Source organism: Colossoma macropomum, unplaced genomic scaffold, assembly GCF_904425465.1.
Source record: "Colossoma macropomum unplaced genomic scaffold, Colossoma_macropomum, whole genome shotgun sequence".
Lineage (NCBI taxonomy): Eukaryota > Metazoa > Chordata > Actinopteri > Characiformes > Serrasalmidae > Colossoma > Colossoma macropomum.
This window is the reverse complement of record NW_023494796.1, coordinates 18,485,904-18,595,431: the sequence shown is the minus strand read 5'-3', so window position 1 is coordinate 18,595,431 and position 109,528 is coordinate 18,485,904. Positions and strand designations below refer to the sequence as shown.

General features: G+C 38.1%; 3 protein-coding genes across 9 annotated transcripts in view; 2 read left to right on the top strand and 1 right to left on the bottom strand.

The window, feature by feature from the left end:
* Positions 1–1,990: 1,990 nt before the first annotated feature.
* Positions 1,991–15,958, top strand: lap3 (leucine aminopeptidase 3). Of its 3 annotated transcripts, none has more exons than XM_036583054.1 (14): positions 1,991–2,189; positions 2,329–2,444; positions 3,590–3,644; positions 6,296–6,401; positions 7,626–7,785; positions 8,496–8,660; positions 10,117–10,275; positions 11,185–11,309; positions 11,873–11,961; positions 12,061–12,163; positions 12,378–12,457; positions 13,385–13,497; positions 14,214–14,401; positions 15,751–15,958. In XM_036583054.1, exons 1-13 carry the CDS (start codon positions 2,088–2,090, stop codon positions 14,398–14,400), a joined length of 1,560 nt encoding a protein of 519 aa, XP_036438947.1. In that variant the 5' UTR covers positions 1,991–2,087; the 3' UTR covers position 14,401; positions 15,751–15,958. The 3 variants fall into 3 exon arrangements, with proteins under 3 accessions (XP_036438947.1, XP_036438946.1, XP_036438944.1); XM_036583053.1 differs by having other exon boundaries at positions 14,214–14,444; XM_036583051.1 differs by lacking the exon at positions 15,751–15,958 and having other exon boundaries at positions 14,214–14,619.
* A 2,252-nt stretch (positions 15,959–18,210) lies between these two features.
* Positions 18,211–84,111, top strand: rbm47 (RNA binding motif protein 47). 5 transcript variants are annotated; one of them, XM_036583048.1, is made up of 7 exons: positions 18,211–18,299; positions 39,039–39,162; positions 70,354–71,077; positions 71,450–71,918; positions 73,272–73,478; positions 77,512–77,693; positions 81,503–84,111. In XM_036583048.1, exons 3-7 carry the CDS (start codon positions 70,385–70,387, stop codon positions 81,749–81,751), a joined length of 1,800 nt encoding a protein of 599 aa, XP_036438941.1. In that variant the 5' UTR covers positions 18,211–18,299; positions 39,039–39,162; positions 70,354–70,384; the 3' UTR covers positions 81,752–84,111. The 5 variants fall into 5 exon arrangements, with proteins under 5 accessions (XP_036438941.1, XP_036438940.1, XP_036438942.1 ...); XM_036583047.1 differs by lacking the exons at positions 18,211–18,299; positions 39,039–39,162 and adding an exon at positions 55,347–55,575; XM_036583049.1 differs by lacking the exons at positions 18,211–18,299; positions 39,039–39,162 and adding an exon at positions 55,347–55,579 and having other exon boundaries at positions 73,275–73,478.
* Positions 84,112–96,510: 12,399 nt separating this feature from the next.
* The window catches only part of tyrp1b (tyrosinase-related protein 1b), a 17,930-nt gene continuing 4,912 nt past the window's right edge, over positions 96,511–109,528 (bottom strand). The window contains exons 3-8 of the mRNA XM_036583475.1: positions 108,016–108,338; positions 106,277–106,481; positions 102,068–102,235; positions 100,021–100,200; positions 99,278–99,424; positions 96,511–97,026 (exon numbers count right to left, since the gene is read on the bottom strand). Coding sequence (XP_036439368.1) covers positions 96,827–97,026; positions 99,278–99,424; positions 100,021–100,200; positions 102,068–102,235; positions 106,277–106,481; positions 108,016–108,338 — 1,223 coding nt within the window. The 3' untranslated portion in view covers positions 96,511–96,826. The remainder of the gene's footprint in view (positions 97,027–99,277; positions 99,425–100,020; positions 100,201–102,067; positions 102,236–106,276; positions 106,482–108,015; positions 108,339–109,528) is intronic.

Below are 109,528 nucleotides of genomic sequence, written 5' to 3'. Positions count from 1 at the left end.
AACACAAATATAGCCATTTTATTTACTATCCAAAACCACCTACACAAGTCTTCTGAGTTTTATATGTAATGTTGATGATGGTGAAATTGTGATAAATCTGAAAAAAATAGTTTTCTTTGGGAACTGTTTTTCTCACAGCGTGTTGTATGTATCCCTCTGCCCTGAATGGATTCAAATAAATTAATTCAAATACATTTTAAACCAAAACTTTATCACAAAGCTATCATAAGACAATGTTTCTTACACCAGGCAGCATATATCTAACCATTTCATGTAATAACTTTCTGTGAGGGAGCTTTCAGAGGTAGACGTTTGATTCCTATCACTACTACTAGGAACAATTCTGCCACAGTAAGTTTCTCTAGAACAGAGCATTTCACATCAAACCAATCTGAATGTCTTTGTTTACATCTCAACCTTTTAATTATGTATATATTTTTAAAAATTGGTGGAGTTCCCCTTTAAGCCAGTACTGAACATTTATATCTTACTTTAGGTTTCATATATGAAGCCCACGCATTGACTATAAAGGTATATAAAGGGCATAGTTGTATGTAAATAAGCTTCTGCATGAGTTTGTCAGGAGATTTGTTATGAATACCAGCTGTAATGTTTATCATGTAACGCACTCCTGCGTCATATTTCTGTTACTAATTACATTTAGTGCTTTATAAACGAATTACATACTTTTAAATCTCTAGAAGATAAAAATTTAGTGGAGTAGATTTACCTGCTGCATGCTTTTAACCACCAGGTGTGGACTGATTGTAAAAGCTTAGAGAAACAAACCCTTTTTCCATTCACTGATTCAGACGTTTTGCTATCATTACTTTACTTTGTAACGATGTTAGTCTCAGTCGCAGGGACATTAATAGAAAGTTTGTCATGTAATTTAATGCATAGTAGGTGTATTAAGCACTTTGTGGAGGTCACATAAGGACTGTGATTATCCACCAATTCTGAATCCGGTGCCACACTGTCGTGCATGCACACATCATTAGTATAGTCTAGTATAGTAGTTTTAATATTAATTCAGCTTTACTTCTAGCTTATTCTACAGATTCAGCTAAATGTTATTGCTTTTCCTATGATAAGGTGATGGGGCATTAAAATATCCTACCTATCGCTGTTGTCGAAAGAAAACCTCCAAAATGGTAACTTTACAGGAGAAGGAATAAACCTACTTTAATTTTAATGTAAGTCAATGGAACTAGACTTTTTCATTTCTTTTAGTCCATTCATCATGAAATTTACACACAATGTAAAAGGCAGCAGGTATTTTATTTTCAAATTATGTCAAAAACTGTAAAACGTCAAAAATGGAGATACGAGGTTTTCTTCCGACAACAGCGCTATACTTCTGTATTTATTAAGTAGTAGTTACAAAGACTTTATAACGGCGTGCTATAAATGTAGGTTCATGATGTCTGTGAGAACAAACCGCTTCACTCAGCCAGTGAGCTTCTTCACTTACCAACCAATCACACAGTAGCAGTAACACCAACCAATCAGCACTCGGTTGCAGTAATGCCAACCAATCAGCACTCAGTAGCTGCGATGCTAGCGTCTTCCTGCCTAAAACTGGTTTGCTGTAGTAAAAAGGAACATACTGATAAGTTTTCTTTGCTTTGTTAGTGAAATACGTCCATCTAATTTCTAAAATTAAAGTAAGTTCCACGACAAATGGCGCATAACTATTTTAACTTTCCGTTTTCAGCCGTTTATCTTCATTCACCCCATTCATTGAGGACTCGCTAGCCGGCGCCCTCTGGCGTTTTGCAGTCATGTTTTTGATATTGCGGGAGGAATAGGATGTGGCCAGGCTCCCGTTAAACGGGCTCTGGGGAAACTTTAAGAGCGTTCGGATGCATCAGTAGGTCGTTTCGAGGAGAGACGTAAAAATGCGTGAGGACGTGGCCAGACTCCCCTTAAATCGGCTCTGACCAGATCAGCAGATGAAAAAGGCAAGTCGCTTTTTAATGACGCGCTAGACGCGACGGCACATTTTTTCAAGGTAACTTTTTTATCGTGCTGCACAAGGAGGCGTGAGCGGCGGGACTGGAGCTGACGGCCACGGTTGACACAAAATGCTTCTACAAAATATTTCTAGAAAAATATTTGTCTCCGGAGTCCGGGGACAAAACTGTCGACTGTTCTCTGCGTCCAGGCGCGCCTCGAGCGCTAGAAAAGTAAGTTTAGCATCGTCGGCTAAGTTACTTGAGGAGGCCTGATTGAGACTCGTTCTCTGATTTTGTTACTGACTGACATGAAGGCTCACTTACCTCTGAATGACATTAGCACGCGTGTGTATGTGTGTCTGTGCTCCAGGGTTTGGTCCTTGGTGTATATGAGAAGGAGAAAGATGACGACGGCATCCTTTTCACTGATCTAGCAGCGTCGTTTGACAGATCCGTCTCAGGCAAACTTAGTGATTTGCTGTCAATGTGAGTAGCTGCAATTTCAAGGTCCCACATCCCTTTTATTTGACGCCCCCCACCCGGACTTTTGTGCCGAAACAGTCGTAATTCATGTTCCAGACTCTCTATTTGTCACTGTGCCTTGTAGTGTTTCAGAACTTTTTCTTACCTTCTGTTCATCATCAGAGTAGGACTCTTTGCTAGTCTGGCTGCAGGGACCCTTTAAGACTTATGTATGTAAATGGCATTCTGTGCTAAAACACTCCTGGTTAAAAGAGTAAGTTCTGAATTTTTCTGCAGAACCAAGTCACTATAATATGAACAAAGTCAGAGGGGTTTGTTGTGAAATGCTTTGTCATAGAAAAGCTTGTTGAGTCAGGATTGTTCACAATGTTGGTGATAGGAACCAGACATCCAAAGCGTTTGATGCCTCTAAAAGCAGAAAATTAAAATTTATTCGTTTAATCCATTCACGGCAGAGAGGTACATGCAAGGTGCTACAAGGCACCCTAAGAAAACTTTTTCTGATTTACAACTATTTTACCATCATCAGTCCATCAGTAAAAACTCAGAGGACATGTAGGTTTACTGTTGTTTTTTGATAGTGAACAAAATTGCAGTGTTTGTGTCATGGCTTTATTAGACATCACAAGCCTTGTAAAGAAATCAGAGCTGGTAAGTTTCTTTAAAACACATAATTTACATCTCAAAAATTGACTTGTGCAGACATTTTGAAGTTGGTGGAGTAGTGCTAAGTGATGACTAGGGCTAATGTTTAAAGATTTTCACTACTTTGCTGTTTTCGTACCTGCAAGTGTTTCACGAAGCAGGATTTCCCAGTGAGCCAGATAACTTAAGCCCAAAGATGAGAACTGTCCATTAATAATGTTCCTCAGGCTCTTTCATGTTGGACAGGGTAGACGGTGGGCTTAAGTTATCTGGCTAAACTGAAGGTCTGCTTTGTGAAATACACCCCTGGCTTGTTTGCTAAAGTCCACCCCACAGTTTGGGTTTTTGTGATGTTGTCTTTTTCATTTGGTTCAGTTGGTTGTGCATGGCAGCTGCTAAAGTGCACCAAACTACAGGGGTGGTAACACATTCTGATACAACCTTACATGAAAGCATTTGTGTGGGCCCACCAGTCTCCTCATGATTCTCATATCTTCTGGCAGATCCGGACCGCCCCTGAAAAGTGGAAAGAGCAGAATATTCTACGGCTTACATCAGGTATGATAACAGTGATCACTGTTTTTGAGACTCGCTTGTTATAGTTTGTTGTTTCCCTAATGACCTATAGCAGTCGGTCACAGCTGATTCAGCTGAATGTGATTTCGTCACATTTGGCTATTTTTTTTTTAGGTGTCAGGTGCTGCGTCAATCTGGAGGTTTGAAAAAAATGTGCTCTTTACTAGTGATGCTTATTCTGAATCAGGAAAATAATAAGAAGTGAAACCATCTGTAAAGACCAAAAAAGGAGTTGTATTACTTTCCCAAATTGAGTTGACAAAAAGAGTTTTAAAGCTTAAATTTCAGCGCTCCATCAGCTGATACACAAGCCTAAAACACATAATCAGTATTATAGAACGCAGCAGCATTAAGGGCACAAATTGACTGGCATTGCTAATAAAATGTGTTTCAAACTGTTTTGGTAAACAGAAGTTTCAGAGGAATTGTAACATTCGTCTCACTCGTTTGTACCATCGCTACTTTTTACCATCAAAACCACCTTAGAGGAATAAAAGCAAGGTAGAACCGTACCAGTGATGTTTTAAACAGAAAGAGAAACACTCCAGTTACCTTGCGTGACTGTGTAAGTAAGTTTTCACCACTAAAATAAAATAGCCATTTATTAAGTACATAATAATGAGTGTACCATAACTATGACTTAGCATCTTACAATTGCTACTTAGTATTTTGTAATTGTGACTTAATATGTCATAATTATGACTTAGTATCTCAGAAATGACTTGCTAACTCTTAAGAGATTCGATCTCATAATTAAGACCTGCTATTTCTTAATTATGACTTATGTTGTAATTATGACTTACTATCTTATAATTAAAACAGATCCATAGTTATGATGTATTGTCTTATAATAATGACATACAGTGTCATTATTATGATTTATAGGCTTACAGGATTAACTTACTATGTCATTATGATTTACAATTTTATAATTACTTAGACCTAGTATCTCATAATTACAACTTTTCTCGTAATTATGACATAGAATCTTATAATTTTGACTTATCATAATTATGACTTAAGTAAATCACAGTAATGACATTCTTTCATAATTAGGATCTAGTATCTCGTAATAATTAGCTTCTCATAATTGTGAGAAACACTCTCATTATTACAACATTGTATGTGGCCTTTTTTTTTCTTTTCAAGAGACAGAAATAGGCTTCATGGACCGAAAAACCCAGAAAACCAAATCATTTTCACATTGTAAGTGATGAAAGAGACGTGGAAGAGAATAAAACAGTCAGTGCAGTTTTGAGCTCAGCTGAATGAAAAACAAATGTACCTGAGTGTTTCTCATACTTTTTCATGCAAGTTGGCATATTGGCTGACTCTGAGTAAAAATGTATCTTAACTCCACAGACATTGCAGATCTTTACGAAGTTGTAAAGCTTAATGACCTGCGCTTGTTGTGCTCATTGGTCATGCTGTGCACTGTAGATGTAGCCATGCCCCAGGGGCTGTAACAGTCCAAAGGAACTCTAGGAATAAAGTTTTATAGGTTCTCGGATAAAAAAAACTCTATCTTTAGAAGTATACCAAAAATGTGTTTTGTTTTTTTTTTGTTCTGAATGTCTGTTTAGAGGGCTGGAAAATTGATCAAGGCTATTTGATAGCGTGACTGATCCTCTTTTAGAAGAACTTTATCATTTGCTATTGATATTTCATGCTTTTAAAAGTGAGGAATTTGTGTAAAAGGGCTGGACAATATGATACTCTGGTTCAGTTTGTTGCTGATAAAAAAAATTGTTAAGTGTTGAACACCTGTTTTCCCCACTGTATATGTGTTAGGGATATATTCAGATTTTACACAGTGATGGGCTAGAAAAAGGTCAGTTTGTGGCACTAATGGATGCAAATGTAAAAATAACTGAGCGCATTTATCTGTGCCAAATTTCTAACTAATTCATGAACAGCCATGCATATAATTTGTCCCACCATAGGTTTCACAGTGTCTTGATTGTCTGCAAGATTTAGACTAATTCTAGACAGTCTGTAAACAACAGTCAGTGTGCACAGGCTGCATAAATTGCATATTCACTATTTATTGATTGGATGTCAGCTCTTTATGACCATTTTATTTTATTAGTTTACTGTTACAAAACAGCAAAAAAGTGTAGCTCCTTTAAAACCCCTGAAATTATTTGTCAGGGTGTGAATCAAAGATACAGTGAGTGTCAGAAACTTAACACCTCATTAAATTTAAGGTGGGACAAAGCTGATATGTAATAAAACGTAGCAAGCACTTACCATGGAAGATCCTGCTCGCTTGCCTTCTGGACTGCTTCAACCATTTTTTTAAATTGACTTAGTTAATATATTGGACAAAAATAAAGCATACATTGTGACCTGTGCAAATGTGTGACACATTTTCTATGTTTTTTTCCTCAATATGTTTAGCTCTGCAAATAAACAGAAATTGTGCACTAAAAGTAGCAGGAAAATGCCATGTTTAAAGTTCAGTGTACAGGATGTGTTAATTTTAACTTAGAAATTCACAAAACATTTGACCAGGAGGTGTTCACATATTTGCATACGACTGTTATGTTATTATGAATATGTTCAAAAGGTAGAGGAGTCATTGTGGAAGCTTTCTTCATATATTTATCCATTTTTCATATCTTTTCACGCAGGACATCTCTAGTGTAGCAGTAGTGGGTCTTGGTAAGAAAGGAGTCGGCGTGTGTGGGAAGGAGAACTGGGATAACTGCAAAGAAAATATCCGAGCAGCTGTGTCAGGTATGTGTGTCCCAAATCTCCCCTCTTTCCACAGGTACATCTATCCATCTCACTTCTATTAGGGCTGAATTACATGGAAAAAACATTAATAGTGTTAGTATTTTGCTCAGGGCTTACCTTTTCAGTACAAGGGTGCAAGCTATAGAAATTCAATAAAGCCTACAATATCCAAACATGATAAGCCCAGTAATATTAAGGTAAAAATCTGAGCAGCAGTTGTTGCTGTGGAATAAACATACATGTGTTAGATGTACCCAAACAGAAAGCAAATGGTGTTTGTGTGGTTTGTGCCTGCAGCTCAATACATGAAACTTTTGTACACTTTAGTGCAACATGAAAGAACAGCGGCAAAAGCTTGTCTAGTTAAACACGGACATTTCATTTTAAACAACTGTTTTACCACCAAAATGTAAAATCTGAGCGGTACTACATTCAGTTAGATGATTGAAGAGCCTATATCCTATTTTTTTTTTTTTATTGTACTTCATTTTTCCTCTTACTGTTTTGTGTGCGTTTGTCTACCAAAAAGAGACATATTTCACTTTTTACATAAATATATTTAACCTCTTTTTGTAACCTTAGATTCAAAAGGGCAGTTTTTGCTACTGCGCCTTTAAGACTGATATTTGTAAATGACCCTTTGTCTGATTGGCTGACCTGATCGTACATTATTCAAAAAGCAGTCCAGGCTAAAAAAACTCCCTATTACTCATTATTATATTCAAAATAAATGGGGGGTGCTAAATGGCTGTATGCTGAATAGGTGGAATTATGTAAAAAGGTTAGTTTTATGACATCACAAAAACAGTGAATTCAACACAGGTGGTTTTTGCAGCTTATTTCCCACATATGGACTGTATGTACTTTTGACTTACATACTACATGAAGCTCATTTATTTTCAAAGATATGAGGCCTTTAAGACAAGATATACAATGATACCCTGCTAGCGCACCATTTGTTTGTTTATTTTTGAGAGTTGCAAGAAATACTTCTGGAGTGCCGTGTTGTTCTGTGTTGAAACAACTGTTTCAGCTTTTAAAACTGCCAGTAAGCTTCTTATAGATACAAGTGCATTAGATTAGAGTTGTCGGTACTTTCTGGCAGAGCTCAGCATCCCAGGAAAAGGAGAATCTCTGTGTATGAGACAAAAAGACATTAGAGAAGGCAAACATTACGAAACCTGGTTGAACATACATTTTTATTACTGTTTATCTGCATGGCAGCGGGCTGCAGGCAGCTTCAGGACCTGGAGATACCTGAAGTGGAGGTTGACCCCTGTGGTGACGGTCAGTCAGCAGCAGAGGGCGCTGTGCTCAGCTTGTTTGAGTATGACGAGCTCAAGAGCAAGAAGAAGTTCCGTGTCACGCCACAGCTACACGGCAGGTACTGAGAATGAGTCCTACGTAATGGCCATGAATGTACAGTGTCATGCAAAAGGTTGAATGTGAAAATAAGTTAACACATCAAACACAACTTGAACAAGGTGTCGTCCTGCAACATTTATTTATTTGTTAAGTTTAATATATTTGAAAAAGTAAAACATACAACATAAAATGTACTTTAACTTTTGCACAGGCCACATTTTGTGTTTTCACTCTTTCCAATATGTTAAATTCAGCAAATGAATAGTAATTGAGTAGAGTAGGACTCTATAGAGGATTTGTTCACTCATTTTAGTTAGAAAATCAACAAAATATGTCATTTGACCAGGGGCACCCAAACTTTTGCAAATGCCTGTAATTGTAAGTTCAGTTGGAAATCATTTGCTTCTAAAGATGTCAGTCTGTGACCTCAAATGGTTCAATTTAGTTATGGTTCTTTAGTAAACAATTCAGTGCATCATGAAATCTTAAATCTGTGTTCATTTGTGTTATACTTATTTTTATAAAATGCTTTGAACACAAACATGACTGGAGAAACTATTTACACAGTAGTGGGATAGAAACAAAAGTCTTTTTTGCAATTCAAAATAACCTTTAGACTTTTATTTTGACAGAATTGTATGTCACAAGTAATATAGATCAGTGCATTTTAAGCCGTTTTTAGGTTCTATTCACATGTAATTCATATGAGTTTCTTTGTTAACTGTTCAGTGCAGATACAGCAGCGTGGGAGAAGGGCATTCTGTATGCAGAAGGGCAGAACCTGGCCAGAAGATTGATGGAGGCCCCAGCCAATCACATTACACCAACAGTTTTTGCTGAAACCATAGAGCAGAAGCTATCACCCTTCTCAGACAGAGTGATCATTCATAAAAGGTAGTGATTTGTCTGTCATTGTATATTTTTTCTATGTTACTCCACATTAGTAGCTCGTAATTTTAGATACACAGTATCATTCTGGCTGTAAAGATATCTGTGAGGTGTTATTTACATATTTGCAGCATTGTTATTGTCCCTGTATATTTTTTTCCAGCTATTATTACCGTTCTTTTTTTTCTGTATCTATGTATCATTTGTCATTTATCTGTCTACGGTACTTACGGTACTTACGGTACTCTGTCTAGCTGTTACGGTTATAGCCTACTTGATGTCTCACTCATCCTGTCCTAGAAGCACAAGAAGTTAATCATGGGCCGTATCTCACTCTCCCCTTCTGGAATAATGTCCTTGGGATGCCAAATGAATCTGAGCTCTTTATAAAATTAGGCATCATCAAGACAGAAAAAAAACATCTACAACAAACAGACTAAAGAAGAATAAAGTCTGGCACAAGCTAATGTTTAAACAGTCATGATTCAAGAAACTGACAAAACGGAAAAAACACTACTCTTGCGTCAGTCATGGTGGGCTTAGGGGGTAGGGGTCTCCTTTTTAACCTCCCAATAAACCATTTTGGAAAGGTGTCATATTTAATGAGAACACTGTACAAATTCTCTACAGTAAAGTTTATATTTCATTTAAGCACATGAGTGTAAAAAACAGAATTTGGTAGGAGAGACCTAGATATTGGATGTAAATGGGCAACAGGTGTGGTATGTTCTCTTCGCACAAAGTTTTTTTTTTTTTTTTTTAACGCAGGGGACCTTTTACATCAAAGTCATTGTGTAGCGATGATGATTTTGTTATTGTTCTTTTAAACACTGCAACTTATTCTTCTAAAAGACAACAAAATTGAGTGGCTTCCACAATTTGCATTTGTTCCCAGGCAAGAACCTACTGTTCTGCTGCTGTGTTGAATCTTTCAGATGAGTTTAATGTGTAATGGTTCCTTGTAGAGAAACTTACTGACTTTCTTTACAGTGGTGGTGATGGAAACTAGGGGTCACAGTGTCTACAACACAAATATAGCCATTTTATTTACTGTCCAAAACCACCAGTGAAGCAACAGGTGTGTTCTTAGTTTTTATATGTTATGTTGATCATGGTAAAATATGGTTTCTTTGGGGACTGTTTTGCCTTAGATTCTTAAAAATGGCTAAATAACATTATCTGGGCATATCTGTTTATGATGTTCAGAGCCTTATTAAAGGGATGATTTACATATTGCAAATAGCATTGTAATGAGTAACAAACAATACGTCTTGTATCCCTATTGCATATACAGTGTGTGCAAGTTGTGAGCCACATATTGTATAACCATTAGGGATGATCAAAAGTAATTTGAAATCAGACCATGTCACTGATTTTTGAGATGGTTGACTGACAGGTACAAGGCCTCACAAAAGCTTTTGATGTTACTGTAATTGTACTGTTGATGCTTTGTCATTCTCAGACCCCAGTCATGGATAGAGAGCGAGCAGATGGGGGCCTTTCTCAGTGTGTCCAAAGGCTCAGAGGAGCCCCCTGTCTTTCTGGAACTTCATTACACTGGAAGCCCAGACTCCAGCCAAGCTCCTCTAGTGCTGGTCGGCAAAGGAATCACTTTCGACAGGTAACATTTTTAACACATAGTTTATACCAGGGGTCAGCAACCCAAATGCTAAGAAGAGCCATTTTGTCCTTTCAACAAAAATCAAACCACCTTGGGAGCCACAACATTTTATGTCCATTTTAACATCTTGACGATAAATTTGTCTCTGTATGTGCTAATGTACTAGTATAGGCTAAACAATACAATAAAAACAAAAACAGACTTTCTTTGCTCTGCTTTAAGCTTTAGCTCAGCTATAATCACTTTTCTCACATCTCCGGCAGGAAACTTTTCCGCAAGAGTAGAATAGTTTCTTGTAAAGTCTCTCTTAGCATTTGATTTTTTTAAGAGGCTAAAGTCAGCTTCTCATTCTCCAGCTTCTTGTTTGAATTTTCACATTTCTCTCCAGGTTCAGAGCCAACATGCAGGTCACACTGACGCAAGTTGAAGTTATAAAGCACAACATCATTTATTTTCGGTTCCCTGCACTAAACTTTGCTTTACGTTAAATAAGTAGAAAGTGAAGAGCCGTGCGGGAAAGCCAATATCACAGTGTGTGGCAGAGAGAACAAAATAGACAACTTCTTACTGCTTCTTCGCTATAGCTTCTTTTCCCTCTCTCTCTCTTTCTCTCAAACAGAAAAAAAACTTGACTGTTGGGTGCACACTTCTTAGACATAAACCCCAATTTCGCAACATATTTACAAACTGTGTAACAGTAAATGAATCCTCTCTAGTTCCCTCTCAGTTCTTTTCCCAAAATGGCGATTATCGCCTTTTACGCATCACCATCGGGTTACTTTTCCATCATCGACGATATCAGATTACATCTCCCCATCGCCCAGGTCTCATGTACTTACTATTTCACTGCTACATTTGGTTTGTTTGTTATACTTTTACAAATAAAGTGTTTTTGAATGTTTCTCTCAGTGGTGGAATTTCGCTGAAACCCTCATCTGGAATGGATGCCATGAGGGCGGATATGGGTGGAGCTGCTACTGTGTGTTCTGCTATTGTCACAGCAGCTGCTCTGAAACTGCCAATCAACATTATAGGTCTGCCTTTTTTACTTGATCTTTACGTCACCTTGCAGTACTGTGCAAAGTAGGTAGATAATCACATTGTTTAAAACCATTTATCTTGCCAATAAGTGTGTTTTAAACTGTATAAACACCATGAATAATCAGAATGGAAATGGAAATGGAAATAAACATAAATAGAGTTTTCTTTTTCAGTAAAGAACCTAATAACTTGCTAATTAGTTTGAAAAACAAAGTTTTGTTCTAGATTTCTTCACTCCAGCCATCACATAGATTTGTTAAATTTCATCACAGGGACAATGAATTTAACATTAAGAGGTAGTGATCAACCAAACAAGGTGTTGGATGAGAACTACAAGGGTTAGAAATGGTTAAAAGAACACTTACATATTGAGGTACCCCTAAAATTGTTATATATATATATATATATATATATATATATATACAGGTCTACTCCGTATTTGACAGTTTATCTTTTCATCTTGAGGGTTTAGTTTACAGTGCTTAATAATAAAACTTACCTGTTGCTATACATAACACTAATAAAAGCCTTGTTGCTTGCTTTTCTTTGGACTCAGGCTTGACACCCCTCTGTGAGAACATGCCTAGCGGGAAAGCTAACAAACCTGGAGATGTGGTGTGTGCCAAGAACGGCAAAACCATTCAGGTATTTCCGCATGCTATAGACTGACCATCGATGTCTTCACATGCCACACAATTTTATTAAAACAATTTAAATGCGATGTGCTTTGCTTTGCTCTGATAGGTTGATAACACTGATGCCGAGGGCCGTCTTATTTTGGCTGACGCTTTGTGCTATGCTCATAGCTTCAATCCTAGGGCTGTAGTCAATGCTGCTACACTTACAGGTACATAATCACACTTTCTCTCACTCTCACAAACACACATGCAAAAATATATTTACATTTAGCTCTCTCAGAGCCGTCCAACTACTTAAAGATATTTTTTATAGACATACAATCTAAAAATGTTAAAAGTGTAATTAATCACGCTATAGTTTTTACTGCATATATAAGTCGCATAGGCTTCCCCACATAGCCATAATCTTTTTTTATCTGACAGGTGCTATGGATGTAGCCTTGGGTTCTGCTGCTGCGGGTGTTTTCACTAACTCTGACTGGCTTTGGGAACAGCTCCATAAGGTAAACTGATAAGAATCAGACATATACACTATATGATTAAAGGCTTGTAGACGTTTGACTGTCACATCTATATTATGAGCTTCTTGGACATCCCATTCCAAACCATAGGCATTAATATGGAGTTGCAGCTATAACAGGTTCTACTTTTCTGGAAAGGCTTTCCACAAGATTTTTGTTGAGTGTGTGTGGGAAATTGTGCCCACTCAGTCAAAGGTCAGACAGTGATGTTGGACAAGGAGGCCTGACTCTCAATAGATGTTCCATTTCACTGCAGTGGCGTTGAGGTCAGGGCTCTTTGCAGAGTTCACTCTAGTGTCTCCACACCAAACTCATCAAACCATGTCTTTATGGACCTCGCTTTGTAAAAACAACCTTCCTCAAACTGTTGCCATGAAGTATATAAATGTTTAAAATGGCCTTGTATGCTGTAGCATTAACATTAGGCTTTACTAGAACTAAGAGGCCCAAACCCTGTAATACTGCACCAGACCATTGTCCATCTCCACCAAACTATTAGCACTATGTATTCTGGTAGGTAGCATTCTCCTGGCATCCACCAAACCCAGATTCGTCCATCAGACTGCAAGATAGTGAGCTGCTGTTGCTCCTAGATGCTTCCGTTCAACAATAATAGCACTTACAGTTAAGCCGGCAGATCTAACAAAGCATCCAATGACAGTTCCAGATTTAAAGTCACTGAGCTCTTCATTCTACTGCCAGTCTTTCTGTATAGAGATTACATGGTTGTGTGCTTGATTTTATACACCTGTTAGCAATGTAACTTAAAAATTAGGAGAGGGGGTCCATGTACGTTTTGCCATGCCGTGTACATTAAATAGCCTGTTGGTAATCTATCTATTTTTAGTCTTTTATATCGATTCTAGATTTTGGATTTTAATGGTCTAGTGTATGTGTGTGTATTCGCAGGCAAGTGTCATCACGGGTGACAGAGTGTGGAGGATGCCGCTTTTTCAGCACTACACCAAACAAGTCACAGAAAGTGCTCTGGCAGACCTGAACAACATCGGCAAATATAGCCGGTAAATGTACATGCACATACAGCACATGAGCACGCTCACCATGACAAGAGGTCAGCAATATTGAGAGCACACAGTCAGTGCAATCACACATGCTCCTAAATGAATTAACTCACATATAAACATGCATCACAGACAGACGTGGAACTACACTGCACTAAAACACATGAAAGTTTCATGTATGGAGTGGGTGAAATTAATTAGCTGTCTAGTTAGCATTGCTGTAGTCTCGCAAGAAAAACGTCTGACTATAGTTGAAAAATCTGGTAGCTCTCATTGCTTAGTTGGGGGAAAAACTTGACCATCCGAGGCCATGTTGTCTCTGGCCACTTAGGTTATTGCCTTTTTGTGACTGAAAAGAATTGCAGGGTATAAAAATGAATACCGTATTTAAAAAAAATGAATATAGTATTTTAACTGTCTGCATATAAATAATCAGCATACTGTGTGAGTAATCAAAGAACAAGATTTCTAAAATCACACAGTGTATGTCTGGCTTTAGAGGACATTGAACTACAGCTCAACCAGCCAATCAAAAGACTCCAACAAGATGTAAAATTCAACAAGTGAGCTTTTCATATGCATTAGCCTCTGTGTGACTCCTGCTGTCACTGTTCTAAAAAAACAAAGCAAGAAATATGTACTCATATTTGATCAGAACAAAATGATATCGATGCACCCCAGTCACAGCGCTCTTGTTTGTTTATTGCTCCCAACAGCTCAGGTGGAGCCTGTACAGCTGCGGCATTCCTGCGAGAGTTTGTGACAGCCAACCATTGGGCTCATCTAGATATTGCTGGCGTGATGACCAATAAGGACGAGGTTCCGTACCTGCGGAAGGGAATGTCTGGGAGACCCACCCGGACACTCGTTGAGTTTGCGGCTATCTTGGCCACTGAGCCTTAAGGTGACCCATGCATGACTTTGATCACTCAAGAGCACAGAAGAAGGTGATTGGGATGCACAATCATTGTCAATTACCATCCACAAGCAAATGTCTTTTTTTTTAAGTTAGAGCTAGGGGTCATTTTTAAAATTATGAAAGCCTACAGACAAATGTAATGCAATTTTGAGTTTTGTATACCAAGTGACCACATGAATAAATCATCCACTAGATAACCTTGACAATGTTTTTTTTGTTGTTTATTTTTTTCTTTCCTTCTTTGTAGTGAAATGTTGCTATTATGGAATTTCTCTCACTATAAAAACCTGTGTGGCAGGGTTAATGATGAATGTTGCAGTCATTACATTAAACTAAGCCAATAATGTTAAGCGTAATTTCATCAACCAGAGGGCTAGGCACTATGACAATGTATGTCATTTAATACTTAATTAGGAATTTAATCATGTAATTAAACTATTTTAACTATGTTCTTGGTCTTCCAAGACACTAAAAGTCAGTCATTTCCATTACTGATGCCCTGAGGACTGAAGATTGTGTTGATGAAAGATGAGTTCATTATTAGTTGGACACAACTATTGTCACAGATTTAGCTAATCATGTGTACTGTGCAAAATTCAGGGACCACCCTTCATTAATATAATTTCCAGTCTGAATTTATTTTTTAGCATTTATTATTTATAATTTTTAGTATTTTTTGAGCTTTTATGAGATTTAGGTGTGTACATCTATTCTTTACAGTGAAAGAAAACTGCAGGGATATATCTCCAAAGTTCAGTCTTAGAAGTTGCAATTTCTACATCTCAAAGTAATCCCAAGCACATTCAGTGATGTTTGGGTCTGGACTGTTCTGAGAACTCCAGTAGCTTCTTTATTTAATTCACAGATGTTCTTCTTTTCTCAGTAACAGTTTCTTGACAGCTACATGTCCTTTTAGACTGATAGCGCTGAGTTGTCTTCTCACAGTGGAAGGATGGAAACCTGTGGATTTTTTCAGATCTGAAGAATGCAGGTTGATTTTCTCCTCTCTCTCATAGACGAAAGCTTCAAATATCTTCTATTTAATCTCCTCAGAAATATCTCTTGAACAATTAACTTGTACTTAACTAAATTGTGACTGGAAATTATATGAATGAAGGGTGGTTTCTGATTTTTGCACAGAACCGTGTGTACTGTTACTTCTAGTATTCCGTTTTGTCCATTTTTATGACGGTTATTATTCATGTTGTTGGTTCTCAGCTATTATGTATATTTATAATACTCACTGCCCAATATAATTTGAACTGTTTTAAACTGTGTTGTTGGTCTGTGATTTTTTTTGTTTTATTATTATTATTATTATTTTTTTTTTTTAGGTTTTCCAGCTGATCTAGTTCAGCACTTGACGACGACCTGACAGTGTGAACCAGGTCTCACAATAAAATGCTGCTGTCATTCGATTTTTGTAACACCAAAAAAAATATTAAAAATTCCTTACAAAATTAAAGCCAAACTGTGAAATAAGAATGTAACTTTTGTTACTTGGTACTATAGCACTTCATATCAGCTCCTATGTAAATTCCTAAAATAAATGTATTACCCGTGTCAAATAACATGGTCTAAAAATGTTCATTTTTCAGTTTATATTTATGTCAAACTTGATATGGACACAACTGAATAATTTCATATGATTTTTAAAGAGCCAGTATTCGAATATAAAACAGCATTTATGATATATAGCAATCATTTTGCTTAGTATGAAATAACCTAGAAATAACATTATTATTATTATTATTATTATTATTATTATTATTGTGAAAGAAAAAGAAAATGAGCCTCATTCACCAATTTATCAATAAAATAAATAATATAATAAATATAATAAAATAAAACAAAATAAATTTGTTCTTGCAAAAGGTCTTAAGAAAACACCTACATCAGATTCATGACATGTTCTAAAGTCACAGAACTGTTAGCACCTTATTACCACCTGCTTGACTATCAGAATCTTCACAAAATCAGGGTTGGTGAATGAGGCCCAATGTTCTTAGTCTTAAGTTAATTGTATTTATAATAGCTGTCATTCTATATAAAATAGAAGATTACTTAATCAAGTGAAAATGAAAGTATAATTTGTTTGGCTATCAGAGCAGCGAACTACAGCGCTATCCTGTCCATTCAGTCTACGTGTACACTAAGGCTACAGATGTCTAGCTTAATGTTAATGTGCTATTGCATTAGCTACTTCAGTAACAGTCAGTTATTTTCCAGTCCAGCCCTGATTATAGCCTGAGTGCTTAAACCTGCATTAACAGAGAAAGATAACCGGTAACTGTTGTTGTAAAAGGCGTTAAACGTGGCTGCATTTGTTAGGTTTTGTGAATCTACTGAGTCAGGAACCCTGTCCAAGTCGAACTTGCTTGGTGGGACAGGCCCCAGCTAAATGTTTTGAGTAAACGTTGCAATAAATGGAAATGTCAGAACTCAAATTGAATACTGTAAACACATGAAACTCCCTAGAACCATTTGGCACTTGATCTTGACTTTCAGTGCTGTAAGTATTATGAAATAGTCAAAAAGAACACAAAGTAAGAATGAGGGAACATACTATTTAGAAAAACCTTTGAATCTAAAATATGTTTAAAATGTCATTTCTGGTGGATTCAAGCTGCATATTTCCACTTTGTACAATTTTTAAAGGCCCCTGATCTATTTTTGTTTTTTTTTTTCCCTCTGAGGTCCACATATAGTGTTTGCTTGGGTTTCTGTACCAACAGCAGCCATAATTAATTTTTTACACTACCATTTTCAAACCTCTCTTTATCCTTTAGAATTAAACAGCTGTGTCTGTAAGACTGATTTGTTCTGCTCTGCTCAGTTCCGCCCTGTACTGTGTATCTGATTCAAAAACAGTCTGGGCTGAAACACTCTTTATTACTTCGGTGTGAGTGGGGGAGGCTAAACTGTTATAGGCTGACCAGGCGGCTGGTTTTCATGTTGTCAAAAAAGACATTTCTTCTTACAAAATGCAAAGATTCTGACATTAACCAGTGCTTTCTTATTTGGGATTTGTTCTTAGGTACGAACAGAATCTACACATACTCAAGAGCACAAAGGTGTGAACAGTTCTGTGGTTTAAGAACAAGTCGTGAATATGACGTAGACTTTTTCTTAGGGCTTTTCTCAATAACGTATTTTTACGCAAGAAGATATTGGTGAATGAGGCCAAATGATTCTAAACATATCAAAGTAGTGTACATACAGTCATTTGCAAAGGTTTGGGTGCCCTGGTCAAATGGCATCTTTTGTTGAAGTAAAATAGGTTCACATCCTCTGCGGTGAACACTTTATTTGCTGAATTTAACATATTGGCTGAAAAATAAAACACAATTTTGCCTGTAAAAAGTTTACATTTTTCAATATATTAAACTCAAAACTCTGCGAAAATTGTGCACTAACATTTACTGAAAATGCCCTCTCTGTAGAGGACTTATTTTCAGTTGGAAATCAACAAAACATATCACCAGAGGTGTTCAAGCTTTTGCATATGGATGTGTAATTTACCTGAAGCTGTCACCAGCTGAGAATCTCTCTGTAAGCACTAGAAGGCAGCTCAACAACACTGCTGAATCTGACAGCTCACTGAGTGGTATCGACTGAACACGTTCATATACAGGAAATGTGTTATGTGCATAAAAAAGTCTCAAATGCCTTGCAGGTGCTGTGTGTGTGTGTGTGTGTGTGTGTGTGTGTGTGTGTGTGTGTGTGTGTGTGTGTGTCTGTGTTTAGAAACGGTGGACTGGCAGGTCACTTTGTAAGCTGATGGGGAATTTGTGCAATAAACTGTTAATCTGTGGCAAAGCAGTGGCAGAGACTAGGACGACTGTTCCAACGGATCACGGATTTAAAGCCTCACAGTAGGGAGGTGCGTACATGCCGTGATTTTAACTTCAGCATTTCTCTCACTCATAAACACCCACACATCTTTACAGGAGTACATGCTCTCTGATTAAGTTGATAGAGATTCATGTTTATCACATACCTAAAAACTTTTTGGGTAGCCCCCACCTCAATGCTGCAATATTTAAACTGTTTAAAGAGCCCATAGAAAGGAAAAACAGATTTTTTTTTGTTCTGTTTTAAATAATAAAGGAGTTTGAAGTAGTATGTAAACATTGTTAAAGTTTCAAAACATATCATTTACTGCCCAGGATATTCATGGACACTGTGCTCCCAAAACAGCCCGTTTTGAATTCACTTTCTCCAAAGTCACAAGAACCAACTTATTCACATATATTCACCTTTTCAGCCTACCACGATTTAGCTTCGCCCATTCATACTGAAGTCCTGTGGACAGTTCATTTGTTGGTATTCAGTCTTAAAGGCACTGAAACAGAACAGCCTGTTTAATTCTGAGGGATAAAGAGAGGTTAAAAATGGTCATGTAGAAGTGAATGATGACCTTTTTTTGTTCATAAAACTACATAAGTATCCTAAGTGAACAAAGAAATTATAGGATATGCATCCTAAGACAGTAAGTTTCTCTTGCTTATTTGACTTTATGAAGTGTGAAAATTGGCAAATATCAGTAAGTAAAGCACTGCTTAAAAGTATCTGAGTATAAAGTCTGTGAGCTGATGTTATCGATTGTCAATGTTTAGCTCTTTGAAATCAGTATCAGCCAAAGTTTTCATGAGACATGTCTTGAATATACAAAAGTTTTTGTCACTTTAATAAACATATGAACAGTAAGTGATTGGTGGAGGAGGACAGGTTACCTTCAACTTAAAGTTGGGATGCTGTGCAAAATGTAAATGAAAAAAAAACAATGCTGTGCAAATCATTTCAACCCTATATTTAATTGAAAATAGTACAAAGACAACATATAAAATGTTGAAACTGAGAAATTGTATTGCTTTTTTGAAAAATATATGCCATTTTGAATTTGATACCAGCAACACGTTTCCAAAAAAGTTGAGACGGGGGAACCGTACATAAACAGGATCCTGAAACACTGCCACTTTCTCTGGGCCTGAGCTCATTTAAAATGGACTGACGTGAAGTGGAAAAGTGTCCTGTGGTCCAACAAATCAACATTTGAAATTCCTTTTGGAAATCATGGATACTGTGTCCTCTGGATTAAAGACCACTCAGCTTGTTATCAGTGCACAGTTCAAAAGCCAGTATTCATGATGGTATAGGGGTGCTTTAATGCACATGGTATGGGTGAAGGCACCATTTATGCTGAATGATATATACGTTTTGTCAACATATGCTGCCATCCAGACAACGTCTTTTTCAGGGAAGCCCTTGCTTATTTCAGGAAGACAATGCCAAACCACAAGAGACAAAGAGTCCAGGAGACAAAGAGTCCAGGTGCTAAACTGACCTGCCTGCAGTCCAGACCTGTCACCACTGATAACATTTGGTTCATTATGAAATGAAAAATACAACAAAGGAGACCTTAAACTGTTGAGCAGCTGAAATTCTATATCAAACAAGAAGGAGAAAACGTTTCACTTTCAAAAGTACAGCAGTTGGTCTCCTCAGTTTTCAAACGCTTACAGAGTGTTGTTAAAAGAAGAGGTGATGCAACACAGTGGTAAACATGCCCCGTCCCAACTTTTTAGGAACGTGATGTTGGCAACAAATTCATAATTGGCGTATATTTTTCGAAAAACAATCACATTTCTCAGTTTCAACATTTGATTTGTTGTCTTCGTAGTATTTTCCTTTAAAAATATGGTTTACATGATTTGCATATCATTGCATTCTCTTTTTATTTATGTTCTGCACAGCGTCCCAACTTTTTTGGAAATGGGTTTGTATCGTTAAAGATATTTTAAATATCTTTCTACATTGCAGCACATATGGTAACAACTATGAAAACTATACCAAGCTGCTAGGTATTAGGTACACCTAAGGGTGGGTGATATAGCAGAAATCTTACTTGATATTTAAAGACATTTCCATGAGATGCAATATATTTCTGTTTTGCTGGTGCATTTTTTTTACATTTTTACATTACCAACTTGCAAACCTCAGAAAAAAAAATAAAAAGCTATATATTTTTTTCTGAACATCAGTGGTTGTAAAAAGGTGCAGAAGGAAAATCAAAGAGGTATTTGTAAAACTAATAAGATGATGTCATAATGAGCTAATATGCATCAGCTACTCGTTTCTATGCAATTCATGTAGTTACAATCAACCACCCTTTATTATTATTATTATTATTATTATTATTAGAAAACTTTAAGACAAGTAAGATTAACGCATCAAAACAATCAAATGAAACTATTAAGAACAATAGTGATAAAAATAAATAAAACAACTACGAAAGGTAAGAAAAAGAGAAAATAGAAAACAACACTAAGACAATAATAATACAGATAAAACAGTAAAATGATTTTTAAAATATTATAACACCAATAAAAATAATAACTCTACAAAGAAAAAAAGCTACAACCAAATCAGCTAATCGACACTGGTTGTTAATGTTGTTGATCTAATTGAGTTATATGGCAGATCCATTTTATAACACATGCAGAGGTTCAGCGTTCTAGAATTATTAACAATACCAGTGATTATGTTAAAAGCATATTGGCCTTTATTCCTTAGAGTTGCGTATGATTAGATCTGTTTGTAATTTGAGTGTACATTTCACCAGTGGTTTTCTTATTTATCAGTTTCTTCTTTGGTGCATCTGTACAGTCAAACTCAGATCTGTGTGTGAATAGTGAGTGTAATAGTTTAAACATCCTGACATAAATGCTTGATTTGCGGTTACTTAACCAAAACTATTCTCAGTATCATCTATAATACCACTAATAAGACTAAAAATAGAAAATAACATTAATTCTAAATATCTGTGTACATGGCAACCCAGTACAGAAGAGGATATACTAATATTACATGCACATTGTTATAAACAAATGCTGCAATTGTTCTATGTTTCATTGAAAGACATATCACACTGTGCTTTTGTTTAATACAACTAACAACCCCCCAACAAATAACAAAGTGTAGGCACATCTTATACACTGTAATACAACAGTGTTTAAGTATGTTATATTTATGAAAATAATCACACCACACAATCACAAGAGTTTTTGTTTATTTCACATTTTATTCTCTCCAGTCGTTGTAATTTTAACACTATAAAGTTTGGTCAGTAGGGGGAGCAGTGTACTCACTGCTCGACCTCAAACCCTGCCTACGAGCACAGCCATTGGCTCATGAGCTGCTGAATGCTGTTGTTTAATTGGCTTACTACTGAAACATCTGTATGAATTAGGGTGTAACTCATATGTAAATGATATGTAAATGAGATACTGGTAGACTGGTGCTTAATTTCACACACTGAAGTTGATTCATCACTGACGCTCCACTTTTGCTGCAACGTATGAAAGTTCAATGAATCAGATGTAGAGTACTTTGAACGTCATTAAAGGCGGTCAGTTCTGCGCTCTTTTTACGCAATGTTGATGAATAAGGGACACTATGGAGTCATTTATCACAATAACGGTAACATATCGTCATATTACCCACCCAGTATCTGTACTCACTGGCCATTTTATCAGGTTTTACACACTTGAATACAGTCCCCTTTTTTGTATTCAGTTGATGATAAATAAACTGGCAACTTCATGTAGAGATCAGCGGGATAGTCTTGAGGCTGCTTCATGCTTTTAGTCATCAGGTTTTGTTTTTCGAAGTTTGTTTGCGTCAGGTCTGGTAGGTCAGGGTCAAGCGGAAGTTTGGCAGTTCAGGATTAGGTAGATTTGGGATTGAGCCATGGAATGGTAAAATTTGATTGGCTTATGGGTTTGATTCGCAGGAAGTAGGGCATTTTGTAGATTAGGATTAACCAAAAACTGGGGCCAGCTCTCAACTCATTCTGTTTTTCCAGGAAGTTGTTTTTCTTTAACTCATCAGGTAGCTATTTCAGTGTATTTGAGCCAGCCAGTCTGTGTGTGTGTGTGTGTGTGTGTGTGTGTGTGTGTGTTAGTCAGAAAGCACTCATGGTAACACTCCTTTTGTTCAGAAGTGCAGTCAAAGGACAAGGTCATGAAGATAAATGTATTTTTTTGCAACTCTGTGTTTTCTCTTTAAGGCGGGGGGGTTGTGGTCAGTGACATCAGATAACAACTACTCTAGTCTAGTGATACGTGTGGGTTTGTTTTTGTACATTTTCAGGACAAAAATTTGGTTAAATTTTTAAAATTTAGGAAGGATAAAAACATTTTATTTTGGTGAATAAGGTTTGGGTTAGAAAATCTTAGTACATGCATTATAGTTAATTACAGTAGTGTGCGAAAGTTTTAGGCTCTAAGAAAAATCTAAACCAAAAAGCTATTTTTTATGGTCTGTATATGTTTATTTGCTCAGAAAAACACTAATACTGCAATAAATACAAATAACATTAATAGAATAAGTAATGGTTTTATGTATGTTAATGTGTTCATTTAACCATGTCCAAACTTGTCCTCGAGCAATAATAAATCCATGTGATGGTTGTGGGTGTCCAGGAGAAACCTGGAACCACAGTAAATTATTAATAACAACGACTACCACAAACTGTTTTAATGATATCGATTTATAACTGGCTAATTCGAGTATTGCTGATGATTGGGTGATTGTTTGGGGTTCTAATAAGTTACAGCTTAATTTCACAGATAACTTTCTTAGCACTCGTAACTGCCTCAAAATGTGTTATTTCTTGCTTACCGAGTTGACTTTAAGATTAGTTGGATCTAACCCTGGTGGCAACGGAGACAGCATTGCATTTTTACCATTATAAATGCTTTACTTTCTGCATATTAAGGTAATATTAATTATTATTCCTTCTTTGGCAACTCATGTTTCATGCGATTGGTTGTTCATCATAAATGTCAAGCTTTAATGTGTACATGCTTTAATAAACCTGGATTAATCACAGCCTGAGTATCTGCACCTGAATCAATCACAGTTTAAGTATATAAATCTGGATTAATCACAGCCTGAGTATCTAAACCTGGATTAATAACAGTCTCAGTATTTAAACCTGGATTAATAACAGTCTGAGTATCTAAACCTGGATTAATAACAATCTGAGAATCTAAATCTGGATTAATCACAGTCTGAGTGTCTAAACCAGGATTAGCCATAGCCTGAGTATGTAAGCCTGGATTAATAACAGTCTGTGTATCTAAACCAGGATTAATCACTGCCTGAGTACCTAAACCTGGATTAATAAATCTGAGCATTGGATTAGACGTAGCCTGAGTGTCTAACCTTAGTTAGTCACAGATGGAGCATCTAAACCTAGATTAATCACAGCCTGAGTATCTGCACCTGGATTAATCACAGTTTAAGTATATAAACCTGCATTAATAACAGTCTGAGTATTTAAACCTGGATTAATAACAGTCTGAGTATCTAAACCTGGATCAATAACAATCTGAGTATCTAAACCTGGATTATTAACAGTCTGTGTATCTAAACCAGGATTAATTACAGCCTGAGTATCCAAACCTGGATTAATCACTGCCTGAGTACCTAAACATGGATTAATAAATATGAGTATCTAATCTTGGATTAGCCGTAGCCTGAGTATTGAACCTGAGTTAGTCACAGACTAAACATCTAAACCTGGATTAATCACAGTCCAAGGATTAGCTGTAGCCTGAGTATCTAAACCAGGATTAGCCATAGCCTGTGTATGTAAACCTGGATTAATTGTAGCCTGAGTATCTAAACCTGGATTAATAATAGCCTGACTATCTAAACCTGGATTAATCACAGCTTGAGTATGTAAACCTGGATTAAGTGTAGCCTGAGTATCTAAACCTGGATTAATCACAGACTATCTAAACCTGGATTAATCAATCTGAGTATCTAAACCTCGATTAGCTGTAGCCTGAGTATCTAAACCTAGATTAGCTGTAGCCTGAGTATCTTAACCTGGATTAGTCATTGACTGAGTATCTAAACCTGGATTAGTCATTGCCTGAGTATCTAAACCTGGATTGATCACTGCCTGAATATCTAAATCTGGATTAATCACTGCCTGAATATCTAAACCTGGATTAATCACAGCCTGAGTATCTTAACCTGGAATAATCACAGTCTGAGTATCTAAACCTGGATTAGCTGTAGCCTGAGTATGTAAGACTGGATTAATTGTAGCCTGAGTATCTAAACCTAGATTAATAACAGCCTGAGTATCTAAACCTGGATTAATCACAGCCTGACTATCTAAACCTGGATTAACCACAGTCTGAGTATCTAAACCTGTATTATGCCGGGTTTCAAATTTTCAATCCCCCAATAATAAGGCAAAACCTATGACACATTCCCTGCATAGCTTCACTTTCAGTGCCCCCCTAGTGGCCATCCCACCAGTGGAATGGATAATTTCACAGTAGGGAGGGTGCGTACATGCCCCTGTTTTTTGAAGTTTTTCCCAGTGAAAAAATGTACATAATTGTAATTTTCATAAACTAATGTTTTAAAACAGAACATTAAAATAAAAAGCCTAGAGACAAGACGGCGTGTGTGGAGTCATTACAACTTAGAAAGTATAATTTCAGTGGATTATGGTACAGTTATGAGGGAACCGCCCCAAGGACGAGAGGTATACTTCCCCAGCGACAGTTTTGTACTTTTATTTCTGAGAGTGTATAAAATTGACATATAAAAGTCTATCAGCTGATATTATCAGGTATCAGCGTTTTTTGCTCCCAGTTTTCTGATCTCCCATTAATAAGGCAAAATCTTTGTGCTTGTCTTTGTTTGTGCTACTGGGGAACCCAATAGGACAAGTTCCCTGAGAAGCCTGCAGGCCCCATAGTGGCCATTTATTTGCTGAATTTACAACCCCATTTCCAAAAAGGTTGGGGCGTTGTGTAAAATGTCAATAAAAATAAAATGCAATGATGTGCAGATCATTTAAACCCTGTATTTCATTGAAACTAGTACAAAGACATATCAAATGTTGATATTTGTATTTTGAATTTTGAATTTGATGCCAACAACACATTCCAGAAAAGTTGAGACAGGGGCAACAAAAGGCTGGTAAAGTTGTGTAATGCTAAAAAAGCACCTGGTGGTTGATTTGACAACAGTCCAGTAACATGATTGTGTATAAAAAGAGCATCCCAGAGAGGCTGAGTCTTTCAGAAGTTAAGATGAGGAGGGGTTCACCACTCTATGAAAGACTAAGCGGGCAAATAGTGCAACAGTTCGAGAATAATGTTTCTCAATGTAAAATAACAAAGCTCGTTTGCTTTTCATCACCTACGGTGCATAATATCATTAAAAGATTCAGAGATTCTGAAGAAATCTCTGTATGCAAGGGACAAGGCTAAAATCCAGTATATGCTGGCTGTGATCTTTGGGCCCTCAGATGTCACTGCATTAAAAACAGACATGATTCTGTAGTGGAAATCACTGTATGGGCTCAGAAACACTTCTGAAAACCACTGTCTGTGAAAACAGTTCATCACTGCATCCACAAATGCAAGTTAAACCTCTAAAACGCAAAGAAGAAATTGTACATAAACAGGATCCAGAAATGCCACCGCTTTCTCTGGGCCTAAGCTCATTTAAAATGGACTGAGGGGGAGTGGAAAAGTGTCCTGTCGTCTGACGAATCAACATTTGAAATTCTTTTTGGAAATCATGGACACTGCGTCCTCCGGGTTAATGACCACTCAACTTGTTATCAGTGCACAGTCCAATCCAGTATTCATGATGGTATAGGGGTGCATTAGTGTACATGGCATGGGTGATGTGCACATCTGTGAAGGCACCATTAATGCTTAATGATATTTACATGTTTTGTCAACATATGCTGCCATCCAGATGATGTCTTTTTCAGGGAAAGCCAAACCACATTCTGCATGTATTACAACAGCATTGCTCCATATTAAAAGAGTCCGAGTTCTAAACTGAACTGCCTGCTGTCCAGACTGTCACCCACTGATAACATTTGGTTCATTATGAAATGAAAAATACGAGCCCGAACTGTTGAGCAGCTGAAATCCTATATCAAACAAGATTATTAAAACATTTCACTTTCAAAACTACCGCAGTTGGTCTCCTCAGTTCCCAAACACTTACGGAGTGTTGTTAAAAGAAGAGGTGATGCAACACAGTTGTAAACGTGCCCACGTCCCAACTGTTTTGGAACATGTTGCCGGGATCAAATTCAAAATGGGCATATATTTTTCAGAAAAAAATAAAATTTGCCAGTTTCAGCATTTGATATGTTGTCTTTGTACTATTTTCCTTCAAAAATGTGGTTTACATAATTTGCATATCATTGCATATTTTTATTTACATTCTGCACAGCATCCCAACTTTTTGGAAATGGGCTTGTACATTAAAAACCACATGACGTAAAATATCTCTTAAACAAGCCATAAATATTGCTTATCTCACATTTTATGTTTATTTTTCCTCCCAACAGTTTAATGCACATTTACTCTTTTCTTGCTGAATTGCACATATTAGTGGAACAATAAAATATGACGACTGTGGAAGTTATGGCACAGTTTAAATTTCATAGATTTTTTCCCCAACATGGTAAACTCTGCAAAAAATAGAAATTGTGCTCCAAAGGATGAGTTAACTTATTTTCACTTAGAAATCAACAGAACATTCATTTGTCTAGGGTTGTTCAAACTTTTGCACACAAATGAGCCCACTCACGCTGTATGTTTGTGTGAGTGTGCACACGGGGGGGCTGTGTTATGGCATGTATGTTCTTATTTGCGTGTACTTTAAATGGTCCCATGCTGGGGTGTGTGCCTTAGCTGAATAGTGTGTGGTGTGTGTGTGTGTGAGCCCCCCTCCCATCTTTGTGACTGGCTTGAAACAGATTAACATTCTAACAGCCAGTCTCACGTCGACCCCCCAGCCCAGAACAAAAGCACTCATTAGAACATACCTCCTTTAGCCCCCCTTTATTTTCCTTCACTGCTGCATGACTGTAGCTTTGTCTTTCTTGTGTTCTAGGGCAGCACAGTATGGACAAAGTATCATATTGCTTTTGTCCTGCTACATATTGTGATTGTGATATTCCTTGGAATCTGGGGTGGAAAGAACACTGAAATTCTCTCCTTCATTAACAGCACTGCCAGTGTAGTGACCATTCACTTGAATACAGATACACATACAGGTAAAGATTATTCAAGTAAGTGTCAATGGGACAGATTCATTAAACTCGGCGGTAACAAAAAAAGACCCCAGAGTAGCTGGAGTTTTACAGAGGTTCCTTCCATCTTCAAGATACATCATCAGGAGGTTTTCTCACTCTATAGACTAATGTAGTTCCACTGTAAGATGCAAGTTGGCATGTTTAACAGAGGTAGCGATGGTTGCGTTTTCATTGTGGCCTGTGAGTCCATGTAAAGAAAATCATACACATAACTATGATTTAATTATACTCAAAATAGTACCATTACAGGATCAAATGTGGTGAAGTACTGTAGGAAGTGCCTGGTTAAGTTGGCTTGAAAAAGTTACTGTTCTTATTATCTCCTTCTTGTTCTGTGGTCTAAAATTTCCAGCACTACTAGCTTTGAGGCTAGAACCATGAAATTTTGCAGGATCCTAGAGCCTTTTATCCAAATGAGTTGCTTGTGGTATTTTATCTGATTTAACATATGCCATTTGTACAGTCTGTTCAAGCTTTTTTTGAAAAAAATGGGGGAATGCACAACATCCTGAAACTGTTATTTCTCTTATATAATGTATAATGCCTAAACATCTAGCTCTAATCCACCTTTAATTCCACCTGTCAGTATGCACTCTGTAGCCAGCTGATTTTTGACAATCCTCTTATGTCACCAAGTGTGCTAGCAACACTTTAGCAACCACCTGGTATGTCATAGAAACAGGCTAGCAACACTTTAACAACCACCTGGGATAGCATAGTAATGGCCTTGCAGCACCTTAGCAACCACGTGTGATAGCATAGCAAAGGCGTAGCAACACATTAGCAGCCACTTGGGATATCATAGCAATAGCCTAGCAACACTTTAGCAACCACCTGGGATATCATAGCAACAGCCTAGGAGCATATTATCAACTATCTTGGCCACTATAACAATAGCCTAATAAACACCTCAGCAACCACCCGGGATGCCATACCAGCAGCCTAGCAGCATCTAAGCAACCACCTTGGCTACCACTGCAGTGGCTTAGTAACACCTCAGCAACCACCTGGGATACTATAGCAACACCCTAGCAGCCATGCAACAGCCACCAAGCAATGCCATAACAACAAGATGGAATAGCCTTTCAACCTTGTTGCAACACCATAGAAACTGCCTGGAATTACTATATAAACCCAGTTAAGTCAGCTGCTTAAACTATTGTACTTTGAGTTTATTCACAAACCTTCCATTTTTAGTTGTAATTTAGTCATAGTCGTAAGTGTTATGTTGCACCACTTCTTGCAGGATGTGAAAATACAATGGTGACTGTTTTTTGTGACATGATTACAGATGGAGCTCTATTAGTCTGACCAAATTGATTGACTTTAATAGAATCAGCCTTGATTTATAAAATGCCAAATTCATAAAACACCCTCTGAGATTGGGGGTCCTGTGGGTTCATTTGCATGTTACATATTGGTACTCCAAAGGCCTCTAACATGATAATGATTGGCAAACAGTACATTGTGTAGTGTAAATTATGCACTCCGTTTCACTCTCAGCCTTCGCCTGCCTGACTTTCTTCGTCCAGCGCCTGCCTCTCTGTTTAGTTTAAAGGTTTGCTTTCGCTGAGTCACGATAATTCTGCAGCATGACTAGGTAATTAGAGCTGTTGGAGGCATGTCATTTTCCTCCTGCCTCTTCTATTCACATAAATAGGAATACGCCCTCTGGCCTTTGGAAGCACTTTTAAAGAACTGTAGAAGCGTTTCCGATTTCTACCTCTCTCTTTCTCTTTCTCTCTCTCTCCCTCTCCTTTCTCTCTCTCTCTTTATCTTTCTTTCTGTTTTTCTCTCTCTTTCTCGTACGTTCTCTCTGTCTCTCTCCATGTTAGTTGCTCTGTTCTTTCTCAGGCACATATTCATTGTCGCTCTATGAGAGAAGTATTAGGGTGTGTTGTGAGCATTGTCTGAGAATGAATGGCTGTTTCTGTGTGCCATGTCACATCCATTTATTTGAATATCACTACATATCTATAAAACAATGTAGGGCTGGGTGCTAGGATGGTACATGTTTTGTGATAAATTTCATAACAGTAGAATTTTTGAGTATCCTGGGTATCAGCAGTCTTTCTAAAACAATGGACAAATGCAAGTATCATAAAAACAGTTTTAGTTCGGTTATAGTGAGTCTGTAAACAATGAGTTTATAGTAACTGAGAAAAATGTTCAGTAACAAGAAACTGAGAGGATGTCAGCCTTTTATGTTGTCACCTTATTAGTTTATTTGTACCAGTTGTTTGATTTTGTAGATGTAGAATTTTCAGCATTTTTTATTTATTTATTTATTTTTACCTTTTTTAAATGTGAGCATCATAAATAGGATCATATTTTGGCCATATTGCTTATCATTACTTTCTCTGTCCTCTTTATCCCTTGAAATGTTTGTTGCACATTTCAAAGGAAACTGGTATTTGAACTGGCACGTTTTGCATTGAGATTCTTTAATATTCTCCAGGTCATTGGCTTCTTCGCCTGGGTATTGTTTAAGCCACACCCACTATCGTCTTGTAATTTGAAAGAAAGTATCAAAAAGTGGGGGAATCAGTATCAAAGTTAGTGTATTGGCATTGGTGTCAAAACGTACTGATACATTGATTTCAATACTTATTCCTGAATGTCTCTTTTCTTTATGGCTTCATGCAAATTACAAAGTGAAAGTGGGTGTGGCTTAAAGCTATGTGGGTGTTAGGCGCTGAAAATAGGTGTATTTATTCAGAGATTTTGATTCATACGAGTTCATGTAGATTCTGGAGTCTTTAGTAGAGAATTTTATTTTAGTTAGGGCCTACTTCCAGAGTCCAATTTTTACAGACAAAAAAACCCACATGTGAAGTTTTGAAACTGCAACGCTGCGTATATCTTTTTAACTGGAGCCTGCTCAATTTTCTACGTCATCTGTGTGCGTTAAAAATCTGGCTGACCAATCAGGGCTCCGTTGTCATGGCAGAACAGCGACAGGAGCACAGCACAAAAGCTTATACAACAGGCAACATGTTTACTATAAAAATGCAGAGATTAAAGAAAATATATGGTGGACCAGAGCTTAAAGGCTCAAGGAGCTTAAACACGCAGAAGCAAAGCCTCGTATTCCACCACTGACATATGAAACTGCCTTCAGAATCATTCGTCCAGCTTCAGCTCTTGTATGAGGAAGCTGAACTCCCCATGTTGTCTTTTCTCTAGGATGACATGTACCCAGTTTGTGCGTTATTCAGTGGTAGTGCTTGAAAGAAAAATTATGAATTCATTCATCATCTGCTACTTGAAGAATCCATCTCTTCTACCTCTGGCATCTTCTTTTCATGGAGTATTTAGACCAAAAAAAAAGCATTAAAAATCACATTTTTTACATCCAGAAAAAGCATGCTTGGTGTGTATAGGCTTTAGCTGAAGGTACTGCATTCCTCAAAGGTACTAAACTGCTACTAAAACATGTCAGGTTCAACACTACACAGTAAATGCAGAATTTAAAAGAAAGAGGCAAAACAACTTGAAACGGTTGCTTAGTGTCAGAATAAAGGTACTGTACAGGTACAGTTTTGTTCATCAAGGTACAAACAATGTAAATGTACCCTCAAAGATACAACTTGTCTTAAGTACTGCATACTTTGAGTGAGTTTTCCTCAGGTGAAAGGTAGTTCAGCTAGATTTGCGGGCAACTTCAGCTACAATAGCTAGTGTGGTACTAGCATACTTACTATCTTAGCTACATGCTATCCAGCTTGTTCAAGTTATTTTGCCTCTTTCCTTAAACATTGCATTTGATGCTTGTAGCATTTCATTAGCTGCATTTAATTCAAATAAACATGTTAACGCTTTAAAAAGTTTGTCAATGAAGGCTACGGAAACATAAATTGTCAGTAATATTTTATGAAAGTTGACAAAAACATTTTGTGTTCAGTTTTAACAGAAAAAATATTTGTTGATGCCTGAAATGTCAGTCAAGACCAAGATTTTGTAGCAGCAGAATCCAAGTCAAGACCAAGATTTTGTAGCAGCAGAATCCAAGTCAGGGACAAGACTTTGTAGCAGTTGAATCCGAGTCAAAACCGAGACTTTGTATTAGTCGGAACTGAGTCAAGACCAAGACTCTGTAGTAGTCTTGTCCAAGTCAACACCAAGACTTTATATTAGTTATGTCAGCATTAGGACCAAGACTTTGTATTAGTCGAGTCCAAGTCAAGACCGACATTTTGAAGCAGTCAAATATGAGTCAAGACCCTGATTTTGTAGCAGTTGAGTCTGAGTCAAGACCTAGACTTTGTAGCAGTTGAGTCTGAGTCAAGACGAAGATTTTATAACAGTCAAGTCCGGGTTAAAACTGAGACTTTGTTGCAGTCGAGTCCAAATCAAGACTGAGACTTAGTGTTAGTTAAGTCTGTGTCAAGACTAAGACTAAGGTAAATTTCAGTAATCAGATAAAGCATTTTTAATAATAAAATTCAGTTTGATAGAAAGGTTTTTTTTTCTTGCACTGAAACTTCATGAGTTGTAAGCCTCGATTCAAAGTTAAGTTGCGAGTTAGAGTTGCATAAACCTACAGTGACTTGAGTCCCTGTCTCTGCTATTTACTTGGTATTAGTCGAGTCCACTTTCACAGACAGTGATAACATGTATGAGGAATGTAATTTAGTCAGCCAGTCAGTAGATTTTGAACCCAGCATGATTACTAGCTCACTGATGCTGAGACTGTTCTGGCTGCGTTCGGACAGCGGAGCGTGTTCCATAAAGGCAACCAGCAATCAAAGAGACGCATCATCGTATTTCTACAGGTCTTTCAACAAATAATAGCATTGTACAGGATGGTACGTATGCCAATGAATGAATATCGATCATCAAGCGGAACATTTTTAAAATCAATGTTTATGCTCTGGTATTGCAAATATTATTATTTTTCCCCCAAAACAGCGGTGCAATAAATTGGATGTTGATATTTTGGGGGACATAGATTCCAAATATCTCATTATTTTATTCCAGACAAATCCAGTATTATGCAACAAATATAAAGAGAATGTAGAACATCCTCCAGCCTTTTTCCACCTTAAATAAACAATAAACACTGCTTCTCTGATAATCATCCATATTGCCACCATGCCAGTGTTTGTGGCTTCATGTCGTCGTCAGTCAATCTAGTCAAGTCAAAATTTATTTATATTGCACTTTTTACAACAGACATTGTCACAAAGCAGCTTTTCAGAAAATCCAGGTCTGAGCCCCAGTGCGCAAGCCAAGGGCAACAGTGGCAAGGAAAAACTCCCTAAGAGCAAGAGGAAGAAACCTAGAGAGGAACCAAGACTTAAAAGGGGAACCCATCCTCCTCTGAGTGACACTGGATAATCAAACAATATTAAAATAGGAGCAATAAAAATAAGAGTAAGATTGGACAATGATAATACAAACGTGAATTTAGAGTAAGGATAAGAAACCAGTCTGGCATTGGAGCAGGGCCAGAGTGGGCCTTGTTTTCAGACTGTGAGTTATATGATGCAGACTAGCCCACCTTAAATGATAACTGGATTTCTCCTGCTGTGCACATACACACACACAGCATTACCTTTGTTCAAAATAACTTTTATAAAATCTCCTTAATTTGTACCCTTATTGCTTATTCATTATTTCTATGCTACACTGAGAAAACCAAGTCGAGCCAGTGATAAAATGAAAACGGGTACAAGCCTTTGTCTTAAATGTGACATAATCATAGCAGTCAGTATGCTGCAAACTATTGCTAGCTAAGCGAGTTAGCATCAGCATTTCTCACTGCCCATCTGCTGAGATACATCAGAGCCTTAGGTAGTTTATTAGTTCTTTTTTTCTCAGTGCCATCTTGGTTTACTGCAGTTCACATGATTCACATATGAAAGCTGCGTAGGGCACTGCTTTTATTAGCTGCCACCAAATTTTCATGCTGTTAGGAATTTCCATTCCATCTTAAATAGTGCAGGATATACACACTAGCGTGCAAGTAATGTCTGAATGTAAATGCTATATTATTTAAGGTGGAAAGGGCAACGAGAGTAATATGCTAACATTAGCTTCATCTAATCTCCCTTTACTGAATGACAATCAGCAAAGAAGGGCTGTACATCCTGAGGTGGGTGGAGGGTGTAGTTCAACCCCTAAATTACTACAGATATACATTTGGATGTAACATTTATAGTTTGAGCCTTATTGTGCTTATAAATGTATATATTAGCTGATAGTAACCGGCCCAAAACGCTACTGGCCCAAAGAGAATCCTCAGACTACTCAACCAGTAAAGGGGCCAAATTAAAAAATCTCATCAAATGGGCCAGGTAACGAAATTAGTTTTATTTCATTTTTAATTAAAGTTGTGCTGTAACCCAAACTGGCCATTGTTTATTCAAAATATGCAAAAACTTTAACAGTAAAATACAGACACTTGTAGTAGACCTTGAAATATTACATGAACACTTGAAATATTCAAAATTTGCCTGAATTAGACACCTGGCATCCTTTCTTTGCTGCAAGTTCATTAATGCTTGGGCACAATTTCTGAACTGCTAAGCTAATGTTAAATGTTTATATTGGTTGAACTGCAGCTGAAATGCATTTTGGTGATATGACTGGTGTGGAATTACGCAGAATTAAGTCGAACTGAGGTGTAACGGCTGTCCCGTAGACTCTTGTTGGGAATTGTGAAACAGGCTAATGTTGATACAACATTAAACACTTTTGTGGGCCGGATAGGATTGTGTGGCCTGCAGGCCTTGTGTTTGACACATGGGGCCTAAGCTACTGAAATTAGGTATTGAAGGCTTTGCCATTTTTGATAGAGCTGAACTAATTCTGTCAGTACCATAAGTACTGAATTTGGAGACCCCACCCTAAAGGCCTATTTGAAATAATTTGAATTAGAAGTGATTGCAAGTGTTTGTTGACTTTCTGCCCAGCTAACACACACACACACACACACACACACACACACACACACAGTGGAGGTCAGGGAGAACTGGGTGAAACTGTTATTCTGAGGTTGGAGTGACTCAATTTTTACTTCCTGCTTCAGAAACTCCCCAGATGTCCTGGGAGAAGTAAGTTAGTGTGTGTTAACTGATAATATTATTAGTGTGTCAGGTTAAAGGCAGGTTTTTGTTGTTGACAAGTTCTCACTCTTAAAGGGGGAGCAGGTGTTTTTACTGCTTTTATTTTTTGTATCGTCACCAAACAGTGGTGCGTGTGTGTGTGTGTGTGTGTATTAGCTGTTCTCACATCTCGGAGCCAAGACCAAGACCTGGACACATCAAGTCTATGTAAAGACCAACCAAGACTTTGTTGAAGTCCTAGACAAGACCAGATTAGAATAGGATTTTATTACAGTTTAACAATGAAAAGAAGAAAGGGGGGAGTAACTGACATTTGGTTGGAGTTCATTGTACATTCATTACACATGATACATGGAGCATTCTACTGAACTAGTTTAAACTGTGCTCCCACAGAGAAAAACTATTAAAAAAAAAAAAACAATGGGTCTCATTTACCAACCATTCTTGAGTACCATTCTTTCTTCTTAAAACCCACTTACACAGTTTTCATGAAGATTCTGACAGTCAGCAATGTGTTCTTATTTGGGATTTGTTCTTAGGTAAGAACCTACACACACTCAGGAGCACAGAGGTGCAAAGAGTTCTGTGGTTTACACATATTTAAGAAAAAAATGTGAGATGTTGGGCCCAAAGACATATTCAGACCTAATATATTTACAAAGATTGTGTTATGACATATTTAAACCCAAGGCATTCACTGAGATAATAATAATATAAATATGAAAATATAAAAAATCATCATTTTTAGGGTATTTTCTGTTGGGAGGTGGCTGTTCCAAACCCTAACCCCTAAATTTGAACTTGTGATAATAATACTACAAATAAAAAAAAATATATATATATATTTTTTTTTCATGTGCCTTATTTTAGCCACACCCCTGCATTTTAGAGCAGGAAGTGAGACTGCATACCTGTCCCTCATGACCACGTGGTGAGCAGATAGATCCCATTGTTTTGAAGTAAATGTGTCCCAAAATCTGAAAATCCGTGTGTAGCGGTTTTGAGTTCTACTCAGAATGAGCTAAAATCGTCACTACTGAAACATATGGTAAAGTTTTGGTAGTGTTGTTATGATTGTTTTGGTAGTGATAAAAGTGAAAATTCAATCATTTATTTTAATAAATTAAACATAATTAAGATATAGATCCACTAAAGCAAAAGGATTTTAGGCTAAAATCAAAGTCAGTTAAAAGTCAGAAATGTGTTATTTGAACTCTGGCTTTAAACCAGTTTTGTAGAATTGTCCATGTATTAATAATTAATGATATTTTTTTATCTATTTTGAAAAATATAACATTAATTAAATATATAACCTAATAATATTATTAATTATTATCATAATACAGCCTTAGTCCAATTCTGTATTGTAGCCTTTGGAAGTAAATGATGACCTAAAGTCAACTGAATGTGAACCAAATTACATAACATTTTATTATTGAATAAAATTTGAAATGAATTTTCATTATTAAATAAGAACATACTAATCTTAACAACTTCCCACTCGGCCTTCAGGAGTTGTTTGTATTGGAACCAAAGAACATCAAAAAACAAATAATGCCCAGATAAGCCATCATGGAAAGATCAATTTGATCCTCAGCCAGCAGCGAACAGATTTTCTTTAAACGTGTAGAAAAAGGACCGAGGTTTGTTGATATTCAATAATGATAAAAAAACATTCTACTTCAAATTCTGTTCTGAATGATTTTGAGCACTTGCTTTGGAAATAATTCCCAGTGCATCCGACACAGCCTTGTGCATCTTTTACACAGTGATAGAAATCACATAGAGATAGATATGAAATGATTTTATGTTGCCAACAGGGACGTACACTCACATAACTCCTTTGGCGGTAGATATGAACTAGCAGTGTTTTCTTTTTTTCTTGGTTTTGGGCCCGGATTTCAGGGTTGTTGGATTCATGTGTTTAAGAAAAACTAAGATGTAGAGATGTAACAATGCTCTTTGTGATGTCACAAAGTAAAACTGTGACAGTGTACAGTGTGAATGACATTGTGATGACAATGCATGGTGGTGAATGGACATTCTATTAATTATGCCATCTACTGTAAGTGCATTTCAGTACCAAAGTTTATCAAGTATACACACACACACACACACACACATATTTAGAAAACATTTAGAATACATCTTTATTGTGCATGGGAAAAACTCTGCTGTAATGTTTATTCAGTTCACCCTGTTCCTCACTGTTACTGGTTGGCAGTTTTGTTCAGGTAATTCTTCTGATAATATGTTTCATCAAAAAATCAATTATTTAAACAAATACAAAATTGAGTACAGAGTTCTCAACCTTATTTTGGCTCACATCATATGAGTCCACTGCTGCTCCCATAATCCCACTGCCCTTTCATGACCCATCTGGCCATATCACAATGATAAAATCTTGCAAATCTGACTATAAAATGAGTAGCGATGTGATTTTCAGCTTATGATAGGTATGTAACTTGCCACAGAATACATACACAAGTTCAGTTCAGTACCAAACCTAAGCTTATCACTCGTGAACATGTGCACTACTTTGGTAACTTTTTTTTTCCAAAACAGCTATTGGCCATTACATTATATATACATACATACATACATCATCTAAACCGCTTATCCTTCTGGGTCGCGGTGGGGTGCTGGAGCCCATCCCAGCTGTCATTGGGCAGAAGGCAGGATACACCCTGGACAGGTCGCCAGTCCATCGCAGATTTTCAGTTAATTTGTAAATGCCTGTTGCTCTTTACATTGTGTGTAAATTTCATGAAGAATGGCCCAAAATGACTTGGAAAAAAGTCTGGTTCCTTTGACTTACATTAAAAGTAGGCAGGTTTTTTTCCTTCTCCTGTAAAGTTCTCATTTTGGAGATACAAGGTTTTCTTCCAACAACAGTGATTATAATTAATATATATATATTAATATAAAAGTCTATACTATGCTATTCAGGTCAGCCCTAAAGTACCAAAACAGTAAACCCAGTATCGTGAACCAAATGAAATCATGGCCATAGTGTATCGTTACACCTCTATTGAGACACAATTGTAAGTTCAGATGCTTTAAAGAGGTGTGTGTGTGTTTGTGTGTGTGGAATGCTGTTCTGGCCTTTTTCCAGGCTGAGTGAGGATAGTGTTTCCAGTCCGAGTACCTGGAAGCATTCTGGTTTGGTGAGTTTCTGAGACGCACACAGAGACTCTCATATTCACAATAGGAACAGGTTGCGCAGACCAACCCAGCCAAAGTGACATGAAACTAAACATTTCCCAGAACTGTCTTCCACCAACACAATTGCCCTTACAATCACACACAGATCATATGCACTGTAGTTCTGTTGTTTGCTGTCTGTAAAAGTCCTGGATGATCATTTGTCACCATTTTATAGAATATCCGGTGTTATTTTTTGTTCTTAACTTTAATGTAATGAGATTCCAAGTCAGTTTGGAGCATTTCTATTGGTCTATCATTGACACATTCATGCAATGTAAAGAGCAACTGCTGTGTGTTAAAAGAAAGGATAAAGCAGTGTAGCGGTGGTCAATATAATTGTAGTTTATTGTCATTGTGATAAATTACAGTACGATAACCTTTTCTGAGTATATCATGGGTATCGTCAGCGCTTTTAGAATGACTGCATATGTCAAAAAAGTCAGATTTAGAGCGAATATGAGCCTGTAAACAAGAACAAGCAGTGTATAGTAACAAGCAGCTGATTGGATATCAGCCCATTATGACATAAGCCCATTATGACATGATCATTAATTGATTTTTTTTCCTCCTTTCCCTTTTTAAATAGCTTCATTTGGAGATTTTGATATAATAGTGAAAAAACACTGTTGTTGTTTTGGTCATCTTAATCCATCTATCATTTTTCTTTATTTTACAGAAACATGTCTGGGTTCCATTTATTAGCATTACTCCTATTTTAGCATTAACACTATTCATTTATTCACATTAACGTTATTCATTTTTTTAACCTCACCTTGACTGTTTCATTTTTACATCTGAGGCTACACTCGCCTTCACCCTAGGCCTGTATTCCTCCACCAGGCCAATTTTTTTCCCTCCCTTCTTCGTTCATTCGTTTTTTTTTTCTTTCTCTAATCAGAAGAGTGGAATGTGCAGCTTATGTCAGTGAGAGGCAGGTACAGAGACTAGTGCTAATTACTCTTTCTCTCTCTCTCTCTCTCTCTCTCTCTCTGCCTCCGCCCGCTCTCTCTAACCTGCTCGCCCTCCCTCCCTCCATTCTTGCAGAGTAAGAGAAGTCAGTGCAGACGGGGAAGCGAAAGAGTTGGGAGACAGAAACCAAAAGAAAAAAAAGAAGAGAAACTTCATTTGTGTTTGATTTCTTTTGTTGTTTTTCCCTTTTTTTCTCCCTCCGCTCGGTCGTGCTCAGAGCTCTGTGGGTTGCGGGACTGTCAGGAGCGAAGAGAAAGAGTGAAAGCGAGCAAGAGAGGATGAAAGTGGCTGGATTACTGCGCTGCTGAGAACGACACTTTGACAGCTACTGAACGTTGCAGGTGAGCCGATAAGCCTTTTTTCCTTTTTTACTGGAGCAGGTCTGCCTTGCTGTATTTTTTCTTAATACCATCCTCTTCTCTCATCTCCTCTTCCCCCCTTTCTACCCCACTTTTTACATGTCACTTTTTCCTCTTGTTTTCTTCTTTTCCATGCAGATGGTGCTGGGGTCCACTTGACTCCTTTGACCTTATTTATTATGATAGTTTGGAAGTGGCCTTACTGACTCTCTCTCTCTCCATCTGTCTCTCTCTCTCTCTCTCACTCTATTTCACCTATTTTTTATTTCTCTCTCTTTACCTCTCCTCACTTTACCCTCCTGTCTGCCGTCCTCTCCTTTTACTCCTTCTCTCTCTCTCTCTCTCTCTCTCTCTCTCTCTCCCTTTTACCCCTTGTCTTTCTCTCTCCCTTTTACTCCTTTTCTCTCTTTTCCTTTTACTCTTCCTTTCTTTCTTTTACTCCTTCTCTCTCTGTCTCTCTCCCTTTACTCCTCTCTCTCTCTTACTTTTACTTACTTTACCTTCCTTCTGTCTCCTTCTCTCGCTCCCTGTCTCCCTGTCTGTAACTCTCTCTGTATCTCTCTCTTTCATTTTACTCCTTCTCTCTTTCTTTTATCTCCCTCTCCTATAATCCTCTCTCTCCCTCTTACTCCTTTTCTCTTCTTTTCTCTCTCTCACTCTCCTGTACGCCTTCTCTCTCTCTCCCTTTTACTCATTTTCTCTCCTTTTCTCTCTCTCTCCTGTACACATTCTCTCCCTGTCTCACCTCATTTTACTCCTTCTCCAACCCCCTTTTGACCCTTCTCTTTAGTCATTTTATTCTCTCTCTCTACTTTGTTTTAGGGTGAGATTGTCTCCATGTTGTGAAAACTGGGTTGAAAGTTGTGCTGTGTGTGTGTGTGTGTGTGTGTGTGTGTGTGTGTGTGTGTGTGTTGTGTAACTGCACTCAGGGGGTGTGCTGTAATTTTGTGTGTGTGTGAAAGAGTCGGGTTTCTGACACTGAGAGATGGCTCAATCTAATACAGTGAGAGAGTGAGCAAGAGAGGTAGAGGAAACATGCAGAAAACACGCAGAAAACACACCTGCATACTTAAGGGTATATATATATATATATATATATATATATATATATATCCTTAAAAAAATATATATAACCCTGCACTCAGGGTTTAGTTAGATTTTAGCTGTACTTTGGATGAATTAAGGCAACCAAATGGAGTTCAACTGAACTTAAAGCTCTTATAAAAACTTCACTGCTCAGGCAAAACAACATATAGCACATTACAATGATCTTAAGGAAATCATGTATGGAAGGAATGTGGAGATACACTGTTGTGCAATAGCAAAGTCTTTCGATTTCAGTCCCGAGTGTGTGTGTGTGTGTGTGTGTGTGTGTGTGTGTGTGTGTCTGTGTGTGTAAAAGATGGCATGTTTGAGTAAGTTCTTGATGTTGGGTAGAGGTGAGAGGTTACGGCCTAGAGACTGCATCCAGCTGCTTGGCATTGTGGGGGTTGTAGTTTTACATAACTTAAAGGGGGGGGGAGTCGTTTTGGCCTGTCATGTCTGTGACTGCATTTGTGTGTGTGTGTGGGTGTGCGTAATCAGGTGACTGTGTCACTGTGTTTAGTGTAAATACTGTGTCGTTAAAATGTGTATGTGTGTTTGTTTGGCAACATCTACAGGGAACAGGTAATATGTGTTTGTGTGTGTGTGTGTGTGTGTGTGTGTGTGTGTGTGTGTGTGTGTGTGTGTGTGCGATCTGAACCTGTTTCTTTCTGTCTCTGTTTCAGTGCTTATCTGGTCTTTACCCTAAGACATTCAGGTGTACTTGTATTCCTATACTTGTCAGGTATATTTGTATTGTGGTAAGTCGCATTAGGAAACTTTGTAACTTTATGTCCCAGAAACTTGAAGAAAAGGAAAAAACATAACAGCTGTAAATGTAATTTGTATTTTTATTTGTTCGGTAGTCATTTACACAGTGTAAAGGGCAGCTGTCATTTTCAAATGAGGTAAATAAAGTAAATGTACACAAAAACAACAGTTACAACAGAGTTACAAGGTTGTCTTATGCCTATGACTGAAATCTTTTATAGAATTGTTTTTCCCTTCCAAAAACTTTGTCTGTTGACATTTAAGCTTAGAGTTACTATGTATGTATCACTGTAGGGTCAATAGTAATGTCAATATAAGGCCTTACATACACATATAATATTACATTACTGAGTGTGCATATCTGTACATAGACAGACCACAACATTGGTGCATGTTTCTATTTGTTTTCTACGACAACTACTTAAAAAGATCACCCATTAGCACCATTTCGATCTAACAGTGCTTTAATTTAATGGGAAGTTTTTGACACAATTGTCATTTCATAGCCTTTACTGGCTGAAAAGTTCCATTTCCTCCTTGTGAAACAGATTTCTGAAAGACTTGTTTTTATACAATGTCAGGACAATGTGATGTTAACTTGCTTTAACAGCCCCCAGTGACAGTAAATACTCATTTACTGGCAGTTTAATAAAAGTTATTTATTGATTCATTTAATGCATACCATAGCAGCATATTAGTATTCCCACACATGTTGAGTGATGATATCTTACATTATGATATCCTACATTAATACCACATTTACTGTACTCAGCAGATTAATTACAGTTTTGTGGCCTAATTAAAGTTGACAGTATACTACAACCACAGCTTCTACTGAATTGTGTTATTATCATATTATTTGATAAAGATTAAGCTTCAACTCAACACGCTATCACTGTGTTTGCTCCTGCATCTGCTTTAGAGTTAGGAACCATCTCAAAATGACCAGAAAAAGTTGATGATTATTATTATTACTATTAGTAGTACTAGTAGTAGTTGTATCTCTGTAAGTATGTCTGCTGATGCTTCTAGACACATCATGAGGCATGTTCCTGAAAGCACCAGCAGATGTACTTATAGATGGACTTAGCTAAAAATAATAAGCATAGCAACACTTTATATTCCAGTAGTTTTGAGACAGTTCCTAACTATTAACCATACGCAAGGGCAATCCCCCCCCGCCACCCCACCCTTACCTGATTTAATCGTTCACCACCATTTTTTTCCAGTTAAGAGGATTCGGTTTGTGAGGTCATACACATTTACTTATAATATGTCTTAAATGTATTGTATTCATTTAAGTATATGTAATAATAACTGTCTTAGCCTAAGTCTAACCCTAGTAGCTAAAAAGAGATACTTATACCTTTATAAATGTAGCTTTTGTTAAAAGAAAAAAACAAGGACCGTATTGTTGGTCCCCACTATGCAGGTTTTGTTGGTCCCCACTATGCAGTTTTTTCTCTGTGAGGACACTTCTGTCCTGAAAATGTACAAAAACAAACACATACACAAGTGCAAGCACACATCCTCATAATCCTTCAACCTCCAGGACTTTTACTCTGACCTTCCTAAACTTGAGTTAGACACAATATTGGAAGAGCGAAGGATTGAGAAAGAGACATTGAGGTCACCTCTCTGTTCTCTGTTCTTTTAGTCATATGACTGGTCATGTGACCCCCCCCCAGCATGACATTAACCCTGGGAGACATCTGGACAGCAGTGTCTGTGTGTGAGTGTGTGTGTGTGTGTGTGTTGTGTGCATGCACTTGTGTGGTACACAGCAAGAGAGAAACAGGATCTCTTCTCTTTCCCTTCTGCTTTTTCTTCCCATCTCTTTTTCTCTCTTTCACACACACACACACACACACACACACACACACACACACACACGCACACACACACAGGTACACACACACTAAATACCTGCACTCCCACTCCACAATGAACGCATTCTTCTTCTGGCCTGATAGACAGGACCGGAGAGGTGTATAAGTGTGTGTGTGTGAGAGAGAGAGACTTTGTTTTTGTGCATTTCCAGGACAAAAACATCTTGACTTTGTATAGAAATCAAAGAAAGACAAGGCTAGCTTACAAAATGGGGACCAACAAAAGGTCCTCATTTTGTAAAGTTCTTTTCTTACAAAAACTACATGTTTCATTATTTATTGTTATGTTGAAAAAACTTTTTTAGTTTTAGGTTAGGAGTAGGTTTAGGGTTAGGCCTAGACCAGTGCTATCTAACCTGGTCCTCAGGGACCCTTAATGGTCCACATTTTTGCTCCACCCTAACTCACAACACATATGGATGAAGCAGAAATGTGAACTGTCTGGAGGGTCCTGTGGACCAGGTCGGGAATCACTGGCCTAGTCCATTCTTATTACATAGATTCTTATATATGCAGTATATTGTCGCTGTCAGGACAAAACTTTGTGTCTTTGTGTTTTTGTCATTTTTCATTTTTTGACAGAATTTGAAAACACCAGCTCCTTTTTACATTGTGTAAAATATGGAAATGGTCCATTCTCTTTATATTAACTTGCACTGAAAGTCAGGAATGTTTTTCTTTTCCTGTATCATTCTCATTTTGGACATACGAGATCTTGTTCTGACATTGATGAGGTACTTGCACACATACAGTCATACGCAACAGTTTGGGCTCCGCTGATTGCATATTGCTAATTTTCTAGGTAAAAAATAAGTGAACACATTCTCTACAGAGAACACACTTCTACACATTTAATACACAATTACTGTTTACAAAATTTAACATATTGGAAAAGAAAAAACACAAAATGTGATCTGGGCTAAATTTGTGTCGCATTTTATATGTTATGTTTTACATTTCTCCACGTTGGTGACATCCTGTATAAATAAAAATAATGCGTGGCCATGACTTAGTAAGGCAAGGGGACAAGATAATTAAGTCATGGCCACCACTTAGTAAGGTGTGGGAACAAGATCCTAATTTGATGATGTTTTAACTTAGTTTCACAGGGAAAATCAACAAAACATTTAATTTGAGCAGAGGTATTCAAACATTTGCATAAGACTGAATAATAAATGAGACATATTACATTACATATAAGTTAAAGGTATTTAGTACTGTGCAAAAGTTTTAGCCACCTTAGAAAATGATTTTTAAAAAGCTATTTATCTTTAACCATTTACAGTCTTCTTCTATGGGCAGATGGTACTATTCGTAGTCATTAACCAATGCCTGCTTTGGCTCATTGATACTTGATTATGCTAAATCAAGTGTGCTGGTAATCAAATTTCATAAACACTGAGAAATCTACTTTCATTTTTAGAAGAGAAAAACCCTTACTGTCTACTGTATTTAGGCTTATTTGTATTTACTCTAATGACATAATGTATTTCACTGGAGTGCATATTTATATTACATATACCTACTGATCCATTAATCAATTTCAAGTAGTGTAAAAAGTAAAAATTGGGACTTATGTCTGACCCCACACAACAGCTGTGTGTGAGGGATGGTTTGATTGGTAGTGACTTATTAGGGGCGGAGCTTCTTAAGACCAAAGGCTTTTGGGGGTAATTTGGGGTATCCCACTGCGTGCCGCCCCTCTTGTTCTCTCCCTCTCTCTCTCTCTCTCTCTCTCTCTCATAGACACACATGCAGACAGTGGCCGTTCTGAACCCAACCCCCCCAACAACCCCCCCCGTCTCTAATGCTTTTATACCGCTTCATTACACATACTTCACTTTCTCTTTGTCTTGCTGCTTCACTCTATTTTCACTCTTCTGTGTCCCTTACTTTTGATAAAGTTGGTTCAATACTATTATATTAAACTGAGCCTGGTATTATGCTGTATGCAAACTGGGTAGCCGCTACTGTGCTAATTTTCTGCTATAGATTGTGTGTCTCCGCATGTTCACCTGTTTTGCTGTCTGTGTTGGGTTTGAATGTTCTCACAGTTGTTAGGGGGACCTTGTGTGCAACAAGAAAACCGAAATTCTAATGCGGGAAATTCTGATGTTCGTTCAGTTGCTTCTTTAACTTGAGTTTGAAATATGTTGTCACTGTCAGAACCAGACCTTTTAACTCCAAGAAGTAACTTCACATGAGATGGAAAAACATTGTCTAACTTTGAATATATATTATAGTGACGACTGTATTCTAACTCATTTTTGATGTTTCGGTTGGTCCAACTCTCATGAAATTTTTAGACTATGTAAAGGACAGCTAGTGTTTTCAAATTATGAAACCAAAAATGGAGATACAAGGATTCAGCTTCACTTTTTCCCTAACCTAAAGCTAACACTCGCTCTAATAAGGGAAATAGTAAATATTTATCATGACACTTAAGGGCTTTTTCACAATGCACAATACTTATCACATTATTAAGCTTTTCTAAGCTTGGATAAGTTGGAACAGATAAAATACGGCAGTAGTGCCACATTTACTGTGACTTCAGTCATTGTTATTCAGAGTTCTGCTGCACTACATCCACTTTAACAGGCCTTTTTGTGTTGAAACATGCAGTTGAGTCACTGTCATGAAAACAACGTCAAACCTTGTCCACAAATATTTGAGTGTTATAATCATCATTTATATTATTTAGTAGATTAGTTGGAGCTTCATATGGTACAGCAAGAGTTATTTTACATTTTTTGACATTTTTTATTGTAGTTCTCATTAGCACAATGTGTCCACACTTTAGTGGTTGATAATGAGATAAAGTCGCAAAATACTGTATTTTGTAATATATATGTGTACATCTATGTATGTTTGTTTCATAATTATCTTAGTCTGACAACAGTATACAAATAATACAAAAAAAAACATCATTTACACATCTTAGCGGATTATGTTAGAAAATGTTCTTATAAATCCATTTAACATCAATAAAATCATTCAGATTTACTATGAATTATTTCAACAGGCATCTCTGTTTATATCATCGATGTTGGAGCAAAACCTTGTATCTCCATTTTTGTTGTTTTTTTTATTTATTTTACATTTGAAAATGCCAGCTATTGTTTATAATGTGCATTAATGATAAATGGAGCAATAGAAGTGCCCAAAATTCATTTTAAAAAATCATTTTCAACTAACTTCCATTCAGAGTTTTTTTTTTCCTGTATAGTCACCATTGGAGATATGAGGACCAAAAAAGTTGTGATTATTTGTTTTTCAAGGTGGGTGTTTGTCATGCTTGTGAGAATAACTCAGTTGGTCAATGTTCTTTGAAAAATGACCATATCCATGATATGCTCAGAAAAGCACACTGTACCTCAACCACAATTCTGGGGTGGAAATTATCTCCTATTAATCTATAGCAGTAGTAGGTAGTCATATCTATATATAACGAATTGGGCACTCAGTACTCTCCTCCTATTATATTCAGATGACGCTGCGCGAGCAGCAGTTTGAAAGACAACTACGCGTGTCTAGGAGGGTGCACATGCTTGCTTTTACACTCCCTGATAGCTGCCATACTGAAAGGAAGATCGGGTTCCTTTCAGAAGTGCTCATCACTACACCCTACTCCCAACAAAAGCTCCGCCCACCACATTAACAGCTCAGGACAGGTATATCTATGGTAGGAATCTAAATAACTAGTATTTGTCAAAGCTGTTGGAGTCACTTCTACTGTTACACAATGGAGACACTTAGGCATGCAGTAATTGATAATTTTGCCAGAGCTGAGCACAGGGCATTCTAGAAGAAAGTTGGCCAATCAGGAATTGTTTTTCTCTGTGGTTTCTAGGCAGATACAGCTCAGTGAGCTCTCCTATTGGTCAGGACTTTAGGCGCTAAACTGAAGCACTGAAACATTAGATTAACTATCTGCATAATTAACAATCAACCAATCAGTGGAAAACACTGGAGGCTCTACAACAGGCTTCTCTACTGACAGAGTCACAATGAAACTGCTATATGGTGAAATACATGCTAATATGTCTGTGAAAAGCTTCAAGTAAAATGTCTTTAGAAGCTTCAACTTTCTGTGTTTATCTAGACCTGCCAAAAAATGTTCATCTGTATCACGTTAGTTTAGCACTCACCAACTACTAGAATACCATGGGGGCGCTAGAAGATGTTAGCATTATCATAGAGGTGGGTTTTATCCTCATGTTTTGACCGAGTTTTGACGTTTGCAGCCTAAATTGAAGGCCTAGCTGTAATAATCACGATTCACCAATTAATATTTCTATTTATCTCTTATAGTACTGTATGTGAACAGATGAACAAGAAGCAAAAACTATGCTACACTGCCACCAGTAAAATTTATCAAGTACAGCTCAATTAGCATGAATCTTGATTAAAACCTTCAAGTTTTACATAATCCACAATCAATTATTTTTATTTTACAAAATAGTGATGTATTCTGCAGAAGTAATTTGCAAAAGTGAACTTTTAATTGACATAATATGGGATTAAGAGATAATGTTTGTGTATGCCAACAATGCTGTGGTTGGCTAATTATATTGAAGATAATTAGAAACTAACATTTATAGATTTAATCAAATCTGTTTTGTTTTTGTTCAGAGTAAAAGCATTTCAGGACAGTGTCCATTGGTGGTGTCCATTTAAACGGAACCCTTTGAAACAATAACGCTTCAGCCTTTCAGTTTGAAATGACCACTTTGAATGTTTTTCCCTCCATAGTTCTTCACACATGGACATCGTTTAATGCCATTTGGTCTACACTGTAACATGGGAAAGACATTTGGGCAAAAATCAGTATTTTGCTAGTAGTTACACATAGTTCACTGAGAAAAAAACAATAAAGATAGTGATACACAAGTATGTGTGTTTGTGAGGAGACATTTCAGACATTTCATAGAGAAAGGAGGGAATACAGTGGTCCCGTTGTATTGTAACAATTTAAAACACATTGTACTTTCACTCTGCTCAGGAAACGAACATGCAATCAGGGTGATTCTTCGGGTCTTTTAACACATAGAAGTCGCAGTTATCGCTAACAGTGACAAAAACAAGTTGTAATTTATTTAAATTATTTATCAGCCTTAGCACATTGAAACTGTTAAAAGTGTGAATTCTAAAGTGTCAATTGATACCAAGTTTGTGTTTGTATGTAAAAGGCAGGGTTATCACTATTACTGAAATGAAAACTGTGCAGTGAATGCAGTGAAAAACATTGCTTCTTAATTGTAATAACAATAAAAAAAATTCAAAATTATAAAACTAAATTAAAACTAAATTATCCACTGCAACAAGAACAAAAACTTTAGAATTGAGCTTTATCCTTGTGTATTTGGCCAGGCCTTTAAGGGACACTTGGAAACCAGCATATCATGCTGCTATTGCTACTGCTACTTCTATGTAAGTTTAGCATTGCTAAAACATCCTTATCAGAACAAAACTATGGTCCACTTTGAGTTTACACAGAGTATAATCCAGTTTTTGTTAACAGCAACATGTGGCCCTATTGGTAGTGATGGTGAAGGAATGGAGCAATGCTAAAAGGCAGTAATGCTAGCCCAAAAAATGCTAACCCGAATAATGCTAATGTCACAAGGTCGCTGCATGGTGTACAAACAAAGCACACCTTGCTTTCAGTGACCGATACTAAGCAGTGTGTCAACAGCGATATCTGAACATCAAGGCGTAAATATGCATTGGTGAATACATGTGAACAGGACAGCTGTGGTTTGGAGTAATAAATCTAAATCCAACTAAATAATAACTTTTGTACAAAAGATTGTACCAGATTATTGTGAATGTCAGATGTAAATGTAATTTAATATATACAAACATTTAAATATTTGTGTCATGTAGTGTACTGTGCAATTTCCAGTTAAAAAGGGCCATTAAGTATGTTTTTAAATTTTTAGCATCAGGAAATAAATTGGACAGTATATATTTAACAGAAAACAACTAAATATGATATCAAATGTTTCAGTATTTAATGTATCAACATATTGCCTTTATTACAGCTCGCATTCTTTTTAGGAGACTTGCTTTCAGGTTGTCATAGAAATCTACAGGGGTGTTTTTACACACCTCCAAAGTTCAGTCTTGAAGTTGGCAGCATTTTCTCCTTCTTATAATCCAAGTAATCCCAAACACGTTCAGTGATGTTGAGGTCTGGATGTTGAGGTGTTCAGTCGATTGTTCTGAGACCACCATCATTCTTTATTTGATTTGTAAATGTATTTTTTTTTAATTAAAGGCTTAAAGGCTCAGTGAGGCTCCTTGACAGCTACACATCCTTTCAGACTCATTACCTTGCATCTAATCTCCTCAGAAAGATCTCCTGAAAAATGAATAACTTGTACTTGCCTAGTACTGTATATGGTACCATAATGAATACTGAGAAGCAAATTGAATCTAGCAAAGGAACAATAATAAGGCAAAAGGCTACTTCCAACTAATTAGACCTCATCAAATAGAAAGTTACATAATCTTATAAATGTACCACAAAGTTTTCTTCATAAAATAAATATGTAACACATGCACATGCTGAACACTTGAGGGCACTTCAGGGTTTAGATATTTTTAGCACGTGCTTAAGTGCACACTCCTCTTGGAACCTGCAGTTTATGTGACTCAGTCTTGATACTGAGAATGGGTGTATATACACACACACAGACACACACACACACCATCAGATGACCTTGACTCAAGAGTTTATGCTGCGGCGTCAAACATTTTTCCTCCTTGAACTCAACCAAGTGACGCTAACGGCAGCACAAGTGTTTGTGTTTGACGAGTGTATTTATGGCAGAGTTTGAGTTCAACCTGATTTTCCAGTTCGTCTCCTTACGAGCAGTGTATGCAATGCAGTCTGGAAAATCTCAAGGGCCACACACCTCCTATTCTACATCCTCATAGAGACTTCCATATTCCATCCATTCCTTCCATTCTACCAATTGGTTCAGAGTTGAAAGCACATTTCAGACTTTTAACTGACTCGGACTTTAGACTAAAATACTTTTAGTCAAACTGTACCTTAATTATGTTTATTTTATTAAAATAAATGGTTGAACATTCCATTTTATTACTTCCAAAACAATCATAATGCTACTAAAACTTTACCAAATGTTTAAGTTGTGACTTTTAGTTAATTTTGGGCAGAACTCAAAAACGCTATCCAGTACATGACTAGTAAACACAGCTCAGAACAGTTGTACACACATGAAATCATAATATTTTTCAGTGAAACACAAAAAAGTTTGACATAATTGCAGAAAACGTGTTTTAGTAGTGACAGTTCTTAATGTTACACACTGATTTCCAGATTTTGGGACACAAATACTTCAAAACAATGAGATCTAACTGCTTACTATGTGGCCATGAGGGAAAGGGATGAAGTCTCAATTCCTGCTCTAAAATGCAGCGGGTGTGGCTAAAATATGGCTCCGCCCTGCAGACTAAAACTGTTTGTTGTAAAGCTGGGGGGGCTTTTCCTGCTTGCGGCGTAACCAGCAAGCTGACTGGCTCATTTTCTTGAAGGGCGGGACTTTCTCCACAAACAGACACCATGTTGAGCGTTACGAGCTTTCCCATTCATTAAAATAGAGCAGTTCTTTGACTTACAAACAGAAAATATGTCAACATTAAATAAATTAACTGTGTTGTCTTTAAGTAATTGCTTTAAGTAAAATGGACAGAATTCAGTGAAAGTACATATCAGTAAATGGAAACTCTTTATTTTGACCCAAAGAGATTCCATTTCAGAGAAACTCAGCCAGTTTCTCTGAAATGTTTATGTTGAGGTAACAACATCTGTGCATTGACTCTATTCTGTTAAATGGGATGGAAAAGTGTGGCATTAATGAATTTAGTCCATGCAACAATTATTTTTTTGAGTGCAGAGACTTTATATTAGCCACATAGCTTAAGTGCAAAACTGGAGAACCATCTTCAGATGCAAAACACATCCTGGCTGACTGACTGACGCTTTGGGGTTGGGGAAAATGATGTAAATGTGATGTTTTTTGAGAGCCATTTCTTTAATGATCAAAATAACAGTTTGATCACTAGATTGCTAATGCAATCAGTAGCAACTGGCTTAGAGCATTTAAGCGTTCCTGTACATTTTCATCTTTTCTTCAATGCACACAAGCTAAACTGACTAAATCTGCCTCCATTAGAAATTGATGTGGATGTTATCTTTACACACCATTTTTCAGTTTATAACTTAGCCAAAATGGGTTCTAGATCACTATTGTGTACAGTTGTCCATCATTATCTGTAAGCTTTGGGTAGGTACAGTGTGTTTTATGCTGCTGATGATACCGTTTTAAAAAGAAGACTTTGCTCCCCGTCAAGGCCTGTTTACACTTTAGCCAAGCTAACCTTCCTTTATGGCTTACCCATGATACTCAGAGGCGGGGGTTTTATGACATTGCCATAGCAATTTGAAGATTAACCCCCACCCAGGCTTTTCTCCATCTCAAGGTTCAATCTGAAAGGCTGATGTTCCTGACTTGTGTCTTAGTAGCTTTCTGCAGTTGGTGTTTATGTGTGCGTTTTAAGTTTGTTTGTTCTGTGCAGTCACCTGGGATCAATGTGATCAGCCAGTGACCTGGAACAGGAACTCAGTTTGACCTCTGATTGTAGCATAATTTCCTGTTAGCATGTCCTCTTCTCTGTTGCGTCTCCTTTCCACTGCTAGCAGACACACTTCCACACACATACACACACACATACACACACACACACACACACACACACACATATACACACACACACAATAAGTTATCTTTTAGTTAAGAAGTTGAATGTGTAACAGAGAGTGACCACCATCATATGACTCTTCTGTGATTTGACAAACACAGCCATTTGCCACACAGTAAAACCCTGACATTTTTACCATTCACATGCTTTTCACTCATGAAGAGCTTTGTCTTTAGCTGATGGTAACTTGAATTGAAAGTGTTGAAGGTGGGAAAACGCTAAACTGTGCATTGCAGCAGCCCATAGTTAGCACAGTTAGCACATACTTAAAAACTCAACTTTTAAAACTCTGAGCATCATGTGTATTGCTAATCTGCTAAAGAATAACTTTAGCAAAACATCATGAACATTGCTAATCACTACTATTTGTTAAAGAATAACTTCAACAAAACATTGTGTACATCTCAAATCAGTGTTTTCCATAATAATAACTTTAGCAATATGCTAGCCACTGAGTAATCTGCACTCTGTTAAGTCTCATACGGCTTCAAACATTGTTACAAAGGGGTGTGAAACACTGACCTCAAAATGATTCAGTTCAAATACTAGACTCAAAATTAACCTTGATTATTTTGGTACATGGATAAACACTATTATGCTAAAAAATAACTTCAGCTTAAAGTCATGTATATCACTAATTACTAACGTGCTAAAGAATAACTTTAGCTTATGTCATGTTTATCACTAATCACTATTGTGCTAAAAATAACTTCAGCTAAACATCATGTATATCACTAATTGTTATTGTGCTAAAGAAAAACTTTAGCTAAACACCACGTATATTGCTAATTACTATTGCACTAAAGAATAACTCTAGATAAACATTATGCATATCGCTAATTGCTATCATGCTAAAGAACAACTTCAGCAATGACTTTCTTGCGGGGGTTTATGTTTGAAAGTAACCTGAGAATTTTATTTTGGCCAACACATACCAGCACTGAAAACTCAGATGTTGCATACTCAGAGCTTCAAACAATAGGGCCATTTTTATATATAAACTCTGTTTATATATAATTCAGTTTAATTCACTTTTAACTGTATGCTCCTGAAGAGCATAAGGAAGAAGATTCAAAAGAGGAACCCATATTATTAGTTATTATGGCTAAGGATACATGTACTGTTAACTCACAATGTAAAAGGCACCTATGTAGGTCACAGCTCAGAGTACAGCACTTTGCTGTTAGTCAATGGGAATAAATTGAATTCATTCAGTGATTATGAAGCCAGTCAGGTGTGCTGGAGGTAAGTCCTTCTTGGCCGTCTTACAGTATTACTGAACTAAATTTGAGGACATGGTATAATTAGCTCAGTTCACCAAGTGTCATTTATTATAGCGCACATGTCAATTCAAAAAGTCTACAAACAGTGTAAAAGATGCAATGCATTCAATGGGTGTCATGTACAGTTACATTAAAAATACTAAATATGTGTAAAGTCATTTGTTTTGATGTGAAACGTTTCATTATTGAAAAACTTTTTAACTTAACAAATTTCTTTACAGTAGTGGGAACCAGGGGTCGAAATGTAGCCATTTATTTACCATCCAAAACAACGAGTACACATCTCTTTTTATATGAAATGTTGATAATGGTAAAATAGTGGTAAAGGTGAATAGATACTTTTCCTTGGTTATTATTTTGGCTTACAGTAACATGCATGTACCTCTTCGGCCTCTCCTTGTAAGTACATTTTAGGCCAAAACGGCATCACTAAACTATTGCAAAACAACATCTCAGGTGTCAGGCAGTGTATTCATAACAATTTCATGTAATACATTTCTGTGAGGGAGGTTTTAGAGGTCGACGTCTGGTTCCTATCACCACCACTGTGAGCAATTCTGACTCAGCAAGTTTCCCTAGAACAGAGCATTACACACTGAACCACTCAGAATCACTTTGTTTACATCTTACTGATTTAATTATGCTGAAATTTGGAGAGGAAAAACATGAAAATGTGTAATTTCCATTTTAATATGTGAACATTGCAATTAATGTTATGTTAGTTATAACTGTATGTATAAACATGGCAGTTTTAAACTACGCACAGTTAAAGATGTGAGCCGAAGATGTACAGCACTACAGTGGTAGGGTGTCTAACAGTCAATCTAAACCAGGGCTGACATGCAGCTCTGCTTTAAGTCTGTATTACTGGTGTTCAGAGTTGTGTAGATCAAACACACACACACACACACACACACATAAAGATGTCTTTATCTGTGTTACTAAAGCAACACTCACAACCTTGACGTGCAGCTACCTGTCTTTACAACGAGTCTGATTTCATTTCCACCGAACATGTTTGTGATTTTTTTCTCTCACTGAATACACAAGCTGTGTTAAAGTTGTGTGCAAAAGTTTGGGCACCCCTGGTCAATGACATGGTTTGTTGATGTTCTAATTGAGAATTCAAAGAGAAGTGAACATATCCTTTACAGAGAATAGACTTCTGCACATTTTAATGCACAATTGCTGTTTACTTGCTCAACTTAACAAATTGTGGCCTGTGCAAAAGTTTTTATGGTTTATTCTTTACCAATACATTAAGCTCAGCAAATACATTGAAATTATGCACTAAAATATGTTTGTTTGTTCTCTGTGGAGGATGTGTTAACTTATCCACTCTGAAAATCAACAAAACATGTCATTTGATCAGGAGCATTCAAACTTTGTTAACCCCTTAAACTGTAACACCCCATATGTGGGTAAAAATATTACTTGGTCTGAATGTGCAGTAATCGGGAAATCATTTCATTTGTTTACATTTTTTTTACTCGACAAGAGCCCATATGAGCCACATCTTGCTCACATTTTTTGGCAAAAGTTGATTTGAAGTGAATTTGAATTGAAACATCATTTTGGCAGATGAAGTCATTTTTCAGGTTCAACTGACAAGCTGTTTTTTGCAGTGTAGTTGCAAACGTTGTCAAACTTTCAAAATGTACTATTCAGCCAGTAGTAAACTAAATTGCTGTAATGGAAAGTTTTGAATAGATTGATTTTGTGATATCACCAAATCCAATGCATGTACATATATCCTCCCATTCGTAATGAGGTTATAAGGAGCATTTCAGCCTGGATTGGTTTTTAAATGATGTGCAATATAAAGCAGCCAGTCAGAACAGAGCTTGTTCACATATATCAGTTTAAAAGGCAGAGTGTCAAAAACAGCCTGTTTAGTTCTAAAAGACAAAGAGAGGATTAGTAAAAAAGAATGATGAATGTTTTTGTGTTTTTTGTGTGAGTACAATGGCCCAGCTAAGACTTATAACTAAATAGGCCTGCAGTTTAAGGGGTTAATGCTGACCATTGTGAACTGGGTTCAGAAAACTGATGTTCGATGTGTGTGGTCAGTTGAATAGGACGGTACGGAATATCCTCTTCAGTCAGACATGAAGAACTTTCACTGGATAACCTTCAGTCATCACTCCCACTTTATACCCCTCCAAACATGCACATTTACATTCTCTCTCCCTCTTTCAGCCTCTTATGTCCTAATTCTTTATCTCGTCACACCCAAGAACTTTGCTCTCTCTCTCGAAATCCTGAAAAAAAAGAGAAAGGTAGGTTAGGCAGGAGGGGGCACCTATTTCTTAGCTCCACCCCTCATAGGCATTGAGCAAACACTCCACTACCTCCTACACACACTCACACACTTCACTCCACTGCTTCGCCTGCCACTGAAGTGTGTCTGTGTATGTGTTTTAGAGAGAGAGAGAGAGAGAGAGAGAGAGTGGGTGAGTGTTCAGGTGAGAAAGGTAGAGCGGTGTGTTGGTGTGTGTGTGTGTGAGGTTGGTGTCACAACACACTCGCACTGACCGCAGAATTAGCTGGACACACAGACACCAGGGTCATCCGAGGAGGCAGGTATTGTGTCTATTTTCTTAGAACTCCTGAGTGTCGGTGTGTGTGTGTGTGCTTGAGTGTGTGTTCCATTCAAACTTTCAGGTGTGTGTGTGTGTGTGTGTGTGCTAGTGTGATTAACTGATTCACCCTCAGGCCTTTTTTCTCCTGCAATTATACAGTTGTCTTCTAGTTTGTTTATTGTTTGTATGATTATGATGTCACAGGTGATTGTGATGTCATAATTAAGTCTGTAACCCTGCTTTTGCGACCTTGCTTAACCTTCACTAGGCTATCGCTGACATTTTGTGTGTCGTACTTTATAAAACTTTCATTTGGGGATTAAAACTGTATGTTTGTGTGAGTGTGTTCCTGTAGCGAAGTGCTGTATTGCCCGTTGGTCTTTGGACTCTACAGCTCTGGCCTCCCATGTTTGCTGTTAGGGTGGGCCCTGAACATGTGTAGGTGTGTGTGTAAAACAGTTATCAGGGAGGCTGTAAGGTGTATCATTACATGCATGTAGTGTTTTAACTCTATCTGAACTGGTGACAGAACATGTAAAGGAGAATTCCACTGAAAATCATGTTAAATTTTCATCAAATGCTTGAATGCAAAAAATTGACCTTTGACACACAAAATCCAAATAAAAAATGCCATATTATGTCAGTCAAATCAAATGGAAATTGTTGATTAACTTTCAGGTTGTTTAAATTACATCATTGGCAAAATTACTTAAGTATTATTACTTAGGTATATGTACAATTTTTAAAACTTTCTGCATAATTCATTGGTTGAGATTTAATCTGAGTCTTTCAGAGAGGGTCGATTTGAAATGGTGCATTGTAGAAGAGCTTATCAACACAGATTTCTTTACAGTGGTGGTGATAGGAACCAGGAGTTACGATATCTACAATGTAAACATAGCCTGCATATTCCTCTCTGCCACCAATTTAAAGAAGATATGTGGTAGACCAAAATCTAGACCATAACTATCATAAAAAATATCGCAGGTAATAGCATATTCATAACCATTTCATGTAACAGCTTTCTGTGAGGGAGCTTTCAGAGGCTTTACACCTATCGAACTTCTGATTCCTATCATCACTTCTGTGAACAATTCTGGCTTTGTAAGTTTCTCTAGAGAGGAGTTTGTCACATTAAACTTTTTATGTAGTACGATATGAAGTTATAGGAGCTGTGGGCCTACTTCTTAATCTTGGGGTTAATAGTTCTAATAATACATTAGTATATCATTGTTGTGGGAAGAAAACCTTGTATCTCCAAAATGGTAACTTTACAGGAAGAGGAAAAAAACCTACTTTACTCTGAATGTTAGTCAATGGAATCAGACTTTTTTCCATATCATTTTGGGCTGCTTCTTTTGGTCCATTCTTCATGTAAAGGCCAACAGGCATTTTCAAATTATGTCAAAAACTGAAAAACGACAAAAATGGAGACACAAGATCCCTGTTCCACAATATGCCAGCAGTCTGGAGGATTTGAGCAAGTCCGGGGAAAGACAAATGCTGAGTAGTTGTCACAAGAACTTGTGGTTTTAGAGAGGGAAGTGAAGGCAGAGCACATCAGAATAAAAGTCCTGGCAGCGGAACACTATGCAATTTAATTTAGCACAGTGCTCAGAAAGTAAAGTAAATTCTACGCAGATTTAAGTAGCACTTCTTACAGTGAGTTTGAGAAAAATCGCTGCTGCGGTGAACTAATATGTTCCAAAGCCGATGTGTTTAGCCTTGCGGACCTTTTTTACTACACCAGGGTGCAGTCTATGGGAGTATGTGATTTGTAGCTGCGATTAGCAACAAGCTACAGGGTGGCAGCGTGGAATATGACAAGTATGAGTTGAAATTTTATCAATTTTATCTAATTAAATGCCCACATGCAACAACAAGTGTAGCCCACAAAAGCCAGACTTGAGGTGACATTAGCAACTTGTCGGCCCTCTAGCTTAAATGTACGGTTACAGTTTCACAAAACCATGTAAGCAAGGCTAACTCAACAACGCAGTTTGCACAAAGCTAACCTAGCAGCTATAAGCTTCCATTACTTGTTAGCTACATTAGCCTTGTAGCTCCAGTGCGAAACTTAAGAAGCAAAGACACTTCAAACATGTCTTGGTTGATCAACTACATTTCAAGAAAGTAGGGAAATTGATTTTTGGCTTTGGGGAAGAGTAGGGGGTTGTGAATGGTTTAGGGAGCTGTTCACCTTTATCATAGTTGCTTGACTAGGCCCATTCTTTGTGTTCCAGTAAGTTCGTTAATGGCAAGAATGAGTGATTGAGTCCAAGAGATAAGATTGCTGATGATGCCATCATCTTCCACTATGGAGTTCATAGTTCATCTGAATGGCACGTTGTATGCATGTGATATTTAAATATCCATTTTACCTTTGGGCCTCATTCATGCCTCAAGAAGAATATGAGTTTGACTTGTAAAAATATACATCAGGTGTTTGCCAATTTCAGTTTGAGCAATGTGCAGCAGTTTTCCTTTTCTGCCAATCTGTAGGCTGCTCTCAGCTCTCAGCTTGAGCAAGCCTGAGGAATGTGTATGGCAGGTATGGGCTGTGGAGTGTGTGTGTGTGCTTGCACTCCATCTTATTTAGATATCTTTTTCTTGTTTCCTTCTTCCTGATTCCCTCACTCTGTCAAGGGTTTCTATTCCTTTTCTACATTGTATGTGGTTTCATTGTCGCTGAGTGCTTGTGATTTGTCTTGCGAAGTCTTTTGAGTTGAATATAAGTAGTATGGCAGGTTGACAGCATGTCATGGAAAACTGAATGTGTCTTGCTATATTGAAATACAATGGTTTGATGTAATATGTAAACATTTCATATGTCAACATGTATCAATCACTCCCCGGTCTGCACAGTCTATATTAGCCTGTTGTGAATTCATTGCTTTTGTGATGTCACAACTCATTTACATACATGCGCCTATTCAATCGACCTGAATAAGGCGCCGTACAGGGCAGCCAATCAGAACAAAGGTCATTTACATATATCACTCTTAAAGGTGAAGTCACAAACACAGCTTGTTTAATTCAAAGGGATAAAGGAAGGTTGGAAAATGGTCATGACTGTTTATGGTACACAACACAAATGTCAAAAGTGGACCTCAGTGAAAAAAAATCCAAGAAAAATGTAGAATATGGGATCTTTATGTGTTAATTAGTGCACACATTGTACAGTTAGTTACATAAAAAGCAGTTTGTTAGTGTTAGTGTAACATAAAAACATATGTATGTACATGTATAATTGAATCAGTTAGTTGTTAGAGATGGAAAACAGAGAGAGCTCTACTCCAGGGCTCCTTACTGTAAAACTGCAACATACAAGGTTAAATATATGTTAATGTATGTTACAAGTATCAAATAAAAGATATAAAATGTCTTTTATAAACTTCAATCTAGAACGTCAAATCATTGTTAATGTGCGTGGGACTGGCATTAGCCCAGTGCTACCATACTATTAGAAATTCCATAGGGAAGCTAGCACAAATTAGCATTGTCATACAAGGTTTTTTTGATCAAATTTTGATTTTTATGGACTGAATTGAAGTCATAGTCATGGTTTACCACTGGTATAATTGTAATTCCTGTTATAGAAAGTCCAGCTAGTGTTTACAATGATTTGTATATTGAAGGCTTGCTAAAAAAAAATATTTCAGTATCCAGGCCCAGTGGACATTTTATCCATTACACTAAAACTGAAACTAAGTAGAATGACCACAGAAATGAGAAGCCATTTTTCTTACAGAAATGAAACTTGGCACTGTAGGAAATCAAAAGTGGTGTGGATAAGAAATACAAACTGTTCTCTCTTACTCTCTTTGCTGTTGAATAAGGCATTTTGTTACATATATCTATATTAATTGTGATTGTTGATACAATCAGGCCAGACTCTTATTACTATGTAGCCAGTTAGTGCACACAGTGTATGACTGAAATTGAAACTTGTGAGCTCCAAAAATGACTGGAGTCTTGCAAACTTCTATTAACTTGGGTAAAAGATACAGTGAAGTGAACCTGCGGAGACCATAACGGGCCATGCAATTTTGTTTGTAAGGTATTTTATAGCTACTGATATTTTGTGATTGTAGCTGTTTAGTGTACAGGGTACATGTTCTTCAAGATGATTCCCTTTGGTTGCCTCAGAAGCTCAAAGCAGTGCTCTTGCCCAAACCTGGACAGATATTTACTGATTCTACTCTAAACAAAAAGTGAAAGTGTAGATATTTATCAATTCTTAACTTGGCCCTTCAGGGTACTGCCTGTTGGTTCTTGTGTCTTCAGTTGAATTTACAAGAGGCTCTCAAATCTGAAGCTTTGTCTCTTTGTATGTGCCAGTAGAACAGTTTTGCATAAATGAATACTAGTACTAATAATAAGATTTCAAGTGTTAAATTTCCTTTTCAAACCACAGTTTTCTTTACTGTAAACAGTTGTACTATTTATCTCTAACAACATAAATCACATAAAATTATACATACTGCATATTACTTTCATCGTTTGTTCATCTAGTTATATGTGCTAAATGAGCCAACAAAGAAAGACAATTACTGATGAACCAGGAGGTGGTAAAAAGTAAAGTGGATATATAATGAGATGTTTATTAGGCCTTCTTTAGTAGTTTCGTTGTTGTTGTTCTGTCTACTATAAAATATTTAGGTTCTCCGGAAGCTGACAAAGCAAGAACAGTTGATGTCAGTCCACCAAAAAGCCTGTTTGAGAATGAAACTATGGCATTCTCAGGCATACAAACAGGCTTTTGAAGGTCATAGCTTCAAACACTACAAATACCATAATGCCTTGCTAAAGCTGAATCCAATAAAAGAACCTCCAACAGATTCAAAGGGAGACTAAAAAGGGAGACCTACCAGTATTGCATGTTTTGCTTTTAGGAGAAGAACAAAATCAGCAGGCTAGAGGCATTAGAAACAGCAGTAAGTGGAGCACTTTGAAACTAGGACTCTGGTTCTTGCAGTTTTTTGCCCTGATCATATGGGTTTTTCTCCAGGTTACATACATGCTCCAGGATGTGGGAATACAAAGAGGCCTAAGAGGTTAATCATGTCTCTGTATGCCTCAAGGGTATGTCTTCAGTACCTTTAGCTTTTTGTTTTATGTTTAGATTTTAAATAGTTAAGTTATGTGAAGGGACTGATATACCTTTAATAGTTTAAACTATAACTGCATATACTCAAAACGTACCTTGAGGGTGCATTTACATTGTTTGCAGCTTGGGGGATGAAAACGGACCCTGAGAAGGAAATTTATAAAAGAAATCTAGCCCTGGAACCACAGGCCACAGAGATACTCCTCAGCCAAAAGCCCAGAGCTCACCAACCCAAAGTTCTCCAACAAATCCAAATGTTTGATTGGTGTGTCATGCCTGAACATGATAACTGGGAGTCTCTAGAACAGAGGTCTCTATATTCAGGCCTTGAATCTTGTTTCTAGTCCTGAGTTTTCGAGAATGTTCTCCCCACTCACACTGTTCTAGAATGTTCACCCTATTCACACTGTACGACAATATTTTCCAAGTTCCGCTGTTCGGGTGGTCTCCCCCATTCACCCTGTTCTAGAACATTCTAGAATGTTCTCACCAACTTATTCTGTTTTAGCTTTTTCAGCATATTCGCACCGTTCTAGAATATTCTTACCCACTTATTCTGTTTTAGCATGTTCTGCCCACTCCCTCTTTTCTAGAATGTTTACATTCACTCTTTTAGAGAATGTTCTCCCCACTCCCTCTGTTCTAGAATGTTTGACAGTATTTTCCCAGTTTCATTGTTCTAGTGTTCTCCTCATTCACTCTGTTCTGTAATGTTCTCCTCTTTTCACACTGTTCTAGAATCCTCTAGCCCACTCATTCTGTTCTACAGTCTTCTAACCATTGATTCTGTTCTATCAAGTTCTCCATGATCACACTGTTCTAGAATGTTCTAACACACTCATTCTGTTCTATAGTCTTCTCTCTATTCACTGTTTAACAATATTTTCCCAGTTCCATTGTTCTAGAGTCTCCCCATTCACTGTTCTCTTCTATTAAAACTGTTCTAGAATCTTCTAGCCCACTCATTCCATTCTACAGCCTTCACACCCATTCATTCTGTTCTAGCATGTTCTTCCTTGTTCACTCTGGAATGCTGTCCCCACTCACTTTGTTCTAGCGTGTTCTCCACTTTCACACTTTTCTAGAACGTTCTCCATATTCACGCTGTTCTACAGTGTTCTACCATTTCCACAGTTCTTCAATATTTTCCCCCTTTATCCGGTTCTAGAATGCTCTCTCCCATTCACAGTGGCTTTACAGAGGAATCAGGAGGCTGTAAACAACTTAAAAACAATTTGCTAGAATGCTGACATAGATTTCAAGGATAGGAAGTGCTCTTGCAATGAAGTGACCCCTTAAACCTTCTCTGATATTAGTGCTAGAACTCTGGAGGCTCTATTAGTGTTCCTGAATTATAACTGGTCAAGATTAGTCTTCTCATACCACATAATATGATGACCTTCATAAAAGACAGTGTCCTTCAGGATTCTAGGCCTTTGTAGTTGAGCAAGAGAGATAACCGGGATTGAATGTTAATGTTCATTTATATGAGGCGTCACAGGGTTAAAGGTTTTGTACTATGCAGTTTAATCATTACATCTCTGTTCCAGAGATAGTTCTGAATAGAGAACGACAAGGTTTAACCCCTTAACCTTTGTATACCTGCCTCAGACTTCCATTCTTCACCCACCATTGATGTTGCATTGATTTTCTTGTAGTTACTGAATAATACGTTTTAGGAATTGGCCATACAAAGAGGCTGAAGAGGTTAAGCATGTCTCTGTATGCCTCAGCACCTTTAGCTTTACATTTTCTGTTTAGATTTTAAATAGCTATGCAAAGGTACAAAGATACCTTTAATATTTTTAATTATAACTGCATATTCTTAAAACATACCATGAGGGTACATTTGTGTTGTTTGTAGCTTGGGGGATGAAAACGGACCCTGAGAAGGAAATTTGCAAAAGAAATCTAGCCCTGGAACCACAGGCCACAGAGATACTCCACAGCCAAAAGCACAGAGCTCACCAACCCAACGTTCTCCTACAAATCTAAATGTTTGGTTGGTGTGTCATGCCTGTACATGATAGCTGGGAGTCTCTAGAATGGAGGTCTTCATATTTGGGCCTTGAATCTAGTTTCTAGTCACGTTTGTTCTAAAATGTTCTCCCTATTCACACTATCCAACAATATTTTCCCGTTTCCACTTTTCGAGTGCTCTCCCCAATCACCATGTTCTAGAACATTCTTCTTCTCACCCACTTATTCTGTTTTAGCATGTTTATGTTGTTTGTAGCTTGGGGGATGAAAACGGACCTGTGCATTAGCCTTTATTTCCAACAGTGAAGGGTACAGTAGAGTATCAAAGTAACTTTTTGCCTTTCACTTATCAGTCATGTACTCCTGGCTCGTTCTTGATTATGAGGACAGTCATGTGACTTTGTAAGAAATCAGAGTAGGAAATGACCTACATGGTGCACATAAAAAAGAGTTATTTGTAGCCTAAGTGTCAGTGTGTGCATGCATACAAATGATCATTTACATACATAAACAAATAAATAAGCTACTTCATTAGCTGTAAGGACTGACCTGACCTTTGACCTTCAAGCCTCAGGCAGCTCATTGTGGTCTCTGGACCACAGCAGAGAGTTAATCAAAACTCACCAGTGACGCCCCAATCCAATACACACACACTGTCTCTCTTTACCGCCCTTTAATCCTGAAAGCCCGCCACATCCTTCTCCCCCCGTTCCCAACATGCCGTGTGCACTGAGGTGTGTGTACGTTTGTGTTACTCGTGAGTCCTTTCTTCGCCCTCTTAGTTACTCCATACAGTGTGTTGTTTGTTCTGGACGAGTAGGCACTGCATTATACTCACAAATACAGTGTCTCTCTCTCTCTCTCTCTCTGTCTGTCTATCTTATACGTCTTTTACTTTCTCTCTCTCTCTCTGTCTCTCTCTCTCTCTCTCTCTCTCACTATGTCTCTCTCTGTCCTATACATTACTTGTCTGTGCCTCTCTCTCTCTGTACTTCCCTGTGCTTCTCTTTCTGGCTCTCTGCACTTGTGTGTTTTGTATGTGACTCTATATTTAATGAAGTAATCTTTAGAATTCCTTGTAAGCGAAAGAGAACTAAAACTTCTCAACACTCACATCCTTCTGTGTTTGAGCTCTTATCAACACTGTTATCGCACTAGAGTAAACACACACACATACACACCAAGCAGAGATATGTGAGTGAAAAACGCATTTGACACAGCATGTCAGCGAATGAATGGAAAACGACCTACACCCACACTGCTCTCCCTCTCTCTCTCTCTCTCTCTCTCTCTCTCACACACATACACACCTGTGAAATGTCAGTGCTTTATTTCTCTGTTTCTAAGCCATCCTGACCTGGCTCTGTAGAGTAGCCGTTTCTGTGTGTGTGTGTGTACGCTGTTCCACTTAAGTGCAGTCCGTTTTCCTAATGGACAAACACAGCAGGACAGTCAGTACTACAGCCCAGTCCTCCCTGCCATTAGTGTATGTGTGTGCTTGTGTTTAGCAGCAGATAAGACAAAACATGGCATATTACACATTATTAGTCTCTGTAAACTCCAAGTGGTTCTTAAAGATACAGCACTGCAGGCCTGCTTAGTGCAGCAAAACTTAACAAGAAAAGATGTGGTGAGGTAGCATTTTGTTTTTATTCAGCCAAAATTGGAACTTCCCATTGAGATTAGAAAGGATTTTGTTGATTTGATTTTGTTGATTGTACTAGAATAGATTTACATCCTTCAGTGTTCCAAAAGCACATTAGCTTTCTCATACTGTACATCTCTATTCATCCTCTGTCTGAAATGCTTTGTTAGAGCTAATTTGTCTTTAAGCCCTGCCTAAACTTGAAGATTAGCTGTCCAGCAAGTCATCTTCTGTAGCTTCTTCCGGACGTGAAATGAATGTATATGCAATTGAGCTTTCTAACCAATTACTGGACTAATTAAATAAGTCACTGTGGGTGTTTTGTTGAATCAAGGCATTTGCACTTGATAGAAACAGTAAAATTTGCTAAAAGATTTGCACTTGTTTGAGGAAAACTGCAACAAATTACCGTGGAAAGGCATTTCCCAAAAACATCATGTAAATCTGAATAGAGTAAACTCATAGGACTAATCAAATGCCCACATTTTTGCCAGTGAACTGACCAACAATTAAAATGTATCATTACCTGAACACACACAAACTGCCTGACATTTCCTGAGCCATTAGGTTTGTGATTAAGCTCTGTCTTCATGCTCTTATAATATGAAATACAGCCATGAAGTTATGAAGTTATATATATTTGTGTGTCTCAATTGCTATAGCAGTGTAATAGCAAAGCTAGCATTTTACCCATGTCACATGTCTACATATGTGCTGATTGTCATTTTCCTCTAAGTGAAGTCAAAGATCAGGTGCTTCTGGCAATCAGTGTCTCAGATAAGAGTGAACCATAAACTCGTTAACTCATCACATTCTTCAGTCCGTATTATTCTTTAACTGTTCTAACGTTAACAACGTTGCAGTAAATGTAATGACTGCCCGACATCATCAGTCCCCAAAACTCACAAGATTCCTCATCTGATAGTCCGGTAAAGCTCACAGCACACAACCATACACTAATGCTACTGTTCAAAAGTTTGGAATCACATGCAATATTGAAAATTTTAGTTAGATACAACAATAAACAGTATGGATTTAAATGTTGCAAATGATTTGCCAAAATGTTTATATGTTTTATCCAGTATTTCAAGAATTCTGTGAAGAAAAAGTAAATATACTATAAATGATATACTGTAATTATCTATTTACATAGTTTTTTACATCAAGTTGTCTGCCTTGAGATTTGATCTCCACATTTGACATAGGATAATTTCTGTATATTCATTTTATATAGACTGGTTCTCCAAGATGTAAAGCTTTCTCAGTCATTTTAGAATCTTCTGTGGCTCTGTTTACAGTTCTGAACATATTTAACATCTTTACATTTTTACTTACAAGTTTTCTACTAATTATTTCAAAGCTGAAGTTGGCACAATTTAATCATTTTATTCATCTGTCTGCAGCCAAATTTGTGTGATTCAATGTAAAAATCCAACTTAAATTTGTTACCTGAACAATTTTTTTATTAGGCTAAAATTTAAATTTACCAAATTGTAAATTAACAGAAGAACAGTCTCTGCTGTGTAAACATGTTATCTGATGTTAAAGAAACTTAAAATTTTAAGTCTGCTGTTACTTACTGTTTAAAGTTGCTAGTTAAGGTTACTATGAAACTTCAGGGGCCCATGACTGGCACAGCTGTCTAAATACTTGTCCTGACATCTGGCATGAGTTTAAACCCCACTGATGCCATAGCCATCTGTAACTAGGAGCCCAAGAAGAGGAATGGCCTGGTAGAACTGTGAAATGGCAGTTGTAGTTAGTGTAGGAATTCAATACAATCTACCCAAATCAAACTTCTTAGTCTGAATGGTAGTATGTCCCATATACCCATATATGTAAAATACCAAAGCAATTACCAAAAAGTCCCACAGTTATAAACAATGAAACACGAACACTCGTCAAAATGTTTTGTTGATTTTTTTTTCATTGAAATGAGAATAAGTTAACAAGTCATTTCCTGGGCGAAAAAAAAAAAATGAAATATGGTCATTTTCTGCAAATTTCTGCACCATTTCTATTTATTTGCTAAGTTTAACATGATGGAAAAAAACATAAAATATAAAATGTGCCATAACTTTTGCACAGGCCACATTGTCTGTTTTATTCCAATGTTAAATTTTTTAACATTGTGTGTGTGTGTGTGTGTGTGTGTCCGTCCATGTTCAAGTAGGCAGTGATTTGTGTGAGTTAATCATCCACCTGCTGCAGCCTCAGGTTTCCCTTGCACGCACACACACACACAAACACACAAACACACACACACACACACACATAAAGGTCAACCTTTACCAAGCTACACTGAGAGGCTGCATGTTGGCTGGAAAGTGATCAAACCCCACCATATCTCTCCCTTTCTCTCTCTCTCTCTCTCTCTCTCTCTCTCTCTCTCTCACTCTCTCTCTCTCTCTCTCTCTCTCTCTCTCTCTCCCCCCCCAAGCAGATTTTCACTTCCAGCTGTTCCCAGCATCTCTTAACGGAACAGGGACCTTAACAGTTTCACTTCCAGAAACAAACAGACATGTGCTCACGTGCTCAAACACATACACACACACACACTTAACAGTACTTTACAGTACATTAGGACAGTTCACAGCCTCCATATCCTCTACTTATATTTTCTGTTACACCCCCCAGCTTTTACTCTTGCACAACCTCTGGCAATCTTCCATTATTCCTTATTCCTTTTCCCTTCTGTTTCTCCTACCTCTTCATTTCTGCGGCATTGTGATACATTCTGCCTTTCCTTTCCCCTCCTGGCTTTTGAAAAAGTCTTTTTTCTGATTTACACACACTCTTGGTTTTGCACAATATCAGGAGATGGGGTCGTACTTATTTCCCATCTGTATTATACATGTCGTCGGTTGTAACTTTTTCAGAGAAGCAAGAATGTTTTTGTGATATTTGTTCTTTTCACCCATTTGTCTTAAAGTTTTCAAACAATGTAAAGTTGTATCGCCTTTAAATGACGTGAAAAAGTAAAAAACTGAAAACACTGAAGATATAGCTGTTGTAGGAAGAAAACCTCATATCTCCATTTTTGTCATTTTTCAGTTTTTGACATAATTTGAAAGCACCTGATACCCTTTACATTGTCTGTACATTTTATGATGAGTAGACTAAAAGAAATGACCAAAATTTACTTGGAAAAAAGTCTGGTTCCATTGAATTACATTAAAGGAAAGTAAGTTTTTTCCTTCTCCTGTAAAGTTACTATTTTGGAGATACAAGGTTCTCTTCTGATATATCAGACATAAGTATCTGATATGTAGTAAGAGGTTTTTTAAAGTTTAATCCTTCCGCTAGTTTTACCCTCGTTACATCTTTGTTTTTTTGAAGTGAGTATCATTTTGTTGGCCGTATGTTTTATGGACAGTTTCATCTGACTGAAGAAGGAGCGAGTACACGGCTGTATTTCACAACGCTATTGACAGTGGAACTTTTGAGCCGGACTTAGGACTTTAGGGTGTGGCCACATTTGAGTAATGTCCTCCAAGAGTGAAAATGGGATTAGGATTGGTCTGTCCACCAGGCGTCTTGGGGCTTGTGATTGGGCAGTCCGTTCCTTCCTGTTTCTGCTTGGCCTTGAGCCATATTCTGATTTTTGTGTGTGTGTCTGTCTGAGTGAGTGTGTGAATGAGGAAGTGTGTGTGTGAGAGGTTTGGTTCAGTTCTGCTGAGTTGTCTGTTATTCAGTCATCTCACTAGTCACATGCTTTTACAGTGAGCCTCTCGGAACAGACCATGAAACCAGCAGGTAGAAACTCTATGTGTGTGTGTTTGTGTGTGTGTGTGTGGTTGTAAACTTAAGGTAATTCTTACCTCAGAGATTACTGATTGTTGACCTTTACACTTTTGCTTCATAAACTTCATAAGCCTTTCCTAATCTGGGAGAATTGTGAGTGTTTGTTTTTGTACATTCACAGGACCAAAAAATAAGAAACAGGGCTAACTTACAAGGTGGGGACACACTTGTCCTCACTTCGTAAAGTGTTTTTTTTTACGGCTTCATTTCTTTTTGGTTTCTGGGGTTAAGGTTAAGTTGAGGTTTTGAGTTAGGCTTTAAAAATTCGTATTGCCTACAGGTAGTTACTTATATATAAATATATATAATACAGTACTGTGCAAAGACGGAGGCTGCCCTTCATTTATTTAATTTCCAGTTAAAGTGACCATTAAGTACAAGTTATTCATGTATAACATCCAATCAGAAATATCAAATATTTCTGATTGGATGTAAGACAGTCCACTTGCATGAGATAAGAGAAATATGTGAAAATGACTGGACTTTCCAAAACTGGAATTCAGGTTATTAAGAAACTGTGCAAGACCTGGTAAATCGTCAAAACGGTCACCAGAGATGAGAAAATCAAGCTTTTTCTTCAGATCTGTAAAATCCACAGGGGTTTCTGTGTATCCTTCTATGGTGAGAAGACAACTCAACAATGAACTGACCACCCCAGAGTCCAAACCTTAACATCACTGAATGTGTTTGGGATTACTTGGATCGTGAAAAACAGAAAATGCAACCAACTTCTAAGACTTTGGAGAGTGGAAGAATATTGCTGCTGATTTCTTTAAACAACTGAAGCAAGTATCCAAGAAAGAATGGAAGTTTCATTACAGGTGATGGGTGGACATGCAAAAGGGAGGCCTCTGACCTTTGCACAATACTGTAAATATGGGACAATTGTATGACCTGATGTCCTGACAAGGTACAAAAACCAATTTGAGTGTCTCAGCCTGGGTGAGTACATTCCACATTAAGCTGTGTGTGGGTTGTTGGATCATATATAACCATGGCACGATCACTAAGCAACCTAACCTCCTCACGCTCGATACGGATATCAAAGTCCACCTGACTGGCCCTGCTAAATCTTAGCTTTACTACATACAAAAGGTAACAGCCTTAAAATGAACACAAGACACATTATACTTGAGTTAATCTTGATTTACATGTGAACTCCTTTAGGTGATAGAAATTCAGAATAATGGGCAGAATCATGCCGAAGCAAACTCTCAGCTTTCATTCACAGGCTGCTGATAGAGTTCAACCTTAGCTTCAGAATGTACTTTTCTGCATCTTTATATCTTTTCTACACTTTTGCTGGTCCAGATCCTTGTGCCGCGCCAGGAGAAATCCGGCCTGGGGGATTTGGGCATTTTGGGGATTTTTTCCGTTCTGAAGAATGTAGATCCACAAGGCTAAGCTGGCTTTATTAGGCAGCTTTAGGTGGAGAACAGGATTTAAGTTTTGTTTGTGTGTGTGTAGGGGTCTGTCAAGAAAAGGAGTTTGTGGGGATACAAATCTAAATTATAGCCCTTATCATGAAGCTGTTGATTAGCAAGTGAGGAATCAGCAATTAGTGGAGAAATAGCAATTGTTTGAGATAGTCCTCCTTGAATTAGTGATTATGTTGCTGATATTACTTGTGCAAACATTTAAAGGCTTTGTTGGACCTAGTCCGAAATCTTCAGATGACCAAATTGCCCTCTTCTGGTGAAAAAGAAAAACTTCAGCTGTAGTAGTCTTTCATACATTGAAGTAGTCCAGGTTACTCAGAATATTTCTTATTTTTCTCTCAAGATTCTTCATTACTACACAACCTTAGTGTTATTTGGATTTAATATTATGTTGATCAGTTCAGTATTATGGTCAAGATTTGACAGTAAGAGAAACAACATGCAAGACAAGACAAACACTACGCAAATTGTACATAGTGACCTGTTGATGTATTACGTGGTAATAATGTTCCCACTTTACCTGGACAGTTCTCTGTAGATTATCCATAACATTAATTTTAGGGTTAATCAAGGAAAAGTCAACTAATTATCTCTAATTATCTCTAAAGTTAAGGTTAGGGTCATGGTAATTAGTTAAAAAGTTCCGGCAATTGGTTGAATGTAAGTTAAAGATAAGGTAAACATCTGCTCTGGACTATTCAAATAAAGTGTTACTACAATGACCGTAAACTACCCTCCGCTATCTACAGAGTTATTACAAATACAAAACTAATCAAATGCTCCTCTTCTCTCATCAGACTCCAGTTCTGATTGGAAGCTTGTGTCAGAATGACAGCGGAAGACTCCGCCTCTGCCGTCACCATGAGCAACTCCAGCCCCTCTTCAAATTCTAAGCCAGCACCCAATCACTCAGGCCACCATGGTTCCATCCCGGAGGGTGTGGCCGGAGCCCCAAACGAAGGCGCTTTGTTGGCCCTGATGGAGCGGACTGGCTACCGGATGGTGCAAGAAAATGGACAGCGGAAATACGGCCCACCTCCTAGCTGGCAAGGCCCCTCCCCTCCACGCGGATGCGAGATCTTCGTGGGCAAGATCCCTCGTGACGTCTATGAGGATGAGCTGGTGCCTGTTTTTGAGACAGTGGGGCGAATCTACGAGATGCGTCTGATGATGGACTTTGACGGGAAGAACCGTGGCTACGCCTTTGTCATGTACACACAGAAGCACGAAGCCAAGCGTGCTGTCCGAGAGCTGAACAATTATGAAGTGCGCCCGGGACGGTTGCTGGGCGTCTGCTCCAGTGTTGACAACTGCCGCCTGTTTATAGGTGGGATCCCCAAGACAAAGAAACGGGAGGAAATCCTGGAGGAGGTCTCTAAAGTGACGGAAGGTGTGCTCGATGTGATCGTGTATGCGAGTGCGGCAGATAAAATGAAGAACCGTGGCTTTGCTTTCGTAGAGTACGAATCTCATCGTGCAGCTGCGATGGCCAGGAGGAAACTCATGCCTGGACGCATTCAGGTTAGACATCCAGATGCAGGCAGATTACCAGTTACCCAGTTGCATAAACTAGTGGTTCCCAATGCTGGTCATGGAGTGCCCCTACCCTTCACATTTTAATGTTTTCTCTGGCTAGCTTATTATTTAGATAAGGTGTGTTAGAGCAGGAAAACAACACAATGTGCAGAGGCCAGGGCACTCCAGGACCAGGGATGAGAACAGTTGATTTATAGGGTCTACTGTGTCTTTAGCAAAAAGAGAAAGACCTTTTAGGTTTTTAGACAGGATCCATTGATACATAGGCTTGGTTTTCAAAATTGGTTCTTTAGCAAAAGATCTGTAGCTGAATGTTTTTATAACTCTGACCTTTGAGTGACCTTTTCTTGTATACAGCTCTGGGGACACCAGATTGCGGTTGACTGGGCCGAACCAGAAATTGACGTTGACGAGGACATCATGGAAACAGTGAAGATCCTGTATGTGCGTAATCTGATGATTGAGACTAGTGAGGAGATGCTCCGTCAGACCTTCAGCCAGTTCAACCCAGGCTGTGTAGAACGCGTAAAGAAAATCCGCGACTATGCCTTCGTTCACTTCACCAGCAGGGAGGACGCCGTGGTCGCCATGGACAACCTGAACGGAACGGAGATCGAGGGTTCGTGCATCGAGGTGACGCTGGCCAAGCCGGTGGATAAAGAGCAATACACTCGCTATCAGAAGGCATCCAAGGGAACCGCGGCCCTGGCCAGTGGCGACAGCACACAGCAGAATTACGTATATCAGTGCGATCCCTACACACTCGCTTACTATGGCTACCCTTACAATACTCTCATCGGACCCAATCGTGACTACTTCATTAAAGGTTAGATGCCTTTTGGAATTCCTTCTTTTCCTTCTCAGACTGGCATTACTATGGTGGGAAATTGATCCATCAGGATGACTAATATGCAGATTTTTTTTTTAAAAATCACATCATAACTGCAGTGCCATTTGATGACAATCACTCTGAATAATAGTAATACTGAGTTGGTCCATAATGACTCAAGTATCATAAGGGTTCGAATGTTTGTGCTGTTTCTGAGCTTCCTCTCTTCAACAGTATGACTCTATTAATGGTTAAGCACCCTTAATTTCCAGGAAATTCAACTGCTGTATGCAGAATGTTTAGATCTAGTTACCTAAATCTTTAGTTTTTTAAAGATCTTATTCAATAGTTTTGAGTTTCAGACCATATTAATAAATTCATGACTAGTGCTGCTTGTTAGCACTAGCCATAAATGCAGTCAGTAGAAACAAATTCATTTACATTCAATTAACGTCTTCTAAATATGTAACAGTTGATGTAACATGAATTAACACTTCTACATTTCGTATACACAAAAAAAATTGAGTGGCATACTTGGCCCAAAAATACTAACATTGTTAACAAAGAGTCAAAGCTAGTAGGATCCAGTTAGCACCATCCAAATTCAGGTGACTCCAAATTTTATCAGATGTTAGCATTATTGTTTAAAGAACAAGGCTGAGTGGGGGCTGGAAGCTAAGAAACAGCCGAGATCTTGATACAGTATGATGATGAAGCTGGTTCTCTCAAGGGAATCTATACTGTTTGAGAGTTTCCTAACCCAAATCACAAATTGTTGATCCTTGTGGTTTTTGGTTGGTAGCAGTTGTGCAAGATCATTTTTGTTCATGGGTTAAACAAACAGAGTTGATTTCACACCCAAGTTCATTTCCTCAATCTTCTGTGCTGTATCAGCCATTCCTTATGTCAATGAAAAACAAACCTCTCCCATATCATGTGACATCTTCACTATAACATCCATTCAGCTACACTTGCCATCAGTCAAGTTGTTGCAGAACCACGAAACCTCGAAGCTATCACAGGAACATGGAGACACAGTTACCACAACATTATGCAATTACATGGAAGATAACACTGACATAAAGTCACCCTATTCAGTTTATATAAATATCTCAGTATAACTATACATATGTAGGCCTGCTGTGAAAGAAACATAGTGGAAGTTAATTCCATTAAACATTATTGGTCATTCCTAAATTTGCTAATTTTTTCTTAAAGCTTAAAATGCAGTCTGTCTGTACCTTTCAATATCTCTCAGTAATGTTCCTTATATTACTGTATGCAAAAAAAACATGAGATAGTGGCATCTGTCAGTGTCTGAAGATCGCCCCCTGTCACTTTTATTTCAAGCAGGTACTGTAAGAGGCCGTGGCCGAGCCGGAGCCGGTAACAGGGGCCCAGGGCCCCGTGGCTCATACCTTGGCGGTTACTCAGCCGGCCGAGGCATTTACAGCCGCTACCATGAAGGAAAGACCAAGTTGCCGGACAAACCTTATGAGCTCATGCCCAGTCTGGAGCTGGCAGCTGTTAACCCAGTGGGCATTAAGCCTGGCACAAGTCAGTGTGTAATTCGAACACAAACACACACATATACTGACACACATACATATACAACTTTCTGCTTTACTCAGGTCCAGAGGGCCAGCGAAACGCAAATGCAGCCATTGTTGCAGTTCTTTCAGCATACAACTTTTAGATTAGTGAAAGCCAGAGTATATTCCAACTGAAACTGGCTTCAAGACTACCCAAATATACTCAGGGGTGGAAAGAGAATTAAAAAAATCATGACTAAAGTCAACCTGAAATCAAAATTTACCTTTTTTTAACCTTGCTAGTACATATGCGAGTCATATTAAGCACAATTCATCATCAGAGGTGAGTAGCCTAAATCAGTACTCAGGAAAAGTATTAAAAACTGGGTAAAATAATGACTCAGGCAAAATTACCTTCCCAAAAAAACAATCTGAGTAGAAGTGCAAAAGTATTGGGTCAAAAAACTACTTAAGTACTGAGTAATTTATAGAACTTACTCAATGGACAGCTCATTTATGGAAGTCCTTAGTAAGTCCAGGATCTATCAGTGTAGGAGTTATTTACACTCTTCTCTTTCTGAATCTGTTTGGTCTTAAAATAAAATGCCAAACCTCCAAAGTCAGAGATGTGACCAATCACGAAGCAGTACAGATGTTGTCACAAACAAAACATAGAATATTTTTTAAAAAGTACATGTAGTACATGTAGGTGTATAGTTACTACCTACCTCTGTTCATCAGACAGATGTAACAACTTTTGAGCTTTGATGACATCACCTTGCACCAGTGGGCTGGGAAAAATAATATCACCAATAATATCATGTTTCACCTGCCCCACCCCCACCTATCATTGAAAGTAATCACTCAGCTAGCTCAGAGACCCTCCCAGATACCATGTTTCACTTAGAAATATGTCACAGTATGAAAGGAAAATGCATTCTAATTCACCATTAGTGACAATTAACTTGAATACAAATAGTTATTTTAAGTTACTTCATTATTCACCTTATAGAAGGGAGGTCTGAAGCTCAAGATTTCATTCAGTTTATTGGCTACCAGGTGTGAAAAGTGAAGGTTTTGCTTTGTAATTGTTTTTAAAAATTAAAGTAGCCTTGTTGAAAATTACTAAAAATGAGATTTAACTATAGTCAAAAATGTACTGTGTACTCAAGCACTGTAACTGTGAGCAGTTCATCTATTACTTTCCCCCTCTGAGCATACTTCAGCAACAAAGCAGAGTAGTAATCGGCCTGAAAAAAAAAAGGACAAGCATTTGACTTGGCTGCCCCCTACTGGACTGGAGAAAAACATCTCCCTATTTCAAAGATATTACCACCTGCTTCATAACAGAATGTGACTTTTTCCTACCTCTTCAAACTTCTGATTTTTCTTTCCGTCTCAAATAAAGCATGTCCATTCTGCTTGAACAACTTTCAGCATAAAACTATTTACTGTTAGAAAGTTGTGGAGCTGGTTTGGGCAAAGCTACGGGGCTTTTAATCACTTTCCTTACGCTTCTCTTGTGAAATCAGCAGACCTGCCGCCCTCTGTTTGAGCTGTTTGATCCCTCAGTCGCTCTGATCTCAGATCAGCGAGCCTTTCTCTAACTCCTGACAGGAATATTGTGACGTCAGCTAAACCGGTTGATCCTAAATCTGAATTAACCCGGGCAATGAAAAGAGTTTTTGTCCGTGGGAACAATGGGGATTCATGTATGTGTGCATGTGGTTTGTGGTGTTAATCTTAAGCCAAGTCACTTGCCATAACTGAGAGCAGGTTGTGTAAGTCTGAACTTCCCTACTCATTTTCTTTCATTCTCTTTGTCCTCTAGTGTTTTTGCCTAGTGTATTTATGTGTTATAGTGCCTGGCTTGAATTAGGCTTAACGTTTCTGCTCTGTTTTCTCTGTTTCCCACTGCTCTGTAACCTTGCCAGTTATCTTTATTTCACATTTTACATACGTTGCCTGTCAAACGTTTGGGACACATTGCCTTCTTTAGACATTTTCAAAGTATTTTTTCCTGTTACTTTTTAATTAAGTATGAAAACCTGCAGTAGTTTGCATAAAACATTTACTAATACTTTAGGTATGTTCATCAGTGAACAGTGTCTTGCTCTGTGTGAAGATGAGGTTTTGCCTGAATAATGATTTTACAGTTTTCTTTTCTAAATGATTAGAAAGAAGTTGTTACACAGTAACAAGTAGCTAACAGCATAGCGTTGAGTGGTTAAGTAGCTAACAGCATAGCGTTGAGTGGTTAAGTAGCTAACAGTATTGCTTTGAGTGGTTAAGTAGCTAACAGCATAGCGTTGAGTGGTTAAGTAGCTAACATCATAGCGTTGCGTGGTTAAGTAGCTAACAGCATAGCGTTGAGTGGTTAAGTAGCTAATAGCGTAGCGTTGCATGGGTAAGTAGCTAACAGCATAGCGTTGAGTGGTTAAGTAGCTAACAGCATAGCGTTGCATGGGTAAGTAGCTAACAGTATTGCGTTGAGTGGTTAAGCAGCTAACAGCATAGCGTTGAGTGGTTAAGTAGCTAACATCATAGCATTGAGTGGTTAAGTAGCTAACAGCATAGCGTTGAGTTGTTAAGTAGCTAACAGCATAGCGTTGCGTGGTTAACTGGCAAACAGCATAGCATTGCATGGGTAAGTAGCTAACAGCATAGCGTTGAGTGGTTAAGTAGCTAACAGCATAGCGTTGCGTGGTTAAGTAGCTAACAGTATTGCTTTGAGTGGTTAAGTAACTAACAGCATAGCATTGAGTGGTTAAGTAGCTAACATCATAGTGTTGCGTGGTTAAGTAGCTAACAGCATAGCGTTGAGTGGTTAAGTAGCTAACAGTATTGCTTTGAGTGGTTAAGTAGCTAACAGTATTGCTTTGAGTGGTTAAGTAGCTAACAGCATAGCATTGAGTGGTTAAGTAGCTAACAGTATTGCTTTGAGTGGTTAAGTAGCTAACAGTATTGCTTTGAGTGGTTAAGTAGCTAACAGCATAGTGTTGAGTGGTTAAGTAGCTAACAGTATTGCTTTGAGTGGTTAAGTAGCTAACAGTATTGCTTTGAGTGGTTAAGTAGCTAACAGCATAGCATTGAGTGGTTAAGTAGCTAACAGTATTGCTTTGAGTGGTTAAGTAGCTAACAGCATAGCGTTGGGTGGTTAGGTAGCTAACAGCATAGCATTGAGTGGTTTTAGCGTTCATTTGTTAAGTAGTTAAATAGCTAATAGCATATCCTAGAGTTGTTAAAACTAACTGCGTAGTGTTGTGTTGTTAAGCTAACAGTGTATTGTTGAGTTTTTAAAAAAGCTAATAGCATAGCGTTGAGTTGTTAAGTAGGTAGCAGTGTAGCATCAGGGTATTATGTAGCTAACAAAGCTTTGTGTCAAGTAGGTAACATCATAGTGTTACCTTGTAACAGAAAGGCAGGTTGGTAAGTATGTAGCATTGTAGTTTTGAGTTGTTAAGCAAAGGCGTAGCATTAAGTTGTTAAGTAGCTAACAGCAAAGCATCAAGCTGTTAGCTAGGTGCCTTCGAGTTGTTAGGTAGGTAACAGTGTGGCGTTGATTTGGTAGGGTGGTAACAGCATGGCGTCGGTTGTTAAGTGGCTACCATCATAGTCTTGAGTTTATAAGTAGCTGGGAAATGATGGAAGCTTGTCTCCAGCTAGCATTGAGCAAACTAAATCATCACACACTTACCATAGTTGTTAAGTGATCTCAAATATACTTGCTTTCATTGTTTCTGACAGTGTATGAAATGTTGTTATCTAAAATCATGTACAAAGAACATTTTGAAAATCGTTTACTCCAAAGGTGGGTTGAACACCTGAACAGTTTGAATGCTAAAATCACAACAAGGGGATAAAATGCATGGGGTATAGCACCATCCAGATGAAGAAAACATGCTTACTTGTACTTGAAAAGCTAGATGTCCCACACTTTTGACAGGCAGTGTAAATACCATTCCACCAAATATTACATATTTTCCATCACATAACATTACACCGTTGTCTTGTGTTAGATTTTTGAATTTGTACTGCGTTTGTGTTTGTGCATGTAGTGGCTCTGCCAGCTCTAGGTACACAGTACCCTGCTGTATTCTCTGCTGCTCCTGCTGCTACTAAGCTGGTGGAAGAAGGGAAGATGCACCCAGTGAACCCACTGGCCCTCCAGCATGACCCTACAGCTGCTACTGCCACTGCTGCTGTCATCCCTGCAGTCTCCACGCCTCCACCCTTTCAGGTACTACAGTGGAACCAAGTCTTACAAGGAACTATAGGCTAGTGAAAAGCTAGCATTAAAGCAGTCCACATTTTAGCTGCTCGTTCAGGTGAAGCCCCAGGGTTTGGAAAACACTGACCTATAGCTTATAAAGCATAATCGACAGCTGCTGTGGTCATGGGATTTCAAGACACAGTTATTTACTCAACATATTACCCAAAAATCAAATTTACACAACTTTAAGCTAAATGATGTCAATCAGTTAAGACCTGTTTGGTGTCAGATGTCTGCTTTTTTAGTTTTGCACTGGAGCTACAAGGCTAATGTAGCTAACAAGTAATGAAAGCTTATAGCTATTAGCTATTAGTAATGTTAGTAATATTAGTAATATTAGTAGACTGTCAAATAAACTCAAACATACGTGTATGTGTTTTTTGACACTGTATGACAAACTGTCATCTATAAAACTGGAGTAAAGTATGCCGCATAGCTCGAAACAGTGTAACAGCCATTTTGAAGCCTGAAATCTGTCTATAATTTTGTCATTTTTATAATAACAGTATGATATACAGAATTGGAAACAACATAAGCAAGTCTATTTGGGATTGCTTAACTCAATATGGCTTAAGACCAGGTGGTGATGTGCAGTTTGCACAATGCTAATGAGTGGGTATAAACGCCCATCACTTGTTAGCCACATTAGCCTTGTAGCTTCAGTGCAAAACTCAAAGATCAAACTTAAGCAGAATTTTGTAAAGGAAAAGACATATGGAGAGTTTCACCACCTCATTCAGGAGCTGTAACCTTATGAGAGCTTTTGGATACTGCTTGGATGATTGTAACTCAGTTTGAGCTCCGTTTGAGCTTCTGGAGATGCTAACACATTTATGAGAAAGCAGAAGGCAATTTAATCCTGTTACCAGCAAATGTATATATAAAGTGCATAAATAAAATAATGACGCATTTTCATGATCATTTTGTTTGGTGTGCAAGATGTCATATGTTATACATGTGACTGAATTAATTTACTGTCGCCCAAAACACTGCATGAATAAATCGCGTTAGGTGTGTAAAGGCTGTCAGGCTTCACATGTCCGAGAACAGAAAACTAGTAACTACCATTCTGTGCTGAATACTCAGAGGTCTTTTTAGAATAAATATTTGAAGCCAAACTAATTTTTTTGCAGTAATTTGTGTGCATTTTAAATGATCTGGTCGGTAAAATCTTGTGGGCTGCGGAAACTTTTGTGGTTAGTTGTGTGAGCTGCAAGTTAGAAAAGGTAGTAAACTAAACTTGCTTTAGTAGAACATATAGTGACAACTACTTGTTTTTGTATTATATGCTATAGTTCAGTGTTTCCCAATCCAGTCTCTGCAGCTTGGGCCATCCAATGGGCCCCAAGGACTGGGTTGAGGAACACTGTTCATTGTCATCTCACTTGGATGACTGAATCTGTAGAGAGCCACCAATGATGTCACTGGGTCACCATATTCAGCTAATATGGAAACCAGTTTGACAACTTCCCAAACATATCCCCAGGTTAGCAATGGAGAGAGCACATAATTGAAATAATTGCCTACCAAAAGGCATTTTATTGTGTTAACATAACACAATATGTGTCTTGAGCAATACTGGAAGCAATATGGGATTCACTCAGCAAGTTCTCCACCCATGCAGTGCTGCTCACACTTTGACTAGAGAACAGCCAAAAGAACTGCAGTATTGCAGAGAATGGCAGATATTGCAATACTCACCTGTTTTGAGTATTGCAATATCTGCCATTCTCTTCAATACTGCAGTACTTTTGGCTGTTCTCTAGTGGCATGGATTATAATTAGTTTCAGTCAATAACAGAATGTGTTTGAACCTGTCTTTTAAATGAATTGACGATTCCTGCTTAGCATTGCCCTTTTTGTTCCTTTTTAGTCAATTTCTGTTTACTGTAACTTTGGCTTGACCGCAGCTTGAAAAGAGAAACATTTCCCAGCTCATGAACTGACTTGATTTTTTTAGATAAGGTTTAATGGAAATAATGGAAATGATGTGTCTCCTTCGCTTCCCATGTCCCTCTTCCTCTAGAGATTCTAGGATTAGGTGTTTCCCCATTCAACCAAATAACTCTGTACCCAATGTTGTTGCTTGATATTATATGTTTTATGTAGGCTATGTTGTAGATGTAGATCAAGGGCTTCAGTTCAGACCAATAAAAGTAAAAACACGCCTGTACAGTAATGCTAATTTCTGTTAGTGCCTCTATGGGATTCTAATAGTACTTCAGCACTTGTGGGTCCAGATGTGATCTCACACTTATGTCATTAACATCTATTGGCTAATGACAAGCTTGTTGAACATTAGCCAGTGTTAAGGAGTGCACCATCGCCCCCCCTACTTTGTTCGTTCCCACCCTAATAGAGCTACATGTCCACCCACATTTAGCCCAAAATTCATCATGGTTGTTCACAGACATTCTCGTTACATGTCTGGACCTGTGAGACAAGTTAAGGCTCATTTATACTCTCTTTACCTACAAAAAAGAATACGCCCCTTTCAAACATTGTAACCACCACTGCCCACATACTTTTGCGTGTCCTTTACGTTGGCATGGATGTTAAGTAAAGCATCCACTAGAGGGCAGTCCAGAGTTAAAAGTTCCTGACAACAACAAATGTCAACGGTGGAGGAGGTGGTAATAATGTACCAACTATGAAAGAGTCAAAAGAGATACCATTGTAGACTGTGGTGGTCTTTGAGGCCTTTAGATACTTTGTGACATGTGGACAGAGAATTCCTGTCACTTATATTACCAGAAATTTATATTGCGTCTCACATGAACTATTGGCTACACTGTCTCCACGGTTTCTGGTGGTACTGCTCCTTTTCATCTGCATCCATAAGCTTTCAGAAAACGTGCCCATGCAAATGAAATGAACGCAGAGTGCGGACAGGCTTCGTCCGTATTTGTATTTAACGTTAAGCATAATTCAGCCTTTACAGCTAAGCTAAAGCTGATGCATGTGAATGTTCTACATTATATATTTAGTTTGTAGACACTTGCTTATCCAGTGTTTTTTCTGAAATCAACAGTATTAGAAGTGAGTTTGTCTACCCTTTGCTGCAGTAACAACCTCTACTCTTCTGGGAAGGCTTTACACCAGATCTCGGAGAGTTGCTGTGAGGATTTGATTGCATTCAGCCACACGAGCATTAGTGAGGTCAGGTACTGATGCTGAATGACAGACTAGCTCATGACAGGTATTGGATGGGGCGCCATCACTCAGATGGGGCAGATGGTTTCTTTGCTTCCAGCCCAGTGATGGGGAGCTTTAAAGCCTTCTAGCTGACATTTGAGTATTATGACCTTAGGCTCCCTTTCTATTGGTCAGTGCTTTTCTATGGAGATTATGCAAGCAGCGTGTGTGCAATTGATCAGCAATGAATACACCTTAAAGTAGCTGAATTAACTAATTAGAAGGCCTGCTTGGATACTTTTGGACATAGAGTGCATATCAGATGAACACTTTTCTGCTGAGTTTCAAGATTGTAACCCATTTTGTTTCAAACTAAAACTTAACAGCACAGTAAAAGTCTTCCTACAGTATTTTAAAGCGTCAGGAGTAAAAATAAGCAGCATGTCAATACTAATAAATGAACTTACAGACGTTTAGTTCCCTGAAACCATTAGGCCTTCTCTTAAGGCCTAGAAGGCCCTGAGGGTTCCCCACTGGGAGAGTCAAAGACACATTTCCACTATGGTGGGCAAAAAAGAAAACTTGATCTTATCATATTTCCTCCAAATGTCTCTTTACTTATCACCCTGTCTTTCTCTTAGGGTCGTCCGATCACTCCTGTGTACGCGATGGCTCCTAACGTCCAGCGGATCCCAGCGGCAGCTGCCAGTCTGTATGGTGCTGGCTACATGCCCATTGCCACCCATGCTAACACGGCCACCCTTGCAGCGCTGCAGAAGAATGCAGCCGTGGCAGCAGCTTACGGAGGCTATGCCGGGTACGTGCCCCAGGCCTTCCCTGCTGCCGCCACCTTCCAGATGCCTATTCATGACATATACCAGACCTACTGAGATTACCCACCATTGACCTTTGACGTGCGTCAGTCCCACTAAGCAAAACAACCCAAAACTGCTGAGCTACACCTTCTTATGATGTACATGAAGTCTACTGACCAACCGCCTGCTAAAAAAGGCCAAAGACCTATTTCAAATGACCCAAAAAAGTAATCCAAACCAACAACTACCCAAGATAGCTGTCCCCTATGACCACATATTGCACAGATGAAAAAGTGAGGCAACCAGACCTACTAGCCTACATTTTTAAGCCCAGAGGTTTTGGCTATGTTCTTGCACTCTGTCAGACCTACTGACCTATCTTCATCTACTGACACATTGCTTACTCCAGGCATCACTGCAAAAAGCACTGACCTAGACTTCCGTAACACTGGACTGGCTGGCCTAGAGCTACATCAAACATGAATTACTGTATCTTATTTGTAGTCCAACCTATGACTGACTATCCTCAGACCGAAACTAACTGACCCAGACTGGAAGCACAAGTGTGGCCTGCTGATATCAGTGTGAGTGCTACTAATGTTCGTCTCTCTGAAGGACACCCTCATTCCTTTTGTGATACCTCCTGAAGCATCTCATCTCCTACAATGTGACCAGTGTCCAGCCCCCCTTTCCCTCCTGCCATATCCATTACTCTACAAACAAAGAGCCAAAGTTTATCACTCCTTCTGTGGTTCCAAAATTACATCTCAGACAGAGTGAAGCAAATCTAACCAATATTTTTCCTGGAACAATTAATCCGGTCTGATTCTGCAAATCTTAGCAAGCTTAGCTAGCTTGTTCAGCCTGGTTGTCTTCTAGTGCTCAAGAAAAGCTTGGGCCTACGATAAGTGTAAGAATGTCAAAGAAAAGAGGCATGACTAGTCTTTCATGCAAATAGTTGGTGAGAAATATTGAGTGCTAAAACCAGCAGAATCAAACATACTGACACTCCAGCTACCACTAGACATTCTGAACCTTCTTGAATTTTGAGGGTCATAGTTGCCCCAACACTCCTCCAGGTGTCACTTGTCAGTCTCCAAGAAGAATACTGAAGGAACGTTCTTATATTTATGAACCTCACATACAAAAATACAGCTTTTTTAATTTCTCTATACGCCATTTTTTCTGAGGAAAAAAAAAATTGCTAAAAAACAATCAATTAAAATGAGCAAAATAAAGAAAAAAAATAAGTTACAACTTAACTGCTGAGCAGAAACCTAAACAACCACTGAAGAAAGACAATTCAAAGTATTGCACGAGTTTTTAATACACAAATGGGACTCGTTTTCTTGAAGTTGCCACCATCTGCTGTATAGGTTGTCTGACTATGAGTCTAAATGATAACACCTAAATAACCACTTCAGACCTTTTTATTCTTTTACGGTTTGTTGCGTATTTGTTATTGACTATTGCTTGTAACTTTGCTGTTTAGTTCACTGTTATTTGAAGGTTTTGAGACAAATGTTTTAATGTATGGACTATTTTGACATGTCAGACTTATTTTCTTGTAAAATTCGAAAAGAGAAAAAATGAAAACGCAACACGGGAACACAGACGATAAACAGCCATTACATTTATAACACATATACACTCAATAGCTAAATATGTAGAGCATGTTAACTCTCAGAAGCGGGATGCAATACCTCCATTGACGAAAGTATTTTCAAAGACGTGTTCTGTTTTCTAAGAGTTTTTTTTTGTGTTGGATTGCTGTCCAAGAATGGAGAACTTTTAGGACCAACACTGCGTTTTGTGTTGGTGGGGTAGCTCTTCCGTGATATTGCATTGTGAATGTACTGACTAGACTGAAGAAAGTAGAGTTTTTTTTTTTTTAAATAGGTGGCAGTTCAATAATAACTGCCATTATGTGCCATTGGGTTTGTGTCCAGACTACCAGCTGACTGTGGCCAAATTTGACCTTGTCTGAGCACTTTTTGTGTTTAGACTACTGTGACTATCCAGTCTTAATCTCCAAATTTAGACTATTTATCTTTTGTGAAACTGTAAAAAAGTGCCACTGAACTCCATTTTATTGGCTCATCTGCAAAACATACACTTGAAACACTGTCCATTTGATAGAAGAATGTTTATATTGTTTATTTTGCTTATTTACGTTAGCTTATTTTATGCGTATTTTCTGAATTGAACAAATATGACCAAGATTTTTTTCCCACCATTCTTGTCATAGTATGTTCTATGTATGACTGTCCGTCCATGTTTTTTTTTCCTTTTTCTTTGTGTGTTTTTCTCCACATAGTACCATGTGTAGTGGATTTTTTTGACATTGTAGTAAAGTGCACTTAAACATATATTAGAGTGGGAGAGCTGCATGGACCTTGTAAACACAATTAAAATGCAAGTGTCTTGTAAGTTCATGTAATGTGTATGTGCGTGTGTCCTGGACTGGCAAACAGGCACTTTTATTCTTTGTACTGTGTTATTTCATTTGATCTCTTCCCCCAGAGAATGAATGGGGCTAAACTGGAACCAGGGAGCTCAGAACCCTGCTAGAAAACCCAGCACAGACACCAACCAAACCAGCATATGTTGTGTTTTGGATGCTGGCATGCTGGTTAATCAACATGACTAAACCAGGACCAGGCCTTCACTAGACCAGCATAAACCAGCTTAAACGAGCATGGAATGCTGCTGTTTCTTTTAGCAGGGAAAAGTCTACAGCTATTATATTCCTAGGATGCATCGTTATACTGTCCCTAAGACTGCTGCATGTTCAGTGTAGCTGCATGTCCAGTGTTGAGATTTTGTCCAGCTACAGCTTTTAATAGTGACTAGCTGCTAGTGAGAAGTTGTTAGCTGCTAGAAACTAGCCAGCTGTTGAATACAAATAGCTAATATCTAGTAGCTAGTGAACTAGCAACTATGAGCTTGCTACTAGTAACTAGCAGCTGCCAACTAGAAATACTGTATTTGACTTAATTCCAAAGTGAGAAGCTCATAATTACATCATTTCTAATCTCTGGCATGTTTAAGCTACAAAGTGAGAAAAACAGGATTGTTAGTGACAATCTAGCCAGCTAACGTTAGTTATATAAGCAATAGCTTTAGCAGTCATGATGTGTTCTCCAAAGCTATAGATTTAACCAACTACGCTGGCTGGATGTTGACTGATCTAAAGCAAATCTCTTTTAAAATTAGAGAAGAGGTACTTTATTATTGTTGCATGAGCAGCCATTTTGATTTGCTGAACTCAAAGTCAGGTTCCTGAGTTGGAATTCCCATTTGAGAGACCATTTTCTTGATTTTTCCAAGTCACAGGTTAGAAATAGCAAATTATGAGCTCTAGTCGAATGCAGCATAACCACCAGTTAGCGATTAGCAACTAGTAGCCAGCAGCTGGCAAACTATTAACCAGCAGCTAGTGAGTCGTAACTGTAGGTGACCCCGAAGTCAGCGAGTGTCACTCATTTCTCAAGTGTTTCACTGATGACCACTGGTCAATGAATGTGCAAGTGTACACTAGGCATTAACCTGTACTTGTAGGGGATCCTTTTTTATTTTAACTCGGTAGTGCCTTTGCTCCCCAATGGAATTTCTAGATGGTTCTATCACATATCTGTGCCTGCATACTTTCTCAGTAGATTGTTGTAAAACCTCAGCTAGCAATGACCAGTTCATGTATTCCTAAGGACTGCGCTATGCCACTAATATATCTTCCCTGTGAATGCGAAGAGTAGCGAAGAGAGACGCTTCCGTCCTCTGTTCTTCTCTCCTTCCAGTTTCTCCACTGTTTCTATGCTTTCTATAGTCAAGGTGAAGGATTTTGTGTTTTTGTTATATCGTTTTCCTGTGAGTTATTTTGGGGGTTGGAGTGATAGAGTTTTGCTGCTTCTAGGGTGTTTTTTGTTTGTTTTCTTTTTTTGGCTTTAGCTTGTTATTGTTATGTAATATGGTGTTTTATTGAGCATAAACTGTGTGTTAAGACTGAGTGACATTTGCGTTGGGAAAGCTACTTAAGGTTCAGTCTACGGCCAGATAAACAACGCTTCTACTAGAGGAGGGTTAAAACACTCATGAATGCATGCACCCTTGTTTGCTTACTGAACTTGGTGGAACCTCATAGTTGCCCCCGAAGTGTGCATGCAAAATTTATGATCACACTCTTGAGAATGTGTCTGCTGGTCCTTAAGCTGAGCTTCCCCTTCTGTAGGGTTCTTTTTGTCTCTTTAAAGTCTTTTAATATGACCTAAACGTCAGGATATATTTAATATATATACATTGCATTGTATTGTGTATGAAGTAAGAAGAAATGCTATAATATATTTGAAGTTAAACATTTTTTTCTTCCTTTATATGCGCCTTATTTAGACAGTTTTGCCAAAGTGTTCAATACTTTGTGAACTGGTGCAAAAAAAAAGAAAAAAGAAAAAACGGAAAAATATGGTTTTATTTGTGTTTTGTTTTTTTTTTTGCAGATTTACTGGATACAGCTGGCCAGTTTTAACTGAATGCTGACCCAAAAAGGGCTCATGTATTCACTGAAAACTATTTGCTTCCTTTCGCGATCATTTCATTAACACTACATAACGTAGTTTTTATTAAAAGACTATTTTTTCTTGCTACTAAACGAACAAGATGTCGATGGTTGCAGATATTTTAGAGATAGCCAAAATATTTCTAACCGTCTCTTTGTAGGTCTTTTTTAGAACTGTTTTCTATCATGCAATATTTGTAAGAGGCTTTTTGGCATTGTTGTAGGCTATTTATAGTGGTTCTGTAGCTGAATAAAGCATTTTCAAAAAGAGGACGAATTAATTTGTTTTTCTTATTGTCTACCTTCTTCTGACATCTCAGGCCACAATTGATCTGACATTGACATTAATTTAGATTACACCCAGGTTTCATACTTCAAATTTGGCATATGAAGCTAAAGAACTGAACTTCTCACAAAGCAGCTTTAGTTCAGCTTTTTTTGTGATCTAGTTGTAGAAAATTTTGTGCCATCCACTGAGAAATACCTGACACACAGTTGGTAAGCCCACCCACAGATTATCTTGATTATCAGAAGGAATGGAAATATATAATCATTGTGTATAACTGTGTATCATCAACATAGTTATGAAAATGTTTATTATGTTTCCTAATGACATCACCTAGAGGTAGCATGTACAGTGCAAATCAAGAAAAAGAGAAAAGCAAAGGCCCTAAAACTGAACCCTGTGGGACTCTACAAGAAATGTTACAATTTTACCAGGTATTCAAGACAGTGGATTAGAATCTTGTGATCAACGGTATCAAAAGCTGCACCAATAAGACCAGAAGAAAAGGATTTTGTGCACCAGCGCACACAAACCAATGCTGTTTCAGTACTGTGGTTAGAAAGAAAACCTGATTAAAACTTCTCATATAACTTGTTTGATATTAGATAAAACAATTAAAACAATTTTTTCTAACTCTTTAAAAAGGAGGTTTGGTCTAAAATGATTTGCTATGGAATCATCTGTGCTATTCTTTTTTTAGTAGGGGCTTCACTAAGGCAGTTTTAAAAATGCCTGGAAAAACACCTGTTGACAGAGAACAGTTTACAATAGTTAAAACATTATTTTGAACATAATTTATAACTTTTCCCCGCTGAAAAATGATTGAGAAACTTTTAGGGTTAAAACCACAAATTAGAGTACTAGTAGAGACCACTAGTTTCCTATAGAACACCTCAGATCCCATTATGAAAATATTTGATGTATTCGATGAACTGCCATAAATGTTTTTAAACTTCTTAACTGTTTCTGAGTCAATGTAACACTTTTTAAAGTAACTTCCAGGCACTTTCTTCCTTTCTTCTAAATTGATCTGAAAGAAAATACGTTAATGATCTGATATGAAAACATCAGATATTTGGGACACGTTTGTGTTTGTGAACCTTTAGTGATCACCAGAACCAGGATGTGACCTAGCTTGTGGGTAGGGTTGGAATTCAGTGGTGAGATGAGGGTAAGCGCTAATCTCCACAGCACTTTGGTCCCCAGTTTGACTTGCCTGCTGTGGAGGGTGTGTTAACTTCACTTAGAAAATCACAAAACATCATTTCACCAAGGGAGCACAAACTTTTGCATACTTCTGCATACTCAAAGTTCCAGCGCTCAGCAGTCTGCTGGCGGTGCTGCATGGCCCAAGAAACCATTCATTTTCAACCAAACTTATTTTCTTATTTTGCCATCTTAGCAACGGCTTTCTTCCTGCAACTCATCCTGTCAACCCGGCCTGTTAGGGTGCTGACTCTCAGAGACTTGTCTTCTGGTTCGATTTGGGCCTTTTTGTCAGAGTTCCTTCCAGTTTCAAAGTGCCTTTTGATGGTGTAGGAACCTGAACTCACTGACAGCCTGGCTTTCTTTGCAATTTCTCTGAAGCAAAGACCTACAATTTAAAGGGTTATGATGGTCTGTCTGTTTCCTTTGTTGGTTGCTTTTTTATCATTATGACATCAATATACAACATCCTGCAGTGCGGTACTGTCTAAACACTGTCCTAAAGATGTATGAACTCAGTCTGTTCCAACTCTACTTTTATACTCACAGAATAATCAACAAAAGCTGGGACAGTGTAGAAATTGTTTGCATCAACTTTCAAAGCTTAATTTTGCTTGCATATCTGCAGAACAGCTGCAAGTTGCTAACCTTCACTTGTTCACTGAAAAAGGCCTTTTTTATAACTGAGATTTTTAGTTTATTGTTCAGTTATTTTTAATCTCTGGCAGGTGACTGCCTTTGTACCACTTCATAGTATTTAATGGATTTGAACTGCTTAATTGTCAATAAAATCTTTAAAAATGGAGTGTTCCAAAAACTTTTGACTCCTATAATAGTCCTACTCATTTATCCCAGCCTTGGTTAAAGTGAGGAGTAGCATATTGCTGCTGTCGTGCAAAAAAAACAAATGTATCTCCACATTTTTTTATTTATTTATTTTTTTTGCATAATTTGAAACTGCCAGTTGCTTTTTATATTGGGTTAAATTTTCATGACGAACTGACCAATAGAAACAGTCAAAAAATCCTGGTACACTAACTTGCATTATTAGCTGAGAATGTTTTTTCCTTCTCCCCTAAAGTTACTATTTTTGGGATGAGAGGTTTTCTGGGACCACTAGTTACTTCCGCAATACTTCTCTATACTTCTCTGTATATCCCTCTTACGATCTTCTTGTATGATCTACTCTTTTTTGGTATATTATATGGTCTGCTACCACTAGATGGCAATATACAAAAAAAAAACCCTGTCAACACACATGTCAAATAACAAGTTTTGTCTTGAGTGAAAATAAGTAAACATCCTCTACAGAGAACACACTTCTGCACATTATGATGTACAGTTACTTGTTATGTCCTGACTTTAACACATTGGAAAAAAAAAAGAAACATAAACAGCCTGTGCAAAAGTTATGGAACATTTGTCATATTTTTCCAATGTGTTGGAACTCAGCAAATAAACAGAAAATGTTCAGTAAAATTTGCAGAAAGAAATGCAATTTTAAATGTAGATGATCAACTAAACATGTAATTTAACAGCATAAGTAGGAGTAGTATATATATATACATATATATATATATATATAAGGCAACATATTGGGAAAACTCTTCTATAAGTGCCCAGAGATTTGGTAGTGTATATCCCACTCAAGTACACAAACGCAAAGTACAACAGCTTGCCAACACATCCCATAATCCCATTGTGCGAACTCAATTTGCTGCAACTGCGGCACTTATAGACCTCTGATGTCAGGGCGCATTCTGAAGTTGGCGTTGTGCCCATATTTTAAGAACTTTGGGTCTAAGCTGGATGTCTCTATATAAAAAATAAATAAGATTTTTAAACCTAAAATGTTTTCTCCTGCATACATTTTTTTCTCTGAATGTTACTGGATGCTCTGATTTTTAGTGTTGTCAAAGAATCTTTTTTTTTTGCCACATGAGCTAAAACTGCTGCACGCTGAACTAAAATCATAGTGGTGAATTCTCACCAAAATACCCCAAACAAACCAGCAAACTTTGGAAAATGTGGCAGTTGCTTTGGTAGAGTGGTAAAGTGGTGGAGTACAGTTTCAGTAGCTGCTATATAATAAGGTCATCATTACATCATTTCAGTGTGCAGAAGTGGTAGCTTGCTAGTAGGATGTAGAAAAAAGGGGGGGGGGCAACAGAGTGCAAATAACAAATAACAGTAAGTGTAAACCTAATCTTTTGTTTTCCAAATGATACAAAAACCATAAGCATGTCGACACTTGAGGAGCGCATGCTACTAAAGACAAAATAGAAGGCAGTCATCTTAGAACACAACACGAAATCCAATTTCGAGGAGCTTGAAGCAGCTGCGTTTGCGTGCAACCACTTGGGGGGGGGGTAAGTAGGGTAAGTTTCTGGCCTATGTCTACACAAATTTCCACATTTTCATTCTTTTTGATCAGAGGGACCATGGGAGTACCCCACTCTGGGTTCAGTCACTTTTGTGACGATATCCATTGACTGCATCCGCTTTTGAAATGGGACTAAAGGGCACTGGGGCATGCTAATGCAGTATGGCTGAGCACTTGGCCTCAGTTCAGCTAGAACTTGCCTACATTTGAGAAGACCAATGTCCCTGAAGACATTTTCACTGATTTCATCAGCCCTGGTAACTACATCCAGTTGGCACGCAAAACTGCGGCTCAGCAGAATACTAGCATATGGACTGTCCACCACAAAAATCAGCAACTTTTTTCAGTTTCCATTCCAACGGAGTAATACCACAAGCATTCCCACACATTGACTGTTCCAGCTGGGGTCTTCATCTCTATAGCAGCCAGAGGAGGGCACTCAGGCAATATCTCTATTTACCCTTGAGATAAATAGTTGTTGGTCTCCTATACACCTACTTCTACGTTTCAACTCTGTAGTAGATAATGAAGATAGCATGGTGGTGTGGGGGTAGCACTGTTGCCTCATAGGAAGGGCCTGCGTTTGATTTCCTGACCGGGTGACCAGGGTCCTGGGGTCCATGCATGTTGCATGTGGGTTTCTTCCCTCAGTCCACAGACATGCAACCGGATGAACTGGAGATACTACATTGGAGCCAGATGAATTGGAGATCCTCCAACCCACAGGATAATGTGTGTGAAAATAGATATATACTTTATATTTTTCTTAGACAAATACTTGGCTAAGACTGCTTTTAATATAACAGAGATGGCACTGACCACACAGAAAATGAAACTTAATCCTCTAATGATAACTTTTATTGGGGTATGGAGATAACAACAAGAGACAATGGACTATGAAGATTAGATCCAGCAGGTGGAGCCAGGAAACAAAGATAGCTCACAACAACTAAAACTCTGGAGCAGCAGTTCTCAAATTAGTCCTCTGGGCTTCCCACTTTTTGCTTCAACCTACCTCACCCTGCAAAGTGATAGATCCAAAATCTGGGCCGTCTGGGGGGCCCTGCCAACCATTGCCAAAGATCAAGCATATTCAGGTGAATAAGGGAAAATTTATAATGAAGGCACAGACAGATATGAAGACAAAGAAGTGCACCAAGGCACTTAATAAGTCCTTATAAGGCGCTTAATAGGCCGCATCTAGAAGCTTTTGCTACCGCTCCTGTTCTTTCCCTCCCTTCCTATTGCTCCTCTCCTATCCTGGAAGAGTGCAAACAGTTGAGGAGGGGAAAGGAGTCGGTGGAACGGAGAGAACAAGCAGAAACTGGGGAAATGGGACAGCTAATTCCTTTCAAAGTCAGTAACTTTGATGTTGACTACTGATGAACTGAGCTTATCAGACCGTTTACTTCAAAGCACACCCTTCATTCTCGTGTAGCCAATCTCAGCTGTTACACAAAGCCAGCCAGTCTGCAATTTGTGTGATTTTCTACTTTTATTTTACACCAAGTACAAAAAACACAACAGAGAATACATAAACACAAACCAAACACACAATTTAAAGTATAACTGCACTGCTCTGAGTGTGTCCATCCTCACTTTTAAACTATAAAAGACTTCCTGGGTAGCATGCACTCCTGTGTCCTCTGTTGGAAGCCGCTTTGGCAAGTGTTTGAAGCGGTTTCTCTCGTCTTGGATAGCTGGTAATATGGCACCACAAAATCGGTTTCCAGGTCATGAAGAAGAGGAGGATGAGTGGTACGAAAAAGCAGTAACTGTCAGGATTCTGGATGCAGCCATAGACTGGCTTTTTCACAAGAGGTCTTACGGAGGTCAAAGTCAGTTTTTCAGATGAATCATATGGCCGTAAAGAAATATGCTAAAATCGATGAATGGCCATTGACATACACTGTGCTTTCAAATGTTTCTCTAATGTTATTTTTAGAAGTTAAACCGAAAAAAGAACTGCTTGTGGGTACCCATCCAGCCATTTTTGGGTGATGCAGATGAAAAGAGAAGAGTGCCAAAGGCAACTCTCCAAACGCCAATGGGACAGCACTGCCGAATATTAAGACTACAAACAGTGCAAAACAGCTATTGCAGGATCAAAGACATGAATATTGCAAACTTGAATCATCATTTGTGTTTGCAAGGTATGAGTATAGTTGCTTTATCTATCTATTTTTAAAACATTTTCACAATTATAACACTCAGATATGCTTCTGAGACTTGAAACACAAATGAAGCACAGACTATGAACTGTGTGAGGGCATGTACCACTACTGTCACCGAAAAGGAGGAAGATGTTGGCCATGTCAGGAACAGACTGCATGATGCTGAAGCTTTGCACACCTGACTCATTAGAGATTGTGATTTGGCACAGCTTGCGAGACTCAAGGTGACAGTATCCGTAACTCCAGGTGCATTCCAAAAAAAGTAAGAAACAAAGCAAGATGTAAAAAATTACCCTACAAGCAAACAACTTTGCCAGTGCCAAAACATCTACCCAATTGAAGGAGTTCACAGAGGAGGTACATCTAAGCCAGCCCCCTTCAGTCAGCTAAGTTAATTTAGCTACCCTTAACTCTCCAGATTTCCTTGCTAAGGTAAAAAATGATCAATCTTGCACTCTTTATTTTAGTCAGATATCCTTTTGTATGTTGGGTTTTTCACTTTGTGTGGAATCAACTCTAATCGATTTCCATTACTTGGAATCGTAATCGGAGTCGACTCCTAGATTTCTGGAATTAAACAGCCCTAGCTGTAGAAAAGTCGATGTAGTCTAGGGCGAGCTCAGGTATAAAGTAGTTTTGGTAGGCTTCAGCCAAAATGTTTTAGCCTTTTATACTGCTAGAATTAACCCTTTAGTTTAGGTTGACTAACTAACAGAGGCTCATGAGAGTCAGCATCTAAACTTTGGGCCTCAGGTGTGGGAATTTGAAATGGTGGGCAAGCCTGTGAAGACAACGAAGGAGCTTAGCTGTTGGCAGGTACATTGAGGGTCTTGGTGCTTGTAGACTCTGAAGAGCACGAGACAAAACAGTCAAACATGGTAGTTGAAGCTGCTTAGATACATCACATGCAGTTGTGTCACACCCATCAGCAGGTACAGAGGAAAGGTAAGGTGATTACAATGGTCAATTTGGGATTTATCAGACTGGTTCAGCAAATAACGGATCCTGTAAGTCACTCTAGGAATATCATCCTCAGATTCAAGGCACTCAATCATTCAAGGTGTTTTTGTAGCATGAGGGCAGGTGTTACAGTCCAGAGCAATTTGGTTAAGACAATCAACTTGCCAGGCTGTTGCAGAAGTGGCATAGCCAGCTGCAGGGATAGGGGGGAGTAACTAAGTACAATTTTTTGTAGCTAGTAGCTGTTGCCGCTGCAGTTTTATAAAATGTAGCTAACAGCTGTAGCACCTACAAATTTTTGTGTAGCTATAGCGACAATTTCGCTACTGGCTTCAGACAATCCGCGCAATATCTGAACCACAGACCGCGTCCATTAACTGGGCTGGTGGCGGCTGTGCAACCCTGACTGAGCCGTGGACAGTTCGAGCAAACAGGCACGCAAAAAAATGCAGACTTACTTTGCTCTGCTTTAAGCTTTTGGTCAGCCGTCACTTCTCTCGCATCTCAGGAAACTTTTCCGTGAGTTTCTTGTAAATTATCTCTCAGTGTTTGACTTTGACGAGGCTGAAGTCGCTTCTCCGTCTCCAGCTTCTCGTTCGAATTGTCCCGTTCCACCTTAAATGGTGCCTGAGGCACCAGATTGTACTGCTGCGCCATTTAAGGTGGAACGGGAGAATTCGAACGAGAAGCTGGAGAATGAGAAGCGACTTCAGGTTCGTGAGTTGTTGCAGATTAAACGTATCAGGAAACCAGATGAGTGCTTATAAATGCAAATAAGGTTGTTAAAGGTTGGTGAATTAGCAGTTATGCGTTAACTCCAGCGTTTAAGACCATTTATTGTGAAAACTGTGGTAGAACTGTGTTACAATGATTTTACAGTAAAGGAAGATTATGTTATTTTACCTAAAAATCTAGTTCTGCTGGGGTGCTGCAACAGCTCTGCAGCAGTGGAGAGATTATTCAGGCCTGACTGAGGCTAAAGTGTTGCTGAAGTTTAAAAAGGACTCTGAATGTTATGTCTGTATCTTGCTGAAATGTTTAAATTGGAACAGTTTTATTTCAACAGTTAACAGTGCTTTGCACAAAATTGTTTGGTTTGTATTCAGTTATTTTTGTTGATTTTTGTTAGGAAAAACCTGGAATGATTGACTTTGCCTTTACTTAATCTAATTTTTTGTTGGATATCACGCCTTACTTTTTGGTAATCTTTTTGTATATTTGCAGCTTTTCAATTGTATGTTTCTTTCTGGCACATGATTTAATGCAGTGTCTTGTTCACACTTTCAGTTAGGCTTGTTTGGTGTGTCAGGTGGAGATTAGCTACAAATTTTGGGAAAGAAGCTACAAAGTAGCTAGCTACAATTTTTTCAGCAGCTATCCCAACCCTGGCCAGCTGGTCAATGAGAGTCCTATTGAAGAGCTTGACCAGGCCCTCACATTGAGGACGATATATGCTTGTTCAGGTTTTCTGAACTCCAAACAATTTACACAGATGACTGTCAGTGCGTAAGGTTTCTGGAATGTCATGTTACCAAATATAGTTTTCGAAAAGGTTACTGTCGTAGAACGATGATCTGGAATAGCAGACAGATTGGCGTACATAGAAAAATAGTCTTGAACAAGTACGTACCAAAGCTTGAGATGGGAAGTTCAAGTATGTCAGCAGCAACTTTTTGAAACTGTGAACTTTACTGGGAGAGTGGGCCACAACAGCATTACACTTACACAGTCGGTTGGCACAGAAGATGCAGCTGTGGCTCCTGAGACACAAGAGCTGTGATGATGGTATCACTCATAGCAGGAAGCTTAGCAGGCGCTAGACACATTACATCAGGCAGCTACTTTAGGAAACAATGGGGATGCATGTTCCCCAACAGCAGTGTTTTGTTGGTGATATCGAGCAGGACATGATGTCCTTCTAAAACGTGCCATCCAAATGTAACAGGGTAATGAGCTCCTCTGACAACTTGGGATTTCATGCTGCAACACCTCTTTTCCTAGCCTTATGCCCAGAGTCAAGATGCCCAGGGTGTCTAAGTACTGTCCACTCACCGAGCGTCTTTTCAATGCTGGATGGGATGTTTATAAATCTTCACCCACAATAGAAATAGCACAACCGCTATCAAGTAAAGCAGATAGTTCAGTGCCTTCCACAACAGCAAGAATGTTGTCATTCATTTGCGAGTCATGTCCATCAATGGGAGACTGTGAGGTGTGAAGTTGGGGTTCTGATGGGGTAGCTGATGTTTACGCCTCAACAGCAACCAATGAGTATTTTCCTCAACTGAGCTCCTCAACTGCCTTAACAAGCTTGTCCTCAAAAGACTTAGAGCGAACTATAGCTACCCAGGCTGGGGTCAGAGAAAGAGGCGGACAAGTGGAATTCAACTGTAGTGCAGTATGTGCTCTCTCACAGCGACTGACAGCTTCCTCCATGCTGTATGGACCCATCTCATGAATTTTTGACTGTAAGGCTGGGTCTAAACCAGCCCCAAAGCAGCCAAATTTCTCTCCTCCCTGAGCATTGTGATCTTAATTACAAAAGACTTCCAGCATAAGGTGAATGATAGCTGCACTCACTTTAGGAAACAAGGTGATGTCCATTCCTAAGCCCTAGAGATTTGCCTTGCCAATACCTGCCTATTCAATATTTCATAAATTATGTCATATTAAGTTCAGGTGTACTGTTGGTGGAATTGAACATAACCTTACAATAGCTATACTGGGTCAAGGAGAAGATGAACAAAACTGTGTTTTTCTAACCGGCTCACAACATATCAACACATTTACTAAAAACAAGAAACTCTCGTTGTTTTTATCGTATTAAAATTTATTTGCCTTTATTTTGTTGGCAGATATATACCTGCAAAAAACATACATTTAGCTCAGATAAAAAGTTTCCAACAGTTTTCTGGCCTAAAACTTTTGTACTGTGTGTCAGAGGAAATCTTTTCTGTCCTGATGAGCTAAAATTCATTATTTCCTTTCATAATGCACTATGTAGTCAAAGCAATTTGTACTGTTTAGCTTCCACTACCTAACTGATACTTTACAAATAGAAAAAAAAGTCTGTTTTGAGTTCTTTAGACAACATGAAACAGCTAATCTTGAACTTTATTGTAGCAGATAAAAGTATAAAAAGGTCATAAGATCGCACTGGACAGATTTAAACTGTCATGATAAGGTATTTGTCAATAGTGAAATTCTGATTGTCAGTCTCTTACAAAATATAAAACGTATTCAAGCATGGAGCCATATGGTGTACCAGAAAAACCTCTTGTGGCTCCGAACTCTGCTAAACACTGCACTCTTAAAAATACAGGTTCCTAATACGTTCTCAGCTTAGATCTAGGAAAAACTTTTTCAGTAGGTATAGGACTTTCACATTATATGGAGCTTTAAAAAGGCTCTTTACACTCCACACGTCTCATTTACAAAATCCTTAAAGAGCTTTAAAAAAAGTTCTTTAGGGAAACAAAAGGTTGGTTTTTCCATGGCATTGCTCCACAAATAGCTTTTTGGCACCTTTATTTTTAAGAGCTCGGGTGGAAATATAAAATACATTAACAGCATACAGTGCAATTCTTTCTCAGATTACAGACTTGGACTGTCCCACTAGCCGTTCCTCTTCTGAGTAGCGACGATAGTGATGTCCGAGCAGTGGTTCCAACCCATCAGGTGAGCTATACGCCCGCACAACACATGCGATGACTCCACCGACCACAATCACCACCAGCACCACCACAACAATGGCTATGGTAAGGATCTCGGACAGTGTAAAAGGCCGAGCTGGAAAGAAGAAGACAGAGGTGAGTATCCACACTGACATGCATGGTGAAGAGCACTAGTTTTTTTGTACTTAGCATTATAGTATTGTATAGTATTGTATATGGGTTTATTACAATAGTTATGCACCTTATAAATTACCTTGATTTCTCATGTGGTGTTTTGTTTTCACTGGTCAGTGTGACACTTGGTGCCCAGTCATTTACATTAGCAGGTCATTTAAAGAGGAATTCCACCAATTTCTTAAAGCATCTGCATAATTCAATGCTTAATATGTAAACAGTCATTCAGAGTGGTTTGATGTAAAATGCTCTGTTCTAGGGAACTGTCAGAATTGTTCACAGTGGTGGTGATGGGAACCTGAAATATCAAGAGTTTTACAGTCGTTCTGAGACATAATTATTGGTCTAAAACATATTATTTAAAAAAAAAACATTCCTAACAAAGAGGTACATGCAGGGTGTTGTAAGGCAAAATAGTCCCAGGAAGAAAACTATGTCACCATTATTAACGTATAAACATATTATTACATTAACATGCATATAAAAACTCAGACATGTAGGTTGAATATCTTTTTGGATAGTCAGTAAAATTGCTATATTTGCATTGTGCCCGCTGGTTCTTATCGCCGCCACAACGCACACATTAAACTACTGTGAATGAGTTAGTTTACATCTCAGTCACTGACTTTTGCAGACATTTAGAAAAATTAAGAAATTACCCTTTAACTACTTGTGATTACAAATGCCAGGACCAGAAACTGGATTAAAGGTCCAGATTTGAAGACCTGTGGGTTAAAGAGGTAGTTCTGGGGAAAAAAAAAAAAAAACTAGCACAATTTTCATTACGTTAACTCAAAAGTCGTTGATCAGCGCAGACATGTTTGGTGTCTGAGGTTTGCTTCTTTAAGGCTTGTGTAACTAGAAAGTAATAGAAGTTTATGTTTCACTAATTAGCATTATGCAAACTGCACATTTATTTCAAACAGTCCTGAGTTGTTAGGTAATCTAAAAAGAATTTGACTGGCATACAGCTATTTATAAAATTGTTTAAAAGTACAGACAAAACCCAGCTGCTACCACTGTTTTACTTTTGTCCATTTTTGTAGATAAATGCGTCAAACAGTGTTAGAAACTACATAAGCAAGTCACAGTTTGAGGCAAGTGTGATGATTTGTGGCAGTTTGCATGATGCTAACTGGCGACAGTATAAGCTTCTATCACATTTAAATTACATTAGCCTCGCAGCTCCCCTGCAAAACTCTCTCTCACTCACTCATCACCTAAGATGCTTATGCTCCTGGGTTGTGGGGGTGCTGGAGCTTATCCCAGTGCTCATTGGGCGAAGAGCAGAAAACACCTTGGACAGGTCACCAGTCCATTACAGGGCAGACACACAGACATACACATTCACACACACACACACACACACACCTAGGGGCAATCTGCAATTGCTCTGACTGCATATGTTCGGACTGTGGGAGGAAACCTGAGCACCCAGAGGAAACCTGTGCAGACACTGGGAAAACATGCAAACTCCACACAGAAAGGACCCCGGTCATCCACTGCTAAACTAAAAACAAACTTCGGACACTGAAGTTGTTTTGGTTGATCAACTGTATTTTGGGTAACGGGACAATTAGTACAGATGCACCAAAATACCTGCCACCCAAAGAGAAAAAGGTGCCAAACATTTTGGCCAAAATAAAAAACCCAAACTAGGACTACAGCAAGAAGTCAAAAGTCAAAGACTATAAATAATGTAGATGGGTATTAGACGCATTCAAACAATTTGAGCAGCAGCAGATCAACAGTGAAAACGATGGCTGCATGGAACTATTTCATAGTTATCTGTATCCCCATTGTCGATACCAATACTGCGTTTAAGTGCTGGTATCAGTGCAACCCTACTAAAAAATAATGGAATTCATTGCCCTGAATGACCAACTGTTCTCTGTTGTTGAGAATGTGGCCACATACAGTGGCTTACATACTGAAATAATGTTAGTAAGTTCGCTTTATGTCAACTATTTTTATTTATTGTCAGCTCAGTTTGGTCCTATTGAAAGCAGATTTTATCAATACTAAGAGTCTATTTTCTATTATTATGTTTATTCAAAAGCATAAATAAAACAGCAATCTAAAAGAAAAGATATTTTTAGTGTTCCGTATGTGTTTTATGTGTCTTTAATTTCAGTAACATTTTGTCTTAAGTTGTTATTAACAGAATAACAAAGACATTATCTGCCACATACTTGGCCATTCGACCTCATAGGTGTATCCCAGAGCCTCAGGAGCAGATACGAACATTTCTGCATTTGTGATTGGTGGCCAGAAAGGAACCATGTTGAAGTTCCGGTTGTGACCAATGGGAGCGTTCTCTTCAGGGTACACCGCTGTGCCTGCAACATAAGGTATGAGGTATGTAGATTAGGTCAGTGGGCCTCAATTTTATCCTTACAGACACCACGGGACTTTTATCTGTTATTTATTTTTCCGTTTTTAGTCCCCCATGCACAGAGCCTTTTTCAGGTGGACAAAACTTAATTTCTTTATATTCTCAAAGGAACTTCAATTAATTACAGGCAAAGAAGATAACAGTGGCTGCTTGATTGGTTGAGGAGGTGTCTTATTCTTTAGAAGGAACAAAAGCTTGGGCACTCATGGTGCTGCAGACTAATGAGAAATAGGTTGATCTGTCTTTAAAATGTTTTAGATATTGCTTACGCAGCAGTTACTTCATTGAAAAGTTTGTCCCATTTGTTCTTTTATATGAAATGGTGAGGTATCCAATGTAACGACCTGATCCAATGACCTGATAAAATGGACAAGAAGTGTAGATACACCTAAAAGCTTCCTAGTATTGTACAAATGGTTTCAAACCTGTATAGCTGTACAGGACTAACACATTAGGATCATTTTATACATGTATCTGCAACCAGATTATTTTTATGTTATTGAACTTTTTAATGGTTATGTATGTGGTATGTGTGTGTACCAGGACTGTGTCTCTGGAGCCACTCATCAAAGATGGCATCAGTGAAAGTGTGCAGCAGGACGAAGATAGGGTCGTTGGGGGAAAGATGGGTCTGACCGCCTGTCCCGTTTAGGAACAGGTGAGCCAGGTTGTGTAGACTCCGCACCACTGGGTCATACTCCCCCTGGGGGGCACTGTAACCTAACACATGAAACACAAATGGTATAAAAAAACAATGTTGTGTGTGTGTGCGTTTTACTGTAGCTCCAACTTAGAGATACACGAGTAGGATGTCAGTAGTAGTGCAGTGTAGTATGTGTCAGGGCTGTACAATATAGTTTGTTAATTGTTATTGTGATATTACTTTTAAAATACTTATATTACAGAAGAATGCAATATGCAAATGAGCCCTGTAGTAAATATCACATTGTTATTCTTCTGTGAGCATCTTCATAACACGGGTGCAAATTTGCTTTGGCAAATGGGGGGCCATTGTCAGGAGGTTAAAGCATATATGGATCAATTCTACTGAATTTGTTCAGTGTTATAGTTGAAAATACATTAAAAAACACATTTCAGACTTTTACTGGCTTAGACTAAAATGTTTTTGCTTTGAATGACCCTATACCTTAATTATGTTTGTTTAAACAAATGACTCAACATCAAAACAATGATAACACAACCGAAACTTTCCTAAATGTTTCAGTAGTGACTGCTTCAGGATTGCTTTAGCTAATTTTGCTAATTTTGCTGCTCATCATGTGGCCATGAGGGACAAGGATGCAGTCCTGCTGTAAAATACATGGGTATGGCTAAAATAAGGCTCCGTCTGTCGACTAAAACTATGTCTTAGTTATGACACGAAAACATGAAAAGTTTCTTTATTTAAAAATAAAACTTGTAATAAATTCACATTTTTCAACTTGACTTTAAAAGAAATTAGAAAAGTCTTAAAAAAAAATGTTATTTTTCCCAGGTTGAAATATATATTTAGCTTATTACTATCTCTTTCAATGCTTTGATATCTCTGAATACTTCATTGGTTTTTTTAGTTTTTTACTGTGGGACTGCAGTTTGAACTATTTTTTATATACAGTGATTCAAATGTAACACTGGAAACAAAGTACACCTTTTATTATATTGATATCTCATGCTATTCATCAAAATTAAAACACAAAAACAACTATTAGTAACATGAATAATATCATACATATTCTGTATAGAGATTCAGTTTTGTTGCTTATTATAGTGAAAATTTTTCTCTTTTCTTTGTGTCACTAAAATTATTAGTCTGATCTGCATGTTTGCTATAAAAATTCCGAAAGTACCCTGACGACGATAAATAAGTTGGTAATTAAGAAGAGAAAGTGAACTATTAATAACTGTTATAGCATAGATTAACAAATGTTCGCAAGACTGGAAAGGCTTGTTACTGGTAAGTGTTAATTAATCTCGGTGTTACTGAGCTCTGCTAAAGCCTGATGAGACTTACAAATCAATGTGATCAGTTATTTATCTCAGTGTTACTGAGCTCTGCTAAAGCCTGAGCAGACTGATAAATCAATATGTTAAGTCAGTTATTAATTTCAGTGTTACTGAGCTCTTTTGAGGGACGATGAAACTGAACAGTCTCCTCAGTAGTGGACAAGTTCACAACTGATAATCACGACCGTTCAATAATCAAGACAATTGGTGCTGTACTGCACTTGTGTATGTGTGTTCTATGGCCAGTTACATACATGTCATGAACTGACATTAACATGCTAACTCACTTTATTGTCAGGATTTCGTTATTGGTATATGTTGAATTGTTTGCATAGTTCATGACTATGAGAGCCAAAATAATGCTAACAATTTTATAACTTCATTTAAATAAGTGAATTTTTCACGAAACATACTAACAGAAAAACTGCATTATGAAAACTGTCAACTAGTAATAGCAAGAACTAGTATGAATAAAATAAAAAACTTTTTCATATATAGTAAAGGAATATGTTACTGAACACATAAGGACAGTTTTCAGGCATCTACTTTTCCAAAGTATTCTGCTCAATACTGTGTATCTTACCTTCAATAGTGTTTCTGAAGCTCCTGGAGGAGGTGGAGTAATATGGAGGTGTATCAAATGTGTTCAGGTCCAGGCAGTCAATGATATCTTGAGGTTCCGGTAGTTTCTGAACCATTGGCCTAGCCACGTTACCGGCAGGGTTCCGTCTGATTGGCCCACTCTCTGTACCTACACACACACAATGCATGCACCATAGCATGATAATACTCTAAGATGCTTTAAATAACACAGCTTATACTGCAAGGCAAGCATGTCAAACTGGGGACCTTTCAGGCCAAAGTGTTGTGGATATTAATGTTTACCCTCATCTAATTTTCAGAATTCAATTCATGAAGGCCTGGCTAATTAGCTGATGAGCTGAACCAGGTGTGTTTAACGAGGTAGTGTGCTGAAGTCTGCAGTGTTTTGGCCCACAAGGACTGGAGTCCAACACATGTGCTGAGAATTTTTAGCTGAAGTTAAACACAGCTCAAACTGCTGCATTACTGCACCCATTATTAGGACAAGATTTTGTTGTTTTTGTAAGACGCATGCCTTTTCAATGAATGTTTGCTTTCTTTCAGTATTTTTATGTTAGTCCTACATCGCTTCAGTTAATTATGTATACATCTTCTGCTGCTTGTCTTGAGTGACGCTTGCATATACATGTTACACTGCAATGGGTAGCAGTCAGTCAGTGAGTCAGTAAGAGACAGTGATTCTCATAAGCACAGTGAAAAGTAGTTTTTCCATGATATTGGCCCTTCAGATGTTATTTCCTATACAAATATATGATACCCATCACTTGGTGATTTACATTTTTCAAAGAAAATGTGAGATACAAACTAAGGTTTTCATGTATAAAGGATACTTTAAGGGATCATCTCAATCTGTATGGATTTTACACGTAATTGCTTTAATGCAAGTTTGAAAGGCACCTCATTTGTAGCTGAAGTGCTGTTGTAGCCTCTGTGCATTCTGTGGTGAAGTAATTGTTTTCTTACAGCAGGAGGTTAAGTGAGGTTAAGCTGAATAGTGCACGTGATGGTAATTTTGGGTTTTGGCCACATAAGGGTACATCTCTCTAACCAGCTCACATGCCTGCCAGGATTATTTCAAACTGTGCGAGTGAGTATGGTGAATGTGTTCCATGCATCATGTGATATGTGTGTGTGTGTGTGTGTGTGTGTGTGTGTGTCTGTCTGTTTCTATTTATGAATGTTTATTTCTTGTTCTGCTCCAAGGTTATTAAAGCTTTCTCAAACGCATAGGAAGCATTTATGACTTGTGTCTTTAAAGCTGCACTGTGTACATTTTGGAGATGTGGAGACCACTGTTATGGAAATGTGTAATGGCATGCAACATGTGGAAAAGGATTTTGTAACGTGGGTTGTGCTGTTCTCATGCTGTGCAGTGCTGATGTAGTGAAATATGCACCTGTTTAAAATCCTAAAACTCCATTTCTGCACACACATGTTGCATAGAACACACTGAACATATAATGATAATTTTGTCCAAACAAATTAAAGCTGCACTGTGTAAGATTTTGGGATTTGGAGACCTCTCTGGTGGAAACGTATAATTGCATGCATTATGTGGAAGAGGCGTCTGCCACGGGATCTGCCATGGGATAAGGCTCATGGGAGACGCATGACCCCTTAAGAGGGACTGTTTATTGTGTTGCTGATATTGTTTTCTGTTAGTTTTATATAGATTTATACGTGTTTGAATGTGTTATTTTGTGTTGGGGTGCAGGCATAGTTAGTGTGGGTTGGGGGGTCACCAACAGTGGGGTTTTTTCAGGTGACCTCCCTGCTATTTTCATGTTGATGCAAGTGATTTTTCTGCTTTCTGTTCAATAAAGAGCAATTTTCTAGCAAGAATTATAGCCTCACCTGATTCTTCTTCGCCAAGAGGCCACAATATCTTTATTAGTGTACTGTTGATTTTACATTTGAGGCCTAAACATCCAGCTGGCCCTTCTTTATGAGCGTGTGCATGTGACGTTAATATTCAAGGACACATGATGGTGTCTGGAAAAACTCAAAAAAACTGACCTGACACCTCTAAATTGTTTCAGGTTTTATAGTGAGGCTCGCAGCAGCGCATGCACACCATATTTTCTGGCTTGAATAGGTAAAGATGTGTAGAGACAACTTTTCATATCCTTTATGAATCTCCTAAACCTATTCGCCTGTTACCACAGTGTTCAGGTTTGTCTTAGATATGCTGTGACATGCACTCAGCTTCACTTTGAATCTCAAAACTAGAGCTTAACAAATGAATGAGACTGTTTCCTTTTGTGTAAGCATTTTTTATCGGTTTGACATGTACTAAATTATCTTCAGTGCAAAGTCATAGCTGTGGGAGTTCTTTTAGTGTAGCCTCTAGTTACATGAATGTGATTATTTTTTTAAAGTGTCATGTCATCTTTAGTCATTAGATAATGACGTTAGTTAAGGAGGACATTAGGTGGTGTTATAAATTAATGCAGATGTTCATTTATTTAGTTTCTTCTCAGATTAAAAAAATCATTTTCTGACGTTGGTTGCCATGCCTCTTATCCTTACCTACAATTTCCTACATTTCTTCTTAAGTGGTCACCAGGAGGGTTTCTCTGTTTAGGTACTTATGTGACTTCAGAATTCAAGCAGCTATATAGAGCCCCAACCTCCCACCAAGTAGAAAGAATATGGCAACACCTAGACTGATTGAGCTCTTGACCTGTTTCTTGGTTGGGGCATATAGCACTTCTTAAAATGAGTATTTTACCAAGGCCTAGGAGAGCTGTGTCAACCCTGTTACAGTTAAATACACTTAAGGTATGGAGGGCTATTGGTAGCTTTGAAAAGAGGTCTAAGTTGACCTCTGTTTTAATACAATTATTAATACACCTGATTTAATACAAGCTAGTTGTGATGCAGACAGGCTTTTGACTTTGCAGTAAAAGGCAACCAAAGGCATAAAAAGGTTAGCTGATCTTTTTAAAGATGGTGATTTCATGTGTTTTGAAAGGTTGACTCTGTAATATTATTTACCGAGACAAACTTTTTTTAGATTCTTACAAATTTTGAAATTATTTCATCAAGAACAGTTTGTTCACCAATAATTTTGAGAAATCCCCTAAAGAAAGACTCTTATTTTACCCATCTGGAAAAAGGTCTGTGAGTCAGTTAACATCACTCACTCTGTTCAACAAAAATATAATCTATGAACGTACATGGTATATTTGTTTATCGTCAACAGCATTCTGACTTGTTATTAGGCTGTTAAGTTTCTAGTCTGGTAGACCAACTGGGAAGTCTGTTTGCAGCATGTGTTTAAGTAGTACTTTGTCATGAATTAAATGAAACAAATAAATAGTATTTTTACGTTTGTATACAGTTTTCTATTTCATTTTCACTGATTTTCATGGCTTATTGTAGTGTATATTGCTGTGAAGTGCATGTAAAAATCGGCGACGGCTCTGTTCTCTAAATCTATTCTCTTCGCACTCGCAGCCTGTGTGAAAGCGCTTACCCATTAACGTGGGCGCCGAAATAAAAAGCATGACTTTCCGCATTGCTCACGCCACACAGATGCAGTGTGTGTGAATAAGGATTTAGAAAAGCTCAGCTAGGTTACTGGATAATAAGCCCTAGTATGTAATAAGCCTGGGATTTTAGGGGTTAAGTTCTGCACTCCATTCTACAAGGTATGGGGGCCTTAAATGAACTCCATAGGGCCAAACTTAGCAACCGTTGTATGACTGTTTTCCTTGATCTCTGAATCTGTAACAAGGCCCACCAGACAACCCCCCTTTCTATTTCTTTCTCTGTACTGAGCCTGTTGAAAAGGTTGAATTGAAATGCATTTTCTGTGTAATGTAAAGTCTTATTTAGTGCCCTTCAAAGGAAAAGCCAAATAGAAATATTCTAACATACTAACATACAATTATGTTCTAACATAATAACATACTGGCTAGCATTTTTGCTAGTGAGTTATGATTAAAATTAGCTAACATTGTCACTATGGAATAGTCTTTTTACAAAATATTTTGGTATTTTGGAATGGAACATTCAATAATTTATTTCAATAAAAAAAAACAAAAAAAAACATAAATGTGGTACAGGGTCACTCAAAGCGAAAGGAGTTTAATCCAAGTGAGTTAACAGGAACAAAATGGGTTTTCAACTCTGACTTCAAACCAATGCGGTAGACTGAATCTGTATGTGTGTGTGGGTCTCTTACTGTTGCAGATGGTCCCTAGTTTCTCATACTCCTCCACACTCTCACAAAGCACTCTCCACTGGGAGAACACAGAGTTGGAGCTGATGCCATTCATATCAAAACTGCTCCTGGCTCCTAGCAGGTCATCCGTACAGATATCACACTCGTTGCCTCCAGTGGCAAAGTTCCAGTATGGCAGAGCAAATGTTGGGTCCCCAAGCATGTCCTACACACAAACATATACAAGTGAGAACACTGCCTGTCAAAAGTTTGAAGACACTTAAATATTTTTGTTTTTGATAAATGATCATGTTTACTTTGTTGGTTTTCTAGCGTAACATTAAATAGCACTGTTGCCATACTGCACACATTGTGTCTCCTTTTTGTGATGTCAGCACTCAGCAGGACAAAAGAGTTTCAATATGTGCTTTTAACAGTAGTTGAAAGAAAACTGTCTAGTCAGCAAAGACTACTTTGATAATAATGAAGCTCGTAAAATATGCTTGAAGTATGAGGGACTGAAGGGGGTCTACAGAATAATGGAAGCACATGAAATACAGTCATGAACACCTACCACAGGTGCACTTTGTAGGTTTACAGTTACTGACTGTAGCTCATCTGTTGCAGCACAAATCATCAGCCCCGCTCTACCCTGTTCGTCAGTTGATGGAGACCACCAAAGAACTGCCACTAACCAGATGTGATTTTGATGGTGAGCCATTCTCAGCACAGCAATGACACCAACATGGCAGCAACATTACATTATGTGGCAGTTGGTTGGTACAGTGTAGGAGGTAACACCTCTGCCTTCTACACTCTTGACTGAGGTTCAGACCCCAGTCTAGGTAATCACCCTACACTATGCCAATAAGAGTCCTTGGGCAAGACTCCAAACACTACCCTCACCTACCTGTGTAAAACGATCAAATTGTAAGTCGCTCTGGATAAGAGCATCTGCTAAATGCTGTAACCGTAAGTGTGACCTACAAAGCACTCCTATGTGGTAGGTGTTTCTGATAAAATGGCCAGTGAGAATTTGGAATTTGGAGAATTTCTGTACTCAATAATTTTGAAAGAGATTCGAATGAGGGCTAACCAGCGCTAAAATATGTTAACTGTCATACATTAGTCAGCTATAATCATTTGTACATTTGTTTAATGATACAGGGGTTGTGCTAAGACAAGTGCTTCCTCTATTGTTTATAAGATTGTGGAAGTATCCTATTCCAAATAAGATGTTATTTTGAAAATAAGCCATTGTTTTGACATATCTCTAGAAAATAAGCCATTGAGCCAACATCAAGTTTCCAGTTTAAAATATTACATTACAGAGCTGGACTGTGTTGTTTTAGCTACATAAAACTGATCAGGTCGGAAACAACGATGAATTTGCCACAATGCTAATATAAGCATCTATTCCCAGGTGTGCAAAATAAATACTGTTTGAAATTTAAAAACAAGCTCTGGTTTTACTGATTTTGGCAAAAACTATGCCGTGTGCTACATTTATCATTGAGTTGAGTGAGATTTTTGTTACAGTAGAGCCTGTAGCAGCCTTGCAACAGTAGCTATGAAAGAGTGCATTTGTGGGTGAAGTATGAAAAGATCAATGTGAAGTTTGAGATTTTAAGATGCGTTTCATTGGCTGATTGCTGTGATGATTAGATTGTTTCATTTTTCAAATGTCCAAAAGCTGTAAAATTGCCTTTGCCATTTCATTCCCATGTCTACCTAACTTAAAGTTACACCTCTGATCTCACCTGCATGTCTCTCTCCAACTGCAGCAGGTGAAAACGGTGCCAAGTGAGGAATCCAGGGCCTTCATGAGAGAAGTCCACTCCTCCGAAGCTGTCCTGCCCACGCCCCATGTAAGTCTTCCCAACAGAGTAATAATGAGTCCAGACGAAGAAGTTATAGATGGTGATGTTCTCAAACTGAACGCTGTTTCCATCCGTGCTGAAGATCTCCTCATAGCGTCGTGTGCAGATGACGAGATCGGGGTGGATGGTCCGCTTAGCTCGGTCCAGAGCTCTAACAAATGCCCGCTTCTCCTCGGGAGACATCTGCATGATGTTACGACGCACTGGATTTGCGAGTACATGGACGTGAATGAGAAACATGCATAGACATATACTGTTGTGTATCTAGGTAGGTACAACAGGTAGATGGATATACAGACAGACAGACAGATGGACGTAGGTAGATAGGTGGGCAGACAGGTAGATAGGTCAACAGACAGATGGATAGACAGAGATAGATAAACAGGTAGACGGATAGACAAAGATAGGGAAATAGACAGGTAGACAGACAGGTGGACAGACAAATAGATAAATAGCTAGATGGATAGATAGATAGGTGGACAGAGATAGATAAACAGGTAGACGGGCAGACAATGAGAAGTACATAGACAGGTAGACAGACAGATAAATAGGTAGACAGACGGGTGGACAGACAAATAGATAAATAGCTAGATGGATAGATAGATAGGTGGACAGAGGTAGATAAACAGGTAGACGGGCAGACAGGTAGATAAACCCCGGACACACAGATAGACAGATAGATACATAGATAGACAGATAGATAGATAAATAGACAGATAGATCAAAGGTCACACAAGCTATGTTTCCATCGACTTTTTTGCACAAATTGCAAGCGATACATTGAAAATGCTCAAAAAGGTAGCAATTTAGCTTTCATTAAAGCTGACTTTTAAACAGATAGATAAATAGATAGATAGATAGACAGACAGATAGGTGGATATATAAACAGTCAGTCAGATATTCTGACAGACCTAAAGAATCAGACTTGTTTATCTGTGTACTGTAGTGGTTTTTTCTGTATAGATATACCTCAGAATACCAAATAAAACTCTAAATCAGTCCTGAACTGCTTGCACGCATGAACTAGTCTGGCAAGCAAGACTCCTAGCTACATCAGACAGTCTAGTGCATCTTATTGTGGCTAAGAACTGGCTGCTTTGACAGGAAGGGGCCTTGTGACTGACCTGCAAAGCAACCAGTCACATTTCTTACTATCAGAATGCAGCTGACAAAATCCTGATAGCTGTGTCCAACTTAGCGTTCAGTAGATGTCAATGGATGGAACGTCTGAGGCAGAGACATCAAGGTTTTATAACTAAAACCTACACAATACTATCTGTCAGTGCTTGAAAAATGAAGGCTGCACTATGTAAGTTTGAAGGACGTGGAAACAGCTAGTGTAAAATGTTACATTTACAGCATTTAGCAAACGCTCTTATCCAGAGTGTCTTAC

Coding starts and splice junctions, on each gene's coding strand:
- lap3 (XM_036583054.1), top strand. CDS start 2,088: ATGCTTCTACAAAATATTTCTAGAAAAATATTTGTCTCCGGAGTCCGG. Junction 10,276..11,184: donor AAAGGAATCACTTTCGACAG/GTAACATTTTTA, acceptor TGTTTCTCTCAG/TGGTGGAATTTCGCTGAAAC. Junction 11,310..11,872: donor ACTGCCAATCAACATTATAG/GTCTGCCTTTTT, acceptor CTTTGGACTCAG/GCTTGACACCCCTCTGTGAG.
- rbm47 (XM_036583048.1), top strand. CDS start 70,385: ATGACAGCGGAAGACTCCGCCTCTGCCGTCACCATGAGCAACTCCAGC. Junction 71,078..71,449: donor TCATGCCTGGACGCATTCAG/GTTAGACATCCA, acceptor TCTTGTATACAG/CTCTGGGGACACCAGATTGC. Junction 71,919..73,271: donor TCGTGACTACTTCATTAAAG/GTTAGATGCCTT, acceptor TTTTATTTCAAG/CAGGTACTGTAAGAGGCCGT.